This window comes from Ptychodera flava, chromosome 10 (genome assembly GCF_041260155.1).
Source record: "Ptychodera flava strain L36383 chromosome 10, AS_Pfla_20210202, whole genome shotgun sequence".
Classification (NCBI taxonomy): Eukaryota; Metazoa; Hemichordata; class Enteropneusta; family Ptychoderidae; genus Ptychodera; species Ptychodera flava.
The window spans coordinates 29,665,909-29,775,204 of record NC_091937.1 but is presented as its reverse complement, the minus strand read 5'-3'; the positions used below and the strand labels follow the sequence as shown (position 1 = coordinate 29,775,204).

General features: G+C 38.5%; 2 protein-coding genes across 3 annotated transcripts; one reads left to right on the top strand and one right to left on the bottom strand.

Annotated features, from left to right (window-relative positions):
- Positions 1–26,202: 26,202 nt before the first annotated feature.
- Positions 26,203–72,057, bottom strand: LOC139142455 (forkhead box protein O-like). Of its 2 annotated transcripts, XM_070712395.1 has the most exons (4): positions 71,642–72,057; positions 69,231–69,674; positions 67,178–68,770; positions 26,203–31,373 (listed from the first exon to the last, which is right to left on the bottom strand). In XM_070712395.1, exons 2-3 carry the CDS (start codon positions 69,597–69,599, stop codon positions 67,214–67,216), a joined length of 1,926 nt encoding a protein of 641 aa, XP_070568496.1. In that variant the 5' UTR covers positions 69,600–69,674; positions 71,642–72,057; the 3' UTR covers positions 26,203–31,373; positions 67,178–67,213. The 2 variants fall into 2 exon arrangements, with proteins under 2 accessions (XP_070568496.1, XP_070568495.1); XM_070712394.1 differs by lacking the exon at positions 71,642–72,057 and having other exon boundaries at positions 69,231–69,884.
- Positions 72,058–89,400: 17,343 nt separating this feature from the next.
- Positions 89,401–106,582, top strand: LOC139142452 (recQ-mediated genome instability protein 1-like). Its single transcript, XM_070712391.1, has 12 exons — positions 89,401–89,506; positions 90,024–90,226; positions 92,528–92,674; positions 94,126–94,236; positions 95,593–95,712; positions 96,459–96,592; positions 99,992–100,421; positions 100,783–101,371; positions 101,963–102,042; positions 102,658–102,807; positions 103,678–103,731; positions 104,629–106,582. The coding sequence occupies exons 2-12, from the start codon at positions 90,116–90,118 to the stop codon at positions 104,749–104,751; spliced, it is 2,049 nt and encodes a 682-aa protein (XP_070568492.1). The 5' UTR covers positions 89,401–89,506; positions 90,024–90,115; the 3' UTR covers positions 104,752–106,582.
- Positions 106,583–109,296: the final 2,714 nt, after the last annotated feature.

Below are 109,296 nucleotides of genomic sequence, written 5' to 3'. Positions count from 1 at the left end.
GATATCGCAAACCATATCTTCCTGAGAAAGCTCAACGTTGTCACGCAGGAATGAAGTAAAACAAGGCGAGTCAAAATGAGACTACTAACTAGATGTGTCTTGTCAGTACAAGCTGTAACAGCAGAACATCAACTCCTACACATCGAGATGAGTAACAGTAACGCTGCATTACCAGATTTTAATCGATAACTCAGAGGCATTATCAAAAAGAAATCTTGGAAAGATGCGGCGGCATCTTTTCAAGTAATCCATATGATTCATATCTAGCGGTGCATCGCGAAATCATGCGCTTCGTGGATACTTGCCTAATGTCTCGGTCTCCTTACATTAAGACAGTGACACACGCTGACATTTTTGAAAAGCAGTGACTGTGTAATGATCCTCCGTTTGTGTTTTGTTTTGCTTTTTTTGCGTTCCCTCGGGAGGAGAAGCAACTGTATGCCCCTTTTGAATTGTACGTGCTGGCGTCAGTAAATAGGAGAAGATACTGTACTACTGTACATTTCACAAGTTGTCCCCATTTTAACAATACCAGACATTGAAAGTTGCAAGAATAGTTATCGCCTCGGAGACTGTCAGCCAACTAATGATAGATGTTTACGGCAAAACTCTACAATGACAGTGTCCAAATGAATGTGTAATCGGCTGTTCAATATCCGGGCACTTTGTCTAAATACTCAGACTGACATCTACTTTTCCTTCGACAGATTGTTTTATGACGTCATAGTGAAATCTAGATCGAATATTGAGTGTTGATCGTCTTGTTTTCGTGAAAATACGGGAAAATCTGATTCTGTGCCAAATCTGCTGAATCTCAACGGCTTATAAACTTAATTGTTAAACGTTTTTAACGAATGAGGTAACTACGCGATGAACGTAGTTTTCTCATTGGTTGAGTAAAAATTCAAGTTTCTTGGAACAGCGAATCAGCAGAATTGAAACGCCATTTTGAAAGGGTGATATTTATCTGACAGATAGTAGTTAAGCAAGAAGACGCAGAACAACGGTAGAAACATTTGAAATCTTACCATGTCGTTGTTAAGGATTCCATAAAATGGTGAAAGTAGCGCTGGTTTTGAGTGCAACTTTTACACTCATGCACGATCACGTACATGTATGTGTGTGTTCTTACGATCTTCCTTGATTGGCGGCACCCTTCATGTTTCAGTCAAATACCGTTAAAATTTTGCCGCGTTTTCTCAACCTTGGAAAAACGCGGCAAAGACCACTGTCTACTCCTACGGCTAAGTGATGCTGTATTTCCTGCTATCGCCTCCAAACACAATATTTTAAAGTTTTGTCCAAACTTTCCTCCTGAAAACTCAAATCATTCTTTTTCGGTTGCAAGATAAAAAAATCAGGAGTTATCAAGCAAAATATTTTATAATAGAAAAACGAATTGCCTATAATTTACTCATCATAGAAATTCAAAATGGCCGCCATAGTAAGCTTACCCTGTAGTAATTGAACTCTAAAGGGAAAAATTACAATTGAATTTTCACCAAAAGAATGATTGCGAAAAATGAATTTATTCTTCAGGCTTCAAAATGAGTCCAGACGGGCAGCAGACTGGCTAAGTATTATAAAAATTCAAATGTCCAAAAAAGCTGTCCCAGAGGTGCGCACTGCACATAGGTTGGCGGAATTGTCATGTGTCACTTGACATTTTCGCCCCGTCTCAACTTTCTCGGGAAAGGCGTCTTAAAAAGATTGCTGACGCCACCGACAGTACGATATAACGTTCAGAATGGTTTCAACCGAAGTCAATAAATATTTTGTAGTGATTTACATATTCACACTGTGAAAATGAAGTACGCGTTTATATGACTGTCATCTCTCTCTCCCCCCCCCCCTTTTCAAAAAAAGCGCGACCACCTGTTGACTATCTTTTTGGCTATTACCGAACGACTATTGCAGTTACTGAACAGCATGCGGTTGTGACCTCGCGGCGCATTTACCTGGTATCGCTTCGAGTTCTCCGGTAATATAGTGCTTAAATGGATCCCATCTGACACCCGTGCGTGAGGTACTTTCGATAATAGCCGAATGCTATATATGGTGTTATGATTTCAATTTGTCTCTGTGCAAAAAAGCCTTCATAAATGACGGTGGGATCCGGATAATGCATACAGGGGGTCACATCATAGAACTTATGTGATGTATACCTTTTGGTTAAATGTCTCTGATTGGTGTTCCATTGATGCTGTTAGCATTTCATGCACACGGCTTAAAGGGACTGTAATTTGTGTTTAGTTGGGATCAAAATGGGTTTTCCAAAATGCATGAGTCGAGTCGAAATTTTCGATTAAGTTTTTATTCTAACTCACGTTTCACAGAGGGACACAGCAGACTATTGAGCAGTGTCATATGTGACTGATAGTGTCCATTGTGCGCATGTAACTAAACTGGAGACAGTCAATGGAGATGCCAGGGAATAGCACAAGACTTAATTTAATCGATGCAATTTTTGAATGAATAATTCCTCCTATACAATTTACTGGTCCCTAATTTCTCGACGATGGCGTGATCATATACTTCATAAATCGATACTCCGCTGTAAGTGATACCGGGTAGGGACTACGTTTTGATACACAAAGACAGAACAAACTGTTTTGAATTTATGGATCTGAAAATGGAAAGTGGGGCGGTTGTAAATCATAGGACGCGTTATGATGTGAATGTTACCAGTTCTTTTGTCAAGTGTGTTTGGGCGGGAAAATATCGTCTTCTGTTACATTTCATTTCATAGGCTGCGCCAAACGAAGAGCCTGCTGTAAAGCATATCGATTCAATTTCTCTGGAGACAAAATGGTCTCTAATCAGCTCCAAATTACACCGAAAAAGGCAACAACATTGTTTATTAACGTGTTACACAATCTACAAAATCACTGTAATATTCAGCCGGATCAATTATATTGTCGTTTGCGTGAGAATAGCGGTCAACCGTTATTTTATAACACTGGTTTGCCATGAACACAAAGAGAGCTTTGCCAAAGATGTTTCAACGTTTTACAATCCGTGAAATTTGAGCACTGTTGATTTTGCTCAGGTTCGAAACTGTCACAGCAAAATAATCTAGGTAAAAGAGGACGTTACTACATCTTTCGATTAAATTATTCTGTGTTCTTCGTCACTGAACTTCACTGGCGGGAGTATGTCCTCACCAGAAATTTAGTAAAGTCCCGCCTTGGGGCCAGATCTTCGGACTCTCAAACCTTTTCAATTCTTTTCTGATCTACCACTTGTGGGGGTTCATTTTGAAGCTCTTGGTGTAAGAAAACAACTTTTCACAGGTCTCAGTTTTCGAAAACTGAAAATCGTACTTTTCTCCGTAGAGTTAACACAGGGATGGCGGCCATTTTGAATTTCAAATATCATTTAAATCTTGGGTAATTTGTTTCTCTAGTACCAAAATTTGCACGGTGACCCCCGATTTTTATTCTTGATTTTGAAAAAGAATGGTTGAAAGATTCCTTGAGGAAAGTTTGAGCAAAAATTTAAGTCTTTCACTTTTGAGGCGCATACTACGCTGCGTTGTCGCGGAAAAAGGTGGTTCATGAAAAGGTACGAATCTCATCCAGGATCGAACAATTTATTTACTCTTTCACGCCATCATCTGCAGAGGTTTGGGGAGGATTGAACAGGCGCAAATTGGCCTCACAAATCTTAAATCTACATTTACTGAAATTTTGGTTGAAAAGGAACACATGGTAATTCTTGTAGACTTAGTATTAGTATCAGCAGCATATCGCCAATGCCGACCAGCGCGCGCTGAAATGAGAACAGTCGAGGTGGATACGGCATCAACACGCACAGGAGTTAGGCTACAGAAACAAAACTAGAGGTCACACACAGTTTAAGATATCCAATTAAAAAATGCTGTATTTTACTGAGTACTTATAACTGACAATGCATCTGCTCGGAGGCCGTGTATTAAAGCCACTTATGTGAGATCTAGGGCATACTGACGTTTACAAATATCTCGTTTGAAGCTAGTTGGAGTTGGACACACAGTATTTAATACCCCGGATGTTATGCCGACTATGTATACACAGCGTCAATTTCATTATAGCTGCGTCAACCCGTATTTCACTCTTTCGTGTCTTTCGCGCCTTTTATACATGATCGATAACCAGTTCGTTGTACTGCAGTATTCTTGCGTAAGGTAGTATGCGCCTCGAAAGTAAACAATTTTAATTTTTGCTCAAACTTTCCTCAAGGAGACACTGATCCATTTTTTTTTTCTAAGGGGTGGACCATTTGATATCCTGGGGGGGGGCTTGGAAGATTTGGGGGGAAAAAAAGATGCCTGGTGGAGTTGCTCGAAAAAAAAAATCTGGCTTAAAGTGGCTGATGGAAAAACAATTATGGACCATTGCGACTCGGAAAAAAAAATCTTGGCAATTGTTCGATGCACACTGCAGCATCAATAAAAATCAAGCAGTAGCTCTGGAGTTTTATAAAGCATAAACCATTTCAAGCTTGAGGAACAATAACTGAATATGAACAATTGTACAGTATACATGACCTTCTGATTAGAGGAAGTATGCTGAAATTGAAATTGCTCACCAGTGTTTTCCAGAAATGTGTAAATCTGAATGTATGGATTTTGTCAAAATACCACAAGAAGAGAGACAGCCTGCAAACATTTTACTATTATCGTTTGCGTATAGAAAACTCATAACAATGAAAAAATGCGTAGAGACTCAATCCAATGCATAATATTATCACGCATTGGATCGACTCTCCACACATTTTTTCATTGTTATGAGTTTTCTATATACGCATGTTTTATTCGTAAATGCGAACACTGTAATAGTGAATTATCTTACCAATGTTTTTCTTAACAAATGCGAATGTGTTTTGATTAGAATTGAATGAGTTTGATGGTTGGGGGGAAACTACTATGTGGTAATGAAGAATGGGAAATGGGCAATGAAATGAGCAGACAGCAGGTGATTTAAGATTAAATGTTAAATCTTCACTGCAAATAAAACCATAAGTGTGTCATAAATAATACAAACAAAACAAAATCATGTTTGTTTGTTTTGTTGTATGTGAGCCACGTCTAAGACACACAACAAAAGTACTGTTTCAGTCTGTAAATGTCACCTCAGATGCCACCAGAGAAAACCATTTCCACTCCAAAATTTCATTTTTCGCCTTGCGAGAGGGGGGACACCCCCCTCTCGCGCTCTCCCCCCCTCGTTCGCTACGCTCACTCGCCACTCAGTCGCTTCGCTCCCTCGCAGTCAACCCGTCTACTTTCTTAAATTACCCAGCTACTTTCAATGTAAGGACAACACTGACAAGTAAATGCAATAAATGTACATGATTTTACAAATATGTTTTTGTAAAGTGAATCAAAAATGTACATGTATTTACATATCTTTATTTAGTTTCTTGAATATAGTCTGTGTGCGATAGAACAGCATCTTGTTACTGGGTGTGAAAAACCAAGCAAACAAACATTGCACCGAAATTTGGTAAAAAAAAAATATATCTAGAAGAAGGAAAGTGAAAAAAAAAGTTTCCAGCATATGCCCTGTAGAAAAAAAATAATTCATGGTGAAGCACGTGGGAAAAAAAATAATGGCTCTCCACCAATCTTCCAAGCCCCCCCCCCCAGGATATCAAATGGTCCACCCCTAAATAAATCGGAAGTCACCGTGCAAACTTTGGACCAGAGCAACAAATAACCTAAGATTTACAGATACTTGAAATTGAAAATGGCAGCCATCCCAGCCGGCCATGAGGTAACTCGATAGGTAAACTTTGATTTACAATTGTAATAAAAAAATAAGATGGTGAAAATTTCACTTTTTCTGAGAGCTTGAAAATGAGCACACACAAGTGGTAGACCAAAAAAGTATCGAAAAATTCTCAGAATCTGAATATCTGTTCCCAAGGCGCTTTCTACCCGAAAACGTACACGGCTTTGTTTAGCAGATACGACACTCCATGCATGCTGCTGCCGCGTCGGATTTGGATGGTTGCTTCGCATACGTAATCTCTGCAGGGTTGGTTTGAGCACAGCGTTCTCTCACAGTTAACAACACCATGTCAGAGGTTACATAGCTGAAAACGGGACGACTCTTTTTTAGGAGGAGTGCAATATTTTTTTGCGGTGTTTCGGTATTATTTTGGATCTATACATCAATGCTTCTGTTTTTGTTTGGTGTACCATTCAGTACTTTAGCCATAGTATGCACAAGATATCGTCTTTTGTCATAGTCCATGGTCATACCTAGCCACAAATACAGAAAACATGCATAAAATTTGTCAGTCAAACGGCTTGCAACTTGAAAAAAAGGCGTATGGCAAATTTCAATGCTACATTAGCTCAGGGACACAGCTGTATGTAGCTGTTGTATATCGTGGTATGAATTCACCTACATGCTTAGTTCGTTGACCTGTGGACAACATACCTCGCCCTTTCGCATGTGGAGGACGTGCTTGTCGCTAGTTCATTTGACACATTTAACGGCAAAGCGAACGATGATGCCGTCGGGTTCAGAAAATGACTACATGTAAAAGAGGAATGGTTTGACACCGGTACCATGTTGAGAGTCGTGTTCTCCCCACGTCTTTCTCTTTATCAACATATCTTGTAAAGACCGGAGAGATTATATTCGGACATATATAGCATTATGGCGATACGCTAATTCTGACATATGTAGGTTTATGGCGATGCACTAAAAGCCCTCGCTTTTTAATATAAATTTATTCTTAAATTTCGGGCCTGACAAGATGATGGATTGATATTTTCGACACTGACAATACACATGTGCGTTACTGTTTATTATCTATATATAGTCTGATATAGCCTCGTTCTGCCATGAGCTCTTATTTTTAGCTTAGTTTAATCAGTTCGTGGTCGAATTTTTATTTCCTAAACTCCATTGAATGCATTCATGTGAAATTCGTTTCAATTGAACGCTGAGCGATGCTGAATTTAAGGCAAATGTGAATTTTTTGTTTGATTTTCTGAATACATATATTCGGTTTTGCGAAGTCATTTCTAAGTCTGCAAAAAAGCAGACATTGAGCCATTGTAATCATGCGCCATGTACCTGTCAATGACTAGAAAATTGTCATCAGCTGGTGTGCAGGGTTGATTTTGTAAAAGTCACTGGCAAATGTGTATTGCGTCATCCTTTAAGCAGCTTGGAGCACCACCCACCAGCACCTAAATTCAGTGTCTGCGATGATACCTGTACTGCGCATGCCCTGTCAAGGCAGCGCGTTCAATTTAGAGACAGCGTTCTCTTCGACATACATTGCTATCATTGCGAACTGGGGATCATAGCAAACTAAAAATGAAATTGCAAAATAAAAAAATGTTGCTGGCGGAAATAACTCGAGAAAATGTCACAGGTGGCAACTTTTGTGAAATTGCATCTGCTGTATCGCTGGGGCCAATATGGTCTTTGTGCACTTTGTGTCTATTCATATCTAGCGTACAGATGGAAAATGTTTTCGGGTCATACTGAACCTGAACTTGACCCCTTTGTTCCGTAATAGTGATTACTTTTACTGCAATAGCCTTGTGGCAAATAATCACTGGTTCCCAGAGGACACGAATCTCCAAAATTCTGCGGAAATCACTTAAAAGGTATATTCTACGACCTCGCTTCCAGGAATACTGATGTTGTATCTGTTAAGGAATCTACATCTCTTCTGCCATCTTCTTGCAGACAAAGTGCTCCTCACTGCTTGATGTATCTCACATTTGCCTTCCGAGGAACTGCTAAATCCACTTAAAACAGGGAATGAGCTTAGGGAGCTAAATACAATTCAAAAAGTGTCTTTAGTAGGGAGTTTGGAGTTTTACCAAAATTCCCAATGCACACGTTCATCTAGCTTAACTGTATCTTACCAGTCTTACTCCTGTGTACTTTACTTCTAAATGTTTGATACGGATCACGTGGTTGGGCCAATGTGGATTTATCTGTAAATTACGGCCTCATTTTCGATCCATGTGTGTCAAATTTCGTGGACATGTATTCTGCGTTATCAGTTCATAGCCTCGTTCTCACAAAAATCATCTAGCTGTGGACCTTCAGTCTTGCCTTTATAGCTATTTGACAATCTACCTGCCGTCTTATCTACCTCTCTGTCTCATGGTTTATCTACCTTGTGATATGTCCTTATGTCTGTTCTGTCTGACTGTCTGTCTGTCTGTCTGTCTGTCTGTCTGTCTGTCTGTCTGTATGTATGTATGTATGTATGTATGTATGTATGTATGTATGTATGTATGTATGTATGTATGTATGTATGTACGTACGTACGTACGTACGTACGTACGTACGTACGTATGTATGTATCTATGTATGTATCTATGTATGTATCTATGTATGTATCTATGTATGTATCTATGTATCTATGTATCTATGTATCTATCTGTGTATCTATGTATCTATGTGTGTATCTATCTATCTATCTATCTATCTATCTATCTATCTATCTATCTATCTATCTATCTATCTATCTATCTATCTATCTATCTATCTGTCTGTGTGTATGCGTGTCTGTCTGTACATACGTATGAGCGAAATATGTTTAAAAAACCTACCACTTATCAACTAACTGTAGAGGCACACTACGATCCGTACCTCAATCAACAATTTGACTCTTCGTCTAAATCCACGATATTATCAGTCCATCGATCAACCTAACAATCTTACACATAGACCCGCCTTTCGCATCTATCTATTCTGCTTTAACGACTCTAAAGTTTTAATATTTTCTTAAATTTTTTTCTTGAAGAAAATCTGACAACTATCCACTTTGATAGTAAAGAATAATAAATGGTCACCGTACATTTTTACTGATACTCCAAGAAGGAAATGGTCCGTTTTCCTTGTGAGCTGTATTGACCAAAATCAATGTTTCGATTTTCACTGACACAAAAGGACACGAAAAGTAAAATTGAATTTTCCACAAGATTTAGCATGAACCCACGCAAGTTGAACAGTCATGAAGGACTAATTTTCTGACCATATGGTTGTTAGCTATGAATATGCCTTATGCCTTGACACACAAACAAACAAATATTTGTTTTGCATATGAACGCATATCTTCGGCCTTTCCCTACGAGCCATTTTCTCCGGGGTTAAATTTCATTTCAAATCACATTTCATTGGCTACAGGTTTTTATCAAAATTTTGGCAAAAATCAGAAAAAAATTAATTTGGGTATGTTTATTGAGGGCGATAAAAATTGACTTTAGCGCTCACAGGGTTAATGAACAACGTCAATGTTGGCATCTTATTTTTAGTCCAAACTATAAATGAAATTGTATATTGCAGTTGGTGCGTTGTGTGTCCAAGGGTAATATTTGATATATTTATGATATTTCGGGGAAACAATAAAAAGTGTACTTCTTTTCTAGAACAATAATGATAAAAATCTTATCAAAAGTTATAATATACTCCCCTATAAATTAAAAAATCATGCTCTCTTAACTGATTAAATAACACAAAATGGATGATCCAAATTGCGGTATATGGCTGATTCATGTTGAGTTTCATGAACTCTGCCGCTGCAGAATTGAAGTCTCGTTTGCGGAGAATCAAGATCACGTATGACGTCAGCCGTCTTGACCTCCACGTGCCGAATGAACGCTGTCACCAGAAGTGTCCTTTTGAACTTGCGTTGCCCCTTCAAGTATAAATCCCTGGATAATTACAGAGACAGCGCAGTGCTCAGTAATTATGTATAAATCAATTATGTTTATCCGATTAATATTTCAAAAGACAGGAGGCTGGTGATAATTGGCTGAAAAGCAAGGAAATTGAAAGATTGAACAAACATATATTCCCTTTGTCTGTCTCTCTATCTGCCTGTCTCTTACATTTTTGTTTTATAAAATTACATACATACATTAATGCAAAGATACATACATACATACATACATACATACATTAATGCAAAGATACATACATACATACATACATACATACATACATACATACATACATACATACATACATACATACATACATACATACATACATACATACATACATACATACATACATACATACATACATACATACATACATACATACATACATACATACATACATACATACATACATACATACATACATAGTGTAAAATTTACAAAATTTGAGTTGTCATTTTACATCGTCAGTAAGCTGCATGGCCCGATCGTGATCCAAGTCGATTCCATGCAATCTATACCATTGCTCTATGGAAATTTCCTGCTGTCATCGTGCTTAAATTGATACGCCGCTATATTCCCTTGAGTGTTGGTTTCTAAAGCCTCTTTTCAACAAGTAACTTCCGCTCAGATGAATTTATCATAGTATTCAATTTCGTCGAGGAGACAGCTAAATGTATACCGGTGGTCAACACGTGTTGAAAGAACAATTAATCATCTGATTTTGTCACCAGATGATCAGAATAAAGAACAAGATGCGCTGTTTGCACACCTGTGTGCACCGGGGACGTTACGTTTGTACATCGGCTCGATGGAGAGGTTTCATTCATTTCAATTATAAAGTTGTAATATTGAAACAAGAAGAAAAGATTAAATTTGACGAATATGTCAAGTTTAAAATCACACTATAACGATAGTACGACGACAGCAACAATAGTAACGGTGATAATAATGACGATTTTTTAAATATTGAGTTTGTATAAGAGTTGTTCGAGTTCTGAGCTGCAAATGATATTGTATGCACCTCAAAAATGAAAGACTTGAACTTTTGCTCGAACTTTCTTAAATGAAACTTTCAACCATTCTATTACCAAACCAACAATAAAAATCGGGGGTCACCGTGCAAAGTTCGGACTTAGCGAAACAAATTGCCCAACATTTTGCAATTTTTGAAATTCAAAATGGCCGCCACCCCTGTGTTAACTCTATGGGGAAATTCAGACGATGAAAGTTTTTCTTTCTCCAATAGCTTTAAAAAGAGCTCCCACAAGTGGTAGATCAGAAAAGAATTGTAGAAATTTGAGAGTCCGACTGTCTGTCCCCGAGGCGCGTTCTACCTTAAAGACATGGTTCAGGCGTCAGATTGTCTTGCCAGCAAATTTTACTCACTAGATTACAATTGCAATGGAAAACAAAAGGCTATCACACCGTTATGATCCTATTACAGACTAGAACAAACTCGATCCCTGGGATTGATTCCCCCACCCTTAAGCGCCAACGATGTGCTTTAAGATTTTCCCACCTCAACACAATTAAAATTTTTGTGACATTTCACAATGATGAAACGGAATAATTTGTACTTTTACACTACATACCCTCCATCCTTATTTTCTAGATCTTATGAAAATCGTTAAATGGACGTTTTATCCGTCAGATGCATTCTTACCAAACTCAGATACTAGTCTTCCGTGTAATTATCCAAAAAAAGTTCAAATAATTCACAGCTGAAAGCACAGCAGATAGCTTTAACGACGCAAGGCTGTGTAAGTACACATGACACCGGTGAACGCATGCAGTAATATCGCCACTCCAGCTCGGCCAACCGTGTGATATATTCAGTGGAGTATGAAAAATATAAATCCCGCGCTCACGAGTAGCGTTCGCAGTTTAAAAATGATCGACCTTTTTTCCAGGCGATTTGGCTAAGTATACCTGATCGCCGTAAATTCCGTGAGTGGCCTGTATCACGGTGCAATAGAAAAGGTCGTTTTAGAAGCGACAGAAAACGCTTTCAGTGAACGAAGGGCCGGGAGCGTTCAAAGTATGTCATTATTGGGACCACTCTTTTAATATTGTCAAGTCACTAAAATTACTTCATATCCGCACCAACTTGCGTCCCGGTTGTAATAATACCAAATAGACTATCGCCCGAAGATAGGGACACCACTTACGTATGGATGAATGTGAAGTCTGAGAGCGTTACATTTTCGCTCCGATTGGTTGAAAAGATATACCACTTGATGCTTCATTAGTGCCAATTACTGATACGGTCCCTGTTATACAGCGCAGTAAACTTTATCCCGGAAATGCAAAACAACTGTACGGATTTTGATAGTTGATTGGGATCGCTATTTTAGGATGTGTTTAGACACAACTAGGTTTGGTGACTCGAAAATAGTAATCACTAATTTTTTTAAATACGGTAATTTTGCGTAATGCAGCCAATGGCGATCTCTGTCTGCCAGTTTAAACGTGCCAGTCATATTCTCTCGTGGCTTGTTGATCTCTTCGTGTTGTCTGTTTTTCTGTAGGTATGGTGGATATGAGATATCGAAGTGGAGAGGTTTGGAGACATAGGTATAGACGGGCAAATTCATACGCAAATAATACAATGATTGACATATTGACGAGGGACACAAGAGAGAGAGAGAGAGAGAGAGAGAGAGAGAGAGAGAGAGAGAGAGAGAGAGAGAGAGAGAGAGAGAGCCATTCTTTTAGCCATTATTTTGTAACACTCCCGGCTCTCGGAGTTTGATCGACTATCCAAGCAACGCTGCAAACACCTGTGGAAGGCACAGTCGGGTGTACATCTACGGTGACCAAAAAAACACACCAACACACCCTTAGAAACACGTAAACACACAGACACGCTCACGGACACGACCGAATTAATAAATAGTGGTCAATGTAAAGACGCACAACCCCAATAGACAAGGTTTTGATATTTTGATGTCATGCGACTAGCCGACGCACAACATTGGTTTTAGTTTCCGAATGACGCAAGAGTTCACCTTGTTGCTAATAGAAACGAAATCGTACGATTTCGATTCCCGTGGAAATGAAGGGTCCTAATCCCCTCCGGCCACTGACGGTGCTAAATTTAACTGAAATTCTAGTATGTCAAAAGAAGCGTTCGGGTTCCCCGAGATGTTGCCATGACTACTGTTGGCCACGAACTGACGATATACAGATGATTCACTGGAGTGTCAGGCCATCGAGCTCATTTCAATCACCCCCTTTTCTTTGCCAACGTAAGAACTCGAATGAAATTCCAATCCGTAGCCATTGTCGTTCGTCTTGATTACTCGCTCGAAGAGATTAGCTCGGCTCTGAATGCAATGGCGACGACCAGACGCTGTCATTCTCGTCAAAACGGTCTAAAACTCACCACTTGTTGTGTTGAGAAAGAGCCTAGCAACGCCGTTATTCCAATCAATTTTTTTCTCTGCGTCGGCACAGGCTTGAATTATGATTGTCACTGGGTGTAAAGTTACGTTATTCATGGCACTCAAATCATTAACTCTTTCCTGTATCGGCTGCAAATCAGCAAATACTCTTGGCGAAATGATTTTAACGTGGCGCCCGAATAAAAATTCAAGACTTTTAATGATCAAAATGAAACGCAGTTGAATGATATTTGTCATAAACCCTATTTAAAATCATGGAGATCCCACCTGTTTTAAATCCTATCTCTTCCCTACAAGTGTGTGATGAGAATTGCAAATTATTGAGAATTTTCATCTCAAAGCTAGACAAATGTGTCAGCCCGCAATTTCAATGTTATCCCCCTCAAGACTTTACCAGTTACTTGGTAATGAATATTTATAAATTAAAGTGAGGATATTATCAGTGTTGCGGAGAAAACAATAGAAAAAAAACAAAAGACAAAACACAGATAACTACAGAAGCAACCGATTAAAAAAACACAATCTATAATAATATTATGTGCAAACCACGTGTTCCTTTAACACATATATTTGTCAGTTATGACAGATCGTTCAGTTTAAAGAATGACAGAAGAATCTCGAAGTCTGCATGAAAATTGATTCTGCAAATTTTTACGTGCGCGACCGTTACCCTAATTTGACATTTGAATGGCGAAGTAAAAGTTAAATGCGTTCACATGATGGTTGGGCTACCTTCAGTTTTAATTATTCAATTAGAAAATGAAATCCCATTCGGATTTGCTGTCGTCATAGCTACGAGTGTTCTGAGAGACATTTCCGGCGATATCAACTTCGAGTGGATATCGCCGACAAAGTGAGGGGCTTGCCTTGTTCGGGTCTGACTTACAACTGCCTTCAGATCGGAATCAAAATGAGGTAATTTAGGCTTACTCTGCGCTGCCGTGGACGCGAAGTAATTTTTCAAATAAATCTCTTTCACGGTTTAGAGCTTTCAATTTACAAAATGAATGATGTGCATTTTTTATGTTTTTATTCATGGCAAAGCATTAGTATTGCAATCTGCAGCCGACCTAACGCCAGGAAGGACACGGGAGAAAAATGGGTCAAGGTCAAAAATCTTTAAGAGTTTACTTGTCTTATTGTTCGTCTTTGCCAAGTTTCCTACAGTTTCAGCTTACCTGAACGTGATAGCATCGCCAGATTTTAAAAGGTCGCCCCTTCACTATTCGTGCTATATTAGAGCAATTTACTCTGCAGGATTTAGACTGCTGGCGCTTCCCGCCAAAATGTCTTTCCTCCATTATACCAACTATGTCGTCTGCTCCGACTCCGAAATGAAACATACCTAAGGCCAATCTGACGTTTCAGGGAAAACATTTTTTTCTCGATTTTTTTGCAATGCAACAGGCAACAAGCATAAAAGCTTTTCATTTTTACCGATTTGTTATCCAATCACTGTATGACATCTAATACATTGCCAATGCATGTATGCGTAACCTAGTTATTATGGCCAGATAAAACATTACATTTTTGCTGCACACATTCACCATGCAATGAAACGTCAAGAAACTGTCCACCAATTGATTGATTACTGAGAAATATTGCAACGTTCATGTCTTTCAAGTGAGGTATTTTCGAGAAAAAAAAATCAAAATCTCCGGAAGAAGTGGTGATTTCGATGAAAAAATCCTGCACTTTACTACCCATTCCCCATTCAATTTACCTTCCCAACTTCGCTTCAAGTAACTGCTGTTCACGTGTATGTGATTTGTCAAACAAATTCGACTCAAAATTAGAACTCTGTCCGACTTCCACGATAACCTATAAGAGGAGAAAGAGCTCTCGTATAGACTCGCTTGCATTTCGAATTAAACTTTAATCCAATACAGCTATTGAGGCTTGACACGTTTGCTCCCTCGACGTCACCTTTTGCTTGACCTGTAATTTTTGAGTGAAGTGAAAATCGCCGATTTTATTGCTGATGAAATGGAAACGTGAATTTCCGCCATTTTAATCAACTGTGTTCAACAAATTGCTATTGAAACGGAGCCTGCGAATTTCTGCTCTGGTGAACATTTTTAATACCACTCAGTGACTGCTCAGATATTTCAAATAGCCGTTGCAAATGCGCCGAGTAAACGTATTTATTGGGTCAGCGTTGCAAGACCAGATCAAAAACCATTAATACACTGGTAGACTTTTTAGTTTTATTCAAAAGTGCCAAATTGAAGAAAGATCTGGCACTCTTTTTTAAGATTGGAAAGGACACTGTTTTTATCAAACATAGGCTCTACTTATTTGCATTTAAAGGCACTGTTCGCGATCCCAGGGATCGCCTTCGTTCTAGTCTGTAAGAGGGTTGTGGAGGTGTGATAGCCTTTTGTTTTCCACTGAAATTGTAATCTTGTGGGTAAATATTTTGATGAGACAATCTGGCGCCAACGCAGGCTGTTTGGATTATTCACTCCGATATTTTCCGAATATTACCGACAACCACTCGTTGGATATCAAATGTCAAAAATGTAACTCCCAGGCCTGTACCTTTCTCTGTTATCATAAGTTTAGATAAGAGAAACTTTGTCATTCTTAAAGTTATATTGCTCGTACAAACACTCGTTTAGCAGTGATTATAAATATTTGCATAATTTGCAATATGTTTATGGAGAAGAACATTGCTATCGGAATCAGTATCAGAATCCGACATAGCACTATTATATTACTTTGCAGATAAAACCCGATTTTGATTGGTACACCCTCCGTGCTCTGCCATCAAACTTACATTCAGCCTCACACTTATCTCGGATTTGTTGGACAGTCTGTGAGTCCAATCTATGTTAGATCTGAGGCTCAACATTTCCTATTTTATCACCAACGCGGTGTCATTGATAATCAAATTTTGACTGTGAGTGGTCTGAATTGTTTGAATATTTTGTGAAATGAGATTTCAAAGCTTGAGATACAAATGGATGTTTTCCTCTCGAGTCGTGAGCATGTAATCTAAAACAGAACATTGATCACAGAGTCGCAGATCCGAAAGGGCAGATTCCGAACTTCTTCTGAAGAGTGTCACTGTATCCGGATTTAAAACTCGGTATGAAGAACACGACGCAGCCAGCGACGATAAAATCCACAAATTTGCCACTGTAAAGTTACTCAAACAGGCACATTTGTGGCAAAAAACATGCCAACTTCGATTTTTCCTCTTCTATCGATATACTGCAATGCCCCGTTAAGTTCGCCCCAGGCCGGGCACTTGGCCTGAGGCAGACGCAGTGTCTAACTCGTTATGGCGTCTCTATTACGGGAGCGTAGTCTCAATATTTAAGACCCATTACACATTCTCTCAGAAGATCAATAGAGGAGACGCAAGCTGGAATCTTTCAGCTAGACTGAATGGAGTATTGTTGAGAGCTTCGTCGATGAATCCCGACGCTGCAGTGTAGATGACATTTATCGCAGTCTCATTCTAACCCAGTTCCCAATCAAGGGGCATCGATTCAAAATTTCTCAAATAAGGAGAGAAAAGATATTTTCGTGAAATTTATCACTGACGTATATAGAAATGTATGCCCGCAGAAAAATATGCATTGAGAAACACACATGAAGAATTACAAATGAATGTTTTATGAGACTGATGTGTTATTAGCGAGTTTGATGATTTTTTGGCGGTGACAGAAAAGGGTTATCAACAATTGATCGTGCAGTTCAATGATATAAGTAGCTGAACGATGAAAGCGAAGTGAGCTGGCGCTTTACAGTTATCAGGAAGAGAAAGAAGCTAAACGTAACAATGTATGTATGTATGTATGTATGTATGTATGTATGTATGTATGTATGTATGTATGTATGTATGTATACACGTAACACACATATGTATATGTGTGTATATAATGCGTGTATATAATGTGTGTATATAATGTGTGTGTGAATATATATATATATATATATATATATATATATATATATATATATATATATATATATAATGAAGCCAATGATTCTGTTCTATAACGCTCTCTCTCCTCCCCCCCCCTCTCTCTCTCTCTCTCTCCTCTCTCTCTCTCTCTCTCTCTCTCTCTCTCTCTCTCTCTCTCTCTCATGAATCTTAGGTTTCTGTACTATCATTCTGTCAAAACAGACTGTTTCAATAATATTACGGAAGATGACATGTCCGCAATATGCTGACCCAGAAGGGTCAACTTCGTGTGGCATGTCGTCTTAATTTCCCGACGAACCTTTCCACCTGCCATACTCTGTCCAACCTATGCGCACGGCCCTTGGCTCAGTGCGTCATCCGCGCGTGCCTTGTCGCCCGTTACCATAGTTACACGATCTATATTAGAGCAATTAGACGTTGCTGCCTTGCCTTTGTCAAGCCTGCGCTGCGACTTTGACATCAATGCCAATGAACTGCCACTAACAAAATCGTTATCAGCACAAAAATTACCTATCAGACTGGTCTACGTAACTTCAAGTTCTCGTTTCTCTCCGCAATTGTCTCTGTATGCCAACTCCCTGAAGACTAGGCCGACATGTTCTTATTTTGATCAAAGACAAAATCAATACCGACTTACATTACATACAAATTTGAATCAATATCACTGCTGGGCGATCATCGATGACATGTCCGTGTTTCTTCAGAGCAGACTTATTTCTAGCTTTTAGTGACGGGATTTCAAGTATTATCACGTTTCTGAAATTTGTGAGTAAATTGACAGATGCCTTTTTCCGAGTTTGAAATTCAACAGTGTGTCAGCTTTTCAGAGAAATGTGAAATGAGGGGACTGTTTCTATACAAGTGTAGATGATTCGAAGAAAAAAAGTAAATGATAAACAACCATGCATATGCATACATACATACATACATACATACATACATACATACATAAGTACATATACATACATACATACTTAGAATATGTCTGTATGCACAATATATATACAAATAGTATATGATATACACGGCATAATATAACATATATATGTGTGTGTACCTGTACATGCGTATGCATGGTTGTTTGTGTGTGTTTGTTTGTCAATAATATACTATTAAATATAATAAACTCAGTGGCATGTAGAATGTACGTCAACACATATCATCTTCAGCAGAACGTATGACACTGTGACCTTCTTTTTTCAGTTGAATGTCATGACAACCTCTTCTGTGCACTTCAAAGTGTTTTTGACCTTCAATCAGCTCTACAATGGGTAATTATCCTCGAACAAGTAATATCACCTCGCACGATACAGTGAAGTGTCCTACTCTAGTGTTGTTCTTATTAACTGCATGGCTCTATTTAGGATGCACGAATGACGTGCCTTACAACGCCACATGGAACCAGATATGAACTGAAAAGGCTCACGTGATTCATTATATATTGCAGTTTATATGTGTAAATTTTAACCTTTGCCACATGTTTGCAACTTCATTGAAAGTATTATGATCAACATAATGAACAAAAATCACCGCCGATTAGGTCATGAAGTATACAAATATGTAATTAGCTGAAATAAAAATATTAAAGTTCTTTAACTGCTGTCATTGTATCACCATTTTATATAGCAAGTGTAATTACCGTTGGCCAAGTCTTTCAAGCCATATATGCCGAGCTGTGAAAGCTCATTAGATATGCAAATTATAAATTACCTGACATGAAAATGTGAAATGACTTTTGATATTGTTTTAACCAAGTATAATCATCAATGTACATAGCATGTTTTGCCAACTTTGATCAAGTAAATCCCAGTATATATCCCTAATAAGCAAAGTTCATTAAATATGTATATTAGGAATTGGCTTCAGCAAAAATGCTTAATGATTGTCAATAATGTTGTATCATGGTATCTGCAATATATGTAGCAAGTTTTGTCAACTTTGGTCAAGTTGATTCAGGTATATATCTCTAATTAGGAAAGTTCATTAAATATTCAAATTAGGAATTGGCTGAAGAGAAAATGCTTAATGGCTTTCAATAATATTGTATTATAGTGTCTTTAATGTACATAGAAAGTTTCATCAATTTTGATCAAGTCAATTCAGATAAATATCCCTAATGATGAAAATTCATTTAATATGCAAATTAGGAATTGGCTGAAGTAAAAATGTCTTTTGATTTTCAATAATGTTATATCACAGTATCTTTGATGTATATAGCAAGTTTCAACAACTACAATCAAGTTAAATCAGATATATATCCCTAATTAGCAAAGTTCATTAAATATGCAAATTAGGAATTGGCTGAAGCTAAAACGCTTAATGACTTTCAGTAATGTTAAATCAGAGTATCTTTGATATACATACCAAGTTTGGTCGATTTTGATCAAGTAAGATCAGACATATATCCCTAATTAGGAAAGTTCATTAAATATGCAAATTAGCAACTCTCTTTCATGTCACCCCTTAATGGTTCCCACTACTGATATATCTTTGTGTGATCAAACATTTGTAGCAAATCTCATCAAATTGTGTGTAGTCGTTTTTAATGTATATCCGTTTTTTCTAAAATCATTAATTATGCAATTGAGCAAAAAGTATGCAAGCAACAGCCTCCAAAAACTAATCAGTTCTTGCCATTTGCAGACTGAATCTATATACTAGATTTGATTCTGATCTGATAAGCCATTTTTTGAGATATCGGACCAACAGACAGACACACAGACACAGAGACAGATAGACAGAGAGACAGACATCGCTGCGACATATGCTCACATGTGCAAACACGTGAGCAAAAAACCTAAATGAACACATAGATCTCATCAGTAAATACGCCAATCATTTTGTAACTGCGTGGTTTTACGCTTGCTACAGTCATTCGATAAATCATCTATACACATCTCTAAACAAACTGCCATATATATATATATATATATATATATATATATATATATATATATATATATATATATATATATATGTATATGTATATATATATATATATATATATATATATATATATATATATATATATATATATATATATATACACACACACACACACTCATGTATAACCCTTTTATACATACGTGTACATGCACATATACAAACATATGCTGCATATGTAAACAGATAAATACGTACGCACATGTCTTATACATACATACAAACATACATACATACATACATACATACATACATACATACATACATACATACATACATACATACATACATACATACATACATACATACATACATACATACGTGTACATGCACATATACAAACATATGTACATAGATAAATACGTATACGCACATGTCTTATACATACATACATACATACATACATACATACATACATACATACATACATACATACATACATACATACATACATACATACATACATACATACATACATACATACATACATACATACATACATACATACATACATACATATGATATTGGGGGATGCTGGAGGAATCGCGATTGAAATCTTATTTTTTTCACCTCCCCCTCATACCCTTAAAAAATTTCATGTCCCTCTGTCCATATGATCAAAATTTTTCAAGTCCCCTCAATTATCATTTGTCATATATTATATATTTATTATTGATGCAAACAAAGGAAAAATAAACATGTATTGGGCAGTTCTGCCCGCAGATGTTCAACACAACCTGTTATGAGCAGTTTGTAGAGCCATATTCTTAAACGTATCAGTTGACTTTCTTGATTAGTCTAAGTCGATTTGAGTTACTCCAACTCTGGCCAGGTCAATGGCACCTGTTGATGAGCACACAAAATGCCGATCATGAAAGAGTATGTAAATTGTGAATTCCTGGCTACATTTTGCAAAATTGTGAAAAACTTATCCAAGTGACCTACCGAAAATATGTTTTCAAAAGTGCAAGACATATATGACTTAGATGCTGCTCAAAATTAACAATACTTGAAGGTCAAAAACAATGTTTTAATCTCTGAAATTTTTGGTATAATAATGGCAAATTTTGTGAAAAATAATTCCATTTAGTCACATATTTTTCCATTTAAATTAGAGTCTTTACTGTTAAAACTTTTACTTTTGTGTTATTTTACGATGAGAATGTTGAAATTAAAAGAGAATCAAGCATGGTGACCCCATTTTTTAATTGATTATTCTAATAAAATTATGCAAAAGTTCCTGATACTTTCAAGTCCCCTCGGTCTTCTATATCATGTGTTGCTCTCTCGCCTGACCTCGTGTATATCTCGCTGTCATGAGCGTCATTTGACCCAAACTTTTCTTCAACTACAGTAACTTTACATTTAGAGCTATCTCTGTCACTGCCGGTATGCAGTGACAGTGACATTGCAGTAGCAGGGCAGCAGTATTAACTTTGATAATTTTGGGAATGTTTTTGGTTTGTTTATACACCTGGGTCCTTGTTCTACTCCCTACAGCATTTTGAACTGTCCAATATTCAGCTGTACACAGCCTGTGTATTTGTACCGTGCATTTGTATCATTGACAATTAAATGAAATTTCAGTGTGGACTCTAATTCAATTATCACCCTAGACAGATTCATATATACAGGCTTTGATGACAAACTGAAGATTGTGTGTTTCAGCAGCATGCCGTAGGGAAACGGCAAGAAACTGTTTTTGATATTGCACAGAAATATTGAAAAAAATTATCAACAGTGGCAGCTTCTGCCCCGATACTAGGCCAATGTGTTATTTTAACAATAATTCATACATGTTTAGATGTTTGCGAGATAAAAGTTATCATGAAACGTAACAAAATTGTTCTAGATTTTGTTTAATTATTACTAACATTAAAACAATTGCATGACATTCAAATGTTATTCATTTTTCATTGACAAACCTTGAAATCGAAAAATGTAAAAAGTAAAAGGGAACCAAAACATTTTCAGGTCCCTCTCTACTATATACCCAAAAAATTTCGAATCCCCCGAGTCCCTTCAGCCCCCTCCCCGTTTTTTTGTGAAGATAGCATAAGTACTCCCGTTGATTTTATTCTTGGTCCGCTATATGATACTGATCATAAGATTGTAAAGCCGAACAAAAAAAAAATTGTGTTGTTCCGATAAGACGACCTACCCTATTTGTTACCTGCCGACCCCAAACTTTTTAAACACGGAAGTAAATAAAAAGAAAGAAAAAACCCAGTAAAATCACGTAACTTGGTGTGTGATTTTTGCAGGAACAAGGATGTCTTTTGTGTTTCTTTCCTTTAATATGCATGATACATTTTTTTCTGGAAATGTTGTGGCCAGTTTTTGACCTCCCTGAACCCTGAATATTCATATTTAAAATCAAAAATATTTTGGAAAAAAAATTCCTGCCGACCTACCTACCCTATTTTTGAAAACCATGTTATCGGAACAACACAATTTTTTTGCCTTACTATCATTTCAGCCAAACTCTTTGCTTTGAACCAATCGCTGGTCTGCCTCTGCCACAATCACGCACAGAATACAACTAAGATATACGCCATTTCAGTTTTGAAGTAACTCTACCGTGTTCTAAGCCGTACCATTCCCTGTTATCCCTTGACACCCCGAGTATCGGTGATTCCGATCACGGTTAGACTTCAATTACAGGGCGAGATACTATCGCATCTTTCGTCGCCTCTATCGCGCAATTTGAATCCGCGCTCTCCGCGTCAACTTGCGCGATATTTTGCCGATAAGGTGACTCTGCCACTTTGCCTTGCGTTGTACTTGAGAAAAAAACGCGATGACACGAACCAGCATGTTCTTCTTCTAATCGCCCGAGATAGCAAACTCGCGTGATACGAGATTACACTGGGGTTCAACTCAGAAATGTAGGGCATCGCACCAGTGATCAAAAACAAGATCGGACATTTCATGAAAAAGGGTTTAGCAGGCAAGGGGAAAAATACTGTCTGGAAGAACAGCATTTTGAGACCTAACAGGTGTATGTAGAGAAACTATAGCAGTTTTATTAACTGGTTGTGCACTGCAAACATTCCTCCAATCTCCGTGGTTTAAGGTACAACGCGCCTCTGGGACAGAATTTCGGACTCCCGAATTTCTATTCTTTTCTGATCTACCACTTTTGGGGGCTCATTTTAAAGCTCTTGGAGAAAGAAAAGCTTTCAAGGGCTTAGTATTTCGAACATCCAAAATAATATTTTCCCCATAGTGTTAACACGGGAATGGCTGCCATTTTAAATTTCAAATATTGCAAAATGTTGGGTAATTTGTTTCGCTGTTTCCAAACTTTGCACGGTGACCGCCGATTTTCTTTGTCGCTTTGCTAAGAGAATGGTTTAAAGTTTCATTCAGGAAAATTTGAGCAAAAGTTTAAGTCTTTCACTTTCGAGGCGCATACTACCTTAATGCGAGAGGTCGTTCAGTAAAACAGTATTCAACGGGTGTGCGACGAAGAAAATTAGCACATAGGCATGAATCATCCAGAAGCAGGCAAGGACATTCTTCGATACACAGTCCCTTGGTGGGCTATTCAGCTCTGGGACTATTCGCCCCATAGAGTGTACGGAAGCGAGGTGTTTCTCGCTTCTGTACACTCGTCTATGGGTCGAATAGTCCCAGAGCTGAATAGCCCACCAAGCGACTGTGTTCGATATTTCAATGCCGCTCCATATCATTTGGTTATATGATGTGTCTGAGGCGCAGACCTTTTCAACCCATTCCCGTGTGTGGAGGTCCAACTTAGCCACAGAAAACTAGACCCTAGCAACGGCTGAGTGGTGTGCCTTCCGTCTCACCATACCTCAATGCAAAGTCCCAAGAGTATACGGTTGTCCGTAGCAGGGTGTGTAAAACAAAGATATGGGAGAACTTAATTTTGGTCGGGGATTAGGGGGAGGGTGGAGCAGGTTACACGTTTGTTCCCAATCGGCGCACAAGAAGCATTTTATTGGGTTGTTTGAAGTACGGGCGGAGAGTGCAATGGGAAGCTTTTGTATGACAGTGAACCAGTGTGAGGAGTTTTCCAGGCGGAGATTAGCCTAGATTCTTTCCGTCCGCTTGCCTCCGTACCTCCGGGGGGACGGAGGTACGGAGGCAAGCGGACGGAAAGAATCTAGGCTAGGCGGAGATTGGCAGAGGGGGAAACTGATGGGTGGGTAGGAAAAAATTGCCAAATCTTAAAGAGAGGACAGACCTTTATCGAATGGAGAAAACTCCATACTTTGAACCAATGTTATTTGTATTGGTGTAGAGGGCAGGCGAAAATTGCTATTTTGGACTGGCTGGGCTCCTTTAAGATAAGGAATGGTTAAAAAGGTTAGGGGCAACACGCCCCCCTCCCTCCATTGTAGCAGGGTGGGGATGGTATAATTGTCCCCCACGCTCCCTCTTCCTACGTGTATTCCTATTCTGATTCTTGGGATTTTCTGGATTTTGAAACACAAAAATTCGTCTGGGTTACATTTGTGTAAGATGAAGAATACGTAGACTACGGCGGGCTTCGTTTATATACACTTAACTCTACTTTGAGGACGTTTTACTGAGAAGCATCCTCAGAATAGCGTTGATTCGTACCCAATAGGAGGATAAGGCCCAGTTTTCTGCAGATATGCCTGAACGTTCCTATCCTCGGTATTCAAACAATTGTATTTTATCAAGTAACGATCTTTCGATCGTTCCAAACGACTTTGTGTAATGTATTTATCAACTTTGCCATGGCTCATGTAGCATGTACATGTGACTGTGAGGTGGCAAGACCACCTCGAAGATCTAATCAGATTTTGTCGAAACCCTCAGGGATTGACCATTAGCAGGGGTTGGTCAGAGTGTGGACATTCAATTTTGGACTGTCTCAAGATAAACATACATGTGCATTACCGTACGCGGCAGGTCATGCATAAATCACCCACTCAAGCTTGTTTTTAGGTTCCATCAGTTTGGTACGGCGGCACTTTTTATTTCAAAAGCTGAGTATGTGGTTGTCTCCATAAAATCTTCTCTGAACATTCTCCCTCCCCCCCCCCCCCCCCCCCCCCCCCCGCTTATTTTGATCACCTTTAGCTGTGGAAGAAAGACAGGGTACAACTGGTTGGGAACTGTATGCTCTACCGATTATTTAACTTAATATCGTACAGATGTTTGTTTCGGATTGACGTCTGTCTTTCTGAATGTGAGGAAACAGTTGACAAGTTTTCGATACACGATTCATTTCTGTGAACCAATTTGTTTGTAAGGGTCAAATACTATAGTACACGATGAAAATCATGAAAAAAAATATTCTCAAATTTAACCAACACTTCATTAATATATTGACTGCTCTCTTCCGGCCTATGGTCTTGCAGAAACCCTTATGTCATATTTGAATATCAATCAATTTGATTAAAATTTTGGATAAAGCTTTAACTCAGACAATATGCAGTTTTACTTCTGTCCCATGGTATAGAAATCTCTAGACTATATTTTTTCCAGGGGGGTGGGGGGGGAGGGGTAAAATAGCACACATCTGCTACATAAGACTTAATGTGGCTCCTCCAATCAGAAATTTATCTGGCCATTGGCGATAGGTCATGACATTTGCATGCGGCTGGAAAGAAAAAAAAAAGACGGAAATGAATTTGATGTCCTTTTCAAGGGTGTTTATGAAATGTCAATGTCTGGTTGTTACTTCTTGACTGATGGTATAAGTTGTTGAAAAATATGTTCATGATGGCCAAGTCGATGCGACGTTCATCCTCCTTAAAATACTTCAGTGCATCACGTTTCATCAGAATGACTCTCAAAAGCCAAGGCCAAACGATCCCTAGTTGTTTTACCCCATTGAGTGCCAAAGTCAAATTTTGTCACTTTTGTGAAATAAAACCCGAACAATTCCATTCATTTTTTTTTCAGAAATTATGATAAAAAACTTACGCCAATGAGAAATCATGTCAAAACAGTCCAGAAATATCAAAGAAATTACAGAAAAATGCATACAAATTTTCAAACTGTTCCATTAAAATTTTGGCGGGAAAAATTTTGGCACTCAAAGGGTTAATCCCATGGTTGACCTATTTCACTGTAAAACTCTTCCCAATATTGCCTCACACAAATATGACCACAATTACACATCAAGGGGAGGAGGCTTCCAGTGCAAAAGTTGTCAAGACATGTCCCCCTCTCTTCCCAAGAAAAGACACGGAAAGAAAAAAATCACACATGACACAATAATCTTCAAATATCTTGATAGAATTTTATATAGAACTCTCTGAATTCAGAAAGTACAAGTATAAATGGTTTCCATGGATACGTAGGGAAAAAAGGCAATACTATTATTAATCTGATTTATTGGCAATATGTACAAGCAAAATCTAGGAGTTCAAAAAGAAATGGCCTTTGAACTGTAATCTAACATATCTCTCACCATGTCATTAATACAACATAATGTTATAAACTTAAATGGGGCGTCCAGGAAAATACCCGAGATAGCTCTTCTGTGATAGGCATAATAGAGTTTTTAACACAGCAAAAAATTTGGACTTGGTTTACTCTTAAAATAATTTGTCACAGAAAAAGGTTCAATCGAATTTGGGCTACTTTACTTTTTCTGATATAAGTGGTCTGAAGTCAATCCTGTTAGAGAGTGACCTATAACAATTAGGAATGACTGCAGATCAGTGACCTTGGCGGCCATATTGAAAGCCAAATTAGCATATGGATGGCAGCCATATTGAATTTGTATTCATATGCTCAGAAGCCATGCTGAAAATGGAAAATAGAATTCAATGTTGGTTATGTGATAGGCATCTTAAGACGGTCACATCAAATCTGTAGTCACTGCTATCACTGCCCACTACATTCAAACTTTTCTCGCAAGAATGTACACTGAAGTACTCGTACGTATTTTCGTATATGGAGATGCATTTTCTAGCATACACTTCTGATCATAATAAAATTTCATACAAATAACATGGTAATCTGAATTGTGACTGTAACATTTTCAAGAAATCAAGATATGACAATAATCACCATATTTCATTTATTGAGCAAAAGCTAATTTGGAAGTCTATTGGTTAAATTTCAATGAGAAAGTACCTATGGAATTTAATCCCTAGATAAATGTACCTTATCATAAATGGTTCCCCCGGGCATGTGTATTTTCACACATAAGCCTCCCTATCCCCCCAACAAAATGAAGCTAGATATGCTTGATTGTATCACATACAATTGCTAACAGTATAGCAGACAAAATACAAAGGGGGATGATTGTATTTTTCCAACACAACAAAACTCGCAAAGGGTAAATTAAATTTATCATGATAATTGATACAGTTTTCTCTTTTCTTCTTCTATAAGATACATTTAAAAAAAGAAAAAGAAAGAAACACAATATTAGACTCCTGTTCACAGAAAAAGAGTATTTCCAAACGCTGGAAAGTACCATAAAATCAAACTTCAATATGTGTATTACCTACACGGTGGAAAAATAAGGATGCTCACACAGTCTATAGTTAACAAGACTACATCTTAAAAATGAATAGGATATACCCCATAAATGTATGTCAATCCGTTTGAATAATAACCCTTAAAAATTCTCCAATTGTCACTAAATACACAAGAAGTATTAACAATAATGATACTGGTGTGTGTCCTGTCTCTGTAATTATCTAATAATATATAAGTTTCAAGAGTAAAAACTAAAGATTGGTTGGTTGTCACACTGCTATGACTTTATGATTTACTTCTTTTGCTACAAGGATTTTTAGCAGTACTTTGAAAATGTGGCACAAATTGACCAAACTATAACCCACTGATGCCCCCTTCATATGCAAATTGTACCAATTACCCATAATTCCCCAAGAAACGCTACATAACACCAAGAGAATATTTTTTCTGGTAATGCTTTCAGAATTGAACTTGAAAAACGAGGGAAGTAGTATTTTTTTAAACCTTTTCTCTTAAAGTTTGAAAAAAAGCAAAACTATTTTTGAAATTTTTTTTGGTTATTTTCTTTTGTGAACACTCCACTCTTATCAAGCAATAGGGATACATTTTAACCTTTACAATTACAGGTTAATCCCAGAATGCAACAGCTGCTGTTTGTCAACACATTCAGCACAAAATTTCAAAAGTTGACAGGAAACGTTACATCGCTCAGAGCAATTCAATTTCAAAGAAAGAAACATAGTCACTGTCTACTCTTTCTGACACAAAGATATTAAAGATGAAAATTTGAAAGAAAATTCTATTCCTTGTGTCTTGCACACTGTTATAACCTTGTGATTGTCCTCCCGACAGTCATAAATTAGTTTAACCCTTTCACCACCATGGTTTGCCCCAAACCCATTGTCTTAAATGGTGATTGCGGACCTGTTTACACGGAATTGGGGGTGAACAGGTTAATGTATCCTGGGATCATTTCTTCTCCCCGCTTGCACGCTACCGAAAAGTTCAAACTTAAAAATTGACAGAATTATATGTCCAGGCTTGCCTACCATATATGTGGACACAAACTTAGGTCATTTCACACACAAATTATCTTCAATCTTTGTTGAAAAATAATTTTTCACACACAAATTATCTTCAAACTTTGTTGAAAAATAATCTAAGTCAACATATATGTTTATGTCTCACATGAGAGCCTTTACAAGCTCATTTGGGATTTCCTCATTTGTTGGAGGGATTTTTCCCATCACAACCTTCAACAACAGTAGAAGTTAAAAACAGAAATTCTTGACAGAGAACAACTACCAAAAGATGAGAAGCATATTATAATAGTTTACATATCTCTACATACAAAAGTGTTATGATCAGCTGACTTGTACCCACATTACCTCTCTTGTACAATGGAATGATCCAACTAATTTACATGTACAGGTGGCGTTTTCCCTTTGATTCAAAGTGACACTACGTATTCAAAATTTGAGCACCCGCAATCTTGCTGTAAAGGTTAGTGAGAGTCAGTGCTGACAGCGAGTGACGCTGCACAACACTCTAATTCTATCCGAACGCAACACTGGATGAAATCCATAGAAAAGGCATCCCTGATTGAACGAAAATATTTTAAACTGTTGGTTATTGGCCAATAAACGTAGTGTACTTCACTATACGCAGCATTTTTTGGCCAATCCTGTTTCCCTGCCAGATGTGTAATTTACTTTCGAGTGAGAGTTCTTCCTGAAATCTGTGATAAAACTAATTCAACTTCATCTCCTCATGAAAAGGCAAATTTTGCAGGTGACATGAAGCTACAAACAAGCTATATGTCACTATTAAAAAAAACAACATGGTTATCAGCTGCCAGGCAAATCTCGTAGAGCCGGTTTAATTTCCAGTCCTCCAATTGTGCACTTTGACCTTTGACCTTCCACCGCACACTTGCCGACAAAAAAAGCTGTCACAGGCAGGAAGGGACTCTCACAACAGAGACATTCACCGTTGGTGTGTACATGTAATTACATTTTCCACACAGGGCAAAGGCACTGTACGAACCTCATGAATCATTCTGCTCTAACTTGTGCGGTAAAACAACAGACTCCGCACGCAAAACATTTACAGGGTTGTACTACTGCTACTATTGCTGACCTCAATAAGAACACGGCCAAAGCATATCTTGGCAATTCAGATTTCAATGAATTCTTCCCAGTCTCTCATCATACAAAGTCAGTGCCTGTTGTCAAAATCTTTCAGCCAAATTTTAGTATCCGTCTCAACTTCCCACCAAAACTTTGAAAAATATTGATATCTGTGCTTCAAAAGAATCTGTTCTTATTATTTGATCACGATCAATATTTTGCTAAATAAACTGTGGCACCAACAACACGGTTACAAATTCTGTCATACAACCTTCGGCATAACAAGTCTGCCGATGGTGTGACTGGTGCATTGGAAATTTCACAGTCTGTACATATTAAGGCCACAAAAAACTGTATCATTGACAAGTGTTTACTATTGGACAATGCACCAAACAACAACATGACGTGATGTAATGGAATCTTCCACTCCGATAGTTCAGCACAGCCAACGACTACCATGGTACAAAGTGTATGTTTGTTCTTCTCCTCCACTGCAAGAATTTGCTTCACATAAACTGAAAATCCTCGCTTGAGGAGCAAACTTGAACACACTTGACGTATCTCCGACGACCGAAAATCCCCACAGAACCTAAAGAATCAAGTTTCTCATGGTTCTTGGGGTCAAAGGCCGGTACAGTGGCATTACACCCAATTCATTGGAGTGTTACGTCTCCAAATATGGAGTCCACTTGTTATGCCAGTCAAGGCTGAGGTCACCCCAGATAACCTAGCATCTGTTGCATCAACACAAGGCTGCCTGTTGTGAGTTCACCGACTTGCCGCCAATGTCAGATTCTAATCGAGATTCTGGCCGGTGCTATTTACGTCCAAGGGTGAATTAAAACAATGGTGTTAGCAGCCGCTATCATTGAAAGACCTAGATCAGTATATATTTGGATGTGATATCAAATTTACAGCCAGCATAAAGTTTACAATTTTGAGAAACTAAAATGACAACTCACTGGTGAAGATCAGAATATTTTAACCCCTTCACCACCATGGTTTGGTCCAAAATGCATTGTTACCAATGCATGTAGTGGACCTGTTTACAGGAAATAGGGGTGAACAGGTTAAAACCCTTGTTCACCAACACGCTTTGGTACATCCCAGTTGTTTCCAATAAGACGGTTTGACCTATTTACAGGGAAATAGGGGTGGAGGGGTTAAAATGTATTACCATAGTAGTCGTTCTCCATGTACTGTTCACAAAAAATCCAAATCCCCAACTTGGCATCAAAATCGCCTGAACAGTCTTGTCTTCCGTCATTTTTCAATCGAAAATGTGTCCAATTACAAAAATAATTGCTAAAAACGAGGACTGCAGCAAAGTGATAACTGGCACCCTTCCCGCACCGACTCAACACTTTCGGTTTTTTTAGTCAAAGCCATGCCCAGCACAGCCCATCAAATGCTGTGCAGTCCCCTTTTTTTGAAATCCCAAAGTTAGTTATAAACTTTACAAGAAATACACTATATACACATGACGATTAAAACAATAAAATAAAACTTTTTTCCGTTGAGATTATACTTAGATCAGAGTGTCTCTTCTTTTTTTGGTGGAATCTACATGGGATTATACGACTAGGGTAAATTCACACTTGATTACAAAAATAAAGTTACATTTGAAGAACTAGGTCACAATAAAATAACTGTTTCTTTCTCACGTACTCTTTCAAAGTTCGCAAAAAACGTAGTGCAAACAAGCCTTTTTCCACTGTATTTTTTTCTTTTCCTCTTTTGTTCGCCCTCTTCATTTTATTTGGCAGTTCACATTTTCCATTCAGCTTTCTTGTAGGACTGTGCGAGTAACAGAAAATCTTCAATGAAACCTGGAAGATACAAGAGCAAAAATGGTTCACCATGATGTTGCTATTTACCCCTCTGAGCATCATGGTCTAGTCTAACCACTGTATTCCTTTGGTGTGGGTGGATTTCTACATTTGGAAATGGGGGGTGTAGGTATCATTCCAAATTCAGAAGAGACAGGCCAATGACATTCAACAAGTAGTCTGAAGAGAGGCAAAAAAAATTCAGCTATATATTTTTGTGTCAAGTTTTACACTTGCTTTACATACAACATTTTTTCAAATATCTCCCATAAACGACACAATTTATGACATTCATGGAAAAGGAGAGTGTTTTGTGGTGTATCATAACACATTATCATTTCCCATATACATCAGCCAAATTGCATCCCATAGCAGGGGTGAGCAAATCCAATTTGGAACAGATGGTCCCCGAACAAACATCAAAATAGATCCACCATTCCTGCAAATTTGTCTATAATCTTTATTACAATTTCCCACCATCCACTGGTCAGTCAGACCACTAACAGCAAAACTGATGAGGTCTTGGGTAAAAAAGTTGTAGTTTGGGACCGCAAATCACTGGATTTGGTGACAGTACATATGTAAGTAAAAGCAAAATTCCTCTATACTATAGTAAGCTTCACCAATATTTGTTTTTACAGCTTTTTGTGTCCACTGTTGGAAATATGTCCCTGTCTCTGAAAGCAACTTCTCACATATATACTGGTACAGTTACAGTATCATCCATAGATTTACACTTTCAGCATTTCTTTGATACAATGATTCTCTCAATGACAATTCTCAGACACTATCCATCCATCTCTCCATCCAAACACATACACATTGGTTATCTCTAACATTAAATCATTCAGTGTGTAACACTGTTATGCATACATTCTAATAAACATGTCTCCAATAAAAATCATTCATCTTGTCCCTCGAGTGACAAGGACATTACATACATTCATATTTTGTAATTGTTTCCAAACATGAGTGACTCGTCCATTTTTTACCAGCTTCAAAACAAAGCAACAGGCTTACATTTACAAACTTGTGTTTCGGAAGCGTCAATTTGTACCTGAGTTTTCGACACTGCAACAGATCACATATAGTTTTTGAACTCATCAACAGTCTACCTGCAGACTGAAATACATAGAGTGGGTTTTTAATTAGCAAAGTGGACTGACATTTACTTTTAAGCCGATTAATGTGTGAATGAACTCAGAAAGTACATGCATTAAACCTATTAGTCCTTGTACTGAGGCATGGTATCGTAGGGGGGGGGGGGGGGGGGGGAATATGAATGAGGCAAGAAAAAATGCTGCGCCCTCCTCTCTGAACTCTGTCTTCTGGACACCATTATGAGCACATCTCAATCAGTAACAATGACTATTTTCTTACCGTAGTCAAAACAATGATCAAAATAGGGGGCATTTATTCATGTCACTCGTTATGCACTGGATAATCCAGACAAAAGTGTCGCATGCTTTCCCCCTCAGCTTGGTAATTTTACCGTCAGCTTGGTAATTTTGAGGGGGAAAAAACTATCATAACTGCAAGCAGAATTTGACAGAAATGGAAAATGCATCCCTCACACCTGTTCACATTGACCTTGGAATCTGCCCTTCAGTGTACCCTTCAGATTGCTGAACCAAAAATAAAACTGGTACTGTGTTATGTTTTTTAATTTTCTCTAATAAGAGGGTAATTTGCATATATCCTGACATTCAAGTTGCCATGGAGACATCTACTAATCCACTACAGATGACCTGTGCTTCAGTGAAATGTCATCGCTATCATACGACATGAAAAAAACAGCAAGTCTGCATCGGTAGTATGCATCAATACAGTTATGTCTCTACCTAGATTTATCCCAATGTCTCTACCTAGATTTATCCCATACATAGTTTACATATTGTAACAAATTCACAAACGTGCATCTTGAGCCATCAAGCAAAAACTTAGTAAAAATTTTGAATTTTTACAGAGAGTGAGTTATTTGAGAAAAGAAAGAATTTTCTAAACTATGTTCAATAGCGTATGTGAACCTTTCAACAGATAAAACCATTCGATAAAGAACATTACAGTATTGAGACAGTTATGAAATGCAACAAAAGGAAACAGTTGTTTTGGTGGGAATTTGTTTACCATATACAATCAATTCACCACCTGAGAATATTACACTAATTTACAACCAGTAAAATGATCGCTATTCTAGAAAGGATTAATTTCTTTTTTCTCTAAAATCCCCTGAACTAGAGAAAGATCACTTTAATTTGTCTTCATCACTGGGGTAAAAGGTCACAAAAGTCACTTCGTCATCATTAGGGTGAAAGGTCACGAAGTTCACTTGAGGAAACATCCCCATTCCTTGACTCTGAAGGTGCTCAGTCACTGGACGAGTAATAAACCCTCGCCCGTGTCCCCATGCACACGTTGATTACTTGCGAAGTCAGTTCCTTGACGCTGAAAAATTACTCTCTGGGTTCTTTCATAATTCATGTCTGCACACAGGCACCTAAATATTTCATAAGACATGTCTGTGTTGCAATCCAACAAACCACAGGCCTGTAATTTGATGATTATTTCTATTGCTTCTCCAACCACAGAACTCTGACCTTGACAAAATTGATTAATGTTTATGTAAATTACAGCAATAAGTACATGCAGTAACAGGATCCCTGTTGCTAGTATATTTGTTCATGAGAAATTTTGACTTGGATTCCACGGCTGAGACCAAGCTACAATTTTCGGGAAGCTGGTATTCAAACAATACTGAAATTCATTTCCTATATATTTAGCCTAGAGTAGATCATTTCATACAGCTAGCAGTATTTTTTTTGTAACATTATCCCACTGAGATTGTTTCCTTTATTACTGACATTCACTTCACCAAGAGAGGAGTTTTGCTGTCTTGAATTACCACAAATCACAACTACACATCATTTTCACAGCTTTCACCCCTGTTTTTCTGGATGTGGTTCCACCCACAATGTTGAGAACAATTGGGCTGCACCAAGTTATGGAGGTCAACACACTGAAAACTGGCACACTGCCATTGTAACACAGGCTTCAAAACCTGTGTTTTTAAACCCACACTCATATCCCTTCAGGACGAAACCAGCTCAGCTCATAATTTACCTCAGACAAAAAAAACACACACAAGAACAACAATATGGTGTGCCACCATTTTTGTGACGGCATGCCGTAAAAAGTGAGACTCTCCCATTCATAGTTTTTTGATTTCATCTCATTCAGTCACCGAGGGCATCCTTAGTCACGCTTGGCAGAAGAATCGGCCCTTTGTGTGCAAGCTTCCATCTGCACTGACACACACACACGGCGAGGTGAAGGCCATATTACATCCATTCGCTCTCCAGAAGTCATTCACAGCGCTGTTCTGACTCACATACAACGCCGCAACATAAAACCATATTCAAGCAACGTGTCCTCTCTGCAAAGGCACGTCATTAGCTTATAATACGTTGATGAAGTTACAAAGAAAGCTTATTGTGATATTTTCACGCCTGCGGGGACTGGTACCATTTTAGTTCTTATCCATTCTGTTGATGCTTTTTGCCAACTTGCTCTAATCACGATAAGACCCTGAAATTCAATACCACGCTTTGCAAAGCACCCCGAGGGCTCTTCTACATGTCACCAGCAGATTTCAGAAACCACATCACTTTGCTCCAGTCTTTTGCTTCTATTTTTAGAATCAGTGATTGCCAAAAAAATTAGACATGGTACCATATTTTGTTCACATCATGATGTGGCTTCCTGAACACTCAAAATTCAGATTTTCCTTATCCATGAAAACCTCTGCAACATTAGTTCCAATTTAACATTTTGTTTATAACAATCTCTTTGTGTTAACACTTTATCATACACACATGTACATGAAAGCAGTGTTTCTGTTCGGTCTGCAACTACTAAAGAGTTGTCACTGCCATTGACGGTGACACATCCTGACATCCCTATTGTCTGATGGTCTGTCCCAAAGTCATCTATGTTTAAAAGGACAACCATTTTTATAGCTCAAGTTTTATCAGAAAGGTGTACATTGTCTAACTTGCCACAGTAAACAAAGACTGGTGTTGTGTTATCAGGATATATACACAAGAAAGACCGATACAAACAAATATTTAAATCAAGGAGTGTCATTTTTGAAGGCCAACCTTGATATAACCGTATTTGAAATTTGTACGAAATACACAATAAGAATTAACCCTTTGGGTGCTGTAATTTTTCCAACCAAAATTTTAGTGCAATAGTTTACCAATTTTTATGAATTTTTCTGTAATTCTTTGATAATTTTGGATCAAATGGACATCACATTCCATCGGATACAGATTTTTATGAAAATTTTAGCAAAATTCTGGAAAAAATCTGACTGAGGTATATGTATAAAGGGACAAAAATTGACTTTGGCGCTCAAAGGGTTAAAAGCTGTACATGTTATCGCCATCTTCCAATATTACAGAGTTCGACATATTTAAAGATTGCCACCAAAGGTCAAAGGTTACCGATTGCCTTATCATGCTGTAATTTAATTTCCCACCGACATGTAGATATCCCATCATTCGATCACTGGCAGAATAAAATTGTCCATGGTTGCTATGGTGAAACCATGGGGAAGCGCTCCTTTAACTGTGAAAGGTTACAAATGCGAGATATGTCACGGTGAAATAAGAGGGAATACACGAAGGCAAGGCAAAAACCTGACAGGAAAATGTTCAAGTATCAAACAGGCGATTGAATGGTATGCCATCGGAGTTAATTTGACGCAATATTGACGAGGGAGTGTTCTGTGTGAATCAAGTAAAGGTTTACATAAAGATGTATCGGTACACGTATAGGGTAGACTTGGGGAATTTCGATAAATTTTTCAGTTGACGCAAATAGTTCAGAAATCTCGTAAGAGATGAGTCAACACTGCAAGTGTAGCACGAAGACTCTGTGAGGTATACCATTTTAACTGGTCCACCCCTATTTATAAGTGTCGAGGTCCTGCTTTGCTGTAGTAAACTATGAGGGTGGTACCAAAATTGAGTGATAAAAGGCATTTACCTGCTCACCTCTGTGCTATCATTTTCAGTGACAGTGATGGATCAATATCAGGGCAATGAGGCGAAAAGATGAAATTATGAGATGTGTCAGTGAGGTTCTGTCCTCTGCCTCGCGATCGGTAAATGTACGACACACCTGAGACCTATCTGGTACAGATAGCCAGTCAGGACCACTTTACAGATGCGTATGATCGGAACACTTCAGTGTGTCAACAATTGAAACAGCTGGAATAAATTTATAATGATGTCCACACCTATGATTGATTCCTACTTCTATATTCACAGCAACTTTGCAATGCACGATATCAATTATTGCCGGCTAATGAACCAGTCATATTAAAAACCTCTCCTAACACTTAGCCGATATAGATTTTCAAGAGCGCAAAATGCTCATGGGAGAAAGGTTATCTATCACACACTGACATTGACCATGGGTAGCCTCTTGATGCTTGGGAGCAAACTTCCAGTGGGCGCTCTCCAGTTTTCATTAGATTCTGATTTGCTGTTTATATTTGTCAAAAAGGGTGGAAATTCTTGTCCAGGGTAAGGCTTGAAATTAGATCCCAGACATTTTTAATCTAAAATCACTCATAAAGGATCTCACTAATTTGTATTTTCAAATAATTGTTTGTAAGAATGTTATCTAAACACCACACATTCACCAAATTTTTTTTATCTCTCTCTCTCTTCTCTCCCATATGTGTCTCCTGTGTCGCACGACATTATGAGATGTATTAGTTTCACCTTTGGCTTTTAGACTGCCCAGTAATGGTTTGACCTCATATTTTAATTGTTTGGTGCATTCCATACACAACATACTGGGGAAGCAGGCGAAAACTTAAACATTTAGCATTGAAACAATAAAGCCACTGGCTCACTGAAACTGATTCCAGGAATCTTTCAAACCATATCCTGTAATTCATACAACGCGGCGAATTTTTCAACATTTCATCATCCATCAATATTTCCCGGATTTTAATTACTAAATGTAACTTATTTACCACTTAAAATTCTAAACTGTCAGTCAGAGACACTGACGACCGACCACATTTGCCACTTCAGAGTAGTCTTGTTGCTAGGGGCAAAGTCCGCACCCACCTCAGATATTTGTGTCTATTTTCGTAGTACAAATGAGGTCTTATCTCTGTTGTTTTTCAATTAGTGGAACATGTCTAATTATCCATTGTCCGAATACCATCTTCCCCACATTGTGGTACAGGGCACATGCCATGATACAATCACATGTATAGTGAGACAGATAGTCATGTGTGAGTATCGAGCTGGTGAAAAAAGTGTCATCATCGGCCTCTAGTATACTATAAATTTTCATACTCTTTAGTTTTACTGATAGCATAACTGGCATGGCTGGGCTGTACACATAAAACCATGGACTACATGTTCTGAAAGCATTCGGTACATTTTAGTGATAAATCTGCCAAGAATGTGCTGTAACATTTGGAGACGTAACACTGGAGACAACACGAAGACGCAGCAAAGCCTTTGGAAGACAACCCTGAGGGCAGAGTTGATGGCATACGCTATCTCCCGACATAGTTTCAGTGAAATTGATATTATCTCAGAAATAATTCATGCTTTTCACCTTCTGAAAGTCAGGAGTTCAATGGGCGTTGCGTCAGTGAAGAGCTCTATGTTCAATCTGATTGTGGGCGCGTGACATTTAGCAAAACAAATTGCCAATTTATTAAGCAGCGACTCGGAAATGCCATCCAACAATTCGCTCAATTCCTTGATTCTGAAGACAGACGGACATTTCAGCCTATTTGAACAACATTTAAAACTCACTTGAACAAAATTCTTTTAAAATGAGATAAAACATTCTGCAAATGAAGTTATCTTGTAGTAACATAGTGTCAGTCAATATTGTGACCATTTTAAACTTTGTTCTTAGCATAAAATTGACCTCCAGAGAGCATCCATATGCTGCTGATACAATGTGAAAGTGGTCACAAGAGAAGTCTGACCTGTCTATTGACAAGACATCTTTGCGATCTTTCTGCTCGTGCTAATGGCCTTACAACAGCGTACTTGACAGTTCCGCCACATTTATATACTTGTGGTTCGATACACGACGAAGGAAAATGAAATCCCACACTTCGCGCTGAGCTGGTCTTCCATATCATACATGAATGCATTTAAACATACACTGTTACAACTATCTAGTCAATACAGAGAAACTAGAATTTAGGGAAAATCGTGAAAATGTGATATTTGCATACGCACAGTCCAGAGTATGTATGTTGTACATGTGTTAAAATTACATAAGAGAGTAAAGAGAAAATTTTACATTAATTTTATATTTTACATGGCTCATGCTTCTTGTTAGGTTTAAGTATATCACCCCTATTTCTCTGTGTAATGGTCTAACTTTGCCACAGAAAACAATGGGATTGGGCCATACCATGGTGGCAAGAGGGTTAAAAGGAAAGGACAAGTTCATTGTCCTGTCAAGACACCTCCTCTACCATCTTATTGCGTAAACTATGAATACATTGTTTTCTGTACAACAGACTAGCTATGCTTCTATACAACTGCCTAGCTATGTTCCCTTCTCCTGACGAGAGTATCTGATAAACTTCGATAGACCACCGTCCCTCTTGAATGCAAACTATTTACATCAGTTGCACAGATCTACCATCGCACTGCCTTTTTTTTTCAAGCTGAATGATATCGTTGCTTGTGAATGGCACAGAAAAGATGGCTGACAGGTTGTCTTTTTATCACAGTAAAACCTTTCACCAACATGGTTTGGCCCAAGCCAAATGTTATCAACAGTGACTGTGGACCAGCTTACATGGAATTTAGGGGTGAGCAAGTTCACCTTTTCACCAACAGATTTGGTACATTCCTATTGTTTACAACAGGCAAGGCTGGACATAAACACTAGCAAATGAGGGGGAAAGGATTAATATTTCTTGAGTGGAGTGCCGCTTTGGATATTGTAACCCCAAAGAAGATGTAAAACAAACACAGGCGCACATGCAAAACGTCCACAAACATACAGGAGAACCAAAAACACAAGATTCATTCAAAATGTCAACAACATAATCACTAACATGAGGGTACCAGTGTAAATCTGAGATGCTCTAATCAAAATATCCTGCAAACTTTATTTCAAATGTTTATTTGTTCGCCATTTTCCATAATGATCATTTGTGTATTTGAACTTTCCTGCCGGGCAGATGATAAACCAATAAACTACAGGGATTGTTTGCAGTCCTTGTATACAGTAGCTGCTAGTTTGGTTTCCATAATATTTGACCCTGGATGGACCCTATCACCTACGCTGGAGTATATAGAAGGTAAATGCTGGCCAGTATAGGTTCACATCTTTAACTGACCCGGGATGAGCCGTACCATCACTGTAGTGATGGAACTGATATGCTATCTCCTGGTAAATTTCAAAGGGGAGAGGGCGGAGGATGTGAGGGGTGGGGAGGGAGTGCTTACAAAATTTCATTCATATCTGTATACATAATGGTGTATTTTTGCCAATGTTTGTAGTCAACAGGGCATTGTTCATCAGGTAGTGTTTGGGTGAAAGCCTCTAAACTTGGCAAAGTCCCAGTTTTGCCTCCTTTGCCATTCATACCCAATGTTAATCATACGTTTCCCACAGGTAGGCCTTGAAGAAGTTGGAAATGAAGGGGGTGTACTTGTAAGTGTGGCTGTAGATTAAAATCTATAAATCACAAACTGTTTTGCCCCAGACAATAATTTGATTTTTATTTTAACAAAACAGCTGGTCAATAGTGAGAATATATTCAATACGAACGATATGCAGCAAAAGGCCAAAGACTTTGACATGAGTTCAGGTGATGGAGATGCGGCGTTGAAAACAACACCACTAATTCTGGCAACACGCTCGACACAGGTCAGAGGCCATGTGGAGTTTGTAACCGCAAAGAGAAAGTGCTGTCTCTAACCATCACACCATAAGACCAGAATGGCACAACACAGCAGTTTTGATGTGTAGCTAATCCTTGGGAGAACAAATCCTCAATCGATGAAAATTTCACAACAAATGAACATCTCAGACTAAAATTTATTAAAATCTGTCATAGAAAAGTCGGCATACTCCCAAAAAAGTGGAGCATTGAGCCACAACCTATCTGGTAGGCCTTACAGTGTACGTATAGGGGAACTGTATTGCTACATGTAAGAATATCCATAGATGTACATTAAGGAATATGGAATTTTTTTTATCACATTTGACATTTGGAATCACCTTATCCCATCCAAAATCAAAACTTATACAACAAAAGGCTTACAAATCACACTGACTATATAGGTTTATCTTTCCCTTGTTCGACAAGTTTTGCCTTATGAAGCATAAAAGACAGAAAAATGGCTGTCACATGGAATAAGATTAGCATGCCGGAAAATACAACATGATGACTGTAGAGCTTTTTGACTGGCACGAAATCTGAAAATGAAATGCACCTTTTTAATATTCAGGTGACATTTCAAGCGGTTTAATTCACGACAACTGTGATAATGCAGAACAAGATGGCTAGCTATGCTCTCATGCATTCCAATCTCCAGTTGCCACAGCAACCATTACGTTCCCCACTAAGCAAACTTATTGCTCCTGTCGTGATGAGGACACACACTCCATCTCATCAAATGATGAACTGAAAAAAAGCACATTGGCTGATTGGGATTGAAAAGCCGTACATGCTCGGTAAATAAACTGAGAATTGCCACTTTTTTAAAGTCAATGCTGGATAAATAAATTACCCGGAGAAAGATTAAGTTAAGAAACACTCTCTCAAAATATTGATTTATTCTGCTGGGATCTGATTACATCACTAGTTACAAAACGCTCGCAGTTGGACTACAAGCCATCAATTTACTGCGTTTATCACGCTCCATTTTCAAACACACGACGCACATACCTTTTTATCTCTGCTTGATATTTACGGGCAATTTTGGAAAAGCCATCATCATCAAACGACAGCTTGTATTTACCAGACTTCAAGTGGGGAAAGCGTTCATCGCTTTTCGTGGCACAACGACGATGACCAAATTTGCGATCACAGACAAAGTCAACGAGAGGTAAAAGATACCTCTTTTTTGTAACTTAAGTCTTAGTTATGATGGTACGTGGCTTGCATATTATATCAAAGATGGCCACCTCACGTTTCTTTCATTCTTGTAATACATGTGCTAACAGAGGTTCAACTACTTGTATGAGAGTGCATATGACCTGTGTACGGCAAAAAATTGCCGGCACTTCAAAGCATTGACAGGCGAGCATTTTTCTGGGAAGAATGACGAATATTGAATTCCACTTGTAAGGACGGCAGAACTATAGATGCTGTAAGATTATACCGTCCTTGGCTACGAAAACAATTTCCGGGTTTAGAGGGAAAAAAATTCTGGTTGCAATGGTCACTGGAGGTGTTCTTTATGTGGCTTCAAGGATATTCGCCTGTTTCTGAGAAGAGGATATGGCATGTATGGAGAAATTAATCTATGTGAAGGGAATACTTGATGCACTCTTGACAACAGACATTTGCATAAATCTTCTAATCTGCTCTGAAACTCAGTGCATGGTGAAGCCTGACTAGAATCGAACCATATGATTGGTTAACTGGCTGGAAGAGCACTATGTGATTGGTTAACTATCAGTACTAGTAGTAGCCTATGTACAATCTGATTGGTTAACTGGCTGGCACATTACTGTCCGATTGGTTAACAAACAGTAGTAGCCTGTGTAGCCATCTGATTAGTTAACTGGCTGGAAGAGTAAGTATCTAATTGGTTAACTACTAGTAGTAGCCAATGTAAACATCTGATGGTTAACTGGCTGGTAGAGTAAGTATCTAATTGGTTAACTACTAGTAGTAGCCAGTGTAAACATCTGGTTAACTGGCTGGTAGAGTAAGTATCTGATTGGTTAACTACTAGTAGTAGCCAGTGTAAACATCTGAATTGTTAACTGGCTCATAGAGTAAGTATGTGATTGGAAGTAGTAGTAGAAGTACGCAGTGTGACAGTCTGCTTGCCAGTGATTGGTAAACTAGTCGGTAGAAAAAGCTGTCTGATTGGTTAGCAAGCTGACAGTGTAACCCTCTCCAGTGTTTTTTTGGTTAACTTGCAAGCAGTGAAATTATCTCATTGGTGAATTACATGAAGCTGGCAGTGTGATTCTCTGTTGGGATGACGAGGTAATTTTCTTAATTTCACTCTGTGATTTCCATTTAGCGGCAGAATCAGTTTTTAACAGGTTACAGTACAGGGTTATTGCAATACAATGTATCTCATAACCACAACAGAGACCTCATAGAGCCTTCTTTTTGAACAGGAAGCTCTTTGATTTATGACAGTGGAATAGAATTAATGAATCATCCAAGAAATAACTTGTCAAGTTCAAATTCATTTCCCAATCTTATTACAGTGAAGGGGCTGAGAGTAAAGCTGTTGTATCAAGTGCCTGTTGTAAAGATAAATACAATATTTTTCACATATACATGCAGAAAGGTACGTATCTGCAAATATGGATACAGTCACATTTATTTTAACTTGACCTGACCTTTACTATGCAGGGTGACTGGGGTCTTGGAGGTGACTTTGTAAATTCTTGGAAATTGGAGGTTCCATCATAGAAACACGAGCGGCAAGAAAAATTTTCACAAATCAACAGAGAATGAACGTAAAGCTATTATATGTAATGCTGAATGCAATTCTCGGTTTGTTTATGCATTAATATCACTGTTTGTTTATATATGTTCGGCTGCTGTAGATATATTTGTCTATTTCACACCTGTCGTAACCGCTGCAGCTTGCGATTTGATCCTTTGAAAAGCAATTTTTGAGCAAGATTGAAGTATGCTGAACTGTTTGACATATCTCACATCAACATAATCCTAGAGGGTCCAATTGCTTCAGAAAGCTATAAAAGGTCCCCTAACAAAACCAAATTATTTTCATACGAAAGGTGTGGGCACAGGGTCATTGGGTATACAGATACATATATCTATGATTTCTACTATAGCATTGCTGATAAACAAAGTTGAAATTTTGTTGCTCTTTTACGCATATCAAATATCTTAAAAATTTCCAACAAATTATCTTTCTGTACAATGATGATCGACCTTCATGGCGACTACACATGAATTAATATATCTGTGAATCTGCCTTTGTTGATATGCATTAATTAGGTATTATTGTAATAAATTGGGACATATATGCATGTTCGCATATAATACATCCAGGCAACCGAGCTAGTCATGACTTATCTATATAGTAACATGTGCAGCGCGTAAAAATGTTGCCGATAATTTTTATGCACGGTTTCCTGTTTTGTCTGTTCTGGCTACACATTACAGGTCATAACTGTCATCTTTGAAAAACGTGTCAACACTTTTCATCTTTTTGAAAACCTTCAAAAACTTTTTTTTCCTCCACATTGACCAGCACACTGACCATGAAACCTTTCTTATGGCTGCCCACATTTGTAAGATGGCCGCTGCGAATGAAACCGCAGCAGTGACCAAACATGTTTTTTCTGGTCACGTTTGCATTTTAGTCGGCTACAAAAAAATCAATATGGAGAGTGTTACATGAAGGCTATCTGATATTGATCAACATTCGAAGGCAGACAGTTTCACTGATATGTTGTAAACGAAAGTCTGCTGCATGATTGGTCCTGAACAAAATAACACTGCTGACGAATTCTGTGTGACATTTCATTCAGTGAATTTTATTAAGTCTAAAGCTTTATGAGACTTTTCTTTGTTTTCTTATAATCTGCAACGACTATCTGAAACTTTCGGCAAAACAAGTTAGCAGGATCACCGAGGAATGCGTGAATGCATGTTTTTTGACATGCCGACACGCTTGTTATGGCAAAGGATTGCTTATAGGACCAACCAAGTACTGCGAACAGTTGATATTTGAAAAGATTATTGGCTGTCCAATGGAGAACTTGTGGACTGGCAAGAATAAAATGAAATACTTTCAATGACCCTTACACTAAAAATAATGGATGTTATTGAGGCCCTTGCAGCCTACGATATACAGCCACAATGGACAGACACCCTGAGGGTTGCTTCACTCCCGATGCGAACAGAACCTTTCACACACAAACTCAGAAGCAACGTGTCACCTGATTCTACATTCCAGACGGCATTTTGTACCCTGTACAAAAGCCACCCGGCTTCACGATAATCTTTTCAAATCGTCTTCTTTAACGGGTTATTCACAGTCCCTGATACAATTGATCTGGTTTCTCGGTCCAAAAAGGGGGCTGAGTCACATGTTAATATGCAGAAGGTGTTTGTCTTGTCAGCAGCCACTTAAGACAACGCCTGACACATTTTGAGTATAAACTGACCTTGGAAACGGTGCCATAAGATTTACTGCCTATATACATAGTACCCGATCTCAAGAGCAACGTTTGAGGGTTTCCTGTAGTGTGTGAACACTACAGATTTTTGTCCTTAACATTCAACATTCCAAAACACCAGAAGTCAGAGTATATAATTCATGCACACATAACAACACAAACTGATGAACCACATCAATATACACATTCCAACTCCTTATACACGGTCACCATTCACTTGTAAATTAGAAAAAAAACAACAAAAACTCATTTCTAATCCATGTGAAACTACAGTGGAATTTATCGTACTGTATGTATGATGTGACCTATAAAAACTTGTCACAAAAGAGGTAAAGACTATAATTTCAAAAGGGTAAAAAGTTGGAGAAAACGAGGAATACAAAAAAAATTTTGGCGGGAAAATTTTATCATGGACTGTGGTAGCAGTCATTCATAAAATAAGCATTTTGAGCATTGTAACAGAATACATAGCACCTTGACTTGGTAACTAAAGGGGAATTTTGGGGGGTTAAAAAACTACGCACGGGTATGAAAGGTCTCTCACCTATTAAACACAAATACCCACGAGTCGATCAAAAATCTATTTCTCAAGGCCGTTTCTCGCTTTTCCTGTTATTCTCATACCTGAAATTCCAAATTGGCCATCAAAAGAAAAAAGAGTAGGAAGAGAGAAATTCAAGAAAAGCAGGTCGGCATTCCATCATGTGTAAATAAAGGACTCCCTTTGTTTGTGACAGCCTATTCAGTATTTATCTTAAAGAGCCCGGGTTTTGAAAATCTGGAATGCAAATCTATCTCTAAGGCACCTTGAGGTTGTTGTATCTGCAAGGTTATATCTAGACAGTACAATGCGATAAAATTTCCTTCAGTTTTGAACAGCACGACAGAACTTTGTACTGAAACTCAGTAATTTGTTCTCCTCTATTTCTAATATGGCTACCATCCAGTAGCAATGCATTGTGGGAAACCACTTAGTTACCGCATAATGAGGTACCATGACCTAATTTTTGACCATCTATATTACCAGTGCACCAGACATAACATGTTAGTGACATGCCAGTTTACTTGTTGGGGGAAAATATATTCGCCAGTATTTTGAAGAAATACACAGGCTGATGTGGCGATGAAGGCTGCGGCTGGGTGTGGAAGTAACTGAGGATGCAATTCAAGCAGACTGCAGCTTGAGTTTCAATTAAGGCTGCCTTTCCTGAGTTCACAGAATGGTCAAGTTTTTCTGTGAATGTTGTAGTATTTGTTCAGTTCATGTTTTAAAATGTCAAAGCATATTTCATCAACCGATATTATTTGCGTTCTGTCAGTACATGCGACAGACCGACGACCAACCTCCTCGGATATTACAGTATTGGCAAGAAGTCAGTATCTAAATGATATCCTCGCATTGACTGTTGTAATAATGCTTACCAAAGCAACAAGCTGTGACTGACATATTTTCAAAGCAAACAAAAAAATAATTGCTCTCAAAACAGTCTCCCCCCACCCCCAATAAAATAAATAAACAGGAGAGATGTACAGTACAGTCCACGCAGAACCTGTCATTGTGCTCGCATTTTGCGAGCACAATGCCAGCACTCTAAGCGCATTATGCCAGCACAATTGGGTGTGAAGTGCCAGCATTTTACGAGCACTGTGCGAGCACTTTACGGGCACTGTGCCCGCACTGGACAAAATGTGCCCGCACGATGCGGGTATTGAACTCAAAAAATGTGTGCCCAGAGGTAGTTGTCGGTGACAACATTGCTACACTTGCCTAACTGAAATAGCGGCGGCTGGGAGTAACTGAATAATCTTGAGTCCTAAAACCAGCTCCAAACTCTCTTTGTCTGCCTAGGGCAACTCTAAAATCCATAAAAAAAATCTTAGTCGTAGACAGGTCACAGTAAGATATTATCACATGCGTACAGTATGCGTACAGCTCTGAAGAAATCTACCTCAAACTCTGCTGGACCTCGACACTAGACCTCTCACGGATCGTGGCCTAAGGTTGGAACACGGACGTGTAGACCGTGGTTGGACGTGCTTTGTGAAAAATTGCAACAAGTGAACATTATTGTGGCCATTTACAATAAATAAAGTTCATGATACGTATTAGTAATATCACAGGCACAGACCACATTGTTGTGCAATATGCCAGGGGAATTTTCTGAATGAATTCGTTCGTCATTTGCCGTATAGTAGACATCGTACATGAACTAAAGCATGATTGCGAAACCTGATACATAGAAGAACCAGATTGTAAACCATTTTATATTAGGGAGGGTGAAGAATAACAAGTTTTGAATTGTTTGCCCGGTCAATTTGTTGTATTTGAAACTACGCATCCTTTTTACACAGGTAAGGAAACGAGAGCGCCCAGGAAATAACAACCAGCATCGAAATAAAATTTGTTTTTGAAATCAACAGCTTGTATTTTTGTCCTGAACTTTTTACGATTACACTAACGACTTTGCTCTGGATCCGACTGTCTATAGTAGACACTGCAGTTAGCAATATAGAGTCACTATCATACTGAAGTAAAGTCAGCGGTGATGGCGTAGGAAAATGCAAGTGTTTTCATTGGCTTACTGATTTTTCGTGCTAATTCTGCCGTGTTTGTCGCAAAAAAAATCGAACTGAAGTTTCGAAGGTAGCCGAATCGGCGAACCATTTTGCTGAGATGCCAAGTCCGAGTTTTGTAGAGGGACCGTGGTCCATGGATGTCACGTACAAAACTACATCCGCGGTCTGTCCGGTGCTTGTCCCTTTTCAAAATATCTGAGCCATCACGCATGCACTGTGTTGAAAGAGGGTCAGTAGTACACTCTACGACTAAACCAGGCACTGAGATGCCAGAATGTGAAACGAGAAAACCCAGTTCCAAAATGACCTATAAGTCGCGAAAGTATCCAGACTGCAAAGTGCATGCCCTGTCCGATTGGGCATTTCCAAGCAAATATGGCTACCGCTAAGCCCGAATGTAGTCATCGTGTAAAATACAATTCTAGGCTTCGGTGAATTAAAGCAGGCGGCTTTATCCGACCGGGAAATATGACGACAGAAGTTCTAAACATTTATACAGGTCCTGTATTGTATTACGATGTACCGTCCCTCCAGTTTAGTGTAGAAAGTTAAAAGCATAACATTTTTTTTTTAAAAGTTATATCGATGCGATACATACTATTAAATCTGAGACTCTTTCTGTCAGTTTTGGGCTGCTGGTCTTCACAGCAACTTGCGTCTATCGGCTTTAAAAAACGTTCAAAATTTTCGGGGTAGACTTGAGTCGATAGTGTCCCCTGCGTGAATGTCCTTGGACCAGAACTGCGACCTTTGTTTCGTGACGAGTCAAACATACATTGAAATGTAAATGTACCAAAATTTACAAATTTAAGTGGCTTGACTGAAGTAATTTCGTGGTCAACATGTATTTGACGTTCAGAAGTGACAGATAAAAAACGTGAATAATTACAATTTGTCGAATTGAAAGCCCTCCGTGGGACCGTGGTCCGATAAAGTCCCATGGGAGCATAATGCTTCGAGGAATTCGCCTGCTTTCTTGGAAACTGCTAGTTTCCATAGCGACCATGCGACGTATAGACCATTGACTGTTGACCGATGCGGTCTCGTTCAATAAAACATTTTACATGCCGAACTTTCACTTTGAACCAAAGATTCGAGTCATATAAAATGATGGAAATAGCAAAATACCTCAAAAGTTGTCATTGTCTGAGTAAAAACGCACCATACATTTTCCCATACATATCAAGGCTATATACTGTCAACGTAATTCAATTCTGCAAACTCAAAGACGACGAACATGTTCTTCAATAAATCGCATAACCCGTGGAGAATGTGTCATAAACAATACATTTCCAGAAGTTCTCCGAATGGTGAAAATTGGTGTCATACATCTCCGCGTTAGCGCCCCGACCAAAACTTTTCATGGCAGTTTTAATCAGGTGTAATATTCAGACAATCGCCGGTTCAGATTTTTTAATTTTTAGGGGGTGGAAATAAAAACATTATCTTTGAAATCCTTGTGTGAGTCTCATTTATTCCAAACTTTTACTCGTAATTCCTTCTTCAAATGGTGGCCCTAAAAAGGCCAACATGTTATGTGGCACATTGACTTTATTTTTTAGTTTTTGAATAGTCAAATGCATTGTCGACATTTAAAACTGCGTCAAACAACGATTTAATCGCAAGTATTTTTAAATCGTACCGACTGTAACACGAACCTCGGAAAGTTAGAGAATTTTTTGGTGCTGATGTATCCGTGGATCAAGGCTGATACCAGCATGCATTATCAAAAAACATCCAGTACGTTAGTGTTTCTACAAGTAGTGATACGTCTGCTTTACTTCAACACTAAAATGTCGCGTTCTTTGACACGTTGATGCGAGAAGCGACATCGTTCTTTCGTTACGACTACCCATTGCACTGAAGTTATGACTGAAGTTGGCAGTGGGGAAAATGCCGCCAATGGTTTCAGCGTGGTTGAGTTCATCTAAACAATAACCCACTTGCAGATTCGAAACGTTAAGTTCGTGGATTTATGATTTCTTCAAAAAATTACGAAATTATTTTTGTAAAAAATATTTATTCCTTTAAAGTGTTTCCTAACTTGATAGTATACACCAGCAATGTGATCGCAATTATTTAAACAATCATGCCGACGCGAATCTTTACTGTAAATTGTTGCATACTTCGATGACCTTTGTGACCCATCCCCTGATCATGCTGATTAGTGCGTAGACGCTATTGAATAGGCCGAGGACAATGTCTGCTCTGGGTGGCCATGCAACCCACGTCAAGTCTTCAAGGTCATCTGGACGACAGTGTAGCAAAATTTGACGTGTTTCCCGGGCAACTCTTCCCGTTTCGGCCCCAAGCTTTTGTTCACAATGTCGTTCTTCTGGTACCTCAATGTATTATTCGATGTGGAGGGAATGTCGTCGCCCGAACGACTGTCTGTCACAAAATAAAACGACACTGAAGACCTGTGGTGACGTAATAGACTTCACTGTGATATACTAATAACGTTCAGAGTCGGAGTACGATTTAGAACACACTGCACCCGCCGTATTTTACAGAGTTTGATTTGATCAACGTAAAACACGACATGAAAAAGACATATTTTTCTGCAGCAAATAGTTGGGGGCGGGAAACATTTGAAATTCGGTTCGTCAGGTGTCGACTCGAACGGAAAATACTATCAGAAACTGGCACAGTGTTTTAGTTTTCGTCACTAAAAGTTTGGGTTGGAACAGTTTTTGAATATCGGACTTTTTGGCATGGTATTGTCTGACATTATCACAAAAAAGACGTGATATTTTTTCAAGATTTTTGGCCCCGATTTCATTCGGAGTGCATGGGAACAATTTGACAAATACCTTATCGGGTATTAGCTCATATGTAAAATATAAGCAGAAGCCGTATTTTTTTTGTAGTTTTTTTTTCAGATGGTCGTAATGACCCGGGAAACAAATTTTAATGTTGGACTTTATCGTGAAGCACCGGTGGCGATGAAAAATTACGCGGCGTCACCGTAGTTTGTATGATTGCGTTGGCAGTATGATGATCATGACTTTCTCTACATCGACTACCATGTTGTCCATTTAATATTTTTCGTACGGAATATCCGAGGAACGTATCAAAACTTCATTGAGATTTCGGCATGATCGGCAAGAAAACAAGTCGAGCGCTGTCGCCCAAAACGAATATTTTGTTTTCATGTCTGTGGAGAAAATTCAAGTTTTACTACGAACATGGTCAGTTTACTCCACTCACATTAATCATTTTATTTGTGCCACTAATAGTGATAGTTGGCTAGAAAAAATGCTGATAGAGACGTTCGGCTTGTGAAATCATTGAAATTTACGAGGACAGGTTTACGAAGCAGAACCTCAATCGCGATTTTTGTGCTTCTCAGTTCAATCGTTCCGTACATCGAAAGGAAAAACCAAACCATATAAGAGTATGCGTCTTGTAGAATTTTGGTCTTTCCAGGCGTCATCACACAAAACAACCTCACCTGCATGTACATACCGGTAATATCATTGTGATAGAGGGACCGCGATTACTGTATATCGAGAAAGTATGACGCGCTACAGGGGAGTAAGCAACGAAACGTAATTTCTGACCTCCTTTCATTTAATTGTATGGCATAAACATGATAATGTGAACCGAAAATGAGTGTCACGATTACGATTAGGCATGAAAAAGAGGAAGAAAGCCGTGAAACTGTCACAGAAGTTCAGCATTTTTAGTTCTAAATCGTCTTTTTTGACAATTGAAAAAAAGAATATGAGCTCGTATAGACTAGAGTGATTCAAGTTCACAGGCATTCACTTCTGCCATGATAAATCGTCTTCCTGTTATAAAGTACACATTTTGAAAAATAGAAAACAGATCAAGAATTTTTATTGTTGTGTTGACTTGTCTTCTACGATGCGTTACGGTTATGGCAACAACTTACATGTACCTATCGTCACCATCATAGCCTCACTCAGTTTCTTCAACACCACGTCTCACGACCAGTGATGTCATCTTTATTTGAGAAATTCGATAATGTTCGATCGGACTCGATCTTCGTCACAGCGCACCAAGTCAGAGTAACAATTTCACAGTAACAGATCATGCATTGTACGTAAAGAGTTTTCACTTTACCCCCGGCCTAAAATCGTACTAGTATTTGTAAATGACACTAAACGTCGCAACTCCCACCCAATCAGCAATGGGTCAAAGTTTGGCTGAGCCGATGACAAAACCCAGCACTACAGTAGCCACTTGTACGTCCACTTGTTGCAATTTTTGTCCACAAGAATGAAACTCTTACAACTTACATTCTCATGCAACAGCGTTCAACTCAGCCATACATTCAAGGTCAAGGTGTGAATGTGCCTCACATTGCAACAATGCCCGCACAGTGACGATGCGCGAATCGTGCCCGCACACTGCGGGCACACTGCACTTTATCTGCCCGCATACTGCTGGCAATGATGCTCGTTTCGTGCGCGCACAATGCACTTTTTATGCGGGCATTGTTCCCGCACCAGTGACGGGTTCTGCGTGGACTGTACTGTACATTCAATGATTTATGGTACCGGATTCTCTCAGCTTAGTAGTGGCCCATTAAACTCTTCCTATAATTACTTGGCCTCTCTTGCCCCTCATTAGCTTTGCTCTGGTTCATTTTCTTTGGCGTTTACGAGGTAGGTGAGGGGTCAATCGGAAGGGCTAGTTTTCTCAATTTCTGTATAAAAGGTGGACGAATTCCGCAGAGAAATGAATGGTGACACTCTCCTACATAAAAGTCTTGTCTGCACAGACTGCGACAAAACTCCCTTTCTTCACAGCCAACATTTTGCATTTTCAAGGGTGTTTACCCCCTTCAAATATGAAAAGAATGTTAATCACTAAAAATTTCCGGCATCAACTGAATAATTTCGTATATTCAACAACGTGGGACAACAACATTGAAATTTTCTCCAATCGTGGCAGGGGGAAGAAAACGTTCCCACAGAGTCTAAGTTGATGTTTGCTCACATTGGTGTCACAGGTGGCAATGACCTTCAGATAATCATCTGACATTTTTATTAACAATTTGAAGATGAACACATCCTGTATTTTCTAATCTTTCTTTAAATTTCCGTTCATTTTATCCATACTGGTGCATACAGATTTTGTACTGACAGCCTTGTTTGCCCTATGTGCCAGCGTCCGACGATGACGTTTGGCACCACTGCAGGGGAGATGCTTGCATTTCTGAACCACTGTCCTGCTGACCTATCTACAGAACAGCGTACCCCTCACAGCCAATTTGACGCACCACCGACTCAAGATCACAAGGCCATTTTACACATTGTATGAATTAGTTCAGGGCTGACTTGATAAAACTATTTCAACAATTTCATGGATTAACTCAAATATTTTGAAAATCTGAGAACTTTTTGGTAATTCATAATTGCTTACTTTCAGGCAGCAATCATCAAGTTTATTTACTTTCACACCAAAAGAAAAATATGCCCTGATAACTGCTATGCAGATGCTTTTACACAAAAACACTGAAATTTGGTCGCTGTAATTTCACCACGGGAAATCTGTACAGGCATTCTTCCAATACACAGTTATTTGTGTCATTACAAGGTCAGACTGACTCTGATGCCCAATCACAGGTTGGAATAATTTTCAAAAATCCACCATACAAATCATTAGAAAAGTTATATCATTACAAAGGAAGGTACAGCGAAAACATCTTTTTTTAAAACTCTGTTGCAAGTTGACACACTTTTGCTGCATTATTTTGACTGACTTTTAATTTGTGACGTATATCAGAAACAACACTACAACATACTAACATTAGAGAGCATTATACACCTGTGGTCACAGCTTTCCTTGTAAAACCGCAACAGGGGACCAAAATATCTATCTTTTCAAATATCTTCCTTGAGACATATCATGCGTATTGAAATAAATTCCTATTTCTATGACTACATCACATATATATTTTCACAGACGTGACAGTACAAAAGACAAGATCTGCCATATGAAATTTTTTCCATTCAGGATATTTTGAATACCAGGCAAAATAAGAAGATTTTTGTCGGAAGGGCACTGTCAAAGTTTTACTCAGGAATGTGCAGAGAAAAACCAAACTTATGTGAGCTGTTTGACCGGATGAAATTTCGTGTCTTAGTTTCTGTAGGACTTCTGTTTGACAGAGATATTATTTTTGCATCACATAATCTGTATGGCAAACTTGAAATCAAGCCAGCGACGAAATTGTATAATATGGCAAAACTTTGGCAAGGAAGTTGAAATTTTCATCTCCTTACGAAAGCTTCATTTTCACAATGATGTCATCATTCAAATAACATTCGCCATACCGGATGATGGGGAAATTCTCCTGCACTTTTACATCTGCATTTCCAGGATGCGTCCCTTGAATTGATGTTTTGGGACTCTTAGAAACAAGTAACAGATATCAGTATCTAACAGTAACAGCATGATCACTTCAATCACCAAGCCACTGACACCTGTGTGAAACGAAAAGCTGTTTGAGAAGCTTCCATCTGTGTGTACACAGTGTGTTCAGCAGAAACGTAAAAACTACTGGGCCTTTTCAGAGATGAACTCAAAATCTCCTGATTAGGTAGTCCGGCAGAATTGTGCGTTACCAGCAGTCCCACTTCAACGACCTCCTAATCTGCTGAATCAATTTGCTGGGAGGATCTGGGTGATAATCATCTTGCTGGTTGTAAAAACAATATGCTTCAACCTGTGTGGAAGCCATGTTATTGGGAGAACCAGACTGGGTTATCTGCTGTTATGCAACGCCGAAACACCTGGGACAATGCCCTACTTGTCTATGTGTTGAAACAATACAATTAGACCCGGCTCTCTGTTGTTCCCAGGCAGACACCTGTCTCACATGTGTGTAACAGTTCACAGTTACCGCCAACCACACAGTTACAGCTGCAGTAAACAGCATTTGAAACTTGTTTGACAGTCAGAGTGCCTCTCGGCTACAGTAGCCATGGGTGAAAGACCAATACAGACCCATACTGCACTCAAAATAGACACCGCCATACAGTTATATGTATACGATGTGTTGTGGTATGCAGATCTGGACATTGAACCGCCCTCCCCTCTAGGCTGTCACTCAACATTTGTTGTTTAGGAAGCCAGACTGATTAATAAACGGGTGGGGATGAAGGGCATTGGGTGAAAAATCACGCACATATTTATAGGGGCTCGATACTGTTTAAAAGATGGAACGACTGGAAATACCTTTTTACGACTGTGCAAAGACCAAATTCTTCAAATTCATCAAACCTGTCCATCTAAGATGACAGTCTCAAATCTAGCTGGTAATTTTCATGTCCTGTTTATTCTGCTGTGTGGTCATGGCAGCCACAAATACCTAGCTAGCTTTTTGACTACATCGCTCATATGACGTACCGATGATGCAAAACTGACGCAAACACTATATTTGCTTTTCATATACATGTATTGCCAAAGTACTGTCGAAACCAAATTTCCTAGAAATCTTCGATGCACACGGAAAGAAATACAGTTCAGAGATTTTGGGTTGCGGGGTATACTTAGCCCCTTTGGTATGTACAAAGACATGCAAATTACGGCACACACAAAAAGTGGTGTTTTTGACAAGGAAAACAAGTTTGACAGGAAAAAAATATTACAGCACACATAAAATATTAAGGGGGTTAGCACCTGTCCTTTTACCAAACTTTCTTTTTGAAAACAAAAGCAGTGGTATCATGGTAAAGCAAAAATGCCAAAACAGCGCAGTCGTGTGTATGCATATGTATATTGGTAAAAAACACTCTGTACTGCCCTGTACTGGTTTGCGTGTCTATAGTAAGATCCTATATGGTCCCACAATAAAGATGTTTAGGGGGGATTTGATCATAAACAGTGTTTCATTCAGACATTTAGGAGCACTTGTTTGCAGATTTGCATACAATGGATGTTAGACTGGCTTGCCTCTCTTGTCCAGAGAGAGAGATAGAGATCCTCTTTGCATAAGCACTACCAACCATTCATGGAGCTGTAACCAAATTAGCTCGTACAATGGTTCAGAGAATCCCCGGCGTTTTTTATAATTCGCCAGAAATCACAGTTATTTTTCGGGGATTGCACATCAAAAGGTCACTCGGAAATCCCTTCGGAGAGTTGCCATCAGAAAGTTGGCAAAGATCCATGCTCAAGTAGGAACCACACCGTGCGTTCCTGACAAATGACGCTTATCCGTGATATCAGAATTAAAACTGACAGTTGTATCGCTGACATAAAAGCCTATATGAACAGCGTGTCTCCTTCAGATTTTTGAGAAGAGTCCTTGAGGTTTTTGCAAAACTACCCAAGTACAACATTTTTTAATCTGGCGGTTTTCACCTGCTTTGCCCTTGCCCAAGGTGACAGTTATCTCTCTGAAGTTGATGTCAGACTCTAAAAACGTGCCACAATCCGTCACATCGGTCAATCACTCTGTCAGCCATATAATTAATCTAGGAGGTCACGTCATCGAAGTCACATCACCAAACAGACAGCAGTGGTGCCAGTTTTCATGCAATATTCGTATTCTTTTCATTTCAGTCAAAATTTTTGGGAAATTTTTTTCAAAACTCTTCTAAGTATACACATTTCTTTAATCAGAGCACGTACACATCCACAGTGAAATCAAATAAACTTCCATTTTTTGCATAAAGAACCGCTGTATTTTTAGATAATCCATATTGTTGGCGCAAAATATGCAAGATCAGAGATTTAGATGGTAGACACTTGCTGGAGTAAAATTTCTATGTGAGTCTCCAATAGCAATTTCTAATGTTTTTAGCATGGATATAACAGGATAAAATACACAGAGTTTAAGAACAAAATATGAATTGAATTCTTTTATTTTATCAGAGATGACGCTCTGTCTGGACTCAAAACTGAAACCAACAGTCACAGAAGACTGAACTCAAAATCAGGAAATTGTCACATTTTGGCATAACACTGATAAAACCAGAGTGATACCACTAAACTTTTTAATGCTACAGGAAGACGGGCCTTGTTGTGCCTTGTTTGTGTAAAGTGCACATTTGCAAAAGAATGCACACTAAATCTACATTTACATAACCTCATTAAGTCTGTCACGTGCCGTACACAGGTCAGAATTCTAGTCTTTCTGGTCTGTTCTCTTTACAATTGAATCCATGCTGCATCTATTTCCACGGAAACATAGAAGGCTTTCTAGAAGTTTGTGACTGAAATGATTAATTCTATGATATGAACTTTTAGTATCTATCGGATGAAAAAAGCACAAAAGCTAATCAAAGTTTTCTCTTCAGCAAACACAGAGTCCAAGGTTTTGAAAACTGACCGTCTGACGTAATAATACGATATTTGACCTCAATGTGGATGCATTTGATCCCCTTGACGTGTCAAAACACCACTTTTTCACCTCAAAGGAAAAACTGTTCTGCGACGGTTGAAGAGCAGGAAATTAAATCCGTTCAAATACAAGAAAGAAGTTTGAGTTCGGTGTGTGTGCAGTCATACCTATTTTAGTTGCAAGGCCATTGTGATTAAATGATCCTGCTGCTGACCTTTGACCCAGCACAGTGATCAATACTGGACCATTCACAGGTTGGACAATCGCTTGGGCATTTGAATTTTTTTATTTTGTTGTTTTCAAAATATTACACATCCTCTCTCACGAGTGAGGTAATTTTCAAATTACGCTGCCAAACATTTCAAACGGGACATTGCGCTTCCTTCTCTGTTCAAACTACAAAATGATTTACATGTTTTCCAATAAACTATTTTATTTCCTCTACAACCATTTACTGGAACACAACCTCGGTATATGAAAAATAAATGTTTCAACATAACTACCTTTCTGACATGGTTTTTCAGCAGTAACGGGCAACAATGCAATTTTTATGTTTGCTAAGAACTGATACTGTCAAATCTTGTGGCTGAGAAGTTCAACAAGTGTAAAATCGTTTCAATTTTCCTTTTGGCATTACATAGGGAAGAAGTGAGTTGTTTTATAGTTTCCTTTACATCTGTAACTTTCGATGTGTATTTTCAAGGATGCCGTCTGTATCTGTAAACTGCAGGTTCTCGTTCAACTTCAATAATCGTGTGGAAACGCCTTGTGTTCCAATACAGCCTTGCATGCGTAATGGCAAATGTTACATGGTTCAATTGTCGACAATAGCGCCATGTTGAACGCAGTACCTGGCATCCGCAAGCACTTGGCATTTACCGAAATTTTTCGGGAGAGGCAAACGACTTGTATTTTTTACTTGACAAAAAAATGATGGAAATATTATCAAACGTTAGACTGCAGTCCCTCACAGTACAGCTGTCTCGTTTTCCGGAATATTAGGTTCAGTAAACTGGGTGCTCTGTATAAGGTAATTACATGGAAATGCATGACCTGCTAGTCACGACAGCACTACAGTGCTGCCTGCAGGCATACGATAAACTCTATACAGTCAAAATACAGTTAACGAGTTCATACCGATTGATGCAAGCCTATACCACTCAACAGAATGGCATCACCAACGAAGTAAATTTTGTCCTTCACCTTGCCCACCAAAATGTCCAACCAACACAAGTTTCACTCTCAAAGCTTTCTTCAGGCAGAGATACCTGGTTACATTATACTTCATTCAAAAGTAATGACTGCTAAATATACAAATTCATAGTCATATTTCACCTTTGAATTTCAAAAAATGTACACAGGTGCTGGTGGACGCATAGCATTTTCGACTTTCAACAATTTTTGTTCTTTCTTAATACCAGGGAGTGTTTGCTTCACAGCTGTTTTGAATCTAAACTAACATCAATAAAAATATAATCATAATATCATAAAATTACATCGCCTACGGTCTGCACGATTCACCAAAGCACATTCTGTATTCTCGATTCCATATAAATTCCAACAGAAATTATTCACTAACCTCTTGAAAACGTTTTACTTTTCAAAACATCCCCTTTTTACCCGCAATATATATAAGACAGACTCAATTACTTTCCATAAATGGGAAAAAAGCAACCAGCGAAAATGGGATTGGCCTTCAGTCAACTATGAATCATTTTTCCCCTTTCGTTATAAGTTCCCAATTGTTGATAACAACTGGTTTGGGGCCTAGGAAACAATGGTGGCGAAGGAGTTGAACCCTTTGAGCGCTGTAATTTTTCCCACCAAAATTTTATTGCAACATTTTACCAATTTTTATGAATCTTTCTGCAATCATTTTGATCATTTTGGACCAAATGGACATCACATTTCATTCAATACAGTTTTTAGCACAATTTTGGCAAAAATCTGAAAAAAATTCACTCGGTCATAATTTGTAAAGGCAACGAAAATGAACTTTGGCGCTCATAGGGTTAAACCTATGTTGTAACTAGTTTTGGATACAAGAGTCTGGAAACTGTATTTAATTTTGGTGTATATGTCCACTGCAATGGTAACTATTTGGGGCTATATGACCTCATCAGTGTGTTCACATGTTTTCTGCAAACTCTAACTAAGATGGCTGCCCTAATGTTCAGGACATCAGAACACAAGCCCATACACTTAGATTTCACAAGGTTTCTATGACCAAGCTCAACTTCAACACTGCTGAGCCAGTGGTGAATTCAAAATGAAAATTTTGTGTGTGAGGGTTGACAATTGCCATATTTCTCTCATCCATGCGCCATATTACAAACACTCACGTTGATGCACTTTTTGTAAATCAATCTGTGTTTGCAGTAATGTACAAAACACTGACAAGTTTATTTCAGTGTTCTCTGAAAAGGCACTGCTGTTGTTTCAAGTTAGTTCCTCACGACGAGCAGCGCACTGCGACCATATATTTAACTCTTTTAATTTATCAATCGTCATGCCGATTGAGTGTGGGTGTTCAAATAATTTCACGTCGTTATCAACCATATTGAGCACAAATGAGGGCGGTGACCTGGCAACTGATGATTTTTATTACAGCTGTATGCCTATCAATGGGCGCACATATGAAAGTCAAAAAGGGGGAGGCTTTAACAATTATCCACTTCATACCACACATATAAATCCCATCATTTTCTGTGATATGACCCGGTGCTGGGCTTGACTCAAGCTTTACGCCATTTACAGGAAAGGATGGATAATGTGTAAGTTTTGTGATTATTTAGCCCTTTGAGTGCTAAAGTCAGTTTTTGTTGCCTTTCTAGACCATAACGCCTACAACTTTAATTCTGATTTTTCAACAAAATTTTGGTCAAAAACTATAGCCAATGAAAAATTATGTCAGTTTGTTGGTCCAAAACTATCAAAAAAATTATGGGACAATTCATAAAAATTGGAACAAGTTGTACTGAAATTTTCAGTGGGAAAAAATTACAGCACTCAAAGGGCTAAATTCAATGTACATGTCCATGTCCAACTATTTTGCCATCCATCCAAAGGTGGGGGACAATAATCGTTGCTGGTAAAATCAGTGTATTCTTTGATAAACTTCATCTTTCATTGCAAAGTACACCTGTACTAAATTTTAACATGATATCATATCCTATGACCGGGCGGAAAAAGTGCACTTAAGGTAGAACACGCCTCAGGGATAGATATAAGGACTCTCAAACTTTTACAATTCTTTTCTGATGTACCACATGTGAGGGTTCATTTTAAAGCTCTTGGTGTAAGAAAGCTTTTTACCACCTTAGTTTTTTGAAATTCAAACATTTTATCATCCCCATAGAGTTACCACAAGGGTGGCGGCCATTTTGGATTTCAAATATCGGTAAATCTTGGGTTATTTGTTTCTCTAGTACCAAAATTTGCCTGGTGACCCCTGATTTTTATTCTTGATTTTAAAAGAGAATGGTTGAAAGATTCCTTAAGGAAAGTTTGAGCAAAAGTTTAAGTCTTTCACTTTCGAGGTGCATACAACCTTAAAAGTTGAATCTGTTGCTATTTATCAAATCAGGAAATCATCCATTTGCCTGATAATACATTTACACCATCTTTAAAAACCGTTTATCTGACAACTGTTGTGACATGTGATCTTTGAAATACTGCGCCCACTAAAAGGGGGGCATATACCCTATGTTTGCCGAACACAGTTTTGTTGATAAAAGCAATTTTTCAGTTGAAGCGTTTGTTTGATTTCACGGAAAACAGAAAGTACACGATCATTATACATGAAAACTAACCGCAAACAACCTGTACCGATCAATGCATGTTATGTGAAAAGTGTGCAATACAATGCGTTTCATTTATCTGCAAAATTATTCACTTTGGTTTTTGCAAAGAAAACACACACAACAAAGGTTATTTTTGTGTTGAGTATTCATATCAACTGCATAGTGGCTATGAAAAGGAATTTTATTGATATAACTTTTGCCTCTAATGCACAGTACCTGCGGGTATGGGGAAACTGAGGGTATCGTCCCAACCCAACGCTACATGCGATGTTTTCAATTCTGGTCATAAACAAAGTGTAAGGACCAATCAACACACAGCTCCATGGTCTCAAGACAAACAGATGGTGGCCTACCATCTATTTTGTTTTGAATTGATATCCAATCACAGGTTTTGGATGCATCTTGTCAAAAGACTTGGGGTGGTAGAACCCAGGAGAGAAAACTGATTGTTGTTGTTGTCACTTAAATCAGAGTGAAGTAGGAAAGCTATGGGGTGCTCTCTGTGAAATCAAGGAGCTTTTCCAGGAGAAAAAGTTCAGAGCGGATGTTGATACTGTCAGACAGAAAAAAACTATGAAATTTTTATAAGTCTGCGTACACAGATGACAAGCGACATTTTGAAAGTGATATTTCAACTCTAAATATGATCCGGTATTTATAGTTTCATTTGAGTAATATAAGAGAATGCACTATGGGTGAATAACTCTCTACCCAGTCCTTGCATTATTAAAACCTGACTGGGGATCAAAACACACAGCAGTTCATATTTGTCCCGATCTCTTGTCCGTAATTACCTTAAAGACACCTGGGACTACCCCAGCAGACACTTTTGAGGGCAGTTACTCACAGGGTATATGTTTTGGACCCTCTCCCCTCAGGGACAAAGGGTTACATGAAGGTTTGGCGGTGCATTCTTGCATAAGGCTTTCGCTTTCAAACTTGAAATGTTAACATTGGGTCACAAAACAGACAAAATGCACTAGAAAAATTCCAGTCTCATGGCTAGTGATAGAGCTAGTACATACACATGTATGTATATCATCGCTAAATTTTTTTGGAAAAGTGAAAAACTTTGTTATGCATCAGTGGGTTTTGAGCAATATTGCAAGGACATGACTATACACTGTACATGCTGAGATAAATACACAGAGATATACACACACACCAACACACACATACAAACAGAAAGCTACTAATAATAAATCTCATGTTTCACACTGGTTGGAAAAACAAACGGCAGTTGTATAGTTTATTTACTTTACAATTCTTTTCATGCAATGCTCCAGCGTGACCTCATTACAATGCGAGGTCAAAGTGGAGTGTGTGATAATTAACATGATCTACTACATTATCTTTTAATTACAATATTATGTGGTTGCCCTAGCAGACGTTGAATTTTCCACTGGAAATCTCAAACCTATACCAGCCGATGAAATTGATTTCAATTCACCGACTCACAAAAATAAATAAAGAGGAAGATCGAATATATGGTGCTACAGAACTGAAATTGTGAATCATACACATACATGTATACGACCCAGTCGACAGTTGTTGTTTATGATGAATAAACAGTTGGCCTTTGGTCTTTAAAAAACCTATGTATTACGATCCTTCTCAAAGGGCTCAGTGGGGAGTTCACCTCACAAACAATCAACCATAAAATTTATGTATTTCATGATCAGAACCGGTGGTCTAGCAGTTTCTTAACCTGTATTTATGAGAGCAAACCATCATAGTTTAGGGTGCAGTATTTTTCAATGACCACTTATCATGGGCAGGCTGACATGATGGTGACATGGAGGGAATTATTTACGCTTTATATATGAAAATTAATAATAACTTGGGGCGAAAGAAGTTAGTAAAATATTTGACAAAACTGTTCATCCTGGTCTGTTGGAAGAAGACTCATCTCATTTTTTGCAGAGAAACTGTATTGATTTCTGAAATACGAGTCCGCATTTGACGGCAACCATCGCTTCACAGCACGATAATGGCACAGCCCTCCAGTTCACATGATGTAGTCTGAAGTAATGTACACTGTGACAGGGTGCGATAGGGTGGGGTGGGGTGGGGAACAGTTTGAAGGTCATCTTAAAACCAAAACATCAAACCACTTTGAATGATAGACAATGGAAATGGTTTATGATAGTTTTAAGACACAAATACAGGGACATCACAGAACAGCAACGTCTGAAATGTGTAGTATATGAACAAGTTTGCCTGTCTTTACTACACTGTATCCTTCCTCTAATGTCTATGGTTGAACAACATCGCACACACTAAATTCAAAAACTTGCTCAAACTGTCATTTATCTTCACATGACGAAGTAAAGCATGAGCTGGCTACGAACGGGAGCATAATCTGGAGGAAAAAATTGAGTAGGAATTTCAAAATTGCAATTTTATCATGGCAGAAAAAAATTACATGCTGTACAGTATGTATGCATATTGACAACACACTTCAGAAGCAAAAGTAGGCCAGGCCACTTCTCGTCATCGATTGAAAAACTGACTGCTTTGCAACACTTTAATTTCTAAATTGATCTTAATTTTTGTAAAATGTCACTCTTTTGTGGCGCACCAAAGATAAATCCACTTCTGAAACATTTTGACCACAATGATTTCGTGCCTTTGAAGAAACCTCTTGAAAATGCGGGGTTTGGCAGACAACTGTAATTATCCTTGTGTAACTAAATCTCTGGAACTATCAGAGTGTGAAATCAGATGTCAAATCAAGGATCAAACAAATACTGAGTAACCCGAGAAATGAAGGCGTTTTGTTGTATTCCTTGGCACACGATCAAAAAAATGGAAAGTTTCTATTTGGTAGCAGCCACTTGTATGCTCAGTAGCGGAAGAGGTCATAAAACGTGACGAAGTACTACTGCTGCTATCGGTTCCTTCATAAGGTCAGGTAAAAACGATGCCTTCCTATCCGATATCCTGAGTGCCACTAATACTGGCGTTCCCTCCTCCCCCCCCCCCCCCAATCACAGTGGTAAACCAGTGTTCGAGCCATACTAAAAAATCCTATCTCAGATACATGTGTGTGAGAAATGCACATCTGGGTTGCCAAACTCCCGATTGAGAGGGTCGACTGATTAAGGACGTCACCTGAAATGATACACCTTAAAAGCTTGCCTAAAAATAAAGGACTTCTTGTTAATGCAGTTCGGTCAGGATAAAACTGACACAGTCGCGACCACTGACTGGTTGTCTGCTCTCATAACGACGGCTGCAGTTTAGCCTACACACAGCTGTGCAGCCAGCAACTTCCGATCTCTCAATGTTGCTAAAAATAATGCTGACGTGGTGTTCCGTTTCAGAGTGAGAGGTGATCTCGACAACCCATATTCATTGCTGTAAAAAGCTTCCTTTTGTACTTTTATAGATACAGTGGAGAGAGCGTTCTCTATCACGATGAAAGACCCAAGGAAAATTGGATATGTGCATTGAAAATGCTGAGTATATGCAATTAGGTCACTCCGTGATGGAATATTTCAGTGTCCTTACACGTAGCGGGTCACAATTTTCTCTGACTTTTTTTCGCAAGCTATTCTTTATTTTCTTCTCGGTATGAATTTTACCATGTATTCGCTCGACTGAAAGTGAAAGATTCTTTGTTTACAAGGAGAAGAACAATCTTTTCAATTTGGTTCTAGGCTTTCCACGAATCTTAAACTTTTGAACACAACATAAACGTTTGCTGTACGCCAAATATTCAAGGGCATGTAATGCACTGTAATGTCAGCTGAACTTCACTCTACTCGTATGGAATTTGATCAGCCTTAAACCCGGGCATTTTGACTGTGTCGAAGGCCGCATAGGTATGCACAGTACAGGCCTATCTAATCTCTCACCAGAAGTCTGTCCCGGCAAAGGCTCCGCAGTTTTATGGCATATTCAATGTCAAATGCAGCCCCCTCTATCTGCTTAGTACAATCTGTTGATTAAATTTACGAGGGATGACAAATCCAATAAGATAATTATATACAGTTGGTACAGTTCAAGTATGAGATTTACGGTGTAAGCAAATCCTCCCACCCCACAACGAACTGCTGAAGAAGTTGACATCCAGACCTGATCTGGCCAGATTATGCAAGAAAGGTACCAAGAAAAGAAAAATTTTATGTTTGAAAAACAACATTCCTGACTTTCTTACTGCGTGATTTAAAATGTTACTGCGCAAATTTGATGAATCATTAACACAAAAAAACGCTGCTTTTACTGATAATGGAGATAGCTATTACTAGAGTTGAAATGTGAATTTTTCATGCATTCCTTTGGACAAACCCCCTCCAAGCTTCTGGAGGGAATTAGTGAAAATCTGTGGTTATGAAATGCTTTTTATTTTCACTAGTTTTTCTTTGCTTTCACAGGTGAAGTCCGTTCACACTGCGTTTGCATAATATTCAAAAGAAAATGTGAATTTGTTAACATACGAACGCAGGGAAATTTTATGAGAAAGGGTTAAATACGTCTCTTCTGGGCTTGATCTCAGAACAGACATGCTCGGTGAACAAGGAAATTACACGCAGGTGACAATATTTCATAATACCTAAATATAGTGTACAGAACCTATCTGGTTTGGTCGCAGCGGCAGGGCACTGCGTGCTAACCACCGCATGCATTCGGAAATGCATCCCAGCCCTGAAGGTAAATAGAACTTAAAGCCTCTTGAATTACACGTCATTTCTTTCCATGGCTCTTGTGGAAAAAAGTTAAATGAAAATTTTGTGATCAAGTTCAAAATACCAGAAAGGCAGTGAATCAAAAAAAGATGAGTGACAGGTCATGCAATTGCCAAAACTATTTGGGCACTGATACTTAGGTGTATTTATTTATAAACACAATGACCTGTGACCGTGGTAGAACAATGCCATGGCAGTGTTACTCAACCACCGGGTCATGATTCAAACGGAATCTGGAATGCACGGCTTTCACAATTTTTTTTTCAGATCCGCCCTCTCAGGGTCTCTTCATTATACTGGATAAAACCAAAAGTTTCAATCGTGCGAATTAAGGCACAATGCCGCATGTCCATGTATTGGAATCTCGGAATATTCACAAGACCTTCACACCACGAAAGAATGCAACCGCCCATGAGCATATGCTTGGAAAAGCCAAAGGCTGTACTATGTGACGACACTTACAAATGACTTTGACAATCTACTTAATGAAGAGGTACTTTATACAACCATGTACACAGTCTGAAGTGCCGTAAGACAAGGCTGACCTTGCTAAAAATATTCTAAGAAGAAAATTCCACAAGAATACCTTTTTGGGCGAGAAAACCTGTATAGTATGAGGACAGTGGTATGATATATACGCACAGAGTCATATCGATTCCGGTAATTTTGTTGATAATCTGACAGGGAGACTGATAAAAGGGTTATAGGTAAAGGTATACGATATTCTGTTCATCAGCATCTGTCGTTGTCAACCAATCTAACAGATTTATGGGTGGGGGTAGGGGTCACGGATGTAGTCATTTCTTTGAATGGTACCCTGAGGGCATTATTCCTGAACCCAAAGGTGTAACCCTACAGAATGGAACACTTCCTGCTGTGCTTTCGGTCCTGGAAACGTGTCTCCTCTGCACTGCAGTTCGCTGAAAATGCAGACTCTGCTTTACAAAGGGACACGGAATATAAAAACGCTGAATCATACATGTAGGGTCTCGGAACAAGTGTTTGATTGTATATATGTGCAAGAGTGGGCAGAGGATCCCCTTGCTGGCGTAAACCCACACACTGACTCATTACCCAGCTATTGTTTGGCCTTTGTGTTCATAAAAAAAAGGGAAAATAAAAAGGAAAATTTATTGAGGTTGGGTCAAAGAAGGTGAATGCTTGAGCAATTTTAATGACGGCACAGGACCTCTGCAAAACAATCTGTAGTAGATTTGGATACAATAAACAATGAACACAAAACAAAATCTCTAACAAACATTATAAATAGCAAAATCACAAGGCTGTGGACGTTATGTCTCACCATCCAAACCTCAATCATGACCAAGTTATCTACATTTTACAACTCTACCCCCCCATTTCCCGGTACACAGGTCCACCCATTCCTATCTTAAACAATGGGATTTTCTCAAAAGACTGCAGAAAAGGTTTGTCGTGATCATTGCAGTGCACTGACACTTATATTTCATTCTTCTTTTCAGTTTTGAGAAGCGAAGAGAATGGTGACTCATCTAACATTGCCCTTTTTAAATTTTACTGTCATACATAGTACATGTCATATCAACAGAGTATGCATCATTATCCATACATACATACACACACACACACACATATATATATATATATATATATATATATATATATATATACACACATACAATATATACACAATAAGTATACATGTATACATTTACAATATATACTACATACTATATATATTTATATATTATATATGTATGTGTATTATATATTTATATATATGTATATATATATATATATATATATATATATATATGTGTGGCACACATACATAAATTTACATACATAATTGGCTGCTCAACACAACGTCATGACCAATTAAATACAGATATAAAACTAGGAATAATTAGTTAATGATTCAAGCTAGTCAATGCTATGGTACTCCAGTGGTACTCCATGTATTCTAATTTAACGAAGTCAAGATGGCAAGTGTTGATAAGTATAGGTACTCACCAAATATATCTATGTATCTTGTGGATTTGACTGGCATTAATGTACCCAGCTTTGTGTTGCCGTAGGTGTGCTGTTGCTGGAAGTAAATCCTATACTCATGGCTACATTAGCATTATTCCCGTCAAGATTGAAGTCCATACCCCCAGTATCACCGATATCCGGCTCGTTGCGAATTATGCTATCCACATCGCATTCGAAGCCGCCATTGAAGATGTCCAACTCAAGATCACTGGGGAATCTGTCGTGCATGCTGGTCAGTTGCTCGGTCGACAACGGCATGTTTTGCAGAGCCCCCGGGTACTGGCGCAGCGCGGTCTGCAGGGGTGGTAATGATTGAAGTTGCTGCTGTTGCTGCTGCTGCTGTTGTTGCTGCTGCTGTTGTAACAACTGTTGCTGCTGTTGGCTGGAGTTGGTACCCATCAGTTGCGCAAGCAGGCGGCTGTGTTGTTGCTGTTGTACGTGCTGTTGCTGCTGTTGTTGTTGTTGCTGTTGCTGTTGTTGTTGCTGCTGTTGGAATGATTGCACTGGGTTACCGCCATTCCCCATCAACATCTGGTTTTGAACTGTGTTGCCCAAGGCGGCGTTCAGATGAAGCAATCGGTTGAACTTCTGCTCGCGAGTCATGGACAGAAGCAGTGAATCCTGCAGTGCTGTGTCAGTGTGCAGCCCTAGCGAGTTGTCCCTACCTGAGGGTTGTGACAGCATGGGGTCTTGTTGGGTCAGCATGGCCTCGTCCAGCTGCACTGGTGATGGTTGCTGCAAGGTTGGCAGGCCAAGTTGGGGGACTGGATTCTCCGAGATCACGTTGAGAGGAGGGGATGTTTGCACCCCTTGATTCAGCGACATGCTAGGCTGAACACTGAACTGTCCGCCAAATGACAAACCCGAATTAGAAAGCGTTGAGGTCTGCTGTGGAGCGAAACTCTGTGCTTGTGTGGAGAGGGTGAATGTATTTCCAGTCTGGTTGGTGTAGAGTCCCTGGGTCTGTGCCTGTGTGTCTTGTTGGATCTGCGGTGACATGCTCATCTGATCAAGTCCCATTGTATCGGGAGCATTGAGATTCATTGTTTCAGCTAGAGCGTTCGTCAACTGGTCTGTGGTTTGGCGGAGTAAATCTGACCCGGAATAAGAGGTCACGGGTATAGAACTACCCCAATCCAACGGGCCTGGGGACATCGGAGGCACTTCGTTGTCGTGCATGTCGTCTATATCATTGGCCATGATGGGAGAGAGTCGTCCACAACTGCTGGCGTTCGAGCTCGCACGGGGGCGGAAATCTGGGCTCAGTTGAAACGCTGGTAGCGGCGACTCGGCACCCATAATATCACTACCATCCGGTGTTTGCGGGCTCCACTTTGATCTATCGCCAGAGGCGGCCAGCTTCGCGGCAAGCTCGGCAGCCTTCTTTTTGGCACGACCGCGCTTCTTTTCGAACTGCTTGTTGCTTGTATCCATACTGGCAGCACGACGTCTCGACGACTTACCGGTTTTGGTGGCGTCCGGATTTATCATCCACCAGGAGCTTTTGCCGGTCCCTTCATTTTGAACGCGCACGAACCGCTGATGAAGCGACAGGTTGTGACGGATGGAATTCTGTAACAAAATAATCGTGAAAGTTTGCCTGTAATATCGTACTATAGTATTAGCACGTCTGAATGTGACGCAGGCCATTTAACATTTTAGCATATATCGGTACCCCGACACACATCCTTTGAAGATCCAATGGGCAATTTTGCATCATACATAAACTGAAAGCCTACTGCGCTTAAGTGGGACGCAAAACTAGGGGCAATAGCTTATTCATGCAATGGATGTTGCAGTTTTCTAGTTGTCCTGCAATGGATACGAAGTTTTGGTGAACTCAACACGGCTGTGGTCAAAATGGCGGCTCGTTACCATATCTTGGGTTACTATTCATGAGTTGTCAATAAGTTATGGACACCATGCAAATGTCACAACCGCGTCGCAGCATCTCCGGCTATTTTAGCATGTTATATGTGTGAAACACCCTCAACACCTGCTCCAGACGTCTTAATTGAATAATTATGCTTACCTTCCAACCCGCTGAACTGTTGCTATCACCTTTATCCTTGAAATAAGGTACATTTTTTACCATCCACTCGTATATTTGTGATAGGGTCAAGCGTTTGTCCGGGGCACTCTCGATAGCTTTCGTGATCAAGTCGGCGTACGATAAGTTTCCCCATGCATTTCTCCTCGACGAATTCTTACGACTCGGAGTGCTCTGATCCGCTTTGACATCTGTATTTTCTTGTGCGGTTTCGTGCTCAGGTGTCGGCTGATCGGACGACGGTGGTGAAGGTTTCTGGATCGAGAAATCAGGTCGGGGGAGGGGCCATGTGCAGGAGCGCGGACGGCTCTGCGGTTCGAAGTCGGGGTCTATCTCCGGTATTTCTGCCATTTTCACGCCTAGACTTCTCCGATTACATGAACTGGTGTCTCCTTTTTGTTAAAACGGACGTGCTGATGCTGTACGCTGTGAAAAACAAAGAACCTGGCGTCAGTATCGCTGGACAGTCAACTCCGCATTTCAGCTTGAAATATCTCTACTTCGATGCCAGGGTAAAATCGATGCCAGGGTAAAATGAACACAGTATGCATGCATCTGCATATTGTATCGATGACGTAGTGAGGTTGCCACAGGTCATGGTGTTGGCATATCAACCAATCGCAGCTCGAGCTCTGTAATCAATTATCCCGTGACCATTGATTTTATCGACCATTACGTCAAATAACTGTCAATCATTTGTTAAAGGAACCAATGGCATCGACGTTATGACTCACGTGCACGTGCCAATAATACAACCCACCGCGCCCGTTGAGGGCTAGCTTCATTTGGAAGAGCAAATCCCGGGCCATGAGTTGAGCACAACATATCCATTTTGTGGACGTAACTGCATTGTCAAGAGACTTTCTTTTGACATGTTTGTTTGAGTTCGCTCAAATATAATTCGCTCCTTTATGATCAAAATATTACCCTACCACGACAGAGTTTGTTTTGTGGTCAAGGCTGGGACGCGCTGACGACCACAAGGAGGGGAGATAATAGAGTTATGCAAATTACTGACATACTCAGGGATTTGCAACTGAGGGCGGTACACATGAATTTCCCGGGAAAATGAAATATCCCCGTAAGTTGGCTCGAAGCCAAAACTACAGTTACCGTGTGTAGGCTGGAGAACGTAAACAAAACACACGTTGCACAAGCTTACTTTCATTACTATGCGAGTCTTCCGTTTAAAATAAAATGTGTTAAATAGAACTGTCTTTTTCTTTGAACATAAGTCCACAGTGTACCAGGATCAACCGAAAAAAAGCTCTTTTACACTCACTAAAAATCTTGCCATTGGATCAGCGAGGCTTTCCGCATACTATTTCCAATGTTTTTTTTTCGAAAACATGTACCGGAAGTACAGCAACTTATCGCCAAGCCAATCACCCCATTCACATGTTAAGTGGGTTATGAAAGGCACACGATGAAAGATCAACCAAACATCAACTTTCTGCTGTGAACAAACTTGATTTGAAAACAATTATACAATTATTTTCAGTCGATGAAAACCTATGTTAATAGTGAGACAAGCTACTCGACAATTTCGTTCAGTAACAGGTTGTGTACACCCGAACTCAAAGAAAAGTACTAAATAGCATATATATTTTTAGACTATCGACGGTGGAGAACATTTACGAAAACATGTAAAATTTGCAGAGTGTGTGTGTGTGTGTGTGTGTGTGTGTGAGAGAGAGAGAGAGAGAGAGAGAGAGAGAGAGAGAGAGAGAGAGAACGAACAAGCGAGGGGTGTAGAAGAGGAGAACAGTAGTAGGCCAATAGTGCACGCTGAATTGCATACGTATAAATTAATTAAAAAGGGGGTATCTATATTTATAGAGTTGACATCACATCATCGCATGGTACCAATTGTACCATATTGCACTTAATGGCCTAAATGTTTTATTATAGGCCAAGTCATTCTGATATCCAGATCTTTTGAAACTCTGTTATGACCGCTTATTTTTTCTATATAAATTTTGTCGTCAGGGACGCAAATTGCATGCACGACTTCCAGATGAATAACAACAAATATGTATGTATGTATGTATGTATGTATGTATGTATGTATGTATGTATGTATGTATGTATGTATGTATGTATGTATGTATGCATGAATGCATGTGTATTTAGGAACTACTTGTTCTATCTACTGGCCATCTGTCCACTTATGTTTTGGTCGCGATCAATGAGACAGATAGAAGGATAAACAAGAGCTTGAGGACCCGGGGTTAGAACGCACAAAATTTTACTGGTACAGTAAAGCGTGTCCCGGCAATCACACTTGTGATATACCATGTTATCTATTTCTAATTTACTTAGCATTGGTGCACGTAACAGTATACAAATGTTTTGAAGATTTCCCTTTTTGTCTTGCCTGTAAATGAACTTACCTTTAGAGCGAACGATGTGCCGGACTGGCTGGCTGGATTGCGGAGAAATAGCTTTTCTTGCATGGATTTGCTGTCAGCGAACACGGAATTGTGTCGGTTTGTGCGTACACACAGACAAGGAGTGTGGCGCGTAGTACTAGTAGTAACTTTGACTGCCGTTGTGAACTTATCTGAAGTAATTATCATAGTAGTTACGCAAGAGTTATTCAGAGTACTTCAGTACGGCGCCTAAAACCTCAATTTACGTAACAATAATGACGTTCATAGTAGTCGTTCTTCAAACAGACTTAGGGGCCGTTATGTTGCCTACGGGACACTTCTTATGCGATTTTCAGGGTACTCGAGAATACAGTATTCCTAGAACTGACCGCATTATGTAACATCCGACGTTAACCATACACGCAGAGGCGACATTTGACGTCAGTGAACGGCAAGGTCTCAGTGTTGACCGTGTACACGAACCAATGAAAGCATGCGGGCAGCCCGATCACAATCCATCTACGAAACGGGTGACCGTTGGCTTTTTTACCTCAATGGCTGTCACAGACGAGGAGAACAAAATGTCTATATATTAGTATATATGGTGTGTACAAACACAGTCCCTTTGGCATTCTCGATGATACTGTTACAATCAACCTCCTCCTTGCCACGGCTTTATCGACTGCAGTGTAATTTTTGTTGTGTTGTAAAACTACCCATTTTTCAATATCCCCAAATATACATTTAAATGCCCGCTGCCCGACATGTCAACCCGATGTTTTTGTGGGTATTATCTAAAATTATTGCTGACAACTCAATTTGGGTTGGAACTGGACATCATCCAAAACACACAGTGAGTTTTGTCGGCAGCGCCGGTGCTCGGTATCTCAACCTACTTAAAAACGTAAACCCATTTCTCATTAATAAATACGGAAAATATGTTACTTTTGATAAACTTTTCATCAATAAGTCTATGAAACGGGTTTATTGAATGCCTGGCATTTTTATTGATGAAACATATATGCTGATAATCTCATCACATAGTAATAGCGACATTTCCACATTCTCCTATAGCCCTATAGCATAAATGTACTATGTCGCGAGTTCTCGACCATTGCCGTTGATTTCCTCAGATGCATTGTCGCTCTGCTAGCTCTACATAACAAACCTCTAATTTTAAGAATATTAATGGGCTTTTGACAACCAGATTTTCATCCTGCTTAATACCGATGGCGTTTTGAACCAGCATGAAGATTTTATTTATTTATTTATTTTTATTTATTTCTTTTGCACAACATGATGCATAAAATAACCAGCAAAACATCAAATCGTTCATGGAAAAGTCTGAAGACTTATTTCTACTGTGGTCCAAAGATGAGACTACGCTATCTATTATTTTTTTATGATGATAATGATGATGATTATGGTGATTGTTGTTGTTGTTGTTGTTGTTGTTGTTGTTGTTGTTGTTTTACTATCATCATCATCAGCACCACCACCACCACCACCACCACCACCATCATCATCATCATCATCATCATCATCATCATCATCATCATCATCATCATCACCATCGTCGTCGTCGTCATCATCATCATCATCATCATCATCATCATCATCATCATCGTCGTCATCATCATTTTTACCATCATTTTATCTTCATTAACATCATTATCATGTTTATACTTAAATATAACCGTCCTTGCTGTTGTTCGTTGATGTAACATTCATCATCAATAATCATTTTTACCATCAGTTTTGTTGCTTATGTAACTTAGTAGAATTGATGCCAAGGACAAAACCTCGGCCACTACTATTTTAGATGGGGCGCAAACTCACTGGTTAGTTTCACACTGTGTTTGTTTGGTGGCTAACAAAGTAGGTGGGGCGATTTCGATTCCGGTTAAAGATTATAGCTTTGTAATACAAAAGGATAACAAAGGTCTGTGATCAATAAAAGCAGTAGGGTATGGGGCAATGAAAGGAACTGTGCCACTGCACTTCAAAGAGCAACACAAGTTGACGCTTTGTCTAGTTCGCTGTTTTGTTTTACACTACACCACTAAACACGTCACTGAAAGGGCGTCCCGCAGTCCTATTGCAGAAATATCAACGCTCTTGAAAACACAAATTTCTCCATGTAAAACGGCTTTTAGGAGACTATATTTGCCTGCCAGTGCCCTGCAAGTGAAAATTGACCATAAACAAGTACTGTCTATGCATTGACAGAACATAGTGTCGATGTTTTCGCTCTCCTTATCATGTAGAGGCGAATTTTGAACTGAGTGAAGACTGTCAAGTTCACGGTATGATGACACGGTTAACAAATGTGCGTGAGTGTTGAAAAATATGCTTTCGCGAGTTTTTTTACGTCATTTTATGTTCCTTTTCACCAGAGTCAGTAAGGCGCCATATAACTTATGATATCCGCCGTCCCTTCGTCATTCTTCATCGCCCTAGGTTAAACCATACTGCCCAACCATGATACCTTGTGGGAGGGCAGGTAACCGTCGTAGGTAACTGTTTTGACCAGAGATGTGTGTACACCACAGATTACAATAATAGTTAGATTGCTTTTTATGTTCACAGTCCTCACTGTGAACCGCAATGTTATTGTTTATCTAGACGGTATATCGATCATTTCTGCCCAGCGACTGCGGCCCGCCATTGTTCCGCTAATTACGGTACGGTTATTGCTACAAAGACGAGCTCCTGGAAAGAGCCTGAACTGTTACGTCACATTCGCATCTGCAGCAGTCGTCAACTCCCCGGTCATTGAACTCTTGTGTATATAGTGAGTCATCGCACCACGCGAAACACTTTGCTTGAACGTATTATGAAATGCAAATGTGTAGATATGTTTTGATGGCAATTACCGATCTACCAGAAAGAGAAAAGTCTACAAACTCTTCGTATTCTCCTGATTACGATCAGCTTTTCAGTCTAGTTCTGCTGAAAATGCTGAGTCGACTAGGTGCGATGTTTCTTTAGAGTGTCGCTCAGGTCATTCGTTTGCGATCTTGAACAAGGTGCATTAGTGTTGACATCAGAGTTAGTTGTCGACGACTTTCTATGCACAATACGCAGAATCAAGCATTTTCTCATTGTTTGATCAAATGTGAATGTATGCTTGAGATGAAAGTGCCAAATACTGAGTGGCGATGAGCGAGCATGTAGCAGAAACTACCAATTACGGATAATCCCATTTCGCCGTAATTATACATGCTATTTAGAAACGGCTCGTTTATTATGACGAAGCAGGGCCATTTTATAGGGGGGGGGGGGGGAGATGGAGTCATTGAACTCTAGCGATGCACAGTCGCTCTTTTCTACCAAACATGTGTAGAGCTTCACTGTACCAATGGGTATACTGACCATGTCAACATTCTAAATATCAGCATAGAAAATGATAGGCACCCATAATATTTTGTGTATCCCATAAGATAAATCAATCTGACGTTAAGATAGATCACGGTCCCTCACTAACTTTGGGGTGGGCGGCTGTGGATTTAATATATACCTCTCCCTCTTTATAGTTTTGGCAAATTCGCCTCATCACTGTTCTTCGTTGTTCGCCTCATTCTAAAAAACAAAAAATAAATTTGTGTGTGCAATATATAGGTCAACATTACGTTTCTAAGAAACCATTACATAATCTTTATTACCATTTTCCCATCACGCATATAAATTTTACATGTTTCTTTGGAAAACTTATTAACCATATAGGCTACCTATACAGCAGATTTTCATGTTTGTCTCTGTACTAGATACATCTTATAATGTAATATATGACTTTTGTTTCAATTTTCACTTGATAGCGTTTGTGACAGAAATAGCCAATATATCGTCATCATCCACGCCTTTCCATAAATTGTACAATGGTGTAAAAAGACCAGCGTTATTTAGTGTTGTTGGTATGGATAGGCCTTTGGCACTAACTGTGTCGCGTTCTCGTTAACATCACGCATTTTTACGCTGGTATTTCAGATAATTAAAGCGGAAAAGCTATACAGCATGAACACGCATACGGTGTTTTCAGCGAACAATCAATCAGTAACATTTACTGTTCACACGAATGTTGTTAAGACTCTTCGAAGTATACACTTGTCGCTTGCTCCAACCTTCTGGACTGTTTTCTTACTTTGCAATATAACTCTCTTAGCTTGATTCAGCACCAGCAAATTATGATTGTTTTAATTTTCTTTATCGTATGTATTGAAAATGCCGTCCCGCTGACCGATACTGCAGCCGAGTGTAATCGATAGAGGGCGCTACTATGTGGGTCAGATGCTTGAACTGAAGTTTATGGACAAGAATGCATCCCGAATGTATTTATATGATGGTCTTTTAATTAAATGACTGATTTTTGGGGTTTTTTTCCAGAAAAGTTGCATTGTAATTTGTACACAATCACGGTTTATGTAGATTTGTTTTATTTACGTCTTTGTTGAAATAAATTAAACTTTTTTAAAAAAAATGAACGTTATGAAAGAGATCACAGAGGTCTTATAACGGGGAGCATGGCCAAAACTTTTAATTAACTTTAAGTGATGGGAAAATGTCATATTTCTGGTCAAGAAGAAACTCTGGAATATATGTAAAAGAAATCGAGCTGAAATGCATTTCCTTCTTTGTCGGAAAACGTAATATTGATATATCAGTACCAAAGATAAGCAATTGTAAGTGATGAATATGATAATCATGCAAAGTAAGACGTTATACGTCGACGTCCGTCGTGCCAGTTTCTTAAATGATAAATGGTAAACAATACATATTAAACCTTTTCTTATAGTTACATTGCAGTGACTCGAACAACCTCGAAAGTGAATATGCGGACTGCAAGTTACATTTCACAATTAACGATGGTATGCGCTGGTATATCCATTAAAAAGTTACGTTGCAAGAATAACCTCGTATAATCATTAACGACGTTCGAAAACAACAGATACAAGTAGAATTGCCCAGCTTTAAATCATGGATGTTGTTTATAAAGACATCATAAGTCACTCTTTTTCTTTCAAACTTGCTGTCGTCAATTCATGTTCACAATTCATAGCCTTAGTTATAGTTAAGCTGTCACGACTCTTCAGGTCAATGAAAGGCACGCTGCTTCCCTGCAGGGTTTCATTTCATGAATAAAATTTTCTTCTTTTACGAGGAAAAAACAGATGCTGGGGAACTCGGGAAGATTTTGATAACCTTTAACTTGACTTAAGACTGCGGTAAACTTGATATTTCCTGAATATTGAAAGCTCCATTATTATCGATTCCTGCTCTTCTTGTGTCTGTTTACAGTCACACGTGCCGGGTTAAGATGGCAAATTTCCTCGCCTGTCACTGGCAACGATTGACAGGAAACCTGTTGCAACTTGATGGTGTCAACCATAGACTAGACCTCCCAATGGCATTTCTCGGACGTACGCGTTTGGTTTTGTGATCACCTCGTCATGAAAGAGAAAGTTTGCTAAAGTGTTTTTTCCTTCAACTTATTCCGTTATGAATCCACGAACTTGGAGCAACTCTACCGCAACCATAAGTTGTTCACAAGGCCTTACCACCAGAACGATCAAAAACTGCGCATGCGTTACTTTCTTTTAAACCAAGCAGAGGGGGATTGTTACACAAGCCTTATATCTGTCAGCAAGTTTAATGATCTCTCCCTTTAGTTATAGGTGAATGATAGTAGCAATAAGAGCTATGATTTTGTCCAGAAAAATACTAAATAACACAAGGCTGTTTGGAAAACTATGTATCAGGTCAGGTATTTTGAAGATATATTTTCATTACCCGATTGGCTAACATAAAACTAATTGGAAAACAGAATTTGTAAAAAAGTGTGACAGCCAGCGGTTTGCAAAGCAGAGAGTAATTAGCGCGGATTGAAGTAAAATTCTTTCTTTTATATTTTCTTTTATATAAGAGCGATTATTATTTTTGACGGCATACCCCTCAGCTCACGAAGTGAAATTTCCCTCAATACCATCTGTGCATTGATGCTGTGTGAAAGGCGCTGATACTCATTGACCTCGTACTCGCATTGAAAGTAATATACCCAAGCATTGTATATCAGTGATTATAACGGGTATCATTGTCATGGTGATAATCGCACAAAAACGACTCCTAATTACCCTGACATAGGGGGATGAATTGTCTTAGGCACCGAAGAAGTTATTCCAACGCTCAAGGTTTTAAAACGGGTGCCTGCATTTTTCCCGTCAGTGTTGATGCGCGTTAGCTGTAAAACAATGGTGATGGAATATTGTCACTGTGCCGCTAATTCGCGATTGTCTCAAATTATTGCCATTGGTGTTTCCCTTTCTTCGCGTGCGTCTGCTGAGTTTATGGACACAGCTAACGTCACGGTTTCCCACCCAAATTTCAGTGCAACATTGTACCAATTTTTATGAATTTTCTCGTAATTTTTCTGATAATTTTGGACCAAGTGAATACAACATTTCATTGGCCACGGTTTTTTATCAAAATTTTGGCAAAAATCTGACAAAAATTGACTTAGGTACATTTTATAAGGGTGACAAAAATTGACTTTGGCGCTCAAAGGGTTAATCAGGAATTAATCTCAACCGATAGGTGACATCCAATTCTATGCTTTTCTTGATTACAATTACTGCTATGGAAGCAAACAATTATTACGACATTGCTAGACTTGGTTCAAGTCTGTGATTTGTGAATGTTTGAGCGGGGTGATTCGTGTTCTGTTTACACTTGATACGCGTGAGTACGAGTGGGGTGAACGCGATTAGTGAGGTGAACGCTGTACAGATGAGTCAAGCAGAAACCAATTCACTACCGCGCAGACTCAAAGGTAACGAATTCAATCGCTAGCAAAACCTGGTCTTGTCTGCCAAATTCCAAATAGGTTTGTATGAAATAAGAGAAACACGAGAGAAATGTTTACAAATGATTTTATTTTTTAACAATTCACCGACTTGAACCAAGTCTACGACATTGCCAGAACGCCACCATGCTCTTCGATTTGTATTGGTTGTATGCAAATTAAAGTGGCTTGCAGGCTTACAAGGGTCAACGTCCGCATAGCATTGTGCCATTAGCAGATTAGGCAAATATTGAATTTTCAGATTCATAACTAAGTAATAGTCCGCTAAATTTACTCTGTGTTGCATGTAGGTGATTGCACTCAAACTAATTTTCACATGACGTTACTTCATTAGATTAATCTTTATATGTCGCTTTGTGAGGTGATGATGTATGTGGTTTGGATTGCAACTTGTCATAGAAATAGGAAGAAAAGCAGGGGATATAACAAAAGCAGGCACAACCCGTTTTCAGATTGACAAACAGAAGGGGCTCTAGCTCCGGTTTTGTCCGGTCACGAGGGTATTGAAATGCACCCCTCTGCCGTGATACAGCCCAGTGTAAAATATTGGGAGGACCTGCCGACCCCACCGCCGTTTGTTTATAATAGTTTATCTGAAACATAGATTGCTTGTCATTGCCAGTAAGGTAAGCTCACTTCGGGGGGGGGGGGGGGGGGGGCTGCCCACCATTTGAAACTGTTGAAAGAACAAACGTTTATTGAATCATTTTTCGAACGTTTAGAACAGTTGATCACAAAATATAGCTGTTCTGGATCTGTCATGATTTTAGGGGATTTTAACGCCAGAGTAGAATTACTGCCAGATTTTATTGACAATGATTTCTCAAATCATATACCAGTTCCACCAGGATATTCTGTTGATACACATCTTAATCGCTGCAATATGGATAAGATTGAAATAAGTATTGTAGAAACCTCATAGATTTATGTAAAACCAGCAATACAAGAATTATGAATGGCAGACTACCTGGAGATATTTGTGGAAAATTTACATGTTACCACTGGAATGGAAACAGTGTAGTAGATTATGGTCTTGCAACAACAGACATCATCGATAACTTTGAGTATTTTAAAATACACAATTTCACAATTTTTTCAGATCACTGTCAAATTTCAACTCTTCTCAAACTAACAAATTTTAATCCAAGTAGTGTTAAAGATACTGTGAATTTGTTACAAATGCCCCAAAAATGGAAATGGGATAAGTTATCTGTTTTCAATTACAAAGATAGATTAGCGTCAGATGAGCTACGAAAAGATTTTGCAGAATTTTTGAATACTAATATTGGTAAAAACAAATCTGACATTAACTCAGCCACTAAGCATTTTAATGACATCTTAGATAAAGCCTGCAGTGGAATTTTCAATAGACAAAAGCAGAGAAAGAAAAATTTAAAGAGAAAGAAATCAAAATGGTTTGACAAAAACTGTGATGCAGCAAAAAGGGACCTAATAGCAACAGCAAACTATTAAATAAAGCTCCATATGACAGTCAGTTAAAATTATCTATTACACAAAGAAAAAGAAGTTTAAAAAACTTGTTAAAAATAAGAAATTGCAATTCTGGCAAAGCAACTTAGACAAACTAAACAGTCTACATGCTAACAATTCACATGATATGTGGAAATTGATCAAGTACTTAAAAAATAATGATAAAGATAATAATACTGGAGATTGTGTCTCAGCAGCAACATGGATGGAATTTTACAAAAATTCTTGCTCAATTGAAAATGACAGGTATAATGATTTCCAACAGCAAATTATTGATAGTTTAACATCTGAAGAAACTAAGAATCAGGCTAATCAGCAGCTGGATAAGTCAATAACAACTAATGAAGTGTTATCAGCAATTAGAAATTTAAAAAGTAAAAAAGCAGCAGGGATTGATGGGTTTTGTATAGAGTTGTTAAAACATGGTTCCTCCTTTCTCTGTAAACCCTTAGCTAAATTATTTAATGCAGTTCTAGACACATCCAACTTTCCAGACATCTGGAATACAAGCATTATGACACACTTATTTAAAAAAGGAGATAAATATGACCCAAAAAATTATAGGGGCATTTCTGTTGGAAGTTGTGTAGGAAAAGTTTTTCTTACATTCTAAATGAAAGGCTAAATAGTTTTTAGATGACAATCATATTATACATAATAATCTAGCTGGATTTCGCAAAAACCATCGCACAATAGATCACATATTTACCCTGAAGACAATAATACATGAATATATTAACAATAAGCAGAACATTTATGTTTGTTTTGTTGACTTTGCTAAGGCTTTCGACTCGGTATGGAGAGTTGGTCTTTTCATAAACTTCTCAAAAATAACATTAATGGCAAATTATACAGACTTATAAAACACATGTACACCAACACAAAAATACACATCAAAACAATAATTTTATCTCGCCCACCTGAAAGTTGAAAAAGGAGTAAAACAGGGCTGTGTTCTAAGTCCTAGTCTGTTCAATTTATATGTCAATGACTTGAAAACAAATCTAGACAAAGTAGATACTCAACCACCAGTGTTGAATAATACCCCAGTTAACTCATTATTTTACGCTGATGACCTTGTCTTAATCTCTACTTCAAAAGAAGGTTTGCAGAGGGAGTTAAATACACTACACACATTTTGCTCCAATTGGAAACTTGATGTTAATTTACAGAAAACCCAAGCAATTAATTTTAGTAAATCTCCTTTGATAGATAAACACTTATTTAACTATGGTAGTACATGCATCAAATCTGTTAAGAGCTATACATACTTAGGACTGACAATTAAATCAAATGGCAGTTTTAGTGACACAATTACAAATTTGGCTGATAAAGCAGCAAAATCTTTGTATAGTTTAAAAAGGGTTTTATTGCACAACAAAAAGATAAAATTTTCCCTACATCTATTCAATGTTTTCATTAAACCTGTTTTACTGTATGGCTCAGAGATTTGGGGACAAGATTTCATGGACTACAAGAAGTGGGATAAATCAGCATTGAAAAAACTCACCTCAAATTTTGTAAGAACATTTTACAGTGTATAGACAAGCTTGTAATGCCGCTGTGAGGGGTGAACTAGGACAATTCCCACTTCTACTTGAGATCAAACTTAATATTGTTAAACACTGGCTTCATATCGTACAACTGCCACATTATAATCTCGCTAAAGAAGCTTTTCTGGAGCAAATGGTAAACAACACTAACAATAGATCCTGGTTTAACTGTTTAAGTGCTTTAATTAAAGACAATGGAATGGACTTTCTCCTTGATAAAGCTCCATCACTTAAACACCACAAAGTTATAACTGGATTAATGAAAACAAATTTAACAAACAATTATGAGGTCTTTTGGAAAAAATTGATCACTGATGAAAATAGTAAACTAAGAATGTATGCCAAAATAAAGCATAATTTTAGATTAGAACCCTACTTAACACAGTTACAAGGTGAGAAAAGAAAATTACTCACCAAACTTCGCATTAGCAATCATGATCTAGCAATGAAAAAGGAAGACACACTGTTCCAAAAACCCCAATTACTGAAAGATACTGCAATCAGTGTAACACCAACAGTATTGAAGATGAAACACACTTTTTATTAGTCTGTCAGAAATACAAAGTCCAAAGAGAGAACTTTTTCAGTAAAATCAACTTCCCAAACGACAATACTGAAATCAGCTTATTTCTCTACTAACAAAACAAGAGTTCTCTTTTAATGAACAACTTGCAGATTATATTTTTACTTTATACAAACAAAGAAATACCTAGTTATATTTATTATTAGCTACTATTATTATACTGTAATACTTATCTTTATTGAAGAAAATTTTAACTTATTTTTGTATCACACTTTTATTGCCACAAATGTGATGTAAATCCTATATTTACAAGCAAGCAATAAAATATTATTATTATTAAAAGAACCAACGTTTATTGTTGCATGTTTAGAAATTTGTGAGCAGAGCAGCGTCTAGCGAATCGAAAACCGAACATAATAGAGGGAATTTTCTCGAGCGATAGGAAGATAATAAAAAAAAACGACGGGGTCGACCTTGATCATCGTTTTAAGGGACAATAGTTTTGGTGACATTTCATCTCTGTTCACGAAAATAAACTCTTTTCAATTATATTCAATGAAATTACAGTATATCGAAATATCAACTTAGAGTGACATTGCTAAGGGACTGGTCAGTTTCTTCGGCCTGGGGGGGGGGGCCGGTGGATTATTTTTGCCACGTCAAAAGTGGCTGACCCCCCCTATTCCAAATTTTGAAAACAGGGTGACCCCCCCTATTCCAAATTTCTAAAACAGGGTGACCCCCCCCCCCTGGGCGCGACAAAGGTAAAACAAAAGATGGACATAAATTATATATATATATATATATATATATATATATATATATTTATATATATATATATATATATATATATATATTATATTTTACATTTTACATATATTTATATTTTAAATAGTCATTCTATTTTAGTGAAATTGTTGACATGTCAGTTGTAAGATAGGAATTTCAAAGTGTCAATCTTAAAGTTTAAATACAGTACATTTTGAATGAGCTGTATTTTGAATGAGCTGTGAATGTATTTCACACTTTCTCTGCTTAACCAGATGTCCTGAACTGTTGTACAGAAATGGATGTCAATCATTAATATCAAAGAGGAAAAAGCAGTGAATCAAAAACTTTGATGGGTGTTAAGACTTGCCAACCATCCAATTAAATCTACTGAGGAGCCATAGAGAGCTTTTTTAGCCAAATCTGATGTGTACAGTGTCTGAGAGGACCTTTTCTTGTGTAACATTGAAACCATAAAAGCACAGCTAATAATGACAAAAACTGCCTTTTTTAACTGTTATTTTGTTCATAAAAAAGCATCTTTCTACAGAAAACCTATGAAACAAAGGAAAATAATTGCATCAATGAGAAGGAAAGATATCTTGTCATTTTTCTATCTCTAAAATAAGTCACTGTATCAAATATATATTGTGAAATATTGTGCATGTTGCTTTCTCATACTGAATTCTCACAGAGAGAACAGAAAAGTATCAGGAATTTGTCATCCTTTTCATATGAAATGCAGATTTCATAATGGTACACTTTCACTTAGCAAACATCAAGATATCTCTGAAAGTATGGCGCCCGAAGGGCGCGCCAAAAAATATGAAACATCCTGATATCTCTGATATATATGCCTTGTATATTAAAGTCATGCACCTGAAGGGCATGCTGAAAGATGTATGATATATTAAAGTAATGAGCTTGAAGAGCACGCTGAAAAATATTGAACATACAGATATCTCTGATGTATGTATGCTTGATATGTTAAAGTTGGGCGTGCTGAAAAATATGACTGATTATTAAAGTTACGCGCCCGAAGGGCGCGCCGAAAAATACAACTGAATGATGAATTTTGTGGCTGACACTAGCATTTTAGGCAATGATGAGCCTGTGTCAAAATTCAAAAACACACTGACCCCCCCTATTGGGCATTTCAAAAACATGGTGACCCCCCCTATCACCAAAGTCAAAAACAGGGTGACCCCCCATGAATCCACCGGCCCCCCCAGGCTGAAGAAACTGACCAGTCCCTAAGAGACCACTTGGTGGACGATGGTACAGTTGACAGATGCATTCTCGAGTCCGGATTAAAATTCCATCATCTTCGTCAGTGATATTTGACAGTACATTCGCGTATATATAGACTGCGTCGAAAAGAGAAACACCAGACGTTTCGCATTGATTGAGCGGGTGAAAAAGAACTGCATTTTACAGAATGAGCAAAATTACTTCAAAATACATATTATGGTGGCAGGCGTCGAGTGGACAGATATAGGTGGGATGCAATTTCTGGTCTACCGCTTTCATGTGTGAGCTCAATCATTTTGAAGTTCTTGGAGAAAATAAAGTTTCAAGAGTATTGCTTGACCGCGGACATCCGGGAACTTGCGGATTTTTACGTCATTTTTGCGTCACACTGCCATGCGAACAAATATTGAAGTGCGGATTTTTCAACATCTACAACAGTATTCAAAGTTTCAACATTATGTCAATGATAAACACTAAGTTCTGTACTTTGTCACATAATTTCTGCATTGTTCACTGTCCTGCATAGTCAAATCCCATTTCACCTCACTCGCGTGCGTGAGGTGAAAGTGACGTCACTCCGCGGTCAAGAGTATTGCTTTTTCGAAAATTGAATCCCCCCAATAACTACATATTTAAACTGGGATGGCTGCCATTTTAAACTTCAAAAAGTCGGTAAATGGGAGGTAGCTAGCGTCTCTAGTACCAACATTTGCCAGATGACCCCTAATTAGTCCCAACGGACACCGTCCGGGGGGACTTATAGGTTTGGTCATGTCCGTGTGTGCGTGCGTGCGTCTGTGCGTCCGTCCGTTCACGCAGATATCTCAGACATGCCCAGGTCAATTTTTTTCAAACTTTGCACAAGGATAGTACCCTACCCATACTGATGCACGTCGATTTGTTTCACAATGTGATCAAATTTGGCCGTGTTAGAGGGCTTTTTAGTTTTCACCTCCATAGACTCCCATGTATAAGGCAGTCTCCATAGACTCTCATGTATAAGGCAGTCCATAGACTCCCATGTATAAGGCCAAGAAAAATAAAAATTTAGTTTCTCATCGTATTCATATTGCAAAAAGGATGCAGTGACACAGTTTTTAAGCCCCACGGATGAAGTCCAGGGGGCTTATAAATTGGGTCATGTCCGTCCGTGAGTCCATCCGTGAGTCCATCCGTTCTTGCAGATATCTCAGATATTTTGACAAAATGTCACGTGACCTTGGTGACCTTTGACCTCAAATATATATATTTGTCCATAACTCAGTAACCACAAGTGCTACACCCTTCATATATGGTATGATGGGACAGCTTATGACGCCACATATTGCACCTCATTAATTATGCGCATATCTAATTTTAAGCGAGCCAATAGAGCTAGAGGTCTGATTTTTGGTATATAGGGATAACTTAGCAATGCTATTTTTTTTCAAAATGTCACGTGAACTCGGTGACCTTTGACCTCAAATATACATATTTGTCCATAACTCAGTAACCACAAGTGCTACACCCTTCATATATGGTGTGAAGGGACAGCTTATGATGCCACATATTGTACCTCATTAATTATGCGCATATCTAATTTTGAGCGAGCGAATAGAGCTAGAGGTCTGATTTTTGGTATATAGGGATAACTTAGCAATACAATATTTTGACAAAATGTCACGTGAACTCGGTGACCTTTGACCTGAAATATACATATTTGTCCATAACTCAGTAACCACAAGTGGTACACCCTTCATATATGGTATGATGGGAGACCTTATGATGATTCATACTGTACCTCATTAATTATGCGTATATATAATTCTGAGCAAGCCCATAGAGCTGGATGTCTGATTTTTGGTATATAGGGATAACAATAGGATAGAAATTTTTTCAACCAAATGTCATGTGACCTCGATGACCTTTGACCTGAAATATACGTTTATGCCGATAAATAAGTAACAACAAGTGCTATGTCCTTTATATTTAGTAGGGTGGGAGACCTTATGACAACACACGCTTTACCTCATTAATTATGCACACATCTAATTCTGGGCAAGCGAATAGAGCTAGAGGTGTGATTTTTGGCATATAGGGATTAATTAGCAATACAATGTTTTTTTTCAAAATGTCACGTGACCTTATGACCTTTGACCTTGATTATATATATATATATATATCCATAACTCAGTAACCACAAGTTCTATACCCTCCAATTCTGATAGGATATTAGACCTTATGATGTCACATCTTGTACCTCATTATTATGCGCATATGTATTTCTTGGCTGGCCAGTACAGCTAGAGGTCTGATCTTTTTTCCCAATTTAGAACCATAGCTTAAACATGCCTCATGTGTTTCAAATTGGGAACAACGACATAGACCTATGTGCCCATAGATCTCAACATATACACTCCAGTGATACTTCTTAATGACCGCATTTCCCTGCCCCATCAAGACTAATACTCCTATTACAAGTGGGGACTATGTCATTGTCAATGACTCGTTTTTATTATTGATTGTGAAAGGCAGTGGTTTAACGTTTGTCAGAGGAAATTTGATCAAAGTTTTTGTCTTTCAGTTCCTACCTCAAGTTACAACTAACGCGTAACTTCAATACCCAAGCGCTAACTTATCCAAACAAACAAACAAACAAACAAACAAATAACTAACTAACTAACCAACTAAAACTTTCCGCATCTTTTCAAGGCATCAGTAGCATTGATGAAAATCTTTGCTTAATCAGTGCAAACACAAGACAAAGACACCAAAGGTTGGTAGTATAAATCTTTGTTGGTAATACATATCATGCATGGTCAAACGTATTAAAATAAAATAATAGCAAGAAGAAACCTGTGCTGAGACCAAAACACCTCTACCCCCTCTCCTTGGGACGGACATTTAAGCAACTCATGAAACCATTTCTTACTCCCGAGATTTATGGGTTTGTGCCAATATGTCCTTGTGTGTGTTATCAATTTGCCACATACAGGAACCACACTGCGCTGCGGGAGCATTTGCATTTATGTCCACCGAGACTAATTTTGGTCAAATGCGTAGACGTGTGAAATGTGAATCTTTGTTTAAATTTGTCCACTTCACTTTTTCCTCACTTTTAATGGAACTCTAGGCGTCACCAAAATCCATTTTGACGTTGTATAGGTTGACGTTTTAAACAACCCAGGCAAGGTTGAAATATTAAAAGTGGAAAATTGGTCCGTTGAGTCTTATTAGTGTCTGATGTCTGAAATTTGACATTTCACCATACCAATTTTCTCACCATTATTTCTTTCTCACTTACAGATAATGGGCGTTTTACCTTACGTACTATATAATCGACGCAGACAAGGCCACGTTAAGGGAGCCTTCAGTAATTACAGGGGGGTGGGCCGGGGAATGGGGAGGGTCACTTTTTATAAACCTATCTTGGGGGAGGGTCACTTTTGACAGAAGCTCATTCTTAGGCCAAAACTTTGATTGTCCATGTGATATTTCCTGAATTGGAAATCACCAACAAAATACGTACACATAATAGACCACCATGCATAGTGAATTGACATTTCGGTGCAATTCCAAAATCAAATTTCTTACACAACCATGGACTTGTAACCACTCTAGTCTAAATAATCAAGCATACATAAATGCACAGATTTATCTAATTTTGTGCTGAAAAAAAAATATTCATAGTTTCATCATAGACCGCAATGCATAGTGAATTGACATTTCAGTGAAATTCCAAAATCAAATTTCTTGCACAACCATAGACTTTTAACCACTCAAGTCGAATCAAGAACATTAACATCAATAATCAAGAGTACACAAATGCAAAGATTTACCTATTTTTGTATTGGAAAAAACTATTCATAATTTCATCATAGACACCATAGTGAACCAACTTTTTAGATGAAATTCAGAAATCAATTTCTTGTACACAAATGCACATTTTACTTCCCAATTCAAGCAAAGTACATTTAAATACATTATCAAACATATATAATATACAGATATAGCATGTTTTGTGGGGGTAAAGTGTCAATAATTTGCCTGATAGACTCCATGTATTATGATTTGATATTTTTGGATGAAGCACTAAATCAGCTACATCTCGCCTTCTCATAGTTGCACAAAATATAGTGACCCTCCCTCAAATGTATGAAATACCATATCTCTTCAAAAATTCTTGCGTGATAAATTGCGACTGTCCCTCCAAAAACACCAGCCCTCCCCTTTGTAATTTGTCCCAAACATAACTATTGAATCAATTGTTATGTAAATTAGCTAATACTGTTTTAGTTATTCCTGGGGAGAATACCGCAGTGGTTGGGGAGGGGAGGGTCAAGTTTTAGAATGTCGGACAAGGGGGAGGGTCACATTTTAGACAGGAGGATAGGGGCGAGGGTCACATTTTACAGTACAGGTGTGCGCGAAATTCCCCGGCCTACCCCCCTGTAATTACTGAAGGCTCCCTAATCATGTCGTAGACAGTTCCAAAGTTCATGTTGCAATTTCACTTCAATAACTCCTATGTATAGGCCTACCCGTAGCGTGCGTGGCTAAATGGCATACGAACGGTGGATATATCACAATCGTTATGGGTCTGTGTATAGATTGCCTTACCACACTTCGCTTTGCATTTGAACATTCCCGCTGTCTGTTGTGTAACTCACTCAACTGTTTTATCATACTGTCTTTAAGGAACTAAGCAACACTGCGAACTTTTAAGTTAACCCTTTGAGCACCAAAGGCAATTTTTCTCACCTTTATAAAATGTACTCCAGTCAATTTTTTTCAGATTTTTGCTAAAATTTTGATGAAAAACTGTAGCCCGTGAAATCTGATGTCCATCTGATCCAAAATTATCAAAAAAATACAGAAAAGTTCGTAAAAATTGGTAAAATGTTGCACTAAAATTTTGATGGGAAAAATTGCAGCACTCAAAGGGTTAATACATTAAGTCTGTCAGTCAGTCATCTCTCTTTTCCTCTTGTCAAGTTGCGATTCCAAGTCTGTACCGTTATCTCCCCCTGGAGTGCTTCTTGCTTCGTCAGGGATATCAGTTTCAGATAAGAAGTGTGGCACGCTTTCCCGCGAATTTCAGATCTTTTCCGTGCTTCATGAAAGATACATGGCTAAATTTATAAACCTTTTATTATTTGACTTAATAATTCGAAACGAGGTCATAATGTGGGCGGAAAAATGACAAGCAATAATGTACTAAAAGGATACATAATTAAGTTACATAATGGTAAATAATGGTTTCTAGAAAGCGATCTAAAGTGCATTACGAAATAGACTAAAAGTGGCTAGTGGCTACAATGCTACCCCTCTTTAATTAACCAAGCTGAGTGTTTACTCTTTTAATAGTGCAGATGATAGAGATGCTCTCAAGTTTGGCGTTGGTGGCGCTATTCGAAATGAAGTGTTGAAAACGCCGAGTTGTCAGGATTGTCAGGAAAATGGCGGTAAGTTTGACCACGGCGGGAGGGAGGGAGGCAGCGAATCTCGCGTGTAACTCGATGGTTTTACTGTGAGTAGTGTCACAGTGCGTCTTGCGTCATTGATCCATTCTCTTTTTCAATTTAAGTGACGACATTTTTGGTTAGCTACCTTTGTTTTGTCGCAGGTGCGTGGAGTTGCCGTGTGGACGGTGTAGTGTGACCCTTCTATGAGGGTACTACACGGCAACTCAAAGACATTTGTGTTTTGTCGTTTACCTCCATGCTTGTCTTTAGACTAAAGCATGTAAAGCCAGGCAGCAACACAACCATCATGAAAGGCTGAAAGGCACAGTCGCTCATGAACCGATACGCGACGGCCTGCGGCCTCTGTGTGGTATGTATGTTATTGCAGCTAGCATGCCATTAGAAAAGTCTAATGCATGCACTTGATGCAGCGGCCGTCGTGTATCGGTTCACAAGCGACTCAGGCCCCGTTGAAGGGCTGTACCTCCTTTGACTCTTCTCCTCTCTCTGTCAACAGGTTTTGAGACTGTCAAACTTGCCATTGGCTTTCGACTTGAATTTTTTAAATACGACCGCGCTGTGAAAGTTGAAGTCGTTTGTTGTCTCAAAATGGTTGTGACAGCTTCCGGGGTACTCAGTAACTTGAAGTCTTCCTGCCACATCTTAGCAAAGGAAGAGTGGTGCCATGCCTGTATTGAGTGGATACAAGATGAATACCAGGTACTTAATTCACCCGTTTCAATATCATGGTTTGGCCCGACTCCGTTGGTTTCAGTTGCAAGTTTGGACCTGTATACTGTGAAATGGGGGTGCACAGGTCAAAGATCCATGTTGGACAATCTTTACAAGTCTTTATAAGAATAGCGTTGATCGCGATTTCGGGTTTGTTACTAAATATAGCTGCACGCGCGCGACTTTCGGACAAATATGCTGAAATTCGGACAAATTTTGTCGTTGTATGCGCGGCTGTTGTTGCAGCTTGTAGTCTCAGTCATCAATTCATACGAATAAGTGTGACGCTAAATAGCCATTCTAACACTCCCAGGTTTTATTTTCGTCGTTTATGCGGAAAATGCGAACAAATGTTTATTTATGCATATTAATGAGAGAGAACAGTGACGTCATTTGCGATCAGCGCTATTACAAATCTAACAATTTTTCCAGAAAATTGTGTCCGCCAGTGCAGTTATAATGATAAACAATAAAATAACGTATAGTAATCCCAATGCTGTTTGTCTGAATTTGAAGCATTTTTGGAATGGAAAATTCAAAATGGCCAAGGAAAGGAGCAATCATTTCACAGGATAATTTTCAAGTCTTCAAGTTGTGTCCCAGAACATTTAGTCAGTGCTTTTACTGATTTTCCTTTATTAAAGGCCCAGACTTTTAATCAGATTCCGATGGCGTCTGCTTTGGCAGTTTCAAATAATGTGTCATGCAGTATACTAAACTAACAGTATGTAAACAAGGGATTAGAAATCAGGCCTTTAACCCCTTGAGCGCTGTAATTTTCTCCCGCAAAAATTTTAGTGCAAAATTTTAACAATTTTTATGAATTTTTCCGTAATTTTTTGATAATTTTGGACCAATCGGCCCTCCCATTGTCTACAGGTTTATCTCAAAATTTTGGCAAAAATCTGAGAAAAATTGACTGGGGTTTATTTTATAAAGGGGACAAATATAGACTTTGGCGCGCAAAGGGTTAAATGGCTTTCAAGTACTGCATTTGCTGATTGTTGACTCCATCCTAAAGTTACAAAGAATAGTGTTCTGGTATGTTCCTTGACCAGGGTTGTAGAAAATAGCCGGCAGCCGGCAAAAACAACAGCTGTCAGCTAAAATTTGCCGGCTGTGAAAATTTAGTTTTAGTAAAAATCAGGACATTTTGCACAAACTTTATGTGCACATACACTACTTGTAACCGCCTGTACTTTTATTTTGGCCACATGTAACCAAAATTTTCTACATCCCTGTTGACTGCTTTTAAAACCAAAGAAGAGAATTGTAAGTACAGTCAAACCTGTCTAAGTGATCACCCTTACAGAGCGGTCACATCCTTATAGTGGTTAATTTGTGACAGTCCTGTAACATTTTACAGACTAAAGGCCATCTACAGAACAGCTATCACTCTTATGTGGTCAGTTGCCCCATGTGCCACAATTTGGTTCAAAACCTATGTATAATGGTCAGCATATAGCGTTTCTGACTCTGAATAACCTCTGTCAAAAAAATGCTCAGATTGAGAAGCAAGAAATGAGTCATTTTGATCAATTTTTTTATCTGCATTACAAACTTTCAGAAACTTAATCAGTGCTTCATCTAGAGAGGGGGATGGGGGATTCCCCCTCTGTTGACATATTGGCACCCCCTAGTAATTTGTCGAGGGGGGACCAGGCCCCCATGTAATGGTGCCAGTCAGCCGATACAGATACAAGCAGAACACATGAACAAGTGAAATCCCTCCTAAATTTTCTGGTAAAGGGGAAATCCCCCTTGCTGATGCCATCCTGGATGAAACACTGCTTAAAAGTATACTGTCACCTGTTCCAATTTGGACACAGTTACCATGGAAAGAGAAAATCTAACCAATCACAGAATTTAAGCGGGTGGCGGCTTTTTAAAAACACCGCCCTCACATGGGTATTTTGAATACCAAGGAACGCCCCTTTGACCATATATGGGCATATTTAGATTACAGGTGACTGTATACCTTTAATGGCTGTATCCTGATTTTCAACATATTTATGTTATGGAATTTTATTATTACTATTATCTTTTCCTAAATTCACCACTCTGCACACCAACTTCGCCGAAAGTAATGCCACACCAACCCTCTACAGAAAAGCCATCTCCATACAGTGGTCAGAATATCTTGGTCCCGCGGGTGACCACTATACACAGGTTTGACTGTATTGATATTTACCTCAGTGTTGAATTAGTTTCTCTTTCAGAAATAGATCGAGGGACTATATTTAAAACTACAGATACATACTTTGTGCATTGTGTATACTTTCTCCGTAGAATACATCATTGAGTCCCAGTAGAATACAAGAGATAGTCTATGAACAGTGGCTTCACGGAGATTTGAAGGAACTGGCGGAACCAAGTCTGCCTAGAGGACTGAGCACCCAAGAAAAGACCATTCTGAGAGGAATGTATTGTTTACAGGTAGGCAGGACTTTTCATGCAGAAAATGAGAACAAAGTACAGAGAGAAGAAGCTAGTATGAAATTATTGGTAATGTGGAGTTTGCATGACAGTAACACAGCAGATTTTGCCTCCATGCCATGCCCTGTGCACAACCCTATGGTGCAGGTGTGTAAAAGCATGTCTGCATTCTGTACAGAGCACATAAGTCGTGTAAAGGGCTGTGCACACAGCTCTACGTAGACTGCTGTGGGAGCATTGATCTTCACAGAACTGTGTATATACGACTGTTATAGTAAGGTAGTGTGCGCCTCGAAAGTGAAAGCATTAAACTTTTGCTCAAACTTTCCTCAAGGAATATCTCATTCACTCTCTTTCTAAATGAAGATTAAAAATGGGGGTCACCGTGCAAATTTCGGTACTGGAGAAACATTTGAAATTCAGAATGGGTGCCACCCCTGTGTTAAGTCTATGGAGAAAATAAGTTTTGATTTTTGAAAAACTAAGACAACAAAAAGTTTTCTCACATCAAGAGCTTTGAAATGAATCCCACAAGAGGCAGATCAGAAAAGATGTTTTAAGATTTGAAAGTCTGAATATCTGTCCCCATAAAGGACTTGAAATTACTGCATGTCAGTACTGTGGACTCCACCCTGTGTGAAAGGTCTTGAGTTTTTTTCCTTTTACTCATTCATGGACTGTGTTCATGATATTTATCATAAAAACTGAAACATTTCTTTGAAAAGATACAGCCCTGAAATTACAATCAATACTGATACACCAGTCACTGACCTCTGTCTGTATAGCAGGCATGTGTTCAGAGCGCTGGATGTAGTCGTGTTCATCCCTGTCCCATCACGCCTGTTCCAGACCTGTGCACACAGCTGTGAAATCTGTCTTGCATTTCAGACCTCACATCAGGGACTATTTCTCAGGTACTGATCAGCCCCTAATTCAGGCATTTCTGCCTGATAAGTCATTGGCCAATAACAGAGCTTTATCTATGAAGTAAATCTGGAAATCTTTGAAAGGATCTATGTGATTGGCTTATTTTCGCACGATCTTCCCATTAAGTTTTCAAGCCGACAATTGCAATTCTCAATAGTGTAATCACTGCTTTCTAGAATTTAATATATAGGACAATAGCTGTAACTTTGTTTATATTGTCATTATTTATGTTCTAGAAAGTGTATATTTTTCTCTTCTTAACCGTAAAATGAGTTGAAATACAAAAATCTTAGCCTTGGAAAGGCAATTATATTGTACAATATGCTACTTTGCCATCATCAATACATGAAATTTAGTCTGCACGTAAATTTAGTCGTCAATAGTAACATTGGATATCATGCTTATAGAGGCTGTCAAAGTTGAACTTGGAGCATTTCAACGTGACTTTGGTAGCAGAACATGAACATGAACTAAATTTTACAGCAATCGATGTAGGCAATGTGTTTTGTACATCTCGTGTACAGGTTGAAAGTGTTCGGGATGTCAGTCAACCAGCATACTCACAGCTACAGAAACTTTCAGGTGGGACTGACCCAGAGGAGTTGGCGTCTACTTTCACTCAGACAACACCAAGGGTAAGTGAGAGGATAAAGAAAATTTTTGCAAAACAAGATTTTGTTTTTGCCTAGAAAACACGTCGTATTCATTGAAACTTGTCTGAACTGAATTCTTGGAAACTAATGCCAAACAGTCATTCAAGACCGGTATTTCCCATTTGGAATAAGTTCTGTAAATGGCATCTTGCGAAGTAATACTTTTCTTGGGTTTTCAGTCCAGTTGGCACTCAGGTTTGACAGATTTCATGTATGAATAAATGTTTATACGTTTGTGTATACGTGCAGAGTTTTCTAAAACAGAAGTAAAAAAATATCAGTGAAATATTGAAGTACATAGTAAGTGATAATAGTTAGTGTAACCCTCTCACCACCTTGGTTTGAACCAATCACATTGTTTTCCAAGGCAAAGTTGGACTTGTAGAGATGTAAATGGGGGGTTAAGGGTTTAAAGCATCACTGTTGCTACTCTGTAGGGAAATTGAAATGCACTGTACAACAAATTGGTTTTGGTAACAATTGCCTTGAAACAGAAACTTTTAAAACTTTTGCTCAAACTTTCAAGTTCAAGGTAATTTTCAAACCACCCGCTTCCATAACTGAAAATAAACATCAGGGGTTCCACTGTGCAGAGTTTTGGAATAATTCCCATTCTGAATTATAGAAAACGAATCACCAAAAATTAGCTGATATTTAGAATTCAAAATGGTTGCTTTATCTTTGTTGACTCTGAACAGGAAGAGATCTCAGCATTTTGGAAAGGGAATTCAAAAGTTGAAATTCTCAGCACTTGTGTGATTTCCAGATTGTAGTGGTATTTTTCGGAAATTTCTGAAACTTCCCTGACATTTTTGCTGAATATTACAAATGTTTCTTGTACATGCAACAATTTTTAGCTCCAATGCTATGTGTGTATATGGCAATATTGGAAGTATTTGTATAGGCTAGAAAAATGTCTGCATGCATGCTTGTTTGTCTGTATGTCTGTCCACATCAAAAACATGAAAACCACAGCACCTTCCATCTAAGTAGTTCTTTATCCAAAACTATTGATGTAAAGTCTCCAGGGTTCATAGGAGAAACAGACTCTATGTATTTTCTGTACCAATACAGTAATTGTCAAATTCTTACAAGGTTAAACCTTTCCTACGTATTTTTGCGATGTAAAAGTTCCAACTTTACCACCACAGTTTGGCCAGACTATTTCAGTAAAAAGGTATGAAATAGAAGTACTGTAAAGAGGGGGATCTCAGATGAAAAGACTAGTAAACCTAGCATTCAGTGGTACAACAACCCCCCTCCCCCTCCCCCCTCAAAAAAAAAAAAAAAAAAAAAAGAAAAAATCACAAAATTCATGTTGCTGTTTTGCTTTCTAAGTGGCAGACCAATAGTAGCAGAATGCTGATGTTACAACTGACTGATGGAGTCCAGGCATTGCAAGGCATGGAGTATAAACCTTGTCCGGATCTCAGTGTGGACATGTCACCCGGAATGAAGGTAAGTGCTATTTCAACCATGGAATTACAACAGCTATTTCAACCATGGAATTACAACATATGTATTGATGTGATAAAAAACAAAGGACTACTTTGAGCCTCTTAACTACCGGTGACACCTGGTGTTTTTTGTCACATCTAGGACTGTCTTAGATTGTCGCATAAGTTTCAAAAGCGAAATTTATTCATTTACAGGTGAGTGGGTTTGACCTCCATTCAATTAATGAACTTCACTTTCGCATTTTTGTTTTTTGATTACAAGTTCTCCTTACATTGTATGTAAACATTAACAAAAAACTACACACTCATACAAACAAATTTTGCTGTAACTATTTCTAACTCATTCGTGTCATAGTGACTGCAGTTAGTACTCAAATTTGATTGATTACTTGACGATATACTATGGTCAGGGGAAGTATATCCTTCAGTAGCTATAGCAAAATGCTGCATTGTACTCTCAGGTAAGCATCAACATTTTTCACTTTTGAACTTTTGTTTAGGGGGAGGGGGGAGGGGATTTTTATGTAAATGAAGGAATTTCGTTTCATGAACTTGTGCGACAATCTGAGACGGTCTCTTAGGAATTACTTGTTTAACAATATTGAATGTTGTGTGGCTTTAGTTTGGTTCACAAAGATTGGATGATGAGATAAATAAACCGAGAAAAGTTGCATCCCCTGCCTTGATTTTATTGAAATGTTAAGATCTGCTGATGTTTAATTACATTAATGATTGTTTGACTTATAGATACAGGTACAAGGGACCATCCAGTGTCGTCTCGGAGTTCTCCTGCTTACTTCGGAGAATGTCAGAATCCTCGGAGGTGACGTTGAGTCACTCATGGAAGAGAACTCTCAGGTCATGGTGCTTTCCAGAGCAATGTAAGTTCGATTCATCTCTGTTCAGCTGCTTTCTCCTCCTTTCAATCTTCCGTTTCAAAGCTTAGCCGGATTTCAGTTATTCATTTTCAATATAACCTTGGAAAGAAGGGAGGATCTTTTGCTTCTGTGATGGTAGTCAGAATTTTGGGGGTTTTTTGCTGTTGTTTGAAATTTGTTTTTTTTGTCATTTCTGCAGCTTAGTACACTTTTGCCCATGTCGAAGTTTGCCAAATGCCATCAGCTTTCTTCTTTGACTTCTCCAAAAGTGATACAAAGTCAAGTTCAAAATGACAATGATAAGTGTGATGTTGAGATTTCCAAAATAACCATCCACTCTCAGAGTGTTGACAGATATTGAAGAGATGACATATCAAATTAAATTGGAGCTGTTTTGATCTGCATTGCATTTTTCTGACCTGCAACTCGATGTGGCCTAGCAGTTGCAGACTAATCCTTCCCTGAAGAAAAGGAGGATTAATTTTCAAATCAAAAGCAAAAGAATGCCATTGAGTTCTGAAACAATATAGACACTGGAAAATTCTCCAGCATCCATGAATGCACGTACTATTTATCAGTATTGTTATGTAAGTTTCAATGGCTTGTTTTGATAGTGGTGTTGTGGGAACTTGGACAGAAAGCATTGTTGTCACTCAGGGACCATGACTGTAATGAACAACATGGGATTGTAATTGTAATTTTAAATGTTTTTTTCAGCATTTTTTTAATCCTGACATTGTTTCTTTTCTGCGGTCCTGAAAAAAAGCGTGTCCGAACCTGGCTTACAAAATCTTGTCAACACCACTTTGAAGTATAAACACGTGCATTGTTCATAGCACATGAATTGACATCTGGACTACGGTTCATGTTGACGACATCGTCACATGTATTAAATTTCAAGGCTGGTCAATCCGTCACGATTTGGAATTTATGACGTCAGTATCAGATATTTGCATTGGATACAAAAGATTGCATGAATTGTAAACGAAGACAAATTACTGAACCATTCCATCAAAAAAGAGTTTGTAATTTGTTCCCAGGAAATTGGGAATGCGCGTTTAGGCACGTCAAGAGCAATGATGTATGGCTATAATTGTCATAATACAAAGCATTCGAAAATCTACATGAGTGATGTAATATCTGTTATATATTACCCATTTTTTTAGCTCAACTTATTTGCAATCATATTTAAATAATTGTTATTGTATTTAAATAATTGTAATTGTATGTAAATAATTGTGATTCTATTTATATTTATTGACTGTGTCTTTCGTTTTTTGTGATGCTTGAAATAGAAAGAGGTCAGCGTACATACTGGCATGTGAATAATTATCATCTGGATTATAAAACAAATTTGTCGTTGAGGGCAGTAAACATTAAGTTTTCCTTGCTATTCAGTTACTCAGATTCTTTTTAGTCCTTCGAGTGCTGCAATTTTTCCCACCAAAACTTTAATGCAACATTTTATTAAATTATATTAATTTTCTGTAATTATTTTGATAATTTTGGACCAAATGGAAATCACATATCCTTGGCTACAGTTCTTTATCAAAATTTTGGCAAAAATCTGAAAAAAATTTGACTGAGGTATATTCTGTAAAGGTGACAAAAATCGACTTTGGTGCTCAAACGGTTAAGGTGGAATGCACCTTGGGAAAAGATATGCAGAACCTCAAATTCTAGCAGTATTTTTATGGGTCTGTTTCTTATTAGGGTTCATTTTAAAGGTTGTCGAGCATTTGAAGTTTTGTCGAGCTATTGAATTTTTTGTCTGGTTTTTTGTGAAATTTGAAAATCTATTTTTTTCCTAAAAGAGTTAATATAAGTAAGATAACCCTTTTAAATTTCAAATACCAGTAAATAATGGGTAATTTCTTTCTGTAATGGTATAATTTAGCAGTGTTCTCCCCAGGATTTTGTTAAAAGAGGGCGAAGACATGGTGCGAAGCACCACAAGCGACCGCGTTAGCGGTCGCGGGGGGAGGTCAGGAGGGGGGTGTCCCCCCTCCTGCCATTGGAGCTTTTGAAAAACAGAGATTAAAATAGTGTTATTTGGTGGCACTTGGGGAGTATTTTTTCAGATTTTTTTCATATAAAAAAGCTCAAAGGAAAAGAAATCTGAGACAGTGTTCCATAACTTTTATTCCAGTTCACTGATTTCAATGAAGATTATATTTTTTGAAAACGAAAACATAGCGACAGACATACATTTGATTTATTCATCGATGTCAAAATTATCACCATAACACTTACGCTTATTTGTTCTCAGCCTGATACACGTACACGTCCGACCGAGTCTAACAATAGGTCGTTTTGCTTTGGAAGGAATACACAAGCGAAATTCTAACCTCCTATAAAAACTTCAGAGTACTCTGCTGTCCTTGGTTACCCTTAAGTTCCTAGGCATGTTTATACAGCTAAGTTGGTTACCTAATGCACGGCCCCTATGGAGGGACTGACCGTGGCTAACGTTACGGCCTGTGCCATGCAAATATGGCTGCCATCAATCACCGTCCCTCGGAGGAGGGACAGTGCATCAATGAATAAGTTGCACATGGGCTTATGATCTCGGATGACATCACAAACTCGCGAGATTTGCAAGATCGATGAGAATTACGTTTGCAACCTGCAGGATCGACGCTCACGCTTGCATTTTGCTTGTAAATCACTGTCAACTTTTTTTCCCCGTACATTTTATTGTTTTGTTTTTCAAAAAATAAATCTTTTTCATTTCTGGCAAGGGGGCGCTCGGAATTTACAAGAGGGCGCCACGCCCCTGTTACCTTATTCAGGGAGAACACTGATTTGAACAGTGTCCTCTAAATTTTGTTCTTGACTGTGAGCGTGAATGGTGCAGTTTTCTTTGGGAAAGTTTGAGCTAAAAACTGAAATTTTTCATTGTCAAGGCATATATTACCCTTAAAAGCATAAATGCAGAAATGTTACTGTCGGTCCTAGACAATTTGCAACCTATGCAAAAAAGACTTGCTGCAAAAAACTTGATAGAAGTTTTATGTTAATTGTCTGTGTCTGATATATGACAACTGTGATCCCATCTTTGTCAGACTGAAGAACGCTGGACCCATTCTGGGCTTCAGTACAATTCACCACTCTGCTAGGGGGTATGTTTGTATTTTACTTGTCTGGAAAGGCACCCTCAGAAGGCATTGGTTAATAATATGAGGGAGATGGGCCAAAACTCTTCAAGTGTCCCAGCCCCATTATTCATCAACTGGAACGTCTAGGATCATGTCAATTTGTAAAATTGTTTAGTGTGTTCTAAGTATTCTTCAGTCTTGCTCATAAAGATGTCTCTGTTTTCAACTATCAACAAAGCATGTCAAAGATCTGTTGTTTTTGTGTCACTGGTGTTGTAAACAGTGTTGTGATTTCAATTGTCAGAAATGTGGACCCACCAGTGCAAATGCAGACATCTAATAGTACAATCCCTGACATCACAACTGAAGAGCAACAGCCAATCAGACAACAGGATGTCGGTGCAAGCCATCAAACTTTGACCCGAGGTCAGAGGTCGATGGAAACTGCGCAGGGATTGGCTTGGCAGCAACAGAGGCAAGTCTCACATGTACAACCGCAGTCTTTAACCAATCAGTGGTCAGGTGGAGAATCTCAATATGACAGCCAAGGTTTCAAACAACCCTATCCGGTAACTCAGTCATGGGGGCGGCAGCAAAGGAATGACAGGGAGCCCTCGCACGACAGAAATACGGACACTGGGGCAGGAGAATTGATGGACATTGACGATGATGATGATGATCTCTTCAATGACGATGTTTTGCAACATCTTGATGAAATAGAACAACAATTCCAGGTAAGTGCCCCTGCAATGTCATTGACAAGGTCATGAGAACAAGCAAGCAGACAATTTTTCTGCACCCAGTGTTCAAGATGCAAAATTGCAAATCTTCGCATTACAAGAGGTGAAATTAATGATTACATTTCTCTTACCAAGGGTCAGGAAAAATTCGTTTTTTTCTACTAATTTTGCTAAATATTTCCCTGATAAAAGGTTGCTCTTTTGGTCTTTATATTACTGAAAAATACTTCATCTATATTTTTCACGAAGCATGAATTACACATATCATTCATGTGCATTTCTAAAGGTTTGTGGCTGCAAGAACAGTCAGTGGTCACGCTTGTCATTGAACAAACATAACTGTAATTGGTTTCAGGGTCATGCTGCCGACACAACCAGTAGTCAGTCACCAACCGTTGTCGCAGAAAATTTTACACTGCGCCAGGGATCTCAACTAAAACCACAGCAGCAGCGGCGACCACAACAATTGATACAGGGCAGTCGGAACAGCACGGTAACGGCACAAAATGCTGGACGTGGTGTCGGGAATACCTCAACGATGCCTAGTAACGGGAGGCAGTTTCTGCAAAGCTCAAACAGCTCTAATAGAGACAGTGTAGCTGGAACTAGTGTGTGGAATCAACCCAGCACAAGTTATGGATCCGGAGGAAAAGAGGTCCCCGTCGCCAATCGACAATTTGGCGGCAACCGCTTGCCCACGAAAAGCTTCAGCTCACCAGTGAGTGGAACTGATAGGCAGTCAGTAAGTTACAGTGGACTGGAAGCTGAACAGGACAGAAAGATGATCACTTCGACTAGAACAAAAACATTCGAAGAAGAGAAAACCAGTTTCCATGGCAATGCTGGTGACCTTGAAAGTGACGATATTGACCTCTTTGATGACTTCGAAGATGATTTCACTGAAGCTGAACTTGAACTTCTTTCAACGGACACTTTGGAGAAAGGTTTGCTGTGACTGATGTCGTCATTCTATATGTACATGCTGTGTATTTATTTCAATGGGAGACTTAACAGAAAGCATGAATTATCCAACAGAACTGGTTATAGTGATAATGATCAATAGGTGATTAAAGGTATACTGTCACCTGTTCCAATTTTGCCACAGTTACCATGGAAAGAGAAAATCTAACCAATCACAGATTTTAAGCGGGTGGCCGCTTTTTAAAAACAGCGCCCTCACATGGGCATTTTGAATACCAAGGAACGCCCCTTTGACCATATATGGGCATATTTAGATTACAGGTGACTGTATACCTGATTAAAATAGAAATGCACTTCAGGGACAGATCATCTGACTCTCAAACTTTTACAATTATTCTTTCGGCCTTCCACTTGCGGGGGCTCATTTTGAAGCTTATTGGGTGTACAAAATATTCACCGGCTGAGTTTTGTGAAAATCAGAAATTTTATTTTCCCGCATGGAGATAACACAAGGATAGCGGCCAATTTTAATTTCAAATAGTAAGTCATATTGACTTTGTAGGTTAATAACATTAATGTGTGACCCATATAACTCTTTGCGTTATGTCTTTCAGACCCATCTCCAGCACTGAGCAACCTGTCAGACATTGGTAATTTTTTACCCGTAAGAGAGAAGACAGTTGTCAAGATAAAGGTAGTGTGATGCATACATGTTGAATAATTCCACTTGTAAATCTTTTTACCCCAAGACTTCTGGTACATTTTTTTGGAGTTAGTGGGGTAGCTGGACCTTTGAGTAATATTAAGTGAAAAATTCTGAAAAATTCTTTACCACTGAGGGCGCACATTTACTATATGGCTACTGATACTGTTAGTGTTTAATGTGTGTTACATACGTGAAAAAGCTCAAGGTACAACTGATCTTTTCATATTTAACCCTTTTCCTACCAAGTTCATATTTCACCACCAGGTCAAGTTGGTTAAAACTAGTGAAGGAAAACTTGTCCATATAGTGCATTTTAACAAAGACTTGAAGATTTGACGGTCCCTGAAGACAGATACTGTAAACATGATTTTTATAGACTAAAGCTGCTATAACATACCAAGCCAAGGGGGTGAAAAGGCACATGTTTTTGGCTCAATACTGCTTTTTACTGATGTGGCAGATAGGGAAGTCTGGCAGGTAAAGGGTTAAATAATGAAGCTACGCTCCTCAATTTGTCAATATTCTCTTAGACTATCAATAATGACTTTCTTTGCATTCATTGACTGTCAGTTTTTGTTTTGTTTTGTTTTGTTTTAATGACAGGGTTTTATAATGACTTTAACGAGTACTTTGACCTGTCATCCATCATGGAGTCTCCAAGCCAAAATCAACGATGGGACGGGGTCATTGGAGGTCAGATTGTCCGACAGTGTACTGACCAAACTGATTGGTTACACAGTTCAAGAGATGAAGGTGAGTGACACGTGCATGTCAAGTGTGAGTTAAGAGCATCCAGAACAACATGATAACTTAACCTTTGAGCGCCAAAGTCAATTGTGTCACTTTTATAAAATATACCCCATTCAATTTTTTTCAGATTTTTGCTAAAATTTTTATCAAAAAATGTAGCCCGCGAAATATGATGTCCGTTTTGTCCATAAGTATAAAAAAATTGCAGAAAAATTCATAAAAATTTGGAAAATGTGACACTAAAATTTTGATGGGAAAAATTACAGCACTCAAAGGATTATTAAATGACTAACACAACAGACTTAAATTACATGCCTTGTATATTGAACGTTGTACGCTCCATAGGATTCAATGGTAATTCAATGATGATGTCGCCTGCAGCATAACCATCATCATATTTTCAACATGACAACTTTGGGATTTAAAAATGATCAAATTACATATTTTATACAGGAAAGGGACAATGTATCCTTGAGGCAGAAGACCATTTGCCCTCCTGACGTCTGGCAAGTGGACACCTACACTTGGGCTCATAGTCCCTTGTTTGGGCTATAACATATATTATCTGTGTAAATGAGGTAATGAGGCCATAGCATGACTGTCACGGCAGCTGGCTAGTTTTGGAAACATTTTCCAATGATTTCAGAACAAGAAACTTTGAAAGTATTTGATTTTCCTTTCATTTCAAAAGACATTGTTTGTCAATGAAAGGGAAGGGTTAGTCTTTGTTTTGTACAACTGGCAGTGAACACATGGCCGCAAATCCTGTTGAAAGTGAAATATAAAGGCATATGTACCTTTCTGTTTTAAATCTGTGTCTTCATTTACATAATACGTGAGGATTAATTCCATAAAGTTTTGTCTTGTTTTCAGAAACTCAGAGCAGAAGCCAAAACCAACAAGGCAATGGATAGCAAACTTAGAAATGTAAGTATATGTTTAAGGTATTTTCCGATGCGAGTGATGGTGCAATCAATCAAAAGTTGTGTGAAATACTTAGGATGGGAGGAGTCATAGGATTCGAATATAAAGTTGAGAAATCAAATACTTCATTTGACAAATCAAATTAGTCTTTCTACTAAAGATATCAACTTTATCTATCGAAGTCTAAATGTACATAGAACCAAAATTTTGCCAATTACGCAGTATAGTCAGCAGTGGCCATGTTGGATGATGTCATGAGTATAAATAAGTAGGTAAGAAAGCTTTGCGTGTGGGAAATGTTCGCCTTTTGTTTGTGGTCGCGAAAGATGTGAAAATATCCCGCACGCAAAAATATTCCAGTTTACAGTATATGAAATTGCAATCCTCCACTTTCTTTTATCCAATATTATATATTATTACCTGAATACCTGGGTTTATGTCCCCGAGAGCAGGTGACAATTTGCCCAACATCAGGAGGGCAAATTGTCTCCTGCTGCGAGGGCACATAAACCCATGTATTCAGGCAATAATGTTTTTATTACATGCCTTTCACAGTTAACGCTGTATGGCATTCAGGGCATTCTCAAACAATTTTACCATTATCGACCAGCATCAAACAGATTTTAACGAAAGTCAAAATAGCAGTGCACGCATGGATATTTTACATCTAGCATTAAATGTCTACTTTGATGTTGAAAACGTCGAAGAGCTTAACCAGACAGGGTAACTATGGAAACCAGTCAGGTCATCGTTCACACGGCTAGCTAACTCCCCAGATGTTCCTATTCAAATTAATACACTAATTTGCACTCACATTGAGGCATGTAATAAAAAGAAATGTTGATCATTAAAAAATGTTGATCAAATACGAGATTATGATATCAAACTTTTGTCTTTCAGGCAATACAACAATGCAAGCAGTCGTTAATTGACCTCTACGGGATCATGGAAGTTGAACTTTCACCCCAGGATGACCTTCCAGAAGTAATCAGTATTAGTGATGTGCCCTCACAGCAACGGTGACCCAATCACTCCTACTGTAGCAGCGAACATCAAATGGAAAAAACCTGTACATAACTCTTAACTTTTGAGAATTCTAAGTGATTTCAGAAATTTCCTAAAATTTCCCTAAAGGAATATTAGCAGTTAGCTTTTGATAGTATTTCTGTTCATTACAAAGTAAATTTCTTCCGCTATCCATTTATGTTTAAAACAGGTATTATCCTTGCCAACATAACACTTTGTGTATAATATTAATGTTATTGTTGATAATTATCTCGACCTTGAATACCTTTGCTCTTGTGCCGAAGTGGCAGACTACCATACCGTACAATGATACTGCAATGCATTGTGGGTAAAACGTTGACTTCTCACCACAGCAAGAGTTTGAAATTGTTATCTAATAAATACTTTTAACACTAATTACTGTCTCGGGAAAAGTTTTGTATGTTTGTGAAACTAGCTAAACTTATGCATATTTTCAACTTTTCAGGCATTTCTGGCGTGAATTTCCTGTATAAAGTTTCCCTTTGGCTTCTGTAGTCTTATGTGTTGTATCAGTAGAAATCCACCGTGTTGAAAATATGGTCGACCGCCCTAGACTTCTACGACTCACTCAGGTGGCAAAATCATGTTGAAGGTAGTGAGAATAGAATACTGGTCTGGACTAAAGTTCATTTTGTCAGCAATAACATTGGACATTGTAGTCTGTGTTGAACCCTGGAGTTTAGGAGTAGAACAATTGACTGTGTTCAACAAGCAGCAATAGAGACAGGAGAATCATCAAAAGTTTTGGGTTAAAGAGGCTTTGTTTGAGTCCATACGTTGTGTGAGTTACTGAGAACTGTCTGGAGTCAGTAGTTCAATGTAATCACTGAAAAGGGACACCGACACAATGCTATCAAAATAAACCTCAGCATTACTTCGTCTCAGATTTCAAAAATGTAAATCTATCGTCTGTTAATTCTTATCAGAAAAAAAAACTGCCCTGATCTAGGTCGACTGAACTTTCTCATAGAAGGAAATATTTTGAGAAGGGAGTCGCTCAGTGTACAGCTGAACTTTGCACCCTGTTACCATGTCAACCAAGGACATACCGGTATATTTTGTAGGTTTGAAATATCGCTGACTCTCAGGTTAATCTGTTGAACCCCTGGTATCTTAAGTACTGTATAAAGTCTGGCCAACAAACATGTGTGCAACACTTTTGCCTATTGGTTAACTTAGGCATGTTGTTCTCCACATATTTTCTTTGGCAAAAGACTATAGTAGAACTATGAAGTTGTGAAGTACCTGTGATTGCGTTCAACACCTAACAAGCAGGTTTTTCTGATCAGTTTGTCAACTTATGAGTTTGTTTTGAACTCCCCATTTTCAGAAATTGCAATTTCTTTGAGCTTATTAGATTAGTATCTGGAGATATTGAAACTTTCATACATGCACAAAGATCACTGAATACCCTGGTCAAAGACCAGGAGACTACCTATTGGTGCTTAATATGCCCAGTACAGCGTTTCTGTACACTGGCATCAGTCTGGAAGGTCGAAATATGGCTACGTACTATGAACCATCATCTGAATTTTTTTCCCTGAGGTACAAATAATTGAGTTTTTGGCAGTTTTCACATTTTGGCACTTTTCCGAGCATTGACTAGTATTGGCATTACAGCTGAGGCATTGTGGTTCTGGACTGGAATGCCTCATTTGCTACAAACTATGCCTATGCACACACACGTACATCTCTAAAACCACACAGAGTTGAGACATGACCATTTCATGAATACGACATCTTTTATTGTACAAAGTAACATTTAAATGGTAATAAACTAAGAGTTAATAAAGCTCTGTACAGGGGAGACATGAGAATGTATCATAAAAACTTCAAGTGTACACTGACAAAAAAAAAGCCAAGTGAAATCGATGAAGGAAAATGAAAGTAGAAATGTATAGCATTAGGAGGGAAAGTCAGAAGCAAGAATGGCAAAGACTGTTTTGAAGATGCTGTACTGTGTGTGTACATGAAGGGTGTGCAAAAACCAGTGGACATTGGGTTCAGGACTGCAAATAGATTAGCTCAGATTGGTGAACTTGCTTTGCTGTTGATCAAATAGACCTGAGAATACTGATTGTGTGGATAGAAGTTTGTACATGAGGACAACCAAGCTCGGCTGCAGGAACATCAGATATACCTGATTTGGGTTCTAGGGTAGGCACCCCCTGGACGTTCTCTTATCAGAAATTGAATCTAAGGCTGGCCAAAATAATGTCTGGATGTTAAATGCCCAGGGAGGTAATGGTCCTTTTACCATTTGAGGGATACAAGTATACAAGTTACCTTTTGGCTAGGACAGTTACAACACCCCCAACCCCCGACATTTGTACATCAGCCAGTTACCTGGCGGTATCCTTGGACAAGGTAAATGGCCAGGGGGTGACCATCCCTGATACTCAGATCAATCAATGCAACTGGATGTGCTTAGCAATATAAGTGTGACTCCACAGGGCTGGCATGATATTGGCCTTGAACATGGCTGCCTCTTTGGATTATGATGCCAGTCTGAAGTGTAACCAATTGCTCAGATTTTCTGATCAACGCCACACATCAGCGAAAATATACAGACATGTTTGTTAGTCATGTGATTGTAATTAATGGTCCGCATCATGTAATCTACTTCAGCGTTACCTGAACAGCCAATAGGAGGACTTGTACCATAATGACCGTGGTGGTAGATGCTAGAGGATGATAGCCCATTTATAATTGGCATATAATGACCCTGTCACATCTTGACAATTTAGCCAGCATTTGCCAACGTATGAAAAATTTGGCAAATATGCTGGCGTATGTCGAATATGTTATTGATAAGTTTTGTATAAGTTAACAGCATGTTGAAACACGCTGGTATATGTTGTAGTAAGGCAAGGTTGTTGAAAACTCTTGTGTATGCACAAAACTTTTCAACATGCCAGCGTATGGCTCATACTTCTCGCACAGGTGAGCCGTAAGTTGTAGATAGGTTATGCGCTCATTGACACATGTTCACACTTGTTACTTGTAAGGGGTTACTCATAAGTTGAAATGTGTCGAGATAATTGTGTAGCGTACTCAAAACGTATTTTAGCCTGGGAGTATGTTATGGATACGCTATGTATATGTCCAAAATTGAAAAAACACATTGGTAGCCAGCATTTTAGAGAAATTTTGATACGTCGGCATATGCTGGCTAAATCATCAAGGTGTGACAGGGCCCTTGCCAAAATTTGTCTCGCTTGAAATTATGAGATGATAACACAAGGAATATGAAATTTACAAAGTTTTACCACTGAACAAATCACATTGAAGTACACATAATGACCAAGTTATTGAAAATGTAGTTTTCACTGAATACGTATATATACCTCGGCTCAGCAAGCTATGCGGCCTGAGCCCCAAAATGTGCGTTATGAATAAATTGTCATTCCCCTGATGACAAAAGTTGACACTCTACTGTTGTTACCATGATCACCGTCCGGTACGGTATGTATTGTGTAGGAAAGCAGTGATCTAGCATAAGGTTTTGGATTGATTAAAAAAACTGCAATGACAAGCAATTGTTTTCCATCAGTTTTGGGATTGAAATACAATTTGAGTATGAAATGCAATTTTCGAAAAAAAAAGGCAAATCCGGCCAAGGTGCACACTTCAGTGAATGAGTTGACACCGTAACCATATTATGCCAACACATGCAATATTGCGTGACTGAAAAAGAGTCCCTAGAAGTTGTTCAACCTCTCTAAGAAAGATACAACTGTCACAGATTAAACAATATTTTGTCCATCCAAGACTTGTATAGATTATTTTCATCTCTGACAGTAGAAATTAATAAAGATGATAACACCGTCCACAAAATGTTTATTGCTAATTATTACAGTAATTTGATACCAACATTAACATATACATGACCAATACCGCATTACATCACATAGTGCGACGGTAAATCATGAATTTCATCAGACTTGCTACAAAAGTTTTGCAGGTTTTGCTCTGTACAAACAAAGTTTACATACAGACAACACAGACAAAACATTGACGGTGTGTGGGTTCCTAAAAACCCATGGAACTGCTGGTGTTAAAAGTTGTTTAAGATAAAGTATGTACAGCTAATAATTGTTGAACTCCTTCCCTTTAAAACATTTGTTCTTTTTTGACGCATTGGCATCAGATTACTGTAATATTTCTTGAAGGTATCGTGACTGAAGGCGAAAAGAAAAGAAAAGAAAAAACGAACTCCTCCCCAAATTAACCTTTGTACTGAAGTGTTTAAAAAAATAAACGGAAAAAAACCAAAAAAGCTAAACATGTACACTGTAATATAGGAATGGTTGCCATGTAAAATACCAGAGAAGACTTCATCAGTAACCAATTATATTATTTGAACTAGTCATATTGAATAGTGGCTTAAAACAGGAACCATAAAGTCTGCGATTTCACAGTGTCAATAAAGAAATGATTGTATGAATAAGGTATATTCTTAGATCTTCAATACACCATAAATTGTCTGAAATTTTGATTTCTTAATACCCCTGAAGAAAT

Excerpts from the sequence above, each read along its gene's own strand:
- LOC139142452 (XM_070712391.1), top strand. The coding sequence starts at position 90,116 with ATGGTTGTGACAGCTTCCGGGGTACTCAGTAACTTGAAGTCTTCCTGC. Across the intron at positions 90,227-92,527 it reads GGATACAAGATGAATACCAG|AATACATCATTGAGTCCCAG; the intron begins GTACTTAATTCA and ends CTTTCTCCGTAG. Across the intron at positions 102,808-103,677 it reads ACACAGTTCAAGAGATGAAG|AAACTCAGAGCAGAAGCCAA; the intron begins GTGAGTGACACG and ends TCTTGTTTTCAG.
- LOC139142455 (XM_070712395.1), bottom strand. The coding sequence starts at position 69,599 with ATGGCAGAAATACCGGAGATAGACCCCGACTTCGAACCGCAGAGCCGT. Across the intron at positions 68,771-69,230 it reads ACAGTTCAGCGGGTTGGAAG|AATTCCATCCGTCACAACCT; the intron begins GTAAGCATAATT and ends ATTTTGTTACAG.